General features: G+C 39.1%; 1 protein-coding gene across 1 annotated transcript; it reads right to left on the reverse strand.

Moving 5' to 3' along the window:
• Positions 1 to 6173: 6173 nt before the first annotated feature.
• On the reverse strand, positions 6174 to 115605 carry UGGT1 (UDP-glucose glycoprotein glucosyltransferase 1). The gene is made up of 41 exons (XM_068967379.1): positions 115548 to 115605; positions 111035 to 111170; positions 106428 to 106510; positions 103603 to 103733; positions 99613 to 99725; positions 97567 to 97741; positions 96168 to 96264; positions 95235 to 95313; positions 93030 to 93130; positions 92247 to 92346; positions 90919 to 90979; positions 86650 to 86741; positions 85312 to 85462; positions 81458 to 81577; positions 80294 to 80379; positions 76005 to 76140; positions 73944 to 74075; positions 62432 to 62596; positions 49791 to 49911; positions 45989 to 46087; positions 44817 to 44840; positions 44237 to 44331; positions 42028 to 42234; positions 41119 to 41250; positions 40203 to 40333; positions 36979 to 37074; positions 34169 to 34271; positions 33849 to 33928; positions 33197 to 33386; positions 24801 to 24959; positions 24187 to 24272; positions 22351 to 22435; positions 20950 to 21038; positions 20388 to 20492; positions 19053 to 19137; positions 17853 to 18035; positions 16279 to 16439; positions 14991 to 15105; positions 8900 to 9016; positions 8305 to 8473; positions 6174 to 6703 (listed from the first exon to the last, which is right to left on the reverse strand). Exons 1-41 carry the CDS (start codon positions 115603 to 115605, stop codon positions 6678 to 6680), a joined length of 4674 nt encoding a protein of 1557 aa, XP_068823480.1. The 3' UTR covers positions 6174 to 6677.
• Positions 115606 to 144179: the final 28574 nt, after the last annotated feature.

Below are 144179 nucleotides of genomic sequence, written 5' to 3' on the forward strand. Positions count from 1 at the left end.
TCACTCAGACTCGCGTCCATCGAGTCAGTGATGCCATCCAGCCATCTCATCCTCTGTTGTCCCCTTCTTCTCCTGCCCCCAATCCCTCCCAGCATCAAAGTCTTTTCCAGTGAGTCAACTCTTCGCATGAGGTGGCCAAAGGAAAGCCCCAAATATTTACTGACCTCTCTAACACAGTTGCTCTCATTCAGTAGTTCAGTTGTGTTTGACTCTTTGCAACCCCATCGACTGCAGCACGCCAGGCTTACCAGTCCTTCGCTATTTCCCAAAGTTTGCTTAAACTCATGTCCATTGAGTCAGTGATGTCGTCCAACCATCTCATCATCTGTCGTCCCCTTCTCCTCCTGCCTTCAATCTTCCCCAGCATACAGGTCTTTTCCCATGAGTCAGCTCTTTGTATCAGGTGGCCAAAGTATTGGAGTTTCAGCTCTAGCGTCAGTCCTTTCAATGAATATTCAGGACTGATTTCCTTTAGGATTGTCTGGTTTGATGTCCTTGCTGTCCAAGGAACTCTCAAGAGTCTTCTCCAACACCACAGTTCAAAGGCATCAATTCTTCGGCTCTCAGCCTTTATTATTTTCCAGCTCTCACATCCATACATGACTACTGGAAAAACCATAGCTTTGACCATATGGACCTTTCTAGGCAAAGTAATGTCTCTGCTTTTTAATATGCTATCCAGGTTTGTCATAACTTTTCTTCCAAGGAGCAAAAGTTTTTTAATTTCATGGCTGCAGTCACAGGCCACAATGATTCTGGAGCCCAAGAAAATAAAGTCTGTCACTGTTTCCATTGTTTCCCTATCTATTTGCCATGAAGTGATGGAACTGGATGCCATGATCTTCATTTTTTGAATGTTGCATTTTAAGCCAGGCTTTTCACACTCCTCTTTCACTTTCATCAAGAGGCTCTTTAATTTCTCTTCACTTTCTGCCATAAGGGTGGTGTCATCTATGCATATCTGAGGTTATTAATATTTCTCCTGGCAATCTTGATTCCAGCTTCTGCTTCATCCAGCCTGGCATTTCGCATGATGTACTCTGCATAGAAGTTACATAAGCAAGGTGACTCCCTTCCCAATTTGGAACAAGTCCATTGTTCCAAACCTGGTTTTGACTGTTGCTTTGACCTGCATACAGGTTTCTCAGGAGGCAGGTAAGGTGGTCTGGTATTCCCATCTCTTTATTTTCCATAGTTTGTTGTAATCCACACAAAGCCTTTAGTGCAGTAAATGAAGCAGATGTCTTTCTGGAATTCTCGTTTTTTCTATGATACAACAGATGTTTGCAATCTGATCTCTGGTTACTGCCTTTTCTAAATCCAGCTTATCCATCTGGAAGGTCTCGGTTCACATACTGTTGAAGCCTAGCTTGAAGAATTTTGAGCATTACCTTGCTATATGTGAAATGAGTGCAATTGTGGGGTAGTTTGAACATTCTTTGGCATTGCCCTTCTTTGGGATTGGAATGAAAACTGACCTTTTCCAGTCCTGTGGCCACTGCTGAGTTTTCCAAATTTGCTGGCATATTGAATGCAGCACTTTAACAGCCTCATGTATTAGGATTTGTGATTCCATGGACTGCAGCACACCAGGCTTCCCTGTCCTTTACTATTTCCCAGAGTTTGCTGAAATTCACATCCATTGAGTTGGTGATGCCATGCAACTATCACCTTTCCCAACGTCAGGCTCTTTCACCTGGTGGGACACAGATGCAAGTGTTTTCCCCCCAGTACCAGACACCTGTAAGGCAAATCCAAATCTGTGGCTTCCTCCTTTCTGGGATTTTCCCCCTTTGAAAATCTACCAAGGTATATGTTTGTGTACTTGTACCTTCACATGCTATATACATCAGTAGTAATTTTTTTACAAGAAAAATGTGATTTCATGCCGGCACCCAGAGGATTTCTGATGGCCCCAGACCAACTCCAATCGCCTCTCCAGCACCTCTCTCCTGACCATGACACCAGCCACGGAGATTCATACGTGACTCCCTAAATGAGACACCAGCTCTCACTCCTCCCTGTATCCCCATCTCCCTCATTCTACATGGATAACGCTACTGATCCTCAAGCTTCAGTTTAAGCACCATCTCCTTGTAGAGGCTTTTCCTGGACACCGAACCCCTCCTCCACCTCAGGTGTTCTTTGCTGTGTTCTCACAGTCACAAGGGCCCCCTCCCCAGCCTCCACCTCTGCAACAGCTCTCATTACACCAGCCTGCAGTGCCCAGTGAGCACCTGAAAGGCGGGAACTGTATCTTCAACCTTAAATCCAGCGCCAGAGTAGTTCAGAGAATTTGCAAAATCAACAAAGGCCCTGACATCCTTCCTGGTATGGTTAGTGCTTCTGGGCAACTTGCCTGTCAGATCCTGCCTGAGGCAGTTCCCCGGAGTTGCGGACCTAGAAAAGACCTAAATGCTCTCCTGAGAACCAGAAGAATCAGCTGCACCTGGACCCAGCTCCTCACTAGACAGGACGTTCAGGTAAAGTTCTTCCTCCTGTCCAGGCCTGCTGCTCGTGTCAGATGAAGGCAGAGAACTTCAAGCTCTAACCGTCTACTCTTCTTAGACTGAAGAACTGAATGACAGACCAGGGGGTTTTAAAGAAGAGAAGGAAAAGTTTATTGTGTTGACCTTATTTTCATTACAGTACCAGAAATTCATTCTCAGTTCATTTCAGGCGCAAAGGGCTCTGCAGACATTGAGCGCCCCAGTGCTTGCTCCAAAGCAAGGGGCAGCACTCAAACCGATGGTGCATTTCACAGAACATGATTACAATAAAATAGAAGAGTTACAAACAGTTTTTTTTAAGTACATAGTTTTTTTAAAAATTCTAATATTTTACTTTGTTTTTCCATGTTTACCTTATTATTACCAAAAACAAGTGACTGGAAAACATGGTACTTGATATTTTTGTCTCAAATTGTTGACCTTAGGTTACTGTATTCCGCTATTTTCATTTTAAAGAGGAATGATACCCATTTCTCTGAGGAAATCTAAAAGGTGACAAGTAAGGCGATGCATAAATTACAGGTGGGATGAAGGCCCTGGTTCATACCCTAACTCATGTCCTACTTAAATCTGCCACATTTGGCCTCTGTGCTGTGAGGTAATTGGAAAGGGCTCAGGAGATGGCCTCACTTCTGGACTACCTCTGAAGCTGATTTCCTGATTGGTTTTTAAAAAACTGTCAGCACTCATGAACCCTGACAGGGAGAGATCCTCCAGTCAGTGCACTGACTCATCGTCACCCAGAAGAGTAGAGTCATTTCTGCATTAGACTGAGAGATCAGAGACCAAATAATGAAAAAGGAACTGGCATCCTCCAGATGCTCTGAAATGGCAATGGCAACCTGAGTTAATGATGTCTGCATTTGGTGAACTCTGTCAGGTTATATCAAGACTGAGAAAACAGGAATTAAAATTAAAAAGTTTATCCCACCAGACTAGACACTTAACAGCAATATTCAAGTTGATTAACCCACAAAAATGTCCCCATAAAATAAAATATCTTAAAAACTATTAAAATTACACAATGGAATATATATTTAAATAACTTTGCACACAATGCACCCTCCATTTGTTGTTACCAACAGAAATTTTCCATTACATAGCTTTACCAAAACTTTAATATTTCCATGAAATTTGATATTACAGTACTAACATCATTTTATTCAGAAAAACACACTAGATGTCCCCTTGGAACTCTTGCATTGAATCATTTCTTTTACCCATTCATGACAATTGTAGGGGGCAAAAAACTGCTTTCAAGTACCTAAATTTACTCACAAAGCAGGTGTAGGGGAAGGGGAACCATACTTGTTTTGAGGGTGCTGTCTGGCCAGCTCCAGGTCGCAGGGTCAGTATGGTGTGACTCCCAGCCAAAGGGAGTGGATTTTCCTTCCTCCCAGTCTCTTCTGGAAACTGCACTGCTGTCCCTAGCCATCAGGGACTCTGCAACCAGATAATCGTTGCTTACTCCATCAGAATCTTAAGAAGGTTCGCAATAGGAAGTCGTGAGGACAGCAGAGGAAATAAAGCTCCATTCTTGGAACTGCCTCTTCATGTGTATAAAACCTTTGCTCTCTCCAGAGAGCTGAGTTCACAAAATACATGGGTTTACCAGATGCATGTGCAATCTGAAATGCCATTGTGAGAGATTTAACACTTTATCAATTGTATGGAAAACTAACACCATCATCCTCAATGTGCTCCGTACAGAGGACAATTTTAAAACAAAACACAGGCATGTCCCCACAGCCCCAACAGCAGATTGTTACACGCATTTTGACCTCAATCAAATATCACTGTTTTAAAAAAAAAAAATCACTGTTCACAGAACATAAACAGTCACACTGTTGCATATCATTCTGACATGTCATGTTATTTCATATCACTCTGGCACTGATTAAGACAAGTTTTCTATTATGGCATGATGAAAGAAAAAAATTCATTACATATACAAGATGGTTCGAAACAACACACTGTGAACAGTTTCCAGAAGCTTCAACTTTTCAGTGAAATCAATTCATGTTTCTTAGAAAAAAAAAATACCAATCTTTTCAGTCACAACTTGCTTTCATATAGTAGAAGCAGCAGACAAAGCTGACCAAGACCAAATTTTAGTGGCAGCATCATTTCCTAGGGAGCTCAAGATTTGTTTTGGAAGATCTTATGCCACTTGAACCAAGAATTCCTGGCATGAGGAGGAGGGTCTGAGGCCATCTCAGAAGCAGGCTGGGTCTTGCATATTTAGAGACTTAAATATAGGGTGGTAGAGGCAATGAGAATACACACTGCACAGAGAACAGATTTCACATTGCACCTTCCTCACACAGAATATGCATGAGACCAGGCAGAAGAGGTGGAAAGGTGCCCTGTTCCATGACCCAAGGGAACCAGCATTTAGAAAGCATATCCCAGTGACTTTATAGTTATTTCCTGCTCAATATCCCAGAAAATAAACTGGAAAAAAGCACAAATGTGGCCATGGTTTATAGACACAAGTGGTGGCCGCAACAGCTTCTCTGAAGGCTTAATTAAACCTCAGATAAAGCTGAGCAAATGTCTTTCATCCTCATTGATTCTGTCCCTTTAGCTGCTCCAACCAGTAGAGGAGCAGTGTTGGGGGGTGTGGGGTGGGGGGACAGGTCACACTACTGCCTCTGCCAACAGCAACAACTCTAAGGGACCTTTTTAGTCTTGGATCAATTTATCTACAAGTCCCTCCTCCCCAGTTTTTACAAAAGCAAACTCAAAAGCTCCTTCCGACTTACAGATTCCTGAACTAATGCTTGCATGTGAATACGGAAAAAAATTAATTACTTGATATTTGTCCTAAGATACTGGAAGGAGTCCATGGAGTGCTCTGCTGCTGTAGCCTGCAGCCTGGGCAGACAGGGAGCAGGACCTGCAGTCTCACACAACCGGAAGTCTCCTCTGGGCGCCTCCTAGCACTGCCCACCCAGCAGGAAAGGCTGCTGCGCAAAGGCTGTTCTGTGTTGCTGAAGACACAAAAAGCCATGACTCATGAGTCCAACTTGCTTCAAGAAGCAACTCTGTAGACTCAGAACGAGGGGAACACTGGCAACTTCTGCTGGCTTTAACTAAAAGAACTACAGAACAGTGCATAGAAAAACGTGAAATACACAATCAAAATCTCTCCTGGTCTCAGATCTGGGGGTCTTTTGTAGAGAAACGACAAAGCCAACTTCCCCTGGGTCTGCGAGACAAAAATTCGGCAGAGAAAGAGCAGGTAAATGATGTGATGACCTTCCTGAGGGAGTTCTGAACCCCTCAAGGTGGATCACAAGAGGGGCTTACTATGGCTGTATCCAGTAAGGAAATAATAGACTTCTTTTAAGAAAGTGGGAAGAGAAAGCAAAGACTTTTGCAAATACAAAAATTGCTTACAAAACAATTACTTAAAAAGTTCACTGGGGCTGGGTGCAGAATAAGAATAATGTCTTCATTTCATATTAGTCACAATGGTTCTGATGGTTTATAAAAGAGAAAGGCCAATTTCTGGTTTTCCTCATGACCCCTCCCCCAACATTCCAGAGCCCTCCTACTGCTATTTTTCCTACCCTCACCCCAACCCACCCCGCCTCCCCCCGCCGTGCTCTCCCCAAATTAATTTGCCCCACGCTTAGCCTGAAGACACATGATTGTTCGTTGGGTTTCAATTTAACAATGAACCTGATGCTGGGGAAGGGCACAGGGGCCCACTGGCGCAAACCCGGAGATGCTCACATAGGCGCCGCCCCATCCACTATCTGCCTGGAAGGGTGGCCCCGGCTGCAGAGAGGAGCTCCGCCGCCCCTCCCCGTGGACTGAGGTAAGGAGGACCCGGCGGCTCCCGCTAGTGGCCTCTTAAGACACTGCAGCACATGTGGGCTTGTTTCTCTTCCAGTTGCTTTTACCATCTTCTCTTCTGGTCAAAGGCCTGCTCTTCATAGAGTCCCCCAAAAATCAGTTCCTTGTCTTCCTCTGAGGTTCGAATCTAGTAGAAAGCCTTAACTTCAGAGATCCAGAGCCGCCGGCGTGAGGGAGTCAGGATGAACAGGGCGGCACGCCCAGTCGGTTCATCAGCAGTTGTACAGACAAATTGAAAAAAAACTAGCATTTAATATAAAAAGTGTTTTTCAAATGGTGTAATTTCCTATCCTCCTCTGGAGATCATAATTCCTCATGTGTCTGAGGTCCTATGGAAAAGGAGAGCAAGTGGAGAGAAAATGGATCACTATCATGTTATAAAGTACAGACTAGGCATTTTCTGCTACTGAAACCTATTATTTGTGCCCCACCTCCACTGTATCTCTCTTCTTAAATTTTTAGGAGTTTTGGTTTAGTGTGTTTGTGTCATATTTTGAAAGCAAAAACAAAAAATACATTTTCATTTTCAAGAACACTGAAATTAACTGTATACCCCTACTCCCTCTAAATTGTTTTTACAAGTACAATATTTACTTCTAGTAAAAATGCACATATGTTTAGTCAGGATCCTTCTTTTTTCACTTAATAGTGTATACATTTTCCTCTGTAGCAGTGTAATTTACCATTTTCTAGTCTTGGGTGTTTAAACTGTTTTCCAATGCCTTGAAAAAAAAATGATAGTAAAATAAATTTCTCCATGTATATAACTTCTTTATTGTATTGAATTATTTCTTCCAAGGTAAATTCTCGAGAGGAATTATTGAGGATATAAAATTTTAATGAATCTTGACTGATTTACTGCCTTTTAACAAGGATTTTTCTAATGCACACAGCTTCAACAAGATTCACCCAGAAGAGTTTCACCACAATCTTCCCCAACAAATGCCATAATCACCAAAAGTTAAAGTGTTAGTTGCTCAGTCATGTCCAGCTCTTTATGACCCTATGGTCTGCACCTTGCCAGGTTCCTCGGTCCCTGGAATTCTCCAGACAAGAATGGTGGAGTGGGTAGCCATTCCCTTCTCCAGATTATCTTCCTGACCCAGGGATCGAACCTGGGTCTCCTACACTGCAGGTAGGTTTTTTACCATTTGAGCCACCAGAGAAACCTGGCATTACCAACATGTCCACTCTTTTCTATGTAGTAATAGTAATGCTAGAGTCCTTTAATTTGATTACTGTTTCTTCAAATTCATTTATTATTTGTGTTTTTATCTTATTTAAACAGTATGTCTACATTCTTTACCCATTTATTCATGAAAATCCTTAGGTTTTACTGATGAATTTAATTATTTTTATGGTGAATGTCCAACACTTCATCTGTGATTTTAATATCATGGCATAGTCTTCAGGATGTTTAGGTGAATCACTCAAGATCCATTTCTATAACTGCTTTTTTAGAATTAGTTTTGAGCTGAATAAATTAAAATCCAGAGTGAATCTTATTAAAGGTTTATATAAAGTCACTTTTTGTATTCTAACAATTTTTTAGACTGGCTACCACTCAAAATGTACACATAGTAGAGAAACCAGTGTTTGTCATGTATCACAAAACTCATAAACCTAAACAATAATAATCACAAAGCACTCTTTCCTCAAAAAAAAAAAAAAGAAAACAAAAGAAGGAAGGGAGGGAGGGAGGAAGAGAGGAACAAGGATGGGAGAAAGAGAAAGAAAAAAAGGCAGCAATTACATTAATAAATACTGTCTAGAAGCCCAACTGAATAAGCAAAGTGAAAAATATAGACTACCAGATGTCACGATGGAAGACTGAATAACTGATTCTTCTTGTTCTTACAAGATTCTGTTTCTGCAACAGAAACCAGACAGGCCAAGAAGTACCTACCTAAAGCCAAAGATCTGTACATACCTTCTCGGCTTGCCTCCTTTGCTGTCTTATCTCTATACAGTGCTCCCATCTCCTTCTCCTCCTGAAAGCGGTGCTGGAGCTGTTTGATCTCCTGATCATAGTCCTGCCACTCTGGGACAATTCGAACAGCGGCCTCCAGCTTGGGCTCTTTGGTCATTGGATTATTACACTGTGAAAATCAAAATAACGTACTTCAGCCGAGTTAAAGGAAGGGTATGCTACATAGCATTCAGAGGTGTTTCTATTCTTGGGTTATAGGTCCTAACTGGACAAAAAGAACAATGATATGAGAAGCAATGTGGTAGGGGCTGTACAAAGCTTCTGCAAAGAAGTCGTGGAGCGCTACTGGAAGGCAGAAAGATAAAGTCCGTTTGGGAAAACAACAAGGCACAGAGTGATCTGAAAGACAAATGGTAACTTCATGGATTCTAAATAGTGAAAACAGCCCCATTAGACAACAGAGGATTTACCTTCCTGCTGAGGTTACTGTAAGAAGTCCTACAACCCCTGAACTACACAATTACAGAGAAAGACCAAATTATCTAGCTATACATCAGACTGGACTGAATGCAGAAAAGAGCCACACACAACTTACCAAATCAATTGTTTTTGCCCTTTTCTTAGAGGCATCATCACACCACGTTTCACACCAAAGCCATTCTTGAGGGAGTGATTTAATTGGCACCTGATGGATCATGTTATTGGGCAAATCCTATTCAGTAGAGAAGATAAAACACAACAATCTGAAGTTGTAGGGGAATAAACAACAAGGTCCTACTATAGAGCACAGGGAACTATATTCAATATCCTATTATAAAACATAATGGAAAAACATGAATAAGAACATATATTTGAATCACTTTGCTATATAGCAGAAATTAACATAACATTGTAAATCAACTATGCTTCAATAAAATACAAAAGAGAATATTTATAAATAAAGTGCTATAGGAAATTTAAATAAATGAACAGCAAATTAGCTGCCATTACATATCACATGCCAATCACAAAATTTTAAAACAGAGTTCTTAGCAAAAACTGTAAAGTACCTACAGTATTTATTTATGGTGTTTTTAAAAACCAAAGTTTAGATGATCCATAAAACACCTATCCATAAGAAGCACCTGAAAAACTTTAGGCTAAAACTCACAAACAGTCTGCTTTCTCCTTGGAAGGAAGGCTATGAAAAACCTAGACAGTGAATTAAAAAGCAGAGACATTGCTTTGCTGACAAGCAACCATATATATAGTTAAAGCTATGGTTTTTCCAGTAGTCATGTATGGATGTGAGAGTTGGACCATAAGGCTGAGCGTTGAGGAATTGATCCTTTCAAATTGTGGTACTGTAAAAGACTCCTGAGAGTCCCCTGGACAGCAAGGAGAGCAAACCAGTCAATCTTAAAGGAAGTCAACCCGGATTATTCATTGGAAGGACTGATGCTGAAGCTGAAGCTCCAATACTTTGGCTACCTGATGCAAAGAACCAACTCATTAGAAAAGACCCTGATTCCTGGAAAGATTTAAAGGCAAAAGGAGAAGTGGCTGGTAGCAGATGAGATGATTAGATAGCACCAATGGACATGAATTTGAGCAAACTCCAGGAGATAGTGAAGGACAGGGGAACCTGGCATGCTGCAGTTGACAGGGTCACAGAGAGTTGGACATGACCTAGCAACTAAATAACAACAGACTTCCCTTCCTGAGGGCATTTCTAAGAAAAACAGCACTGCCTTCTAAAAGCCAATTAAGCAATGAATGTGGCTCTTGTATGTCAAAGTTTTGCTTAAAGGAAGCTCTAAATCCACCTTGTCAACTGAGGCTTGATCCCAAGTAGATGAAGCCCACGTGTTTTCTAGCCAACTGTACTCTATGCTTTGAAGTTTTTTTCTTAGGAAAACTTTTGAGTTTGACACATTAATAATAAAATGTTCTATTGTCCAAAGACACAACCAGTATGATCCAATAATTTCACTTCTGGGTATATACACATAAGAATTGAAAGCAGGGACTCAAACAGATACTTGCACACCAATGTTCATAGAGGCATTATTCACAACAGTCAAAAGATGGAAATAAGCCAAATGTCCACCAGCAGATGAATAGCCAAACAAAATGTAGTATATATACAATGAAATATTACTTGATCTTAACAATGGATAAATGGAGTTAATGAGTTCTCAGACAATGCTACTCAAAATGTAGTATGTGGACTTGGAGCACAGAGTTTGCTCAGAATGCAGATTCTTAGGTCCAACCAAATACCTACTGAATCAGCCAGTGGAGGAAAGGGGCCCAAAGATTAATGCTTTTGTAAGTTCTTCAGATGATTTTTTTTAAATTAAGCTAAAATTTGAGAAGAACTGTTCTAATGTCTTTGCCCTGTCCAGTAGCTGGGTAAAACACTATTTAATATTAGCCTTTGCAAAGTCAGAAATGTATGCTGTTACCTCTAGGCTAATCATTAAAAAATTATTTAAAACTGTATAGTTTAATAGAGGGAAATAGAATTATTAAAAACTCTCAATCATTTGGAAAGAAACTGACTAAGGAAAAAAAAGAAACAGAGGACATGTGGCATTAGCAAGGGGACTGTGGAAAAGCCAAACTTATTGGTGATTACCTTTACTATCAGCAGACTAATGTTCAAATTAAATGATGGTCACACCAAACGAAAAAACAAACCAATATAAGCTCTTTATAGGAAACAGAATTAAAACATAGGATTAAGAACTATTGAAAACAGAAGGATAAAAAAATATACTACGAAACACTAACTAAAAGGAAAACCAGTGTAGCTATACTAATATTAGATGAAGCACACTTCAAGCTCCTGCCCAAAAAGCATCAATAGAAATAATAAAAAGTTAATTTGTCAGAAATATACATGACTTCTAAGTTTTTAGGCAATGAACAAAACAGTCTCTAAGTACATCAAGTAAAATTTGACAAATCTAAAGACAAGATTTCACATTATGGAAAGAGATTTTAACATAATTGTCTCAGTAACTAATGGAAGAACAGACAAAACACACATAATGTAACAGGAAAGAACAAAATCTGACCCCGTGTTGGATCTGTTTCTTTAACGTATGCTTCCTGTTGCTTTTGTTATCACTAGAGGATGCTTTCTAAATCACTAAAAGGATGCTTTCTAAAGTAATAAGCATACATAATGGCCTGCCTTGGGGAACCCAGTCCCTCTGCCTGAAAGTTAAACTCAAGGGGTTTTGTTCAGCTTAGAGAAACATGTTGATCTTGTCCACCTGTGAATGGCTGCAGGAAAGAAGAAATCAACACATCCCCTCCCAGAGGCTGGGCAAACCAGGAGATATTTTGCAAGACTTCCAGCCTCTTCACTTTACTTTCTCACCTCCTGCCTCTCTCTGTTTTATAAAAGAAACTAGCATCCAGACCCCAATAAGATAGTTCTCTAGGACTCCCGTCCACCATCTTCTTGGACACCCAGCTTTCCAAATAAAGTTGCTATTCCTTGATTCAACACCTCGTCTCTAGATTTATTGCCTCGTCATACAGCAAGCAGACTGCACTTGGACTCAGTAACAGTAACAACATTATCACTAAACCTCACCTAATGGACATACAAAGAAATGCATCATATCTAACATCTACAGGGTATAAAACTGTTAGGACCAAACTGGAGCCAGGACAGGCTCTAAGGGGCAGGCTAGGCCTGAGGTTTAGTCTCTAGCAAGGCTGAGGCACTGGAAACTCCCACAGGCAGTGTAGCTCGACCCATCAGAAAACTCCCCCATAGCCCCTCGCCCACGCCAGACCCGAGCCAATCTAGATAGGGATGCAAGGTTTAAAAGTCCCACGCGCGCGTACGGTTTAAACAATCAGCTATGCTGTTACAGGAACAAAGAACCATCTGTATAAAAGTAGATGTGATTCAGAGCTCGGGGCTCTTGTCAGATTCCACTCTGCTGGATGAGACCTGGGCCCTAACTCGAGCTAGCAATAAACCCCTTTATGCTTTTGCATTGCTGTGGACGTCTTATTCTCTCAGTTTTGGGGACTCGGACTCTGGGCATAACATTTGGGGGCTCGTCCGGGATCCCTTTAACTGGGAAGAATAACACTCTCCCAGCAGACGGGGTTTCCTCACTAGGAGGAGAGATCTCTGAACACCGGTGTTTTCTGGTTAAGTCCAGCGTAAGGCCGAGGCCCAGCATCGTGCTGGGGAGGCGGCTGGCTCTGTTTTCTGGTTGAGACCAGCAGAAGGCCAAGGCCTGGCATTGTGCTGGGGAGGCGGCTGGCTCTGTGGACGTCCTGCCAGTAAGATACTCTCAAGGGGAGAAAAAGGTTAAAAAAAGGGGGCCCAGGAAGACCTAGTACTGTGTTTTTGGCCGATGTACATTTGTTGTCTGTTGCGTCTGTGTGAGTGCCGGCACTGTCTCTGCTCTTTGTGTGCTCATTTGGTCTTCTGTGTTTTTCTCTGTAATCATGGGACAAACAACTTCTACTCCTTTGTCTCTTATGACTGACCACTTCTCTGATTTTAAGTCTAGAGCACAGAATCTATCGGTGCTGGTGAAGAAGAACAAATTAATAACTTTTTGCAGTGCAGAATGGCCGACCTTCCATGTAGGCTGGCCCTCAGAAGGCACCTTTGACTTGGGAACTGTACACCAAGTCTGAGATATCGTCTTCCGACTGCGGATTGGACACCCTGACCAAGCCGTCTTCCTTGGGTAAAACCTTTTTTGCCTCAACAGGGATTTTCTACCCCTCAGGTGTTGGCGACACATGTAAGAAAGAACCCAAAGAATCTCAAGGAGCCTGAACCAACAGTGCCGCTATATACCCCATCTTGCAGGGGAAATTGTCAGGGGAAGCACACTGATTGAGACCGCCCCACCCTGGCCAGGCACCATAGTAACCATTTGCATGAGCTGTTTTATGACAGGAGATCCTGATAAGAAATACGGAACTAATAAGCCTCCACCAACCGGAAGAGTTCAGGAAAGGTTTAAAGGAGATACCGCCTGTACATTGTGAGCCACGCAGCAGAGCAGTTCTCCTGGGTTTCCTTACCCTGCTGCTCTCCACCCAGGTGCCCTTTCCCAATAAAATTTCTTGCTTTGTCAGCACATATGTCTCCTCGGACTTCGGGCACAACAAAAACCAGATGAAATATCTACCAAAACTGACCATATCTGGATCAAAAAGCAAAGCTCAACAAATTTTAAATGCCTAAAATCATACAGAATACTTTCTCAGACTAGAGCAACTGGGCTAGAACAAACAAACAAACAAAAACCCAGAAAATCTCCATGTACACAGTGAAAGAAACAAGAGAGGAATTAAAACATCTATTAATGAAGGCAGTAATATAGGAACTGAGAAACACAAAAGATATATAGAAAACAAGTAAGAAATTGGCAGATGTAAATCCCACCTCACGATTAAATTCTCCAATTGAAAGCCACATGGGATGCCAGCTCACATCTAATCAATTCGATTAATAATAAGCATTACTCAAAACACAGAGCATCAGGAATCCTTGCACTGCTGATGGGAGTATAAATCAGAACTACTTTGGAAACTGTTTGGAATTATCTAATAAAGATAAAGATCCACCAATCTGATGGTTCAGCAATTCAACTTGTAGTTGTATACACAACTGAAATACATGTACATGTATTTGCATGTACATCAAATGTCTTGCATCAACCAAGACACTTATAACTGATGCCATGGAAGACAACAATGGAAAACAATCCAAATTTATAATAAACAAAACACAGTACCATTTCATACAGCAACATGGATGAATTTCATTAACATAATGCTAAGCAAAAGAAGTTAGACTCAAAAGAGTACACCTTGTATATTCCCACTGAGACAGGCAGGGGCAAAAACAGGCAAAACTATAGTGTTTAAGGATACATGTGTAAGTAGTTACTCAACACAGAGAAGCCATGGAATGACTACCACAAAAGTTAGGGTGCTGTTGCGGAAGAGAGTGGCTTTTGGGTTGCTAAGAAAGTTGAATTTCCTAAACTGGGTGGCAGTACATGGGTGTGTGCTGTGTGGTACTTCATTGATGCATATGAATATGTATTTATATATTTTGTTTTGTACACTCTTATTTATGGGTGCTAAATATCACAATAAAGGTTTAAAAATGTTTAAAGCAGACCTAAGCAAAACAAAGTATGTGAAACTATGTACCTAAAGCATAAACTACAATCTCACCTCTAAAAAATGTTTAGCATTAATAAATAGTGATTCGGCTAAACTTCTTTAAAAAACACCATGGTTTTTGTATAGAGAAAAGAGAAATAACAATACTACATCCTGCGCTGTGATAGTTGGTTCCTAAAGAAGAGAAACAAACTGACCCTAGCAGGCAGAGAAACAAAGTTATCAGCTTAGCTGGGCACAAAGTAAGAAGATATGACAGCGCCCTCCTTCCATCTCCCTCCCCAAACCGACATCAGGCCTATCATATTTTTTACCATTATGTCCTCTCTTAAGGGCAAATAAAAATCACACACACACACACACACACACACACACACAACAAAACACAAATTCCTTTCCATGAAGAAACAAAACACTATCTCAACAGAGAGAAATGAGAAGCAAATACTACTTCATTTTCTGACACAACATTGTGCACCCATCACCAAAACTGTTAACCAAAAAAAGTGGCCACTTACTTGATCGAGATTTGAAAGGCTGTTAGGATCCTGGCTCAGACCTTGGTACTGTCCCCTGAGTCTGTCGCCAGCTGCTATTTTCCTAAACTTCTTCAGATCCACGACATACAGCGCACTGGATAGAGAAAATCCACTTGTTATAACCATGGATCATGGCAGAAAAAGCAACCCCACTGACTAATAGAACAGATCACTAGGCTAACATTCTGGTTTCTCGTAGAAAAGGTAAGCTGAGGCTTCACAGTAGAGCTCACAGTCACTACACACCACTTCAAAGACGGCTAAGGAAGTGATTACAAAACCCATATTCTGGTACCACAAGCTCATTTTGTCACTGTTTCAAAGGAAATAATCTCTGACAAAAGAAGGTTTCTAGCAAATGTCAGCAGGTTTGACAATAAAAACTATAGTAATTGATAATCATTAGTCAAAGATATCCTGATGGTATCTTAAATGTTACAGAGGAAAACACCAACCAAGTGTTATAGTTCCTTCAGACCAGGGGCATACAGTACAATACTTAAATCACCAACATCCCAATATTTATCTCTATACATGTTGCTTCCCACAGGTTTCCCTACTCTCCAAATCACACTTTTCCCAGAGAAGATAATATACAGAAATAACTGATGTACAACAAATACACACACTGTTTAACCGAGGAGCTTTAGGAATCTATTCTATAGGTATATTTGAAATATACGAAATTGTGTGTTTAACTGGTGGCTCAGTGGTAATGAGCCCGCCTGCCAATGCAGGAGATGAGCGTTCGATCCCTGGACTAGGAAGATCCACTAGAGAAGGAGATGGCAACCCGCTCCAGTATTCTCGCCTGGGAACTCCCATGGGTAGAGGAGCAGGCTACAGTCCATGGGGTCTTAAGAGTCAGACACAACTCAGTGACTAAACAACAACAAATAACGTATGTCGTACCAAGACCACAATGATACATATACTGGAATAATATGCTGATACAAAAAGGAAAAAGGTCTCTCTCTACATGTTGATGTAAGGTCTACTAGAAACATCAAGTTAAAAAAAGCAAAGCACAAAACTGTAAAAAAGGTTAGGATATATTTTGTGTAAAAAAAGAAGTCATAGTCCTTTACCTAAAAATTAAAAGACTCTAGAAGGAGACATGGTAAGTAGACAGAATGGGGCAGCTTTTCACTATATATTTTTTATAGTTCTTATTTTTGAACCACATTAACATATTACCTACTCACAATTTTAAATATGCGAAATTAATTTTAAGGAAATGAAAATCAAACCATAACATTCTCAGTACCTGATATGGTACTTTCGCCCAGCTAAGTGACTGGCCCAGTACCCTGACTTCCAGAACCTGTAGCCATCCATCTCTCTGCGGCTGTCACAGAAAGGAGTGTAACCATAAGGAGCACCATCCAAATTGAAATCTCTTAACTCTTTCAAATCTGTTCGTACAATCTGAAGAAGAAAGGATCACAGTCACTTGTTTAACATCCATGCAGACAGCAGTTTCCTAAAAATACTGAGGGCAGCTCAGGGACTTATCAATGGCACAGGCAGCAAACCCAGTCCAAGCCTGGCTTCTTCTTGATTAGGCTGACTGTCCTCACTAGCGTGTAAGATGATTAGCCTAGTGCTTGGGACACAGTACTCTAAGTATTCAAAAAAAGCAGGAGTAAAACAAATTCACACCGTGTTGCCTCTCTGTGACTTAGTTTCTGGGTCTAAAATGGACATCTCACAGGCTTGTTGGGAGGATCACATGAACTCATGTATGACAGATGGAGAATGATGCCTGGCACACAGTAAGTGCTCAGCAAGGATGAAATGTGATCGTAGAACTAGGAAAGCAGGCTTCATGTTGAGCCACTTATGATATAAATGAGCCAGGTGGGGCAGAATTCCCAACAGTTGGATGATTTTTGTCCAAATGACTTCTGCACACTTTACATCACTTCCACTCAGATGAGGAACTCAAGTTTTAGATAGTTCAGGATAAGGGTAAAGGCTGTAGGACAGAAGTATATTTACACTTTTTGAGTGTGTATGCTCTAAAATTTGTGTGTTCCTTTTAATTAAGTCAGCTGTCTTCCTGATAGCAGGAAGACCATCTGAAGAGTTCCATATGGTCAAGGCCAGGCACCAACCCCCTCTCTTACCCACATCAATAACTCCTAGCTGTGGGGCAAATGACTGGAGATGACAGCAAGCAGTTTTATGTTAAACTGGCAAATTTTTCAATTTTAGTTTGTATATTAAATGAGTTAAATTTAAGATACAAAACTACATAAATGATGTGATCACAACTACATAAGAGAGGCACAGGAGAAAAGATGAAAGGAGATACACTGAACGCAAATTTTAAAAGTGATCACATCTGGTGATACCTTTCCATATATTCTTTTTTTTTTCTTTTTAATTGAAGGATAATTGCTTCACAGTACTGCATTGGTTTCTACCAAACATCAACATAAATCAGCCATAGGTTTACCCATGTCCCCTCCCACCTGAACATCCCTCCCACCTCCCTCCCCATCCCAACCCTCTAGGTTATTATCGAGCCCCAGTATGACTTCCTGAGTCATACAGCCAATTCCCATGGGCTATCTATTTTGCATATGGTCACATATGTTTCCATGTTACTCTCCCCAGTATCTTCCGCCCTCTTCTTCCCCCCCGCCCAGCCACGTCCATAAGTCTGTTCTCAAAGTCTGTGCTGCCACTGCTGTTCTGCAATAGATTCATATATTCTAAATAATGTAAAATAAGTGTGTATTTTTCGACAACTGGAAAGATAAAATCATTTAAAAAGGAAAAGGAAGTCTAATGCCTTTAATTTGCACTGCTGAAACCCAGCCTTTGAGAGCTCACCTGATCCGCATCCACAAACAGGAACTTGTCAACAACCAGTGGGAACAGCACATCCAGGAAGAGGATCTTGTAACCCCAGATGATGCGCTGCTTCTCAGTCTGCTGGTGAAGCCACCGGGGCCACTTGTACTGAACAAGCTCATACTGAAAATTGTATTTGTCTGCCATATAAGGTATAAACTCCTATTTGCAAACACAGGACCAACAAGCATTTACTTTGATTAAGAAAAACAAAGTCAGTCAACAAACCACAATTATGGCACAAGTAAAACACATTTACTATACCAGCAGTCTAATGAAGAAATGTGACCCTGACTAACTTGTGACTACATAAAGAATACATATAAACTTTTTGTCAAATCGCCATTTTTTTATGATTTCTAATCACACATGAGAGGACCAGAAATCTTTAAGTGAAGGCTTTTATATAACTAATTTATGTGTGCGTGTATTTAAGGGAAATGGACTTTGTCTAAACTTGATTTCAGTAAAACATTTTTTTGAGCTTGATTTTAAGCCTTTCTCACCACCAGGTCTAAATTAGGGAATGACAGGGCAAACCCAAATACTCTGAACAAGTTTGCTGCCATCAAGTCTTTCAGATTCTAAATATAAGTACCCTAGGGGACCAGAAGTGAATTATTTATCTAGGAGAGATATTACTGAATATATTAAAAGTTGCTTAATAAATTCTATAGAACAAGAAAGAAAAAGATGCAAATAAATCAATTTGGATGACAAATACTGATAAAAACAAAGCAGAAAACTTTCTAAACTTTCCATGTGTGTTTTTGATTTGCAGAGATGATACATTACTTCCACAGATCACTGGGTACAGTTGTTCAAAACAGAACAAACCCATCCTTCTCACTGGAACCAGTAATGTGCTTTCTCATTAAATGAGGACATTCATGCTTGAAAAATGTTACTTCATCAAAACAGAAGAAACAGACTCTCCTCTTATGTTATCCAAGCTTCAACCAAGTCGTAATTCTGTGTTCGGTTTTATAACAACTATTCCCCCCAAAACAGACAGGAAAAAGAATAATCAACATATAATTATGCAGGTGAATTACAGTAACCTAATAAAAGGAAAAAATTTTTAAATACACAGATAAAGTAGAAGTAGTAAATAGTATATTGCACTGTATATATTTCCTTAATAAGAATGTTTTCCTTTTCAAAGCCTAAGGAACAAACCTTAAACGTGGGGGACAAATAATTCTTTAAGAACCAGAATTTCACAGGAGTCTTGGTATTCTTCAGTACTGATAGCATCATTATGCTGTCAAACAAAAGCAAACAATAATAACAATCATTCAAATCTTTTTAATCTCAACAAAATCAAGTAAAGTCAATCACTAGACTCAGTGTTCTTTATGGCAGAGCTAACTAATGGCTCAGTTAGGCAAAGAGAGACCCTGAATAGTGGAAAATGGAAACTTGCACTCATTCATTTTATAGAGTCATCACTGGATGAGAAAGAAGAAGTACTTATTACCTATAAAAATATACCAGACTGATAAAGGCATGTGTTCTAATTACGTTACACCTTAAAATAAACTCCTTTATGAACTGACACATTAATTATGGTACAAATGAATCACGGAGATTGTGTTTAATGCCTACATCACTCTAAAAAGAAAGTCGGTGAAGCCTCAGCAGCTCTGTGTAATAGCACTGCCTCTCCCAGCCTACATTGGGGAGCCCAGCCAGGGCAGAGAGTAGGCAGAGGGAAGGGGATGGCAAATGATCAGAGCTTCAGGATTCCCTACTTGGAAAACAAACAACTTTTGAGTCAAGGAACTTAATTAAATTCAGTGGTTGTTAACATCTGACATTACAATTCGAGGTCAGCTATTATTTCTTGGGAATATGACAGCTAAACATGAGTAACATGACATCTTGATTATTTGCTACACTGGATTTGTAGTGGAAAATTAAAAGTAAAAAAGGACCTTGGCATTAGGAAAGCCACTGTCGGGCAAAGGTGCGCATTCACAGCCAAGCCCTCCTGACCACTGACTGCAAGGCGTCCCTGAGGGCTTTCCCCCTGGTGACTGCTGCATTCACCAGCCAAGCCTGTGCCTCCCTCGACTCTGGCTATGTGACCTCAGCCGCGACCCTCCAAGTCTCAGCCTGTCTATAAAACACAACTAAGATCCCTCCTGGCTCTAAAATCCTACAAGTCATCAGAAGACAGGCCCATGGCCCTATTCCACCTCTATTCTCTATCCTCAGGCAATCCTTGGTGGACAATGAAAAGCCATTCTTCATCATGTGCACACAGTAGTTTTAAAGGTTTATAACCTTATAAGAGCTATACAGATTCATTTACTATATATTATATAGTCCATTTCATGAGGTTGGCCAAATCGAAACAAAGATTAAGTATATATAATCATCTATACACAATCCTCAGAGTGCCTCAAATACAAAGAAGTATAATGGGCAGAATCCCATAAAACGTGTACTCCCTAAAGAACAACATGATAAATTCATGCATATATACTGAAATAACCAAACACGACTAACCGAAGAAATCTTTCATAGAGATGACCAGATGCAACGGAGAAAATATTAATGATGTCATCTTTGTCTTGTTTCACTTCCTCGGTCTTCTGTCCTCCTGTAAAACCCCTATAATAAAGAAGGTAAAAACAAGAATACTTGAAATGCTGGTACAGACATGCTGCCCTTTAAGGGGAGGGGAAGGAGATGGTGCTTCCCACCAGGACAAAGAGAGGGAGGCTGCCCAGAGGGCCTTGTGGAGCTTCAGGAGAAGACTGGACTAGTCCACTAGAATGCAAAACAAACAATGGAAAGTCAACTGAGCAATTACCACTCAACTCTCCAAAGAGCAGGAAAAGTCCAACAGGAGTTCAGAAGTCAGGCACAGAAGGAACTCCACTATGCGGGGACACTAAGCTCTTTCAGTAGCTCAGTGGGGAACACTCATCTACTCTGCACACAAGTGGATGCAAAGAGCAGAATCTGAAAAGCCCAGACAGGATTACTATATTCAAAAGAAGGGAGGGATGGCATTTATATCTCAGTTTTCCCTCAAAAACATCACTTCTTTCTGATGCCAGTTTACCATTTGAAGGAGTCCCAAAATCCAGAGGCATTCTCATTAGTCCCATCGCTCAGCAAGTCCTCATTCACCATGTCTGCCTTCTTCTGAACCTGCAATCAGTCACATGTGATGAATCTCACTCTCCCTACTGGGTTGAGGAGGCACTGAACTGATCTTCACGGGATGCTCACTGAATACTGACCACACTAGAGTGAATTCTCCTGCGAGCAGATATAACATACTCTGAGTCCAGACACATTCAACAGAACTATGCTCATCATACCACATTAAAATCTTAATGAGGAGATAGCAACCTCTTATAACTAGATAATAACTGTCTCTAGTTTGAAAAATGGGCAGAGAACCTTATAGTTTACGTGAAAACAGAAATGCATTCACCAAGCTAACTCTTTGTTCTAGGCAAAGAGTACAGTGCGCACAGGCTTCAGCTGCCAGGAAGGAGTCATCTCACGTGACAGCCTTGTTTTAGGACTGACTAGTACAAAGAGGGCTTAAAACTTCTCGAGAGCATAGGGATCATTTTTCTGCTTAACCATGTGTGGCCTGCTTTAGATTTTAGAGTATAATGACTGTCTCATAATATCTTTTATCTGAATATAATGTACTAGGAATTTCAAAGTTCTAAGAACAGAAAGCAAAAGTGAGAAGAAATTAAATAAGGCTACCACCATTTATTATTGTTGCTGAAATTCTCATTGGCATTCTTCCCAGTTTTCAAAACATAATGTGAACTGTGATTGTACAAACAAAGCAGTATCTATGAAAACATTTCATGCAAAATGAGACCTGCACTGCTCAATGAGATAACCCAAAAGGCACAACCTCTCAGCTGAAGAAAGCCACAAATTTGTATTTACAAAATATACTTTGCATTTCAAGCCGCACTGCCATAAGGCTACAGTAAAATCCCAAAGGTGAATTAGTCTTACGTGGGTTTCTTTCCTTTCTCTTCAGCTTTACTGAGATATAACTGATAAGTAAAACTGCGTAAATTTAAAGTGCAGGACATGATGGCCTGGTACAGGTCTATACTGTGAAATGATTGGACTTCCTTAGTGGCTCAGTTGGTAAAAAGCTGCCTGCAATGCTGGAGACTCGGGTTCAATCCCCGGGTCGGGAAGATCCCTTGGAGGAAATGGCAACCAATTACGGTACTCTCGCCTGGAGAATTCCATGGACAGAGGAGTGGGACAGGCTACAGTCCATGGAATCACAAAGAGTAGGACACAACTGTGCAACTAACTTTTTCACCATAATAACAGCACTTTTTCTGGAGTTAACACATCCCATCACCTCATATAGTTTGGGGCTGGTTTAAAGATACATATTTTTACTAAAGACCAAGTTACTGCTGCTTTTATCAACTATAATAGAATGGCTGCCTTAATATACCAAACTCACCTTCACTTTAATAATTTTGCTCTTGAAGTTGTTGAGGACAACAACAACTTCATCAGCATCGGGTGGAGAATCTGTACCATCATGACTTAGAAAAGAAGAAAAGAAGGCAGATATCACAAATCATAATTCTCAAGTTGAGTAAATGGACTTACATCAACCTGCTATATTTTTCCACCATCTTTCATCATAAAGGAGTTTTTTCTGAACAAATTATTTTCTCACAACCTGCAGAAAACCCCTTCAAGCAACACAGAGGCACTTGTCAAAATCTCTACCCTTACATGTTGAACATGCCAACTGGTCACAGCCCAAATTTCCTTCTGGAGCCCCTCACTGAATGATCTTCCATACACTGAGAGGCTCCCAGTGCTGGCAAGAGTATGATGGCAACCCACTCCAATATTCTTGCCTAGGAAACTCCATGGACACAGGGGCCTGGCAGGCGACAGTCCACTGGGTCACAAAGAGTCGGCCATGACTGAGTGTGCATGCACGCATTACTTTACACATGGCGAGACATAGCTCTACTTCAGAGTTTTATAAAGGCTGCGACTCTGTCCTTCCTGGAAGCACAGCCAAGTCCAGGCTATGTACTCAATCTAGCATCCATACTCTGGAGGAAGAACTAAAACAATCTCTGTTTGCAAGCAGACAGAGCAGAGAAGAAAATTTAAAGAGAGTATTTCCTTCCTAATCAACAATAATGTCTAAAATTTCCAGTCACCAATTTTTAAGATGCTAATTATATAAGCGATAATAAAATATGAATTCACTGAATTCATTGTCATCCAACAGAGAGCAGAGTTCATGGGCAAAGGTGAGATTCTGATAGGGTGCATGGAACATTCCAGAGCCCAGGAAGCACAGAACGAAGAGAGCCCTCAACTGCTAGGTGGAGAAGAAGCCCACACACCCTAGAGGGAAGAGTGGCTAGGAAAAGGGCATACAGATGGGACAGGGTTTAGAAAGACAACAGATAAGCTCTTAATGACAGTACTAAAATTCTTTAAAACCATATCTGGGGAAAACATTTACTGGAGAAAACCCTACTATGTACAATGAAGATATAATTATAATACAAAAATCTTCTATTTTCTTGGTAAGAAATATGCAGAAATTCACATTGCTTTCACGTGTGTCAGATAAGATTCTATAAAGCTAGGATGAGGACCAACATGATGTTGTTTTCAAATAACTAATGGAAATCATTCCCAAAATGAACCAGCATGAAGTCTTCTCACATAGCTTAAGACTAATTTGAATTGTGTTAAACAGAATTTAGACCACACCTTTTTAGAAGGCAGTATAAACTAACAGTCACTTATAGCAAACCTTAAAGCAAAAAAGCAGGCTATTGACAAAAAATGCTGGGAGTACTTCTATACTTTCTCAGACCTAGAAAGACAAGTGCTCGCACCAAGGTTCTAAGACCAAAGCCTACGTATGTCTGGTCAATCTGCAACCCACTCAGGGTACACAAATATACTACCCTGGGTTGAAAAGTCTGAACTCTTCTTCATTTCTTTTCTCCTTCCTAAAAATGACTCACTTTCTCATCTGCCTATGGTTTTCATCACAGCTGACAGAATGATTTGGTGCTGGGACAGTTAGCACAAAAGAATGACTGAGGCCAGACTTGATTACAGATATTGTTAGTATTTATACTGCTTACTGTTCAATTATACACCAACAATTCTTCCACATTGCATTTTCTGGAAAAGCACATACAATTACAAAGTAAATTCTAATTGCCTAACTGCCAGTGTACTATTCAATTCAAGCTGATTCATACTGCAGAATGTTCTGAAAAAATGCACCTGTATCATTTAATCCTACCTGTAGATTCTGTAAATATCTTCAGAACGTCCCTTTCTTAGTCTGAGAATCCAAGCTCCTGGGTTGGCTTTTAACTGAAAATAGCCCTAGGACCAGAAGACAAGACAAATTTTAGTTCTCATGGAAACATCAAAATGCTGTTTCTGAGGGACAGCTCTTTCTTTTTTGAAATGTCAGTCAACTTTATTTTAAATAAGATACTTAAACCAATGCAATTCTTAAAACCCACATATTAGAAACACTAGCAAAATACAGGTCTGTCAAGCCAAGAAGCCTGTCCTTTAGCTGTACTTCAGTGAAGAAGCAGTATGTAATGTATGAATACACTTCAAACTTCCAAAAAATTTTAAAAAAGAAAAAGGCTATTGGCTCATAAGCAACACATTTTCAGGAGCCAACCTGGTTAGAGCAAAATATTCTAGCATGTTTTCTTTTAAGATGCCATGTAATTCCAATCTACAAGTTTAATTAAACTGATGATTTTTAAACTGACCAAATTCAGCCCATCATGAACTTTAATCTCACTCATGTTCAGAATGCTAATTGCTCCATCATAAACTGTAGGGCCCAAATTAATGTCACTCAGTATCACCACCTGATGTACTGTTATTTACCAGATTAGCCATAACAATGGTATCCACAATGACTGGCTTGGTTGAAGTTCCTAATGTAAACTGCAGTCCCCGGGGGGGCTGGCCAGTGGTGATGTCATAGCAGTGACCTTCTAGTAACAGGTACTCCAGCTCATACTCAGCAGCCACGATGCTGTCCACCTGCAATATTAAAATTAAATCACCACCTGAAGACTTTCAGCAATAAAAAGAAACGATCTAGTGATACATGCAACAACCAGATGAATCTCAAATCACTATGCAAAGTGAACACAATCAGACATAAAGGGCTATATATCATATAATCATATTCATAAAAAATTCAAGAAAAGGTAAAACTATAGTGACAAAAAGGAGATCAGCTGCTGCCTGTGGCCTGGGCTGGGGGGAAGGAGGGCATTACCTGCAAAGGGGCATGAAAGAATTTTTTGGAGATATGGAAATGCTCTGGTATCTTGATTGTGCTGGTAGTTAACAAGCATACACAATTTTAAAAACTTAGGTGGGTTGGAAGGAGAGGCAGGAAAAAGGACACAGAAAAACAGTAAGGAGGTTATTCCAAAAGTTCAGAGGAGAGGATAAGATGTTAATCTAGGAAGGTAGTATTGGGGAAAAAAATCACATAAAATTTCTGAAAGAATGAATATATTTAAGAGCAAATAACGGAGAAGATAGGTAATTTATATGAGAAAAAGAAACAAGGCGAAACATCAGAAAAACATCTGACAAAAATGCAAATTCATCTTGGCCTTTAGAAGACAGCTGAAAATACTGATGTTCTAAATGCAAATACCACAGATATATTTAATGGTTCCATAGTGGCATAAAACTAACTGCCTAAATTATTGCTAATTCCTTGCAGAAAATATGGTATAATTACAAAATCTTAGGGCAGCTTGGCTTTAGCTATTAGGTTGGCACAAAAGTAATTGCAATTTTGCACTGTTGCTTGATATTAGAATATATTCTAAATAAATGTGGTTATATTATACATTATTTTAATGCATATTTCTCACCTTATTTTTTTGGTAATGACTTATTACTTCCTGTTTATATTTATTTTAGATTAGGGAAATGATGTTAAACGAAAAGCAAATTCAAGCAATTTTCTTATTTGAGTTCAAAATGGGTTGTAAAGCAGTGGAGACAACTCACAACATCAACAACGCATTTGGCCCAGGAACAGCTAAAGAACGTACAGTTCAGTGGTGGTTCAAGAAGTTTTACGAACGAGATAAGAGACTTGAAGACGAGCAGCCTAGTGGCCAGCCATTGGAAGTTGACAACAACCAACTGAGGGCCACCACAGAAGCTGATTCTCTTACAGACAATGAGAAGTGTCACAGAACTCAACGCCGACTATTCCACAGCCATTCGGCATTTGAAGAAAATTGGAAAGATGAAAAAGCTTAGTAAGTGGGTACCTCCTGACTGCAAATCAAAAAACATCGTCTTGAAGTGTCATCTTCTCTCACTCCACACAACAACAACAACAAACCGTTTATCAATCGGATTGTGGCAAGCAACGAAAAGTGGATTGTATATGACAGTTGGCGATGACTAGCTCAGTGACTGGACCAAGAAGAAGCGCCAGAGTACTTCCCAAAGCCAAAATTGCACCGGAAAAGGTCCTGATTACTGTCGGGTGGTCTGCTACTGGGCTGATCCACTACAGCTCCCTAAACCATGGCAAAAACAATGTATCTGAGAAGTATGTACAGCAAGTCAATGAGATACACTGAAAACTGGTGTGGATGTGACTGGTGACAGAAGCAAGGTCTGATGCTGTAAAGAGCAATATTGCAGAGGAACCTGGAATGTTAGGTCCATGAATCAAGGCAAATTGGAGGTGGTCAAACAGGAGATGGCAAGAGTGAACGTTGACATTCTAGGAATCAGTGAATTAAAATGGACTGGAATGGGTGAATTTAACTCAGATGACCATTATATCTACTACTGTGGGCAGGAATCCCTCAGAAGAAATGGAGTAGCCATCATGGTCAACAAAAGAGTTCGAAATGCATGCAATCTCAAAAATGACAGAATGATCTGTTTGTTTCCAAGCCAAACCATTCAATATCACAGTAATCCAAGTCTCTGCCCTGACCAGTAACACTGAAAAAGCTGAACAGTTCTATGAAGACCTACAAGACCTTTTAGAACTAATACCCAAAAAAGATGTCCTTTTCATTATAGGGGACTGGAATGCAAAAGTAGGAAGTCAAGAAACACCTGGAGTAAGGGGCAAATTTGGCCTTGGAGTAAAGAATGAAGCTGGAAAAAGGCTAACAGACTTTTGCCAAGAGAACGTACTGGTCATAAAAAACACCTTCTTCCAACAACACAAGAGAAGACTCTACACATGGACATCACAAGATGGTCAACACCGAAATCACATTGATTATATTCTTTGCAGCCAAAGATAGAGAAGCTCTATTCAGTCAGCAAAAACAAGACCGGGAACTGACTGTGGCTCAGATCATGAACTTCTTATTGCCAAATTCAGACTTAAACTGAAAAAAGTGGGGGAAACTACTAGACCATTCAGGTATGACCTAAATCAAATTCCTTTACACGGTGGAAGTGAGAAATAGATTTAAGGGACTAGATTTAAGAGAGTGCCTAATGAACTATGGACAAAGGTTCATGATATTGTACAGGAGACAGGAATCAAGACCATCTCGAGAAAAAGAAATGCAGAAAAGCAAAATGGCTGTCTAAGGAGGCCTTACAAATAGCTGAGAAAAGAAGAGAAGCAAAAGAGAAAAGGAAAGATATACCCATTTGAATGCAGAGTTCCAAAGAATAGCAAGGACAGATAAGAAAGCCTTCCTCAGTGATCAATGCAAAGAAATAGAGGAAAATAATAGAATAGGAAAACTGGAGATCTCTTCAAGAAAATTAGAGACACCAAGGGAATATTTCATGCAAAGATGGGCTCGATAAAGGACAGAAATGGTAGGGACCTAACAGAAGCAGAAGAGATTAAGAAGAGGTGGCAAGAATACACAGAAGAACTATACAAAAGAGATCTTCATGACCCAGATAATCATGATGGTGTGATCACTCATCCGGAGCCAGACATCCTAGAATGTGAAGTCAAGTGGGCCTTAGGAAGCATCATTACAAACAAAGTTAGTGGAGGTGATGGAATTCCAGTTGAGCTATTTCAAATCCTGAAAGATGATGCTGTGAAAGTGCTGCACTCAATATGCCAGCAAATTTGGAAAACTCAGCAGTGGCCACAGGACTGGAAAAGGTCAGTTTTCATTCCAATCCCAAAGAAAGGCAATGCCAAAGAATGCTCAAACTACCGCACAGTTGAACTCATCTCACATGCTAGTAAAAGTAACGCTCAAAATTCTCCAAGCCAGGCTTCAGCAATACGTGAACCGTGAACTTCCAGACATTTAAGCTGGTTTAGAAAAGGCAGAGGAACCGGAGATCAAATTGCCAACATCCACTGGATCATGGAAAAAGCAAGAGAGTTCCAGAAAAATATCTATTTCTGCTTATTGACTATGCCAAAGCCTTTGACTGTGTGGATCACAAGAAACTGTGGAAAATTCTGAAAAAGATGGGAATACCAGACCACCTGATCTGCCTCTTGAGAAACCCGTATTCAGGTCAAGAAACAACAGTTAGAACTGGACATGGAACAATAGACTGGTTCCAAATAGGAAAAGGAGTACATCAAGGCTGTACATTGTCACCCTGCTGATTTAACTTATATGCAGAGTACATCATGAGAAATGGTGGACTGGAAGAAGCACAAGCTGGAATCAAGATTGCCGAGAGAAATGTCAATAACCTCAGACATGCAGATGACACCACCCTTATGGCAGAAAGTGAAGAAAAACTAAAGAGCCTCTTGATGAAAGTGAAAGAGGAGAGTGAAAAAGTTGGCTCAAAGATCAACATTCAGAAAACTAAGATCATGGCATCCGGTCCCATCTCTTCATGGCAAACAGATGGGGAAACAGTGGAAACAGTGCCTGACTTTATTTTTTTAGGCTCCAAAATCACTGCAGATGGTGACTGCAGCCATGAAATTAAAAGATGCTTACTCCTTGGAAGGAAACTTATGATCAACCTAGACAGCATATTAAAAAGCAGAGACATTACTTTGCCAACAAAGTTCCATCTAGTCAAGGCTATGGTTTGTCCAATAGTCATGTATGGATGTGAGTGTTGGACCATAAAGAAAGCTGAGTGCCAAAGAATTAATGCTTTGAACTGTGGTGTTGGAGAAGACTCTTGAGAGTCCCTTGGACTGCAAGGAGATCCAACTATTCTATCTGAAAGGAGATCAGTCCTGGCTGGTCATTGGAAGGACTGATTTTGAAGGTGAAACTCCAATACTTTGGCCACCTGATGTGAAAAGCTGCCTCATTTGAAAAGACCCTGATGCTGGGAAAGATTGAGGGTGGGAGGAGAAGGTGACGACAGAGGATGATATCACTGGATGGCATCACAGACTCAATGGACACGAGTTTGGGTAAACTCCAGCAGTTGGTGATGGACAGGGAGGTGTGCTGTAGTTCATGGGGTCGCAAAGACTCAGACACGACTGAGCAACTGAACTGAACTGAACACTGAAAACTACAATGTCTGCATCCAGCACTGGTCAACAGAAAGGGCCTAATTCTTCTTCACAACAACACCCAACAATGTTTCAAAAGTTGAACGAATTGGGTTATAAGGTTTTGCCTCATCTATCAAATTCACTAGATCTCTTGCCAACTGACTACCACTTCTACAAACATATTGACAACTTTATGCATGGAAAATGCTTCCACAATGAACAGGAGGCAGAAAATGCTTTCCATGAGTTCATCAAACCTCAAATCATGAATTTTTATGCTACAAGATTAAACAAATTTATTTCTCATTGGCAAAAGCATGTTAATTGTAATGTTCTTATTCTGATTAATAAAGATATGTTTGAGCCTTGTTATAATGATTTAAAATTCGTGGCCCAAAATCATCATTATGCTTGCACCAAACTAATAATTAAAGAGTTTCTATCCCAAGCTAGTTCAGGCTTGGTTTTATAGCCTTATCTAATGCTAATAATGGAACTATTTGGAGCTTAACATGTTACTGCAATACTAAATTCCAAAAGTATAATATTAAGAGGTAAGAGGGAAACCCCCACATGCTCAGAAGTCTCAGGCTCTGTATTTTCAATGGAATGCAGAGAAACTGGAGGAAGCCTAAAAAAGAGCAGCAAAAACTCTGGGAAATATGGAAGAAATCTGCTTTGCATTTGATTGTATACTTCTGTGCAATGTTCCTTCGTGCTTTTTTGTGGCCAATCTATAATTTCTTCAACAAAAGTTAGTTCCTCAAGGGCAAAAACTGTATTCTTTATTTGTTAAAAATGTGGTGGATAGGATTGGGAAAGGGCAAGTGTGTACCTATGTGTACACACACACACATTCTCTTTCTGCTTCAATCAGCTTAGACCTAAAGGATCCTTCTTCCAGTTTTAGTGTATGTGCCGCTGAAGTGAGCACAGAGATTCTTCTTTAAGAAACTAGTTATTCAACCTCACGAAAAGAATTCTGCAAAGTCCTTTGGTAACTCTGCTCAAGTTTTCAGTCTCCTAATTCCCAAGAAGCCAGAACCAGAAAATAGGGTTAAACCGTGACAGGAGATATTCCGGGCAGACACAATGGCAAATGGTTTATAAAGGAAGGATGCTCTGAGGCACTATACGGTCCCTGGAGGTAAAGACCATGTCTTTCAGTTCCTTTGTTAATACACTCTAAGCTAGGTATAGAGTGAGGGCTGGTAAGAGACATAAGTGAAATGAAACTGAACTGTCTTTGAAAATGGGTTAGGGGAAAAGCACTAATTACCTTAGGAACTCCAAATACTGTTATACAGAAAGAAAAGAAAAAAAAGGCAATGAAACCAAAGGCTTGTTTTTCACAAATATCAACAAATGGCCAAACTTTTAGCTAGACTGACCAAGAGAAAAAGAGAAGAGCCAACTTATTGAAATCAAGTAAATTTAAATTTTAGAAAATTTAAATTTTAGAAAATTCTATGAAAAACTGTATGCCAACAAATTAGATAACCTAGATAGAATGGATACACTCCTAAGATACACAAACTTTGAAAACTGACTCAAGACAAAACAGAAAATCTAAACAGACCTACAGCAAGAGATTGAATCAGTAATTTAAAATTTTTCAAATGCATTAAGAAAATTATATAAAAGGCATCACATTGGAAAGAAAGAAGTAAAACCCTATTTGCAGATGATATGGTCTTATATAGGCTTGTATACTAAGAACTATAAAACATTGTTGAAAGAAATTAAAGACCTATATAATCAGAAAGAGATCCCATATTCATGGTTCAGAACACTTAATACTGTTAAGAAGGCAATACTCTCTAAACTGACTTAGTGATTTAATGAAATTCTTATTAAAATCACAGCAGCTTTTTCTGAAGATATTAATAAGCTGATTTCAAAATGCAAAGAACCCACAATAGCCATTAACTACATTGAAAAAAAAAAAAACTGGAAAATTCACACTTCCTAATTTGAAAACTTACTACAAAGCTTCAGTAAACAAGACAATGTGGTACTAGCCCAAGGACAGACACGTAGATCAATGGACTAGAACTGACAGCCCAAAATTAAACCTTCACATTAGGGTTAACTCATTTCTGACAAAGGCACAAAGACCACTTAATGTGGAAAGAATAGGTTTTTAAAACAAAGAGCGCTTGGATAACTGTATAGCCACATACAAAGAATAAAGCTGGAACGCTACCTGGCACCATACACAAAGAAGTTACTCCAAATGTATCAAGGAAATAAATAGTTTTCAAAAATGTAAGAGTTTTAAATTGCAAAAGTTCAAAAGAAAACACTGGTGTAAACCCTTGTGATCTGGGACTAAACAATGGTTTCTTAGATATAACTCCAGGAGCATAAGTGATAAAAGAAAAAATAGGAAAATTAGACTTTATGAAGATCAGAAACTTATATGCTTCAAAGGACACCATCAAAAAAGTGAAAAGACAACATATAAAATGGGAGAAAACATATGTGAGGCATATATGTGATAAGGGACTTGTATCCAGAATATAAAAAGAACTCTTACAATTCAACAATTAAAAGATGAGTCAATTTTTAAAGGATTTGAATAAACATTTCTCCAAAGGAGATACACAAATGGCCAATAAACACACATGAAAAAATGCTCAATGTCATTTGTTATTAGGGCAAATCACTCTGGAAAGCAGTTTGGCAATCCCTTGAAAAGTTAAACATAAAATTACCATCTGATCCAGCAATCCCACTCCTATGTATATATTCAAGAGAAAGAAAAGCATATCTATAAAAACTTATGTACAAATGCTCATAGCAGCATTATTCATAATGGTCTAAAAGCAGAAACAACCCAAATGTCTATAAGTGATACAGCCACACAGTGGATATCATAAATACTAAATAAAACATAGAATATCCGTACAATGGAATACTATCTGGCAATAAAAATGAATAAAGTACTAATAAATGCCAAAATATGAATGAACCTTGAAAATAATTTAAGTGAAAGAAGCCAGTCACAAAAAAGTGACAGAAAATAGATTAGTGGTTGTCAGAGGGCAAGGGGAATTGGGGGTGATTACTCATGAGTATGGAGTTAGTCTAGTCAAGGCTATGGTTTTTCCAATAGTCATGTATGGATGTGAGAGTTGGACTACAAAGAAAGCTGAGTGCCGAAGAATTGATGTTTTTGAACTGTGGTGTTGGAGAAGACTCTTGAGAGTCCCTTGGACTGCAAGGAGATCCAACCAGTCCATCCTAAAGGAAATCAGTCCTGAATATTCACTGGAAGGACTGATGCTGAAGCTGAAACTCCAATACTTTGGCCACCTGATGTGAAGAACTGACTCATTAAAGGCCCTGGTGCTAGGAAAGATTAAAGGCAGGGGGAAAAGGGGAGGTCAGAGGATGAGATGGTTGGATGGCATCACTGACTCAATGAACATGAGTTTGAGTAAACTCCGGGAGTTGGTGATGGACAGGGAGGCCTGGCGTGCTGCTGTCCATGGGGTTGCCGAGTTGGACACGATTGAGCAACTGAACTGAACTGAACCGAATGGAGTTAGTTTTAGGGGTGTTGAAAATTTTCTGAAGTTAGATAGTGGTGATGGCTGCAAAACTCTGTGAATATACTAAAATTACTGAGCTGTATACTTTAAAAGGGGGAATTTTATGGTATGTGACATTGATCTCAACGAGCCTGTTACTTGAACACTACTGTTTCAGAAGCACCCCTAGACTATAGGGAGATTATCAGAGACTACCATAACAACATCTTCAACAGGGTTATGTGGGATTAAATACTGGGAAGCAATGATACTCTTACCTCTTCTAAATAAATATTATCAAGGTCATATGGTGTTCTGACAGACTCTACCATCCAACTCTCAGGTGTGTTCAAGTTCAGAGTGAACAGAGGAGACTGTGGCATATCCAAAAATTTTGCTATTGGCCCCTTAGTAAAACTACCGTCTGAAGTAAAAGAAATCTCTGGTTCCAAGACATAACGGTAAAAGCTGAAATGGAAAAGAAAAGGTGTTAAACTTTTTTTAATGCAACTACAACCTTTGAGCTTATACACATCTACACAGGTAAACAAGTGACTTAAGACAAACTGGATTTGGAAGACCTTCCTTCCACAGTAAGTAAGTGTTTCCAAAACCATCTCTTGCCCTAACTGTATGTCCTATGGTTGTTGAAGATGCAAGGAGAGCGGGGGAGGTGGGGTTGTGGGGGAGGTCATTCCTTCCTGCATTTTGTGGGGAGGGGAAAAGCTTGTGCCCCTAGCTTCCGCACTCATACTAAGTTCTTCAAACTCTAGATTAGTTCTTAGAAATTTAGCAAAACTTCAGTAAGTGATTTTTTTTCTAAACATGATGTCCATACATAAATCCCTTTGATCTTTTACATTCAATTTTTAGCTTTCAGACTGAGTGCAATTTTTTCCAAGGGTTGATTTCTTAGCCAGTTGGCTTTACCTTTTTAATGGCATGTCGGAAAGTTTAGATTGGCAGTTCATGAATACTCTTAGATTCATGTTGATCAGCTGAGTTAAAACCTAAAAGAGGAAATCAAATGATAAAACAAAAATTTTTCCTACAAAGTGACTGATACTCGAGACAAAATGTTTACATTTTCTCTTCAGAAATGTGTATCTCAAGAAAAAACACAAAGATAATAAATCCTATAAATTCTGCACAGGGTAAATCCCTAGAAATCACAGCTCTAGTGCACAATCAAAATCCACTTACCTATCATTAGGACAAAACACGGGCACTGCCTCTGCAGCTGTACCTACCAGAAGCAATGGGGCAAGTCTCTGTGCTTCTCTGGTGACAGGGTCAATGACGGCCACAACATCAAAGTACGTCTCCCCTTCCTTGGGTTTCAGTTTAATTGCACTACAGAGATCAACAAGATAAAACATTAATCTGGAGGTGTGCGGGCAGGAAGACAATACATCCAATACAACTAATCAAATCTCTTAGCATTTTCCAAAAAACTTTAGATCTCAAACAATAAGGTTACATGGTGGTCAACTATGTGATTCTGTTTACCTCAAAGCTTGCAAAACCCTCTAAAAGTTTCTGATGCTTGTTTTTAACAGTTAAGGAACATTATGCCAATTTTTATTTCTTGGCAAGAAGGTTGTAAGGAAAGAAGAAATTGATGTTTTTAAATAGTAAAAGAAATGTAAGAATATTATAAGAAATTTGCAAAAGAGAGAAACAGGAAAGAATCATAAAATCTCACCATCCCAACTCAACCACTGTATGACATATTTCTATACAGTCCTCCTTATATGCCCATATAAAGATCAGATGCACCTACAAGATATCAGCAACCTTATAATGACTTCATTCCTTCCCCCAGAAATTGTAATTATTATAAAGATTTTTCCATGTTGTTATACATTAATATCCTGAAAAAGAAATAATCTTCAATGTGCCAAGTGAACCTGCTCTAGTTTACTTAAGCTATTCCTTATTGCTAGACTTTTAGATGGCTTTCAAGCTATAAAGAACTTCTCACAATCAGTCTGTATCACAGTTGGAAATTTCTTGAGAATTAATGCCACTCATAGACATGAGAGTCATAATTAAACAAATATTTTTACGGCAAATAGTCTGTTCAAATTTTATCCCCACAAGGACCGACTGTGAGAAACCACAGGTCAATTAACCAAAGTCCAATCTACTCTAAACTAATTAAATCAAAATCATAGAAGAGTAGCATGCAGGCTTCTGCAGCTAAAGCCTCTGGTGATTCTGATGTGCAAAAAGATATACACTTGACTGGTAAAGTAAGTGCTGCATACATCAACCGTAGGAGTTCTTCCTAAAGACAATTTAACCTTAAATCTAATCATGAGAAAACAACCCAGATTGTGGGACATTCCACAAGACAACTGGCCTGGACTCCTCAGAGTCAATGTTATAAAAGAGTGACAAAAACAAATAAACAAAAAACCCTCAAACTGTTCTACCTTAGAAGAGACTACAGAGACACAGTAACTGACTGCAATATGTGAGCTGGACCAAAACAACAAACAGTTGTAAAAGGTCATTACTGGGCTTCAGAGAAATCAGAAAATGGACTGATATTACATAACATTGCTTTATCAAGGTTAAATTGCTGAGGTATGCCAGTGATTTAAATTGCTGGAGATACTGCCAGTACTCAGGAGACAGATGCCAGAGAATTAATGCATGATATATAACAATGTTTACAAGCACAAGCTGGAATCAAGATTGTCGGGAGAAATATCAATAACCTCAGACATGCAGATGACACCACCCTTATCGCAGAAAATGAAGAAAAACTAAAGAGCCTCTTGATGAAAGTGAAAGAAGAGAGTGAAAAGTTAAAGCTCAACATTCAGAAAATGAAGATCATGGCATCCGGTCCCATCAAGTCATGCGAAATAGATGGGGAAACAGTGGAAATAGTGTCAGACTTTATTTTTTGGGGCTCTAAAATCACTGCAGATGGCGACTGCAGCTATGAAATTAAAAGACGCTTACTCCTTGGAAGAAAAGTTGTTAGACAGCCTATTAAAAAGCAGAGACATTACTTTGCCAACAAAGGTCTGTCTAGTCAAAGCTATGGTTTTTCCAGTAGTCATGTATGTGAGACTCTCACGAGTTGGACTATAAAGAAACCTGAGCACTTAAGAACTGATGCTTTTGAACTGTGGTGTTGGAGAAGACTCTTGAGAGTCCCTTGGACTGCAAGGAGATCCAACCAGTCCATCCTAAAGGAGATCATTCCTGAGTGATCATTGGAAGGACTAATGTTGAAGCTGAAACTCCTTACTTTGGCCACATGATGCATTGAGCTGATTCATTTGGAAAGACCCTGATGCTGGGAAAGACTGAAGGCAAGAGGAAAAGGGGACGACAGAGGATGGTTGGATGGCATCACTGACTCAATGGACATGAGTTTTGGTGAACTCCAGCAATTGGTGATGGACAGGGAGGCCTGGCATGCTGCTGTCCATGGGGTCACAAGAGTCGGACACGACTGAGTGACTGAACTGAACTGAATGGTTGCCAAAAATGTGAATGCACACTACGTTTGTATGCAAATATATACCATACATCCACACACATATGGATAAATTGTGACACAATGTCAATAATTGGTGAATCTAGGTTAAAGATATTTGGGTGTTCAATGTAATAGTCTTTCACCTATTCTCCAAGTTTGAAACTTTTCAAAATAAAAAACTGGAAAACAAGAGACAAAAAGACAGATGACAAAAGACTTCCTTATAATGCTACACTTATTTTTATTTTATTGAAAACAAGACAGGTTTCAAAAAATGGTGAAGAGACAAGTGGTCTAACAACTGTTTATTCTTTAATATCATAAAATAAAGCTGATCTGCTTTATGAAATGCTCTGTTTTCTCAAAGGGTGTATTCAGAACTAAACTGATTTAGAAATAAATGTCAACTTTTATGCAACTGAGCTCTGTTATGAGTTCTATGTATGAGTATAAACATATATGAAAGCCACATATCACACTTACAAATACACTTTAAAAGGCAGAATAAAGCAGCTGAGGAAAACAAAACTATGCATACATTCAACACTGATTCTATACCTGTGTCTGTCTTCGAAAAACTGGTATTCGATTCTTGCATCTCCTTTTGGTTGTGCTGACAGGAGAGCATCCACCTTCATTACCAAGTCACTGGCCCTGAAAGATTGGTTGGTGAAAATTTAGCATGTCTCTGACTGAAGGTTTCCCAGGTGTTACAATCAACCTACATACTGACTGCCAAAGACATGGTTTGAAGAAATAAACTTTGTACCAATAGGCATGAGAAAAAAAACTACAGATCTGTGTCACTGATTAGTTTTATAGCCCAGCAGTAAGTGTTGATTTTTCCATATGTGAAATGGAGGTAACACCTATTTGGAGTGGCTCTTGTAAAACCAACACTGGCTAAACATACAAACTAAAGCACCTAGCTCAGAGCCTGGCCCAGAGCAGGCTGCCAGTGTCATTTGTGTCTCCCTCGCCCTCTTCTAAATAACTTTATTACTTTTTATGATCATTAGAATCACAATTTACCAAAAATCATTCAGAAAAAAATATATAAGGAGAAAATGGAGATACACACAATAATAGCATATTTAAGAAATAAGTGTTGAAAACATTTCAGTTCATAATTCTTCTATATTATAAAATATATATATATATATATATATATACACACACACACACAAAAGTGGTACTAAATTATTTGGTAACCTGATTTTTCATTTAATAATACATTACAAACATTATTTTGTTGGGGTACATCAATATTTTCAATAACTGCATAGTATTATATTTATGAATACATCATTATCTATTACACTATTATAATCAACATTACAGTAAACAACTTAGAAAAGCATTTCCGTGTTCCCCACCCCTCCTAACTTGATCTCTAACCAAGGAAGATTTTGTACTAAATCATGAGACTGAAAAAGAATGCTCTAGTCTGCTGAACCAAGGACTGAATTCTAAGAAGGTTAAAATATATTTGAATATATTTGTGAATATATTTGAACTAGAATCAAGCCCATCCATTCTCTCACTGAACCAAACAACTATATCAAATTATATCCCCTGGTACTTCTCAATACTAACTCTGAAAACAAAATAAAACAGGTCATCTGTTTCCTGTGATGTGTCAACATTGTCACAAAATATGTCAAGAGACACTAACGTGGCCTGGGATGAGCTCCCTGATCAAAGAGGTCACAACTGAGGTTTAGGGAGCTGAGGATAGCCTCTTAGCTGCAGGTCTGGGTCAGGCATGAGAGCTGTGGCTGTCACAAGGGGCCACTCCAAGGTGGAGCAGTTCTGGCACTAAGGAAAACCTTAGGCAAGCAAGGTCACTCTGAAAACCCTTAAAGTTTTAGTATCAATCTTTTGGCACCCCCATAACTACCCTGAAAGTGAAAGGGAAAGAAAAAGTTGCTCAGTTGTGTCCAACTCTTTGTCAACCCATGGACTATACAGTCCATGGAATTCTCTAAACAAGAATACTGGAGTGGATACCCTTTCCCTTCTCCAGGTGATCTTCCCAACTCAGGGATCAAACCCAGGTTTCCCACATCGCAGGCGGATTCTTTACCAGCTGAGCCACAAGGAAAGTCCAAGAATATTGGAATGGATAGCCTATCCCTTCTCCAGCGGATCTTGCGACCCAGGAATGGAACCAGGGGTCTCCTGTATTGCAGGCAGATTCTTTACCAACTGAGCTGCCAAGGAAGCCCAAAGCTACCTTACTTGTCTATATCCACCCAGCACCCACCCAGTCCCTCTCTGGCTGCTTAAAGACAAGCCTTTTGTGCAGAGTCTGGCAATTATACAGTCCGCAGGGACTCCAAGGGGCTCGCCACAAGCTCCGGAGACAGAGAGGGAGTGGTCCAAGGAGCACATCAAGCCCATGCCTGTGACACAGTGGCCTCAAGTCACAGGTTAGCTCCTGGCCTGTATCCAGGAGGCATTTCATAGGCTAAAACAAGGAGCACCAAATGAGGAAGAACAAAACCTTTATCTGTGACCCCAGTTTGGCTGAGATGAAAAAAGATTCCTTCTCATATCACATAAAACTTGGCAAAGAGGCTGCTTTGGTAGCTATCAAAGTCAACACTAAGACATGCATCTTGAACTCTGCAACATCATGCTGTGATGAAATAGATGAAGAAAAGAAAAAACAGAAAAACTTTAAAATTCTATATCCTCAAACTATGCATCAAAGAACACTATTAGGAGTGTGAAAAGTCAATCCATGGAGTGGGGAACAAACATCCGCATATCACACAGCTATACAGGATTGATATCCAGAATATAAACAAATTCCTACAACTCATCAACAAAATAAATAATTAAAAATGAGCAAAGGACTTGGACAGTTTTTCCCAGATAGACAAAGGGTCTATTAAGCACATGAAAAGATGTTCAAGATCACTAATTGTTAGGGGAGTATGACAAACCACAAGGAGATACCACACCCATTTAGAATCGGTATTATAAAAAAACTAAAAATAACAAACGTTGATGAGGACGTGGAGAAACCAGAACCCTTATGCATTACTGATGGGAAAGTAAAACGGTATAGCCTCTGTGGAAAAAGGTATCACGGTTCATCAACATTAAACATAAACATACATCCTCCAATTACACATCTATTTGATATTTAATGCCAAAAACCATGTGAATATGAATATGAGCTTCAGTTACACAGCACGTACATAGACCAGTCAAATAATTACTTTTCTTCCTTTGAGAAATAACTTATTAAAATACATAAGCTAGTAATAACACTGAAAAGGATTAAAATAACAATAAAGAACCAATAATAATCAACTCATCATCATCACCTTTGGACTACATAACAAAAAACTCATTATTCAATAATTAGTAAATAAAGAAAAAGAAAGACTTAATTTGCCTTTTTTTCCTAAAAATAAAACTGAAGGGTAATTATAGAGATAATGAGGAAAACTATGTCTTTCCATAAGTATTCCAAAGAAATAAAATCACCCCTCTACTTTTGCATATATTTAAAGTTTTCCACAATCAAAAATTTTTAAAAAATCAAAATGGAGAGAATTCAGTTCTTTAAACAGCTTGCTGCAAAATTAACTCATTTCAATGGAAGCAAAAATAAGTAAACCTGAAATGAAGACAATTATTATATTTTAAAGCTAGAGATAAAACATCTTAGAATAAATGTTTAACTTTTTTTTTTTTTAAGCGTGAGGAAGGTCCAGTTAACAGAGCCCCTATGACTTGAACTGATTAACCTCTATGGCAAAACTTACACATCTTCTTCTACCCGAAGCTGCTGAATGTGAGATTTGATTTTCTGTCCTGAAGTTTTTAAGATGATATTTTCCAGGAGGTGGAAATCGTCTTGATTAAAGAATTCACTGTCCTCCAATGGCCCAATGATCTGTGAAAGAGAGCAGGGTAGTCAGTGCTGGAATCAGCGGGCTGCAGAGAAGCCCTTGGTTGTCCTCAGGCCACCTTACAAACCAAATCACTTTACAGACCCAAATCATATTTATGTCTAAGTTAAATCAATGAAAAAAGTGAAAATAAAAGCCAAATCAACTCATATGGCTATCCCCTGATCAATTCCTCCACACTCAACAGAGTGTAGACTTGAATATTTTACACTATTTTTACAGTAAGCAAACTCTGGAGTAAAACAGCAATATCATTTTCATTAATTCTCACTGAATAAAAAAAAGCCAAATAGAAATGCAGTGGTAGATACCAGAGATTCCACCCTCAGTGCTAAGAGTTTCAAGTTTAGTATGTCTGTCTAGCCTCATTTCCGCGTCTGCAGATATTTATGAAGTATTCTAAGCGTAAACCAATTAAGTTCACATAAACTGCACAAACCATAAACTTAATCCCCACATAGGACAAACACTTTATGTATCAAAGGTCTTAGGAATTTATGTTCTGAGAGCAACCACACTCTCACCAACTTACACAATCGCAGGGCAAAACTAAACAGGAGGAAGGTTTCATGAAAGGACATTTGTGTCCAAATGAGCAAACTTTCTTTGAAACAAGGGGGCAGTAATGATTATCAGCACCGCATAAGCCCTAATCACCTTTGGAAAAAGTGGCTCTGTTGAAGAGTTTACTAGCTTCAGAGAAGAAAGCTGCCAAGACTGTTCACTAATCTAATTTGAAGGCAACCTTGTCTCAGGACAAAATCCTCACCCTTCCATTGCTGATCACTGCCCTCTGTCCTTTCTTCAGCTTTAGAACATCCCTGCAGTACACGGCATGAGACAAAATGAAATCCATTTTGGAAGACTCAAAGACCTCTTTAAAAAGACTGAAATCCATGCCCTAGGAAAGTAATTGTTATTAAGGAAAAGTAATTGTTATTAAGAAAACCACAAAAATTAATAATCACATGAATAAATCATAAAATGCTCTAGAGGAAAGCTATGGCTAATTTTAATAATTAACATTATGATGTCTCCATTTTCCACATTTCCTCCCATTTTTTCCCAACCTCTCACTTAAGTAATTGCTTATTTCCTTTTTCTGGTCCTTTATGTGATAGTTCAATTGGCAAACTATAATTCACAGTAACTTTATCATGCATTTTAAATCTTGTTAATTTCAAGATAGAACATTTTTTCTAACTGAAACATCAAATACATTCATCATTTTATAAAAAATTTTAAAATTATACAACAATGAAAAGTATGTAATATATAAATTAATTAATTTGGACTTATACTGAAAATATATCAAGAACACATAAGCCTCTAACTCATTAAGTAGCTTAAATCTCTAGAAACAAATATTTGTCTTTGCTTTACAAACAAGTCAAACACTATCTACCTTTTAAAAACTTACAAAACCAATGGCTTTGTGCTTAAAAGCATACATAAACTCATGTATACACATCATGAAACCTAGTAAGTTTAAAGTGAAGTAAAGGGAAAATCGCAGAATTGTTATTTATTGGAAAGGCTCTTCCAACTTAAAAAATATTCTCTGAGCTCAGAACTACAATCACAAATCCTGACATCAACAGGAACAGGACAAACCAGCCCATAGGAATGAACTTCTAAATAGCAGAACAAGGCAGCCTCATGCAATACACAGACTTACCCCAACAGAGAACTCCCTGATGTCAGTTCCTGCAGCCAGGGCCGCTGCAGTCTCCTCCTTGGCCATTTTTGTGATGAAGTTCTTAGCAGAGTTGGAGGTCTGGGTTTGGAGAGCAGCCCAGATTGCTCTGGAGATCTGAGTTTTCTCGTAACTTATATCTTCACTAGGATTATTGATCATGCTTACTCTAACATTGTTACTGGATTTCTATTTACAAAATGCGAAATAAGAGTTATATGGTAGATGTCTTGAACTTAAAAAGCAGCATTAACATCAGTCACATTCCATAAGTAGCAAATAACACTTAAGTCTTCGGTCATTCTCCTCTGCATACCAAATAAAATTAAAATGCTGTAAGTAGGCATTCAAACCCTTATATGAATTGGCCCCCAACCTACCTTTCCAATTCATTTCTTGCCATCTCTGTAAATACGGTATAAATTACAGATTGTCAGAGTCCTGTATTTCCCCAACACACTTTGCGTTCTTCTTATGCATGTTATGCCTCACTTGGGCATGTGAATCCCAACTACACCCATCTTTACTACCACAAGTCACAACCCTCTTGAAGGGCTCCACAAACCCTTCAGTCACATGGCCTTTACAGATTTCTAGCAAAAATTCATCTCTCCTCAGGTAAAAAGTCAAAATTCATGTGGAAGAAGATATCTAGGACCCAAAAAAACCAAAAAAGGGCCATAGCAACAGAAATTCATACTCAGGTGTATCATTCATACTGTTGTGTATCTAAAAACACATACATGAGTATTCACTGCAGCATTCTTCTAGCCCCAAACTAGAAACAAACCAACTGTCCATCCAACAGACTAAACAAACAAAACTCTGGTACAGCCAATGCACAATGAAAAAGAACTAATTACCACCACTTGTAAAGCCATGAATAAATCTCAAAAATGTTGAGCAAAGAAATCAAATGCAAACAAACACATATTAATATTGTAAGAGTCTATTTAAACAAAGTAAGTAACAGGTAAACCTAGGCTGTGAGGAGGACAGGAGAGGGATAGTGGCGAGGGCACAGGCAGGGCCATACTTTCAGGTAACTATTTCTGTACCTGGGTGGTGGTCACACAGTGACAATGTACATCCTATTAATTTATGCTTGTCTTCTGAACCTATGTATCACCTCAATTATTCCCTCCCTGTTCTCCCACTTTACCACCACACAAGCTTTATCAATTTGAGTTAAGAATGCATTATACGTATAGCATCCTTCCAGGACTGCTCTCAAATACAACTCTGAACTGACCACACCATCTAGTCTGTTCCTTTGGACAATAAAGGTACTCAGTACATCAGTATTTCAGTGAGCCTCCTTGGGACACAGGGTGGTAAGGGGACACAGGTCGGGGTTCGGGGGGTGGGGGGGTGGATGCAAAACCTGGATGAAGATCCAATCTGAAACCACTCAGGAAATCTCTCTCTCTGACAATGAGGATCTCTAGAAGAGGTGATATTTTTTCAACTGTTTACCACTGCTATTTTCAGGCCACCTGTATGTGCATCCCTCTGCATGCCTACACCAACGTCTATTACATAGGCGCTGATGTGCCTGCGTAATATTTTTCCTATATCTGGACCTCTGTCAAGGTAAGGACTCTGTCTCTTCCACACAATATACAAAATGAACTTTGCAGCATCTCTTCAGCAAGGGCATGAACAGTTGTGCAATCAAAAACTTGTCTATGATGAAGAGCTCGTTATTTTTTCCTCTAAAAGAATCTATTCCCAGACTTCCCTGACGGTCCGGTGGTTAAGATTCTGCCTGCCAATGCAGGGGACATGGGTTCGATTCCTGCTCCAGGAAGATCCCACATTGCTGTGGAGCAACTAAGCCCGTTTGCCAAAACTACTGAGCTGCGGCCTAGAGCCCATGATCTGCAACAAGAGAAGCCACTACAATGAGAAGCCTGTGCACTGCAACGAAGAGGAGGCCCCATTCCATACAACTAGAGAAAGGCCCAACACAACCATAAATAAACAAAATTTTAAAGAAAAAAAGTCAGAATGTTGCAGTCTTCTCGGCTTTCTCAATAGTTGCCAGACCTCTGAGAAAACAATGCTTCTTTTCCCCAAGCACTAAAAATGCAGGATTCAGCCTCCTCACCAGAATATTATCAGCACACTGATGCTCATGAAGATACTGCAGCCTCAAACAAAGATACAGACTGAAGTAGTAGATACTTGCCTGATGTTTAATAGCATCATATAACAATTGCCTTCCAGAAGGGCTATCAAAATCCCCAACAATCCAAAAAGTTACTGGCCTAATAAAAGAATCATCTGTAGAAAAACAAACACAACATACTGAGTGGGAGGAGGGGAGAAACCACATCCTATGTTTCAGTACTGCTATTAAGTCAAATAATTTCTGCAAGCCATGCAAAAAATAAAGATACAAGGCAAAAGCAGCGAAACTTTGATACCAGAATGAAAGTATGATAACCTTCCATGTGGCTTAATTAGAAACTAGAAACATGCATTTATTAATTCTATTTTGGTTTGGGCATCTGTTAGCATGTAAAATGAAAAAGAGTCTTTGAGAGTGTGGGTAATATGATAGTCTCTAATCATATTCATTTGTAACTTTCTAAAATATAACTCTTTACAAACACACAGAACTCATCTGCATTGATAAATTACCCACAGGTTCCAGAAACATTCCAATGAAGTAGCAATAAATTCTGAATCACAACAGTGCCTGAACCACATAAGATAATTAATAAAAATAAATAAAAGGAATAGAACATTCCGAAGTTTAAAGTTACCATAGATTTCCTTGGAGGACATTCCTGGACAAAAGTAAAGGAAAAAGAGTAGAAAAAAAGAAAATATCATTTCTCTAATTAATGCCAACTTAAGAGACAAATTTTAAATAATGCCCAACATCCTCTATGCATTTTTTTCTAGTTCTTAGTCCTATTTGTGTTACAGAACTATACAGGGACTCCCCAGAATCAATTTCTTTGAGGAACCAAATGGAGCAATTGCCTGTATTTAAATATACATTTGAAAAGCCAGAATTTCTCTCTGGGAGAAAACTACAATGGTAATAAAAATAGCTACCTTAAATGACAATTGGTGCTTTGAAAGGGTAATAAATGTGACCAGGGAGGAAAAACATCTGTCTTCCATTAAAAGGGTATCATTTTACATAATTTTGATCTGCATAAAGAACTCTGTATCAAAATCAGCTTAAAAATGTTCACAAGGATTTCTTGAACCAAGTTTCCCATGTGGCTTAGCTACTAAAGAATCCACCTGCAATGTGGGTGATGATCCCTGGTTGGGAAGATCCCCTGGAAAAGGGAAAGGCCTAGAGAATTCCATAGACTGCATAGTCCATGGGGTCACAAAGAGTCAGACACAACTGAGCGACTTTCACTTATCTTATAAATCCTAAAAATTTAATCCAATGTTATCATTGAAGAGGTGAGTCAAACCAATCTACAATCCATTAAACCATTTTTACATAATTCTTTTTCCATTCTGAACCATGAAAAAAATTTTTCTTTTTGCCTTTTATGTCTATTATGGTAGCTCAACTGGTAAAGAATCTGCCTGCAATGCAGGAGACCCTGGTTCAATTCCTGGGTCGGGAAGATCCCCTGGAGAAGGGCATGGCAACCCACTCTAGTATTCTTGCCCGGAGAATCCCATGAACAGAGGAGCCTGATGGGCTACAGTCCACGTGGTCACAAAGAGTTGGACATGACTGAGCGACTAAGCACCGCACACACAGCACATAAAATTTATAAAGATAACATCTGAACTTTCAAATATATATAAAAATTAAATTTAAATAGGTAATATCTAGACTTAAATAATTATACAAAAAAATAAAAGAAATTATGGAATCTCTTTCTCAACAGACACTAAATTTTTGTAGATACTAAAAAAAACAAAAAGTTGAATCCAAGGTAAGCCTAAAATGTATTACCTTTCTTAGTCAGATAATTCATACTGTTGGCTATAGCAGCAGTCTTGCCTTGGGAATCCAAGACGGTAAATCTAGCATAATCATCCACAAAAAAGTTATCTGAAAAAAAATTAAAGTAGATTTATAATTAATATGCCTGAATTCAATCTAATCTTAACATTCAATTGATAATCTGATTTGACCATAATATGTTTTAACAAAACGCTCAAGCAAAATATATTGTTCTAAGTTCACTGAACAAGTTAACAACATGACCCCTACCTCATTAACCATATTTTAAGACACAAAGAGAAAACATACCCATCTTACACATAACTCTCATATATGTGTTAGTTTGATGATTTAAATTAATTTTATTCCTACTTTTTCACTTTATACCTAGAGGATGATCTTTTAAAGAGACTTTATCTCTCCTTTCCATAGTCCATCCCTCCAGTAAACTCTTCCCTATTCTATTTTGGGATAAGAGGGGATAAATGGGAGAGAAAATATAAGAAAACTCATATTTTAGTTATTTCATGTCTATCATAATAACATTTTTAACCTTAAAAGAAATAAGAGGCCATTTTTAGATATATATTTTTCCTATTAGTGCCTATGGGCAATTGCTCTTATTAATCATTTCCCTCAGATTACTCCTACCAAAATTCCAGCTTCATCAAGTCACTCTCTTGGTCTAAATACTTCATAATTTCTTCCGACCTACAAAGTGGTCTCCAGCCTGGTATCATAAACCCTGTATCTCCAGCAATCATTCCAGGTCTTTGCATTACTCACACCCCAATACAAACGCCCTGCTTTCTGCCCTATCCTCCAAGCACAGCTTGCTTGCCCACCCTCCCATCTATTGGTCTGTACACCCACTCACCAGTCTATCTTTTCATTCAACAAAGCACACTGAGGGCCTACAATCTGCTCAATCAATGTTCTAGAAATGGTAAGCAATTTATGACAGACATAGTCCATTCATACTGTTAGCTATATGCAGGGGAGGGGAGGAAGCACCATGGCCTTAAAACTAGGTTGCAGGACAGCAAAGGCCAAGAGCAGTGTAGATGATGGAGCTATAACCACTGGGTTAGGAGGATGCCAGTTACTCTTTCACTGACAGCTTCAAAATGCTCACCAAGTGAACTACATCCTTGCCACTGTGGACTAGCATCATGTCACAGTTGAGGCTGTTAACACTCAGTGGAGAAAGATATCCCAAAACACAGCACTGTTTTTATGTTCCTTATTCATCAGTACTCCAAAGATAACTCTTTACAGCTTAATTTAAAATGATGGAAACAACAAACAGGATGAAGATTCATAATACTGCCTGACTTGCACTACTAATTCTTCTGGTAAAAAGTATTTTCTTAACTACTTTTTTTTTCCAAATATAAGCATATTTTTTTCCTCTGCCTATATTTAACCATTTTCTTCTGCCTGAAAGAAAAGGAATTTAGTTTAAAGTAGAACATAGATAGCCACAATAAAGTACCAATCACAAATAGATGTATATATTTATTGTACTCAACGACCACGACAAATACACTGGGTTTTGACTTCACCATTACACACATCCTTTCTTCCCCAGTGAGATTTCCTGAGCAAATAATGATATCTCTATTTTATACCCTGCAGTTTGTTAAAGCAGCCTCCATAGTCTCCAGCAGAGGCAAAAGAACAAACTGCACCTGGGGTTAACTTCTTAACAAGGCATTGTTTTGCTTTGTTTTTTTCATTTTCCAAACTTACCTATTTTTAACTGAAGGAAAATTGCTTCACAATATTGAGCTGGCCTCTGCCATACATCAACACGAGTCAGCCATGGGTGTGCATGTGTCCCCTCCATCTCTAACCTCCCCCCTCTTCCCGCCCTTCCAGGTTGCTCCAGAGCCCCATCTGAGCCTGAGTCACAGGGCAAATCTCCACTGCTTGTCTACTTTACACGTGGTAGTGTGTGCCCCCATGCCTCTCTCTGTTCATCTCACCCTCCCCTTCTGCCCATCCATGTCCCCACGTCTGTTCTCTGCATCTCCACTGGTGCCCTCAAAAAGGTTCATCAGCACCATCTTTCTAGATTCCATATATGTGCATTAATATGTAACATTTGTGTTTCTCTTTCTGACTTACTTCACTCTGTATAATAGGCTCTAGGTTCATCCACCTCATCAGAACTGACTCAACTGTGTCCCTTTATATGGCTGAGTAATATTCCATTGTATATATGTACTACAGTTCCTTTATCCATTCATCTGTCGATGGACATCTAGGCTGCTTCCATGTTGTAGCTATTGTAAATAGTGCTGCAGTGAACACTGGGGTACATGTGCCTTTTTCAGTTTGGGTTTCCTCAGGGTATATACCAAGTAGTGGAATGGTTGGGTCATATGGTAGTTCTACTCCCAGTTTTTTGAGGAATCTCCATATGGTCTTCCGCAGTGGCTGTATGAATTTACATTCCCACCAACAGTGCAAAAGGGATGCCTTTTCTCCACACGCTTTCCAGCATTTATTGTTTGTGGATTTTTGATGATGACCACTCTGACTGGTATGAGGTAATGTCTCATTGTAGTTTTGATTTGCATTTCTCTAATAATGAGTGATGTTAAGCATCTTTTCATGTGCTTATTAGCCATTGGCATGTCTTCTTTGAAGAAAAATCTGTTTATGTGTTTTGCCCACTTTTTGACTGGGTTGTTTGTTTTTCCGGTATTCAGTTTCATGAGCAACAAAAGTGTATTCTTGTGGAAACAACCTAAACATTAATCAACTGAGGAACAGATAAGCAAAGTATGGCCTGTCTATACAACAGAAAAGGAATCCAGTCATAAAAAGGAAGTTCTGAGACAGGCTACAACGTGGAGGAACCTTAAAAACCTTTATGCTTAGTGAAAGAAACCAGTCACAAAAAGCTTCCAATTATATAAAATATCCAGAACAGAAAAATCCATAGAAAGAGAAACTAAATCAGGTAGTTGCTAAAGGACAGGAGAAGTGGGAAATGGAGAGGAACTACTAATGGGGTACATCATTTCTTTTGGAGGAGTCTAAAATTAGGCAGTGTGACGATCACACAACTTTGAGAATATACTAAAAACAGTACACATTATAACCGTACACTTTGAAAGGTTGACTTTTATGGCAAGAATGATATTTCTCAATGAAGCTTTATTTGTTAAATAGGCATTCGTAAGTCCACAGAGTAAAGTTCTCTGAGATATTTGTCAACATTATTGCTGAAATTGACACCAGAACTAGGAAGAAAACAGCTGCTTAAGAGCTTTAGGACTGTAAGAAAGTCAATAATCCAGGACCATTCCTACCATCTAGTGCCTATGTTGAGCTGGCATTTAAAAGACACTGAATAACTTTCAGAGTTTACAAAGATTTATCCAGGAAGAATTTCTCTCCTCTGGAGGAAACTCTTGTAAATTTAGAGGCTCATATAATGAAATCAGGGGGCTTCCCTTGTGGCTCAGACAGTAAAGCGTCTGCCTATAGTGCAGGAGACCCAGGTTTGATCCCTGGGTCGGGAAGTTCCCCTGGAGAAGGAAATGGCAACCCACTTCAGTACTCTTGCCTGGAAAATCCCATGGACAGAGGAGCCCGGTAGGCTACAGTCCATGATGTCGCAAAGAGTCAGACATGACTGAGCGACTTCACTTCACTTCATAATGAAATCAAGGTACAAAGAGTTTAAACAAAATCGTGTCACAATCTTGGATTATCTTCTGAACATTACAATCCAATAAATACAGGATTTTGAAAGACAAATCAAAAAAGCCTAAAGTGTTCCTGAAATGTTACTTACTGGTTGCTGTTAGGTCCAGGTATTCTCGCTCAGCTGTCAAAATCCTGGAGTTGATTCGTGGAACAACATTTGGCTGATTCATGATATACTCTACCACATCTTGATCATGGGACAGTTCACCCTACCGGAAAAAAAGAAACAGGATGCCAGTAAGATGCACGTTAAACAAATATGAGTAGTGTTCAGTTGCTCAGTCGTGTCAGACTCTTTGTGGCCCCATGGACTGTAGCCCACCAGGCTCCTCTGTCCAAGGAATTTTCCAGGCAAGAATACTGGAGTGGGTTGCCATTTCCTTCTCCAGAGGATCTTCCCCACCTAGTGATCAAACCTGTGTCTCCTGCATCTCCTGCACTGCAGGCGGATTCTTTACCCACTGAGCCATTGATCAATAGCGATTTATTAGGAACTAAAACATCATTAACTTTATATTATCTTCTAACATACTAGTAACAGCTAAAAATAGAAGTTACCCCATTACAGGTTCCTGTCGTTGCCAGGCAAGGCTCTTTATGTACAGTATTTCTAATCTGTTCAACAATGTGAGCAAGATGTGGTACAGAAAGGTTAAATAACTTACTCTAAGCCACAAAGCTAATGAGAAGTGCATGTGAAATACAAACCCATGTTTATTCGATCTTGCCACAGAAACAAGCAAGCTTGAGAAACTGGAGTTAACACAAGCAAAAAACCCATCTTGAGATCTTCTCACAGTAAGCTTCTCTCTAAAGAACAAAGCCAAATGACTTCACTAAAGAAGTTAATATTCTCTGAAAAAAAAAATTACCCCAAGCCTTTTTCAATCTCAGACATCCAAATAATCCTGTATTTCCAGGGTCACGATTACACTAGGGAAGAAGAAATCATTTATCATTAACTCTTCCCTTTCATGCTCCTCATATTACAGAAATACTTGTACTTCATGAAGGTGATCTAGTATATGTGGCTGTGGAAACTTATAAACTTTCACACTGAAAATATTTCACACAAAACCATACTTCAACATGATTTTCAGGGGAAACATGTGAACCAAATATACAGTCAAGTTTTTAAAAAATCCATTCAGGCATCTTCTGTGGCTACTTATCTCAAGAGCAATAACTCACATACAAAATCTCAAACTATAAGCCAATAATGAGCATACAAACCAACTACCGGAGAAGGCAATGGCACCCCACTCCAGTACTCTTGCCTGGAAAATCCCATGGACAGAGGAGCCTGGTAGGCTGCAGTCCATGGGGTCGCTAAGAGTTGGACATGGCTGAGCGACTTCACGTTCACTTTTCACTTTCATGCATTGAAGAAGGATATGGCAACCCACTCCAGTGTTCTTGCCTGGAGAATCCCAGGGATGGGGGAGCCATCTATGGGGTCGCACAGAGTCGGACACGACTGAAGCAACTTAGCAGCAGCAGCAAACCAATTACACAATTCAAAAGACTTACAAAGGTACTCAATGACTCAGTATAGATGCAAGCCCATGTATATAACTTTGGTCTCTATGATAAAAGCCTAACTGAAGGAGGGCAATTTGGCAACATCTATCAAAATTATACATACCTTTAAATGGGGCTCACCTACAAACACACACACACACACACACACACATACACATACAGTGATTGTTTGCAGAAAGAAAAATGAACAGTGAGGAAGAGGAATGTTTAAGTGACAATTTTGCTTCATTTATATCTCTATACATACTTTGAATCTCACACATCTGCATATCCCAGAATGCAAAGATTCTTCAATATATGCAAATCAAGCAATGTGATATATCATACTAACAGAGTAAAAATCGTATGATCATCTCAAAGGTGTAGAAAAAGCTTTTGACAAAGTTCAACACCTATTTATAAAAATTTAAAAAAAAAACTCTCCAGAAAATGAGCATAGAGAGAACCTATCTCAACATAATGAAGACCAGATATGACAAACCCACAGCAAACATCATTCTCAATGGTGAAAAGCTGAAAGCATTTCCCCTAAGTTCAGGAACAAGACAACAATGGCCACTCTCTACTCCTATGCAACATAGTTTTGGAAGTCCTCGTCATGGCAACCAGAGAAGAAAAAGAAATAAAAGGATGACAAATTGGAAAAGAAGTAAAACTGTCACTATTTGCAGTACTATACACAGAAAATCCTTTAAGATTCCACCAGAAAACTACTGGAACTAATCGGTGAATATGGTGAGGTTGCTGTTGTTCAGTCACTGAGTGATATCTGACTCTGGACTACAGCTCCATGGACTGCAGCACACCAGGCTTCCCTGTCCTTCACTATCTCCCAGAGTTTGCTCAAACTCATGTCCATTGAGGCAGCTTTTCGCATCAAGTGGCCAAAGTACTGGAGCTTCAGCTTTAGCATCAGTCCTTCCAATGAATATTCAGGACTGATTTTCTTGAGGATTGACTGGTTTGATCTCCTTGTGTCTAAGGACTCTCAGGAAGTCATCCCCAGCACCACAGTTCAAAAGCATCAGTTCTTCAGCACTCAGCCTTCTTTATGGTCCAATTCTCACACCCATACATGACTACTAGAAAAACCATAGCTTTGACTAGATGGATCTTGTGTCAGCAAAGTGATATCTCTGCTTTCTAACATGCTGTCTAGGTTTGTCATAGTTTTTCTTCCTAGAAGCAGTTATCTTTTAACTTCATGGCTTCAGTCACCATCTGCAGTGATTTTGCAGCCCAAGAAAATAAAGTCTGTCACTATTTCCACTGTTTCCCTCTCTATTTGCCATGAAGCAATGGGACTGAATGCCATGATCTTCATTTTTAGAATGCTGAGTTTTAAGCCAGCTTTTTCACTCTCCTCTTTCACTCTCATCAAGAGGCTCTTAAGTTCCTCTTCACTTTCTGTCATTAGTGTGGCATATCTAAGGTTGGTGATATTTTGCCTGGCAATCTTGATTCCAGCTTGTGATTCATCCAGGCTAGTATTTCACATGATGTACTCTGTATGTAAGTTAAATAAGCAGAGCAACAATACACAGACTTGATGTACTCCTTTCCCAATTTGGAATCAGTCAGTTCCATATCCAGTTCTAACTGTTGCTTCTTGACCTGCATATGGGTTTCTTAGGAGGCCAGTAAGGTGGTCTGGCATTCCCATCTCTTTAAGAATTTTCCAGTTTGTTGTGATCCACACAGTCAAAGGCTTTAGCATAGTCAATGAAACAGAAGTAAAGTTGCAAGGTACAAAGTTAATGCACAGAAATTACTTGCATTCCTAACAACAAAAGAATAGACAGAGATTAAGGAAACAATCCCATTTACCATCACAATAAGAAGAATAAAATACTAAGGAATAAATCTACCTAAGGAAGCGAAAGACCTGAACTCATAGAACTATAAAACACTGATGAAATAAATCAAAAGAGGACACAAACAGAATGGAAAATATATGATGTTCTTGGATTGGAAGACTCAATGTAGTGGAAATGAATATACTACCCAAAGCAATCTACAGATTCAATGCAATTCCTATCAAATTACCAATGGTATTCATCACAGAGTTACAACAAAGAATTCTATAAATTGTATGGAAACACAAAAGATTCTGGATAGCCAAAGTAATCTTAAGAAAGAAAAATGGAGGAGGAAGAATCAGATTCCTTGACTTCAAATGATACTACAAAGTTACTGTAATCAAAACAATATGGCACTGGCACAAAACCGGAACTATAGACCAGTGGTACAGAACAGAAAGTGCAAAGATAAACCCACAAGCCTGTTACCTAGTCTATGACAAGAGAGGCAGGAACAGACAGTGCAGGAAAGGCAGACTCTTCAATCAGTGGTGCTGGGAAATCTGGACAGCAATATGTAAAAGAATGAAACTAGAATGCTACCTAACACCATACACAAAAATAGACTCAAAATGGATTAAAGACCCAAATGTATAGACCAGACACTATAAAACTCTTAAAGGAAAACACATGAAAAAGACTCTGACATAAATGACAGCAAGATCTTTTTGACCCTAAAATAAGGAAAATAAAAACAAAAACAACTGGGGACCTAATTAAACCTAAAAGCTTTCTATCAGCAGCTACATAAGGAAGCCCCAGTAAAAAATCTGGATGCCAAAACTTGACTGAACTTCCCTGGATGGCAATACCCAACATGTTCAGTCAGTTCAGTTGCTCAGTGCCCTACTCTTTGCAACCATTTGGACTGCAGCACACCAGGCTTACCTGTCCATCAACAACTTCCAGAGTTTACCCAAACTCACATTCATTGAGTCGGTGATGCCATCCAATCATCTCATCCTCTGTCGTCCCCTTCCCCTCCTGCCTTCATTCTTTCCCAGCATCAGGGTCTTTTCCAAGGAGTCAGTTCTTTGCATCAGGTAGTCAAAGTATTGGGGCTTCAGCTTCAGTATCAGTCCTTCCAATGAATATTCAGGACTGATTTCCTTTAGGGTTGACTGGTTGGATCTCCTTGCAGTCCAAGGAACTCTCAAGAGTCTTCTCCAACACCACAGTTCAAAAGGATCAATTCTTCAGCACTCAGCTTTCTTTATAGTCCAAATCTCACATCCATACATGACTACTGGAAAAACCATAACTTTGACTAGATTGGACCTTTGTTGGCAAAGTAATGTCTCTGCTTTTTAATATGCTGTCTAGGTTGGTCATAACTTTTCTTCCAAGGAGCAAGCGTCTTTTAATTTTATGGCTGCAGTCACCATCTGCAGTGATTTTGGAGCCCAAAAGAATAGTCTGCCACTTGTTTCCTTGTTTCCGCATCTACTTGTGATAAAGTGATGGGACAGGAAGCCATGACCTTCATTTTTTGAATTTTCAGTTTTAAGCCAGCTTTTTAACTCTCCTCTTTCACTTTCATCAAGAGGCACTTTAGTTCTTCACTTTCTGCCATAACAGTGGTGTCATCTGTGTTTCTGAGATCGCTGATATTTCTCCCAGCAATCTTGATTCCAGCTTGTGCTTCATCCAGCCCAGCATTTCACATGATGTATTCTGCATATAAGTTAAAAGAGCAGGGTGACAATATACAGTCCTGATGTACTCCCTTCCCATTCTGGAACCAGTCTATTTTTCCATGTCCAGTTCTAACTGTTACTTCTTGACCTGCATACAGACTTCTCAGAAGGCAGGTCAGGTGGTCTGGTATTTCCATCTCTTTCAGAATTTTCCACAGTTTATTGTGATCCACACAGTCAAAGGCTTTGGCATAGTCAATAAAGCAGAAGTAGATGTTTTTCTGGAACTCCCTTGCTTTTTCGATGATCCAACAGATGTTGGCAATTTGATTTGTGGTTCCTCTGCCTTTTCTAAAACCAGCTTGAACATCTGGAAATTCACAGTTCACACACTGCTGAAGCCTGGCTTGGAAAATGTTAAGCATTACTTTGCTAGCATGTGAAATGAGTGCAATTGTGCTGCAGTTTGAACATTCTTTAGCATTGCCTTTCTTTGGGATTGGAATGAAAACTGACCTTTTCCAGTCCTGTGGCCACTGCTGAGTTTTCCAAATTTGCTGGCATATTGAGTGTAGCACTTTCACAACATCATCTTTTAGGATATGAAATAGCTCTACTGGAATTCCATCATCTCCACTAGCTTTGTTCGTAGTGATGCTTCCTAAGGCCCACTTGACTTCACATTCCAGGATGTCTGGCTCTAGGTGAGTGATCACACCATTGTGATTATCTGAGTTGTGAAGATCATTTTTGTACAGTTCTTCTGTGTATTCTTGCCACCTCTTCTTAATATCTTTTGCTGTTGTTAGGTCCATACCATTTCTGTCCTTTATTGTCCCCATCTTTGCATGAAAAGTTCCCTTGATATCTCTAGTTTTCTTGAAGAGATCTCTAGTCTTTCCCTTTCTATTGTTTTCCTCTATTTCTTTGCATTAATCACTGAGGAAGGTTTTGTTATCTCTCCATGCTATTCTTTGGAACTCTGTATTCAAATGGGTGTGCCTTTCCTTTTCTCCTTTGCCTTTAGCTTCTTTTCTTTTCACAGCTATTTGTAAGGCCTCCTCCGATAACCATTTTGCCTTTTGCATTTGTTTTTCTTTTTACAGCTCACTGCTAAACCACTATTGACAGGAGAAATGTTGGATCCCAGCAAAAAAAAAGACAGCCCGCGTCCAGGGGCAAATGAGAAGCCCCAGCAAGGCAGTAGGATGGGTGAAATCACGTTTAGAATCAAACCCTATACCCATCAGAGATGCTTGGAGGGCTCAAATGAAACCTTGTGTATACCAGGACCCAGAGACCCCACAGAGACTGAGCCAGACCTGTTTTTGAGTGTCTCCTGTGAAGGTGCAGGTCAGCAAGGGCCTGTCGCAGAGGCAGGGGCTCTGCGTGCGGCAGATCTGGGTCACACAGCCTGTGGCATAAGCCCTCTTGGAGGAGGTCCCTGTTAACCCCACCGTAGAGCCCACCAAGCAGATGACCCACACACTGCAGAACAATTGTATCCCACATCAAAGAGCTGGAAGGATAATATAACCTCGTGTCATAGGGAAAAGACATAGAATTTTTACACTTGGAATCTTCTGAAGTTTTGCTGTGTGCACCTCAGCCTTCGGCTGGTTCTGATACATATTCTATTACTTTAATAATACTAACTGTAAAAACCGCACTATCCTGAGTTCTGTAAGCCATTCCAGCAATTTATCATAACTGAGGGGATACCTGCATTCGTAGCTATTTGATCATATGTAAGGGTGGCCTGAGGATCTCTGAACTTGTGCCTAGTGTCTAAAATAAAGACAATCTTGTGAAGAACTATGTCCTTAATCTATTAGGACTATTTCCTAATTCTGGACTGTGTGGTGTCAGAAGTCACCACAAACCAAAAGACTAATAGAAGAAATAAAGGGTAAAAAGTTCCCAGATGTGACGGAAAATGCTAATTTACATATCTGAGAAACGCAGTGAGGGTATATCCACAAAATGGTTTTTCAATCTCAGCACTGTTGACATTTTGGACTAGATAACTCTTTGGAAAGGAGGTAATATCCTGCTGTTTTGGAAGGGAAGGGACATCCTGAGCATTGCAAGAGATTTAGCAGCATGCCTGATTCATTCCCACTAGAAGCCAGTACCACCTCTTTCCTCCCCAAACTATGACAACAAAAAATATCTCCATATATTGCCAAATGTGCTGCCAAGTGGGGCAAAATTGCTTACTGAGACCAATTAATGAAACACTACATGGCTATATTAAAAAAACTGAGAATACTCTATACACCAAATTAGAAACACTTGTAATTTGTATTTTGTTAAGTGAAAAAAACCAAAGTATAGTATAGTTATGTATTAATAATTTGTTACCACTTTGAATAAAGGTTAGGAAAGAGTAAATTTTCATTGTTAGCATATAGATACAAAAATGTTCTGGAACAACTCAGAAGAAACTTAAAACAGTAATTACCTATTATTGGAAGGTGGGTAGATGGATGGCTATATACAGAGGGAGACTTTTTTTTTTACTTTTATGATAATAACCAGGGGAATTTTTAAATAATTAAATACACAGTTCAAAACTGACAAATCATTTGAGTCTTTCCATTTGATCAGTCTTAATAATCATTATTTATAAGAATGCCAGACCTTGATTTCCCTCTCAGTTCAGTTCAGTTCAGTCGCTCAATCGCGCCTGACTCTTTGCGACCCCATGAATCGCAGCACGCCAGGCCTCCCTGTCCATCACCATCTCCCGGAGTTCACTCAGACTCACGTCCATCGAGTCCGTGATGCCATCCAGCCATCTCATCCTCTGTCGTCCCCTTCTCCTCCTGCCCCCAATCCCTCCCAGAGTCAGAGTCTTTTTCAATGAGTCAACTCTTCGCATGAGGTGGCCAAAGTACTGGAGCTTCAGCTTTAGCATCATTCCTTCCAAAGAAATCCCAGGGTTGATCTCCTTCAGAATGGACTGGTTGGATCTCCTTGCAGTCCAAAGGACTCTTAAGAGTCTTCTCCAACACCACAATTCAAAAGCATCAATTCTTTGGCGCTCAGCCTTCTTCACAGTCCAATTCTCACATCCGTACACGACCACAGGAAAAACCATAGCCTTGACTAGGCGGACCTTAGTCGGCAAAGTAATGTCTCTGCTTTTGAATATACTGTCTAGGTTGGTCATCACTTTTCTTCCAAGGAGTAAGCATCTTTTAATTTCATGGCTGCAGTCACCATCTGCAGTGATTTTGGAGCCCCGAAAAATAAAGTCTGACACTGTTTCTACTGTTTCCCCATCTATTTCCCATGAAGTGATTTCCCTCTCAAGCAACTGAGAATCCTTAAGTATACTGAGATTTTTTTCTGTCTATACATTGCTTTGGGGTCCTGAAATATCTGTACAGTAAGTCATATTTTGATGTCTTGAAAAGCAGAAAACTAAGAGAGTAGAAATACTGTAATTTGTTGTAAAAAACAAAACAAAATGTAACATATTATAAGTAGGAAGTTCCACTCTAGACATGCTGCTGTCATTTGAAAGATGACAATGCTTTCTATACAGAAAATGTTAAGAAAGCTACACACACCCACACAAAAGACTAACAGAGCTAATAAACAAGTTCAAAGTGGTTATAGCATGTAAGATCAACATACAAAAATCAATTGCATTTCTATTCACTACAAATAAACTACCCCAAAATTAAAGAAACAATTGCATTTACAACAGCATCAAAAAGAATAAAACATAAAATACTAAGGAATAAGTTTAACAAATGTCTAAGACTTCTTCACTAAAAACTATGAAACATCATTAAAAGACAGTAAATGGAAATACGTCCTACATTCATGGGTTGGAAGATTCACTATTGTTAAGATGTCAATAGTCCCCAAATTGATCTACAGATTCAACACAATTACTATTAAAATCCCAATGACCTCTCTTTGGTAGAAACTGAGGAGCTTATTTTAAGAGTCATAGGGAACTGAAAGGGACACAGAAGTGCCAAACCTTCTTCTTTTTTTTTTTTTAAGTAATACTAACAGTCCAATCCAAAGTTTTATTTATATAAAAATCATTTTCACGATGCATGAAGGGCACAGTCGGGCTAAAGAACAGCTTGTTCCCATTAGCAGCCACGCCACACTATACAACAGTCATCTTTATGGTGACCTTGACATTTTCTCTCAGTGTATGAGCTAAGTCCTTCCTATTTGGGAACTAAACAGCCCAGACTGGGACTTTTTCTATTAACATTAGAAGTCTACTCCAAAGGAGAAATGATGCCTCTCTCTCCAGAAACTTAAAACTGTCAGTACATTTCAAATATTAATACTCCAGGTACAAACTTCCAGGAGGAAGGGACCACCCGAGCCATGACCTTCCTCCCGGATACATGAGTATGTACACACACGTGCATGCATGTGTTTCGTGTATGCATTAAAGACTGGTAACATGGTGCCTAAATCAGAGATCTGGGGCTATGTTAACTTTCTTTCAACTGCTTTTTCGAGTTTCTTTGTGTTTGGAATTTTATGATTCACCTGAACATGGACAGCACAAAGCATAAGTGTAAAGCTGTTTTAGGGGCTTTTTGTCAGCTTTAAGTCTCTAATATTTTATTTCCCCTTTCTTTGATCTATCTCCTAAAAAACAAAGACCTACATGACTGACTAATTAAGGTTTTATTAATCAAATTTCACTAGGGATTTTACAAATTTTATAGACAACTGTCTTGTAAGCTGGCCTGATGCAAAACAGCAGATGGGGCATGTCTGACCACAGAGAAGAGCCCAGTGAAAAGAGTAGTTTGAAAACCAAAGGTGTTCATGTAAATCAATGTGATCTGGAAAAGTTCCTTTCTAAAAATATTCATTTTAGCAAATAGTGAGTTGAAATTTGTAATGTTTATTCAAAACTACACAATGAGTTTTAAAACCACAAGTGTAGTGAAGCGGCTCAGTCATGTCCAAGTCTTTGTGACCCCATGGACTGTAGCCTACCAGGCTCCTCTGTCCACGGGATTTTCCAGGCAAGAGTACTAGAGTGGGTTGCCATTTCTTTCTCCAGGGGATCTTCCTGACACAGGGATCAAATCCAGGTCTCCTGCATTGTACGCAGACACTTTTACCGTCTGAGCCACCAGGGAAGTGGGCACATAATTATCTTGTCTGAAGCTCACTTTGAACTCAAATCTGATTTTTTAAAATATAATTTCAATCTTAAAACTGTAAAGCAATTGTTTTTCTCTGTGCTTGAGCAGTTCTCCTGTCAGATGGTAAACAGGCTAAGGCTCTTTAAAAAATTTCTTTACTTCAAATTAGCACCATAGTACATATTCATTGATGAAAACATGATAAATACAGAAGAGTTCAAAGAAAAACAATCATCCATGATCTCGCCATGCTGTCCATGAAAAAGCTGCTCATCTGAGTTATTTATTTCCAGCCTGGGCTTCCCTGGTGGCTCAGAAGGTAAAGAATCTGCCTGCAATGTGGGAGACCTGGGTTCAATCCCTGGGTTGGGAAGATCCCCTGGAGGAGAGCAGTACAACCCACTCCAGTATTCTTGCCTCCAGAATCCCCATGGACAGAGGAGCCTGGCAGGCTACAGTCCACAGGGTCACAAAGAGCTGGACATGACTGAGTGACTAAGCACATTTCCAGCCTAACACACACACACACACACACATAAACTTATGTCACTTACTCAGACACATTCACATATACACAGTAATAAGATCAGCCTAGCCACACTACCTTATATAATCCATTTGCTGGACCATGGCAACATGTTGTAGACATGTCTTTAGATGGTCTTAGTTAACGTCTTTTTAATGGCTGCATTGTATTCCACCACATTGTTGGATATTTAAATTATTTCTCATTCTTTGCTATCATAGTGACTGCTTCAGTATACATTTATATATTTCACATTCATATGTTTATACATTTAATATTCACAAAAGAGCCAAACATTCTTAAAAACAGAAAAACACTAAGTTGGAAAACTCAAACTTGATTCTGACAATAATCAAGACTGAGGTACTTACACAGGAAAAGTAGGTTAATTGAAACAACAGATGGTCTAAAAATAGACCTATACATTAGTGGGCAATTTATTTTTGACAAGGGTGAAAGGCAATTCTTTTCAAAAATGATACTGGGGCAGCTAACTGAATAGTTAAAAAGACATCCAGCTGCATGTCTCAAATTGGACATGAAAAATGAGATAGACTCCTACCTCACTCCACATACAAAAATTAACTGAGGATGGATCAAAGAACTAAACATTAAGAGAAATAACTATAAAATACTCAGAAGAAAACACAGAAATCTTCATTACCTAGGATTAAGTAAAGGTTTCTTACATATGATACAAATAGTATAAGCAACAACAAAAAAGGTAAACTGACACTACCAAGAAAGTAAAAAGACAAACCAGAAAATGAGAGAAAATATTTGAGAATTATATACATATAATAATAAGTAATTCATATCCAGAATACATAAATAACTCTTATAACTCAACATTAATAAAACAAATAACCCAATTAAAAACAGGCAAATAATCTGAATAGACATTTCTCCAAAGAGGAAATAAGTGGTGAATAAGCACAGGAAAGAACGCTCAACATCATTCATGTTTGAATAATGCAGATCAAAACCACCATGAGATACCACTTCACACCCACCAGCCTATAACCAAAGAGACAGATAATACCAATTACAGAAAATGGAACCTGTATACATGTTTAAGTGTGCAGCTGCTTTGGAAAACAGTCTGGCAGCTCTCTTAAAAACAGAATTACTGTTAAAAATAGAACTAAATGGGCACACAATTCCACTCCTAGGTATATACCCAAGACAACTGAGAACATGTCTACAGTAAAACTTTTACTGATAGCTTACAGCAGCAGCATTATTCACAGTAGCCTCAAAGTGGCAATAACCCAAATACGCATCAACTGATGGAGGCACGAACAAAATGTGGTCTGTCCACGGGAGGAACTATCATTTGGTGATAAAAAGGAATCAAGTATTGACATATGCTCCAACAAGCATAAATCTTGAAAACATTATGCTAGGTAAAAGAAATCTATCACAGAAGACCATATACTACACGAATCCCTTTATATAAACTATCCAAACAGGCAAATCCACACAGACTGAAAACAGATTGATGGTTGCCAGGGGGTAGAGTAGGGGATAATGGGAAGCAGTTGCTACTGGGTCTCAGGTTAATTCTAGGGGTAATAATGCTCTGAAATTAGACAATGGTGACAGCTGCATAATTCTGTGTATATACTAAAACCTCCTGCATGTCCACCTTAAAAGGTTGACTTTTATGGCACGTACGTTATATGTCAACAGTAACTATACACACACACATACATATGGCATATTTGAATTTCTCTACGTCAAAATTCCTTACAAGTAGAATAAATGTTTCTAAGAATGGCTAAGTTCTTAAAAATTTTTAGTATAAAATTTAATCTTAAAGCCAATAAAATTAGTTCTTTCAAAAACAATGTACAAAAATCTCATGAATATTTCCACTCCCAGAATTTGCTAGGAGTCTAGAGATCAGTTGAGAGTGGTACAGAAAACAGTGATACTTAAAGAATTTTACTGCCTAATACAGAGACTACAAAATGTAAGCAAACCATTCTCTTTCAAAATCTACCTGAAAGACTACTTACCAAGTACACTGCTCTTTGAAAGAAAGTTGTGGTCTCTAGGATTTTGTGCATTGTAATGGTTTCCAATTCATCAGGGTCTAGCTGCTCCTTTTCCAAGGGCACTCCATTGAATAGGACAACAGGCAGTGGACCAACTCCAGTCTGCTCATAGTAACTTCTTGCTTCCTGAAACACATAGGACCACAAATAGTATATTTTTGTCATTCCTGAGAAAAATTGAACAAAGCGTATTTTTCACACATACATGTTCTAACAAGAAAAAAAAAATCAAAAGAAATATAGAATCCAATAGATAACTGTAGAAAAATTATTTTAAAAATATATAAAAAACTAACAACATTATAAATCACCTATACTCCAATAAAAATTAATTTAAATATATATATATAAAGAACATCATAGTTAATATCCTACTAGGAAATTTCAGTTTAAATTACTGAGGTTTAATCAAACCACAAAACCTTATAAATCAAGAAGTAGTTGAAGGTGGGGATGAGAGTAATTTTAAGCAGCCCAGGCTAACAGATCTGAATTATATATACTACAGCCCAAACTACACAACAGACCTTTCTGCAATGATCGAAGTATTCTGTCTTCACTGCTCAATGCAGTAGCCACTAGCCACATGCAGCTACTGAGCAAAGGAAACTAGTTAATTTCCATCTTTAAAGCCCATGTGACCAGAGACTGCCATAATGGGCAGCACTACTACAGACTGTCATAAATCATTAGTGCTCCTGGGCAGATAACCTGAGATGAAATATTCACATCCAATTCTAAATTTAAAAGGGTCCATGTCACTAAAAAAGAAATTACACCTACAGAAACCAAAACAAGGCTGGTGAAAAGACAGTGCTCAAAAAACCACTCTATAATGTACTAAGCTCAATCTTTTTTTTCTTCTCAAGGACATAAGTTCCTTGGCAGGGAAATACCAGGTGAACAAATATATCTAAGACTTTTCCAACAATCAATATAGGTACATTCCTCCAGATACCAACCACAGACTCAAGACTAAGTTTTTAGAGTAAAAACTATGTTATTACCCAAGACATAAAAAGTTTATAAGACATCCTTGTTAAACACCTTATAACTGATATTTTCTGAAAATAGCAGAAATTTAAAGTATATAACCTTTTTTAGATAGCACGAATAGAAAAATGTGGTAACTAATACTAGTCATAAGCTTAGTTTCAGATCTAGCCACAGTGGTAAATGATACTACAGACTTCTATGATGGACTATAATAGGGCACAGTGAGAAAGACTGTGATCTCACCATTTCTCTATACCATTCTAGGTTGATCTCTGCCACTTCTCTATGCCATTGTTAAAACTTTTCAAATGTACACCCCCAAAACTTACATTAATTCTGTTCTTTGACATCTCACCTATTTCAAAGAAATTCCTAGACACCCGATTTTAATATACTTTGAGCTCTGAAAATTTACTGATGGATTCCCCAAGAAAACAAAACAAAACCCACATTATAACTCTCAGTAACAATAGGAAGTAAGTAACATTGGCTTTCTCTGAAATTGGTAATTGAGTAAAAGTCAAGAGTTGGAGGGAGATGTTTTGACTTTCCATGTTCACAACCTGCAAAAAGATTATCAGACTAAACAACAGAATGCAGGCCAATAATCCAAGTCACACTTAAAACTTTTATGTGAGAATTTCTAGAAACTGATCACTAAAAATGCTAATTATACACAATTTTGAAACACTGATTACAAAGTCACAAATGAGTCATTCATAAAAGATAACTGAGATTAATAAAGACTCAGAGTCAATATGTCAGTGGTAAAATGTTGGCATGACTAATTTAGAACTTTTCTTATTTTGGCTTTAAAAGATACAAATATGCACCTTATCAGACTATATGCTCTTCAGTTCAAAAGATCTACTTTAATTGTACTCCCTAGTTTTAGAAACAATTACTTCTTTCAGATATCAAACACAGAAGATAACAATGCTTCAGATTTATAACAAAAGACTCAGATATTTGTAAGTATAATAACATTTGCCAATTGTACTCATTTCTCCTTTAAAAACCATGTACTTATTCCTTCTTTTCAAAAAAATCTATTTTCCTTGGGCTTTTTCATATGAAGGGTACATGTCCTGCAAAAATCTTAAAAAATTAAAAAATCTTATTGATCATTAGATTCTTAGGACTTCTGCGAATCTCACAATAACCTTCTCTTGAAAGTATGCGATTACTTAGCTAGGAAATTATGACCTGTTTATATGAGAAGGCCCACTAGCCAGTACAGATGAGGCAAATGGCCAAATGGGAGAAACGACTGAGGAGCTGAGTCTGTGATACTCTCACTTGATTCTTCAGCAGAATCAAGATTTCAGTGCATAAAAGACAACATGTGAAAATACCACTTTCTGTGAACCTTATTTAGGGATAGTTAGATACAGATTGGGCTTCCCTGGTGGCTCAGACAGTAAAGAATCTGCAGTAATGCATGAAACCTAGGTTCAATCCCTGGGTAAGGAAGAATCCCTGGAGAAGGGAATGGCTATCCACTCCAGTATTCTTGTCTGGAGAATCCTATGGACAGACGAGCCTGGCAGGCTATAGTCCAAAAAGAGCTGGACACAAATGAAGCAACTTAGCACACACACATGCAGATAGAGATTATATAACTTATTTAGATGAAACTGTTTTACAAATGTAAAGAGCTAAATGTTAAATTCTTAATGATATCTCTCTCTTTCATTGATCGATTTCTATATCAATAGGTGTAAAAGAATGATCACCTCAAATTTATTGCAGTGGAGACTGCTTCTTGAAACATTTTTCACACATATACACAAACCCAATATTGGTTGTGAGTTTCTTCATTTTTCAATCAGTGTATAATCTGCTAAATGAAATCAGAACTTTAGATTGAATATATTTTTCTTCATAAGTAGGTATTTCTTTAACAGCGCTTGCTAATTATGCACTGTATGAAAGAAACATGACAGCAAAATAGTATGCTATTTTCTTATCATTTTTGTATCTATGTATTTATATTAGCTATCACTGAAAGCCTGTATTTCAAGAGTGAATTATTCATTTGAATATAAATGAAAATTCAAGAAGATGTAATAACTGATTATCTGTTGCACAGGATAAATTGATCATAAGAGGTAAATTTTAGAATGTTATCATTTCTTTTAATGTAACAATTATGTTTCCAGCATTGTTTTGGCAGTCTATTAACATATGCCTTTTCAAGTTTAAAAAGGTAAGTTGGGAGGCTTTACCATACAGGACAGGTATTAAGGTACCAGTAATCCATGCCCTAGAAGCTTAATACTCCTTCTCACATTATTATGCTTTAAAACCATTAATATCATAGAATATGTCCTTCATCTCTAATACATCCAACTCTGCATATGTATCATCAAAGAATGTTATTAATAATATAAATATTAAAAAAACACCCTTTCCTCCCATTTGTCCACTGTATTCAATGTTTTCAAGCAATTGCTTTTGATATAGCAATCACCCACAATAAAAAAGGGAGTACATAGTTTTTCTTCAACAGAATGATATAAAATCAAAGTTAAACATTTTCCAAATGTGAAATATGAGAAAATTCCATTAATTTCCTCAAATATTCTCAAGTGGCCCTTCTTTCCTTTTATTTCACTTTTTCTTTTCCTACATGAGAGTACTACTCATGTTGGTTGTGAAAAAAATCACCAGCACGTGCCCATTATCAATATTATTTTATTAAAACTATAAAAGGAAAGTGACTGAACAAAAGGTTGCAATACAATAATGGAAACATGTTCACTCTAAACTGAGTAGACCTCATGACCAGCTTCAACTTCAAACCCAGCTGGATATTCCTGAAAACAAGGAGATTTAACACTGAGGCAGGAGTGATTTGGGGGCTTCCCAGGTGGCTCAGCTGTTAAGAATGCACCTGCCAATGCAGGAGATGCAGGAGATGTGGGCTCGATCCCTGGCTCAGGAAGATCCCCTGGAGGAAGAAATGAAAACCCACTCCAGTACTCTTGCCAGGATAACCCCATGGACAGAGGAGCCTGGCGGGCTACAGTCCATGGGGTGGCAAAGAGTCGGACACAAGCAAGTGACTGAGCACGCACGCAAAGGAGTGATATCAGTTTCACGGCTGAAAAAGACACCCCTCATTAGTGCCTCCCTCACAGAAAAGCAATGATTTGGCATCCATCCACAGGCAAAAGTATCTTTGTGGGAGTTCTGAAATCCAAAACCAAACACCAAGTGGCCCAGGAGAACTGTTGCCCACCCATGCAGCAGGAAACAGGCAGACGGACTTTGACAATGGCTGTGGCCTCTGCACTGGCCTTTGAGCTGGCTCCAGGGAACTCCTGGGAACAACCATCTTAAGCAATCACCCACGGATATGATGCCAAAGAAGGTCTAGGTTTCCAGCAGAGAAGTTCCATGACTTTGTCCACTGGACACATTGGCGAGACTGAGAGAAACAGTCTGACTTTATTCATATCACTCTCCTCCCAAGTCAGCACAGCTTAGAGACACAAGAGATCTTCTGAGTCTACAATCTCTTCTACAGGGGAAGTAAGAGCAAGGGACTAAGCACCCAGCTTCCCCAGCTATGTCAGATGCTGGCAAAGAGCCTCATTTCTGTTCTGCCCCATCCAGAATACAGAACTGTGAGCAGCTTCACCAAGTGGGAAGAGGCCGGGAGAGCAGCAGCCAGCGCTCTTCGGCCATTTAAGGAAGGCAGATCCCACTTACTGCATCAAGAAGCCCACCTAAGAGCCACCCAGGACATCCCATTCACAGATCCCCCCAGATCCCCCTACAGTGCTCTACACACCTTTACCCACATAAACCTGCACACAGCAGCTGGCTCCCAGTGTGCAATCCTGATAATGGCAGCAAGAGTGAACTTCGCCAGTGGCTAATGAGGACATGCAGAAAGCCAGTCCACATCCATGGGCTGGGAACAGACAAAATTTGAGCTGTAGTGCCACTTTGGGAAAAACAAAAAACAGGCCATTCAGCACCCAGCCTGGGGCACTGTAGAATCAAGAGGAGTTAAACAAGCTTCAGAAATCTGCCCAAGAGGGAACAATAGCAAGGAGTAGGTGTACCCACAGATGTTCTGAGAAAGCCTCAGAATTCCTAACAAGGCTGGAATGAAAGGTATTTTTCTCCCAAAGCAGAGAGCAAAGACTGGGAGACGTGACTGCTACCAGTCACTTCTGGTAACAACATAAAGATGTAACAAATATGCAAAAAATTCAGGAAACTATAACATTACCTAAGGATCACAGTAATCTTCTAGTAACCAATCCTGAAGACATGGAAATCTGCAATTTACACAATAAGGAATTCAAAATAGCTGTTATAGGGAAACTCAATGAGCTACAAGACACAGAAAGACAATTCAGTAAAATTGAGAAAACAATACACAAACAAAATTAGAATTTTGACAAAGAGAGAGAGCATAAAAAAGAACCAAACAGAAATTCTGGAGCTGAAGAATAGAATGAATGAAATAAAAAACAATATAACATTAACATCAGACTGAAATCAAGTCAAAGAAAAAAATCTACAAGTTAAAAGACAGAAACTTTGCAATTATCCAGTCAGAGGGCATCAAAGAAAAAAGAAAGTTAACTCTACAAATGACAAGAGTATTCAGATGAAGCATGAGAGAACCCTCAACCACAAATTTTGTAGCAATGACCTCCACACTCAAAGAGAACAGTCACTTGGATTCCCCTCTAAAGATGATGCAGTTCACACATGAAACTCCATCTTTCTGTTTTTCAATATAAAGAATATGCTAATGAAAAGCAAAACACACACACACACACACACACACACACACACACAAGAGTTTTACAAGTAACTAAGGCTATAAGAATTTGCTATTAAATATATACGGTAAAGAATCTGCCTGCAATGAAGCAGACCTGGGTTCGATCCCTGGGTTGGGAAGATCCCCTGGAGGAGGGCAGGGCAACCCACTCCAGTATTCTTGCCTGGAGAACCCCCGTGGACAGAGGAGCCTGGCGGGCTACAGTCCATGGAGTCGCAAAGAGTCAAATATGACTGAACGACTAAGCACAGCACAGCACAGCACATACAATATAGAATTAGATTGTGATGTCCAAAATAAAAAGGAGGGAATAAAAGAGTAGTTTTTATAAGTGATCAAAGTTAAAGCATCAACATAAAAGAGACTGTTAATATCTACAAAATATTTTATGTAAGACTCATAGTAACCACAAAACAAAAATCTACAGTAGGTTCACAAATGATAAAGAGAAAGTAACCAAAGCATACCATTATGGAAAACCATCAGTTCACAAAGGGAGGCAGCAAGAGAGGAAGAAAAGACAGGAAACACAAATCAGCCTCAAATAACTAATGAAATGGTTATTATATGTCCCTTACCTATCAATAATCACTCTGTTACTGTATTAAATTCTCCAATCAAAAGGTATACAATGGCTGGATAGATTAAAAAATAAGACCCAACTATATAAGCCTACAATTCACTGCTGCTTTAAGAACACAAAAAGACTCAAAAGTGAAAGAAAGGATAAAAAAGATACACTATTCAAGTGGAAACCAGAAGAGAGCAGAGGTAGCTATAGTAGTGTTCAGTTGTCTTCACTTTCTTTGAAACAATTTTAATAGACCATATTGTGACAGCTGTCCCATCAGCAAGGATTTTTTTTAAAAAACTTATTAATATTGGTGAGTTTTTGCATGGCCACTTTAATACTGAAGATGGGAGGGAAAAAGCAACCTTTCTGACATAATTATGCTTTATTCAGAAAGGTAAAAACACAACTGAAGCTCAAAAGAAGATTTACGCAGCATATGGAGAACGTGGAATGTGCTATGACTGTCAAAAGTGGTTTGCAAAATTTTGTGCTGGAGATTTCTCACCAGACAATTCTCCACAGTTGGTAGACCAGTTGAAGCTGACAGCAATCAAATCAAGACATGAATTGAGAAAGGGAAATAAAAGACATACTAAAAATACCCAAATCAAGCATTGAAAGTCATTTTGCACGAGCTTGGTTACATTAATTGCTTTGATGTTTGGGTTCCACACAAGTGAATAAGACCTTCTTGACTATATTTCTGTATGTGATTCTCTACTTGTAATGAAAACATTCTGCTTTTAAAACAAATTGTGACAGGTGATGAAAAATGGATATTGTACAATAATGTGGAATGGAACAGATCATGGAACCACCACCAACCACACCAAAGGCCAGTCTTCATCCAGAAAAGGTGATACTGTATATACGGTGGGATGAGAAGGGAGTCCTGTATTATGAGCTTGTTCCATCAAACCAAACGATTAATTCCAACAAGTACTATTTTCAATTAGACCAACTGAAAGTAGCACTCAACAAAAAGCATTCAAAATTAGTCAAGAGAAAATGCATAATCTTCCACTAGGATAATGCAAGGCCACAAGTTTCTTTAATGACCAGGCAAAAACTATTATAGTTTGACTGGGAAGTTCTGGTTCATCTGCTGTATTCTCCAGACATCGCACCTTCGGATTTCCATTTATTTCAGTCTTTACAAAATTCTCTTAATGAAAAAACTTTCCACTTCCTGAAAGGCTATAAAAGCCATGTGGAACAGTTCTTTGGTCAAAACAATAAAAAGTTTTGGGAAGATGGAATTATGAAGTTGCCTTGAAAATGGCTGAAGGTAGTGGAACAAAATGGTGAGTATGCTGTTCAATAAAGTTCTAGGTGAAAATGAAAACGTGGTTTTTATTTTTACTTAAAAACCAAAGGAACACCCTGGCCAGCCCAATAACCATTACTATTTGCAAATGACATGATTTTATGTGTAAAACAACTGTAAAGATTACACTAAAAATTTATTAGAAATAATAAACAAATTCAGTAAAACTATAAGATACAAAATCAACATAAAATATGTTGCATTTCTATATGCTAAGCACAAAGAGAAATTAACATTTATAATCACAACAAAAGCAATAGGACACCTAGGAAAATATTTAACCAGGTGGGTGAAAGACCAGTAACACACTGAAAAGTGTAAGACTGTTGAAAAAACTGAAGACACAAATAAATGGAAAAATATTTCATGCTCACAGACTGGAAAAATTCACACTGTTAAAACATTTGTATTACCCAAGGCAATTTATATTACAGATGCAATCCAGTCCCTACTGAAATCTCAAGAACATTTTTCATAGAAATAGAACAAAAATTCTGAATTTATACAGAAATATAAAAGACCCCAAATAGCCAAAACAATCCTGAGAAAAACATCAAAGCTGGAGGTATCATACTTCCTGACTTCTAATAATATTGCAAAGCCATAGTAATCCAAACAGTACGGCACTGGCAGGAAAACAGATACATAGATCAATGGAACAAGAAATAACAGCCCGAAAACAAAACCAAATATATAGGGACAATTTATGACAAAGGGGCAAAGAACGTACAATGGAGCAATGATAGTTTCTTCAACAAATGGTGTTGGGAAAAATGGATAGCCACATGCAAAAAAAAAAAGAAAGAAAGAAACTAGACCACTGTCTCACACCATATACAAAAATTAACTCAAATGAATCAAAAACTTTAATGTAAAACCTGAAACCACAAAGCTCCAAGAAAAAAGAAAGGCAATATGCTCATTAACATTGGTCTTAGCAATATTTTTCTAGATATGCCTACTGAGGCAAGGAAAACAGAAGTAAAAATAAACAAATGGAATTATATAAAATGAAAAAAGCTTCTGCACAGCAAAAAAAAAATCACTAAAATGAAAAAACAACCTACAAAATGAGAGATATTTGCAAATAATATCCAATAAGATTAATATGCAAATATATGTAAAGATCTCAAACAACTCAAAACACCACCACCAACAACAAAAACAACCTGATTAAAAAATGAGCAGACACCTGAATAGACATTTCTCCAAAGACATACAGATGGCCAACAGGCACATGAAAAGATGTTCAATATCACTAATCATCACGGAATACAAATCAAAACCACAGTGAGCTATCACCTCACACTTGCCAAAATGACTGCTGTAAAAAAGACAGACAACAAAAAACGCTAAGTATGTGAGATGGTTGGATGGCATCACTGACTCAATGGAGATGAGTTTTGGTAAACTCCGGGAGTTGGTGATAGACAGGGATGCCTGGCGTGCTACAGTCCATGGGGTGGCAAAGAGTCAGACATGACTGAGCAACTGAACTGAACTGAACTGATGTGGAGTAAAGGAATCCTTTTGCACTGTCGGAATGTAAATTGGTGCAGCCACTATGAAAAACAGTATGGAGATTCCTCAGAAAAGTTAAGAATAGAACTACCATAAGATTCAATAATTCTACTTCTGATAATTTATCCAAAGAAAATGAAAATACTAATGTAAAACAATATTTGCACTTCTATGTTCATCATGACGCTGTTTACAACAGCCAAGATACAGAAACAACCCAAATGTCCATCAATAGATGAATGGATAAAGATATGAGATATACACACACATACTACAGACTGCTACTGCTGCTGCTGCGCTGCTGCTAAGTTGCTTCAGTCGTGTCCGACTCTGTGGGACCGCACAGATGGCAGCCACCAGGCTCCCACGTCCCCAGGATTCTCCAGGCAAGAACACTGGAGCGGGTTGCCATTTCCTTCTCCAATGCGTGAAAGTGAAAAGTGAAAGTGAAGTCACTCAGTCTGCTACTCAACCATAAAAAGAAGATGAAATCTTGCCATCTGTGACAACATGGATGGACCTTGAAGTTAATAAGCTAAGTGAAATAAAGCCAGATGGAAAAGGACAAATACCACAGGATTTCACTTATATGTGAAATATAAAAATCTAATTAACAAGCAAAACAAAATAAATGAACAAACCAAACAAAAACAAACGTAACAAAGTAGTGGACACTGGAGAGGAAGAAATGAGTAAATAGGATCAACTAACTGTATAGTGATGGGTAGAAACTAAATTTTTGGTGAGCAAGTTGTAGGGGATACAGAAGTAGAAATAAAATGTTGTACACAGAAACTTATAATGTTATAAATCAATGTTCAGTTCAGTTCAGTTCAGTTCAGTCGCTCAGTCGTGTCCGACTCTTTGCGACCCCATGAATTGCAGCACGCCAGGCCTCCGTGTCTATCACCATCTCCCGGAGTTCACTCAGACTCACGTCCATCGAGTCCGTGATGCCATCCAGCCATCTCATCCTCGGTCGTCCCCTTCTCCTCCTGCCCCCAATCCCTCCCAGCATCAGAGTCTTCTCCAATGAGTCAACTCTGCAATGTTACCTTAATAAAATTATATTAAGTTAAATTAAATGAGAGGAAGGGAGGAAATGAAAATAAACTGAATGATGAGAAAAACAAAAAAGCAAAAGGCTAAAAACAACTGGTACTGAATTCGGTGTGCATAAGACTTGAGATGGAAATTATAGAATCTAGGATTCTGTACTCAGACAAAAGACCAATTATAAAAAATGCATTCATTATCAGTATGGTTTCTAATGAAATGATAGCTCAGATCTCCAAGCAGATGAATCAAAGGTCTTGTCTTTCATTCAAAGAAATGAAAAAAGTTGGTAAATAAATATACTCTTACTGTTTTAAATTGTTTCAGAAATGTATTTTGATTCCTTGCCTTAACACTTATTTTCAATAAACTAACCATCATGTTACTGTTTGCAATAAAGGTCCTTCACTGTATTTACTTGTCTCATTATTATCTTTAAACAAAGATTTTAAAATATTTCCCTACATCTTTATTATCAGACTTTGCCATTCTATTACATTTCTTACTACATTTCCACCTTTAGTCTAAACAATTAAATACATGACACATATTAGGCTATGCATCATACCCTAACAAGCATACATCATATACTTCCAGCAGCTTTTATCTGGAACATACATCACATAACTACTACCACTGCATAATAAAGATAAATTATTTTTCAATTTAATAGCTAATAGACCTGCTAAAGATACCTTTACAAAATTGAAAAATAAACTATATTTGCAAAGATAAAAAAGTGATCTGGTTTCTAAATTTTTTAAATGCTAAGTATCTAAATATTTCACCACCACCACCTATATTAATAGAAATCCTAATAGCTCAATTGGTAAACAATCCGCCTGCAATGCAGGAGATCCTGGTTCGATTCCTGGGTCAGGAAGATCCGCTGGAGAAGGGATAGGCTACCCACTCCAGTATTCTTGGGCTTCCCTGGTGGCTCAGCTGGTAAAGAATCCACCTGCAATGCAGGAGACCTGGGTTCGATCCCTGGGTTGGGAAGACACCCTGGAGAAGGGAAAGGCTACCCACTCCAGTATTCTGGCCTGGGAAATTCCATGAACTGTATACTATAGTCCATGGGGTCACAAAGAGTCAGACAGACTGAGTGGCTTTCATTTTCAATAATAAGGGGAGGTAAGGAAAGCATAGTGTTGCAGTCAGATGAGAAACACCAGAGAATGTTTACCTTTCGATTCTGATCATATGCAGAGTCAATTCCCAAAATGCTATTCACTTCCACATATGGATATTTCTTCTCCAGGACAGTGACCACATGTTCAACTTTCACTCTTTCTCCAGTCCTTACTTTGTTATACATCTAAAGAAAGAAAAACCAAGTAACCAACTACACTTTCAAATCCAAAATTTCAGAGTACTTATTACAAAAGATTTTAGAATGCAGAGGAAAAAGAAAAAAATAGCTATTTCTCTTAAAGGGCAAATGGGACATATTAGCAATTCTCCCTTTTCTGTATTACTTCCTTATACCTTCTTATGTTAGAAACTATATATTCGTAAAATAACTCAGTCAGTTCATTCTCACACATTAAAAGTCCAAAACACAAAAATCTGTTAATTTTTTTTAAATCTGAATACTTATAAGTAATCCTTGAAATAAGCATTCATGTCCATGATGTTTAAGGGGAAAGGAGTTTCAAAATATGTATGGCATAACCCCTGTTTGTAAAAGGCAGACACAAAACAAACAACAAAACTGTGTCTGTGCATACACAGTTAAGCATAGGAAGGATATACTAAGCAAGCTTTTAACAGTGGCTGCCTTTAGGGAGTAGAATTAAGGAGAGGGGAGAAGAGATTTTTAACTGACACTTCAATACTGTTTTTAAAAAATTTTAATGACAAACATAATTTTTTTCCTTTTGTGACTAAAAAGAAAACTCACTGTCCTTTCCCTCATACACATAGCTATGAGGGGAAAAAACTTTAAAAAGCAGACTTTAAACCCCTTATCCTCAGTAACTTCACATGAACCTATTTCATTCTCCACAGCCTACTGCTAATCATGGGTCCACCCTTACTTCTTACAGAGGTCACAGCATCAGCTCATCAGCTAGGACTCGTGCCTCTTTCTCCACCCTTCATCAGATCCACCTCCATATACGCATCACAGTGCAGTTTTTCAGTTGGACTGGGGTTTAACTCTAGACCTGGATACCTGTTACGCAGCCCAGTGGGCTCAGTGACCAGGTTCCCTGCTCCACTCTGCGCTCACGATATTCTGTTCAAGTCACACTAACAACCTGGAGTCACCACCTCTGACCCGCAGTCACTGTTCACTGACTCCTGTCTGTTCACCTACGCAGAGCTGAGACAACTTTACACTCCACAAGAACACCCTCACTCTGCGTGGAGTGAGGTCCTCATGCTGCTGTAGCCAGTGGTGCTACACAGAACCACTTCATCTCTGTGGAGGCATCCCCCAATAGATCATGAGGTGTTGGAGGATGGAGGAAAGCTTGCACTTCTTTGTAAAGGGTGCATCTTTAATAAAGGCTGGCCAAATAAGTAAAGGAACACTCAATTTTTTAAAAAAAAGCCTCTGACTGAATCTCTAAACAATAAACAAAACAAGCATAATAAACAGCAGGCTGCCACCACGATTACAGGTAAAACAGAAGTGGTGAAAATCAACTGCTTTAAAGTAGCTTTTAAATAATTAACACTAATTTATAAACAAAATAACTACTACTTATAAACTTTTAATACTCAAAAATAGAAGAAAAAAAAACAAGGACAGTTCTCTGTTTGAACTTGAGCAAGTGTCTCAAAATACACATATATAATTCAGAACACTTCAGAGTTTCCAGTTAAAAATAGAGAAAACAGATAATAAGAATTTTATGACTTGAATATTAAATGGATGCCTAATGAAAATATCATGATGGTCTTGAAAAAGAGTAAAGTTTTTTAAACAAGTAGAGAACATCACAGCTACCAAAAGGCGTTAACCTGTGATTTCAAATTGTCAAAAGGCCGAAGACTAGGATATATTAATGTATTTAGTATCTAAGGAATTAGTATCTAAGGAATCTTAGCTGAAATCTCAACAATCTATTATTAACATTAGTGTATCAATAAAGGCAACTCCTAACATATAAAATGCAGAAAGTTTGTGAATACTTTACCTTGTTCTCTTTCCAGAAATATAGAATCCCCTTACCACATACTGTTTCTGAGAGTAAGTTAGATTTTTAGAAATTATTCACCATTTTGAACAGAAACATACATGTGTCAGAATCTGGAAGGCGTGATAACCGTCCACTTCTTGCGCAACATAGTTATACGCTCTCAGAATAGCCACCCCAGCATCTTGCAGCCCATCAACGTCCTCAGAGTCGTTAACCACGAAGATTAAACCGAGTCTGGGGGGAGAAAGGGGTGAGCAAAAAGCAGCAAATGAAACATCTCCAAGAATGCAACCCGTCAAAAAAAAGGAAAGACATCATCTTACAAAGCACAGTTCACGTCATTCTCTAACGTGGTTGGCAAAGCTATTCATCACTTAAGAATAAAAAAAGCAAGTTCCCAAAGGTGGCTTAGACTATAACTATTGAAGCAAGTTGTTTCAAGATCATGAAATGAGACATCACTGACATATAAGATATTGCTATAGTTTTAGATGGAGATTTTGTTCTGTTTTTAAATTAAAATTAGGAGAAGTGAAAATTCTCAGAATGTGAAAACATACATTGGTGCAGTGGATTTTGAGATTTCACCCCAGCGATATGAGCATCATAGGCAAATGGAAAGCATTAAAATTTTTACTACTGTCCTTAAGTAAAAAGCTATATCCAAAGTTAATTACATTTTAAAACTTAAAGGAACAAACCACAAAGAGACACCATCACACATTTACAGACTGGCCAAAAAAATCTGCACTGGCAATAGGTAGGCCACTAGACTCCATCTCAGAGCAAAAGCAATGAAGAACAGCCAGTATTTAACTAAAATGGATCACAGACATAAATGTAAAACACAAAGTTGTAAAACTCACAGAAAATAACACAGGATAAAATGAGGTGATCCTGGGTTTGGCAATAACTTCTTAGGTCTAACCCCAAAAGCATGACCCACAACAAAAAGAACTGGGTATGCTAGACTCCATTTAAATTAAAAATTTCTGTTCTGCAAAAGAAACTGCTAAGAGACTGAAGACAAGCCACAGACTAGCTGAAAATCTGTGCAGAACAAATATCTGATAAAGGACTGATATGCAGAATATGCTAAGAGCTCTTAAAACTAATAATTTTTAAAAAGTTAAACTGGGCTAAAGATCTGAACAAGCACCTCACCAAACAAGACATACAGTCAGCAAAAAAGCATATTACAAGACATTCAAGGACTTCTGTGGTGGCCCAGCAGTTAAGAATTCACCTGTCAATGCAGGGGACGCAGGTTTGATCCCTGGTCAGGGAAGATCCCATGTGCCACAGGACAACTAAGCCCCTGCACCACAGCTACTGAGCCCATGAGCCAATGTTCCACAGTAAGACAGCCCACCGCCCTGAGAAATCCACGCACCACAACCAGAAAGCAGCCCCCACTTGCCACAACCAAAGAAAGACAGGGTGCAGCAACAAAGACCCAGCGTGGGCAAAAATAAATTAATTCAAAACAAATATTTTTTGAGAATTGTTTTTTTTTTAAAAAAGGATGCTCAAAATCACTGTCATTAGGGAATTTCACATTAAAACCATAATGAAATACCACCACACACCTAGGAGAAAGGGTACAACCCGAAACAGAAAACTGTCTGGAAAGGATGTGGAGCAATAGGAACACTCGTTTGTTGCTGGTGAGAATGTGAAATGATACAACCACTTCAAACATAATGTGGCAGTTTCTCAAAACACTAAACACACTTTTACCGTAAGATAAAGCAATCACACTCAGCATTTACTCAAATGCAATGAAAACTTATATCCACACAAAAACCTGCACACAAATCCTTGTAGCAGTTTTACTCCTAACTGCCCTAACCTGGAAACAACAAAGATGTTAACATGCAAATGGATTGAAAAACTATAAGACATCCACATAATGGAATATTACTCAGTGATAAAAAGAAGTGAGGTCTCAAGTCACAAAAAGGCATGGACAAAACTTAAAAGCAAACTGTACTGCTGAGTGAAACAAGCTAATCTGAAAATGTTATATACATTATGATTTGGGAAAAGACAAAACTACATAGACAGTAACAAGGTCATTTGTGGCCAGGGGCTGGGAGAGAGGTAGGGAGGAACCAATAGGTGACACCCAAGAGATTTTTAGGGCAGTGAAACTAATCTATGATACTGCTGCAAAATAATGGCGGAAAATGTCATTATACATTTGTCAAAATTCCCAACATGTACAACACAAACAGTGAACCTGGATGTAAACTATGGACTTTCACTAATAAGAATGCAGCAACATTAGTTCGTTAATCAACACTGCTCTAAAAAATACAAAGTCTATTCATTTTTTTAAAGTACAGCTTAAATAGAAGAAAATATAAACATATTTCAAACATCATGCTCTCAGAATGTATGTGGAAAATTTGTGTATCCAAAGATAAGGTGGTTGAGAGGGTTTGTTTTTAGATTAAAAATTGTGGGTTTTTTTTAATCTCTTTTATGACAGAAATCACATGAGTAAGCTCCAGGCAGGAATGATCTAAATATTATTTTTATGAAAATAAAAATAAGGGAGAGAACCTAATTATATCCTCACAAAGTATCAATACTTCCCTTTCCCAGGTATTCAGTTTCTAAAAAGAGCATCAGAGTTGTTCTGTTAACTAAGTTCCAAAATTCAGACTTTGGGTTCTTCTAGGCCCGGTCCCTCATCAAGGACCAGCAAGAAGGCTCTCAGATTCGTTCTCTCCTCTCCTCATTGAACTGCCAACAACCCAGCCACCACATCAATGCAACACAGGAAAACAACTGCTGGTCTGCCTTTCCCCTAATTGTTCACAATATGCCTATGAGGCCAGTGCCTTCTTCTTATCTACCCTTGCAATCCGAAGACCACATTCCTTGTTCCTGTCTCTCAATCCAATTCAGTAAATTTTTAAATAGTGCCTACTGTGTGCCATGAGCCAACTACTTTTTCTTCTTTTCAGTGAGTTCAGTCACTCAGCCGTGTCCAACTCTGCAACCTCATGACTGCAGCACACCAGGCTTCCGTGTCCATCACCAACTCCCGGAGTTTACTCAAACTCATATCCATTGAGTCAGTGATCCTATCCAAACATCTCATCCTCTGATGTCCCCTTTTCCTCCCACCTTCAATCTTTCCTAGCATCAGGGCCTTTAATGTGTCAATTCTTCACATCAGGTGGCCAAAGTATTGGAGTTTCAGCTTCAGCATCAGTCCTTCCAATGAATATTCAGGATTGATCTCCTTTAGGATGGACTGGTTGGATCACCTTGCTGTCCAAGGTACTCTCAAGAGTCTTCTCCAACACCACAGTTTAAAAGCATCAATTCTTCGGTGCTCAGCTTTCTTTACAGTCCAACTCTCACATCCATACATGACTACTCTTCTATCTCCCTTTTAATCAAACATAGCTCTGGCTGTAATCCACCACTGAGCCAGGTAGTATTCATGTTTATATTAAAAATTTCATCAAACGCAAAACCTCTGCTTTTCCATCAATGAAAACCCACCTTTTTCTTCAAAGTCTACTTAAATCCAACTTTGCCATGAAACCTTTGTCCTTCCCAAATATCCGTCTATAGTCTTTTGTTTCCCTGAAATTCCAAAGAACTTATAACTAGTAAGGATATCACTCAGCACTTAACCAAGTATCTTACAGGAAGTAGGTGCTGTACTTTTCCAAGAGGGGAGAAATGTGCCTTATATACCACTCACAGTACTTAGCTCAGTGCTAAGTATGGAACACACAATAACATTTGTTAACTAAAGAGCTCTTTTCTTCTTTATTTCCATGTTTTCTAAGAATTCAAATTTTATCAACTCATAAAATTATCAGATATTATTTAGAATGTGAGTGAAAATACTTTAACCTTTATATGTAAAACCTTAAAACATTGTTCTTAAAAGGCACAGTGGAAACTCAGCCATTTAAATACTCTGTTGGTAGATTTGGTAAAAACTATTTAGTGAAATAAATGTGTCTGTTTGCATCTATAAAAAGCTGTGTATACATTTAGCTCTGAGTCTAACAAAAGTTCTTGGCAATACTTCTCATCTCTGCCAAAAGTGGAGGTAGGCTTTGTGATGTGGACACTTATGTAGGAAAATTCCCTTCCACTGGAAAATAAACTGAGATCACACGCTATTTTTACATGGGCTATTTACTAATAACTCAATGACAATAAGATTCTATTCATTAAGAATCAAGTTTTCTACCCCAAAATACACTGGCTTCATACTGAGCTAAAGATAAAACTGTTATTAATGATCCCCACAATTAATTATCCTAAAGTTCAGTAGTACCAGATTTGCATTTAAGAATGACAAACAAAACCTCAACTAAATGTTATATTATCAAATCAACAATGATGTTACCTTAGTGGTATATGATTACTGAGGAACATCTCAGCTGTGTTCATCAACTCTGCAGTGCTCTCGTGAGCAGGATCAACTATGAAAACCTATAGGAAGAGGGAAAGGAAAACATGAAATCACATTTATTCAAATGTCACTGGGTCAGGAAAAATGCCTTAAGTCTTTTTATTGGGCTGGCCATTTTCCTCCAGCTACTTTTGAACCTTATAAAAAAGAAATTATACAAATAGCAGTTACCCTCCTTCTGTATTAAAAGAACATGGTACTCAAAGACTAAATGATTTTCTCATGATCTTATGCTAACATGAAAACTACATCCAGATACCTTATTCCTATCCTTCACTACTTAACAATACATATTTTATTAATTCTTCCACTTTAGAAAACAGAGATTAGCTTCTTGGATATTCATTTCAAAGGACAGAACCCAATTTTTAGACCACAATAATAGGTATCATGTATTAAGCTCTCATGATGTGCTTTAAAAAATAATAGCCATCACATTGAATCAAATAAAGTTCTCATTTAATAAATTATTTCAGATGCCAAGAAAAAAAAAAGACAAATTTTGACTAGGAAAGGAAAAGAGGGGGTTTCGAAAGAGTGACGGAAGTGCAGAAGATCGTTTCCCTGAAGAGTTCTCAGGAAGCCAGCCTCGGCCCTCACCTGCCCCGCCTCTTCAGGAGCTACATAAGGGAAGAGAAAGACATGGGACAGGGAAAGTGGCCAACTAAGAACCTCTATCTCTCTAAAGCAGTGGAATAAGGATAAAAAGTAGGAGCTGGCAAAGATTTATTTAAGAGAATAAACTGAACTATCAAATTTTAGGGACTAAGCTACTCAAGAAAAACGGTATATAATTTATCTTCTGAGTGAAAAAGGAAAACTATCTTAAAACTCAAGACAATCTAAACCCTCAGGTTAAAGATGAGGAGCATCCCTTACACACGGACATTTCATAGCCCTACAATGAATACATTTCCAAACCCTTTCAGTTTGAACACAGAGCTAGAAAAAGAACATGTTTAGTGGTGGTAGTGGACGGTGGGAGCAAGGCAGAGAAGCGACTAGTAAAGGAGAGAAGTGAACTCTAGATGTGAGAGAAAAGGAAGAAGGCAAGGGAGAAATAGAGACCATGGCCCAGCCACAAGGAGCTCCACTTACCATGTTGTGCAGGTTCCTCCTGATCTGTCGGATTACTCCAGGAAAGGTGGGGCGAAGCAATTCTTGTAGACTAGACGGCCATGAATTGTATCTGCTATCAACCTCCAGGTTGTTGATCCACTACAAAACGAAGAACACAACATGGTGTATATACTTTAGTTACCACCAGTGAAATTTGCAAAAATAACACTAAGACTTTATTTCAAGAATAATCACATAGGAAAAGACCATTTTCAAAAACAGATCAAGTAGAAAAATGAGTGACCAGTACTTCCCTCTGGGCCAGTGGTAATGTCCCCAATGCAGACAGCACAGGTTCGATCTCTGGTCCAGGAAGATCCCACACGCTGTGAGCCAACTAAGCCTATGTGCCACAACTGCTGAAGCCCACAAGCCCACCGCCTGTGCCCCGCAACAAGAGAAGCCACTGCAAGGAGACGCCCACACACGGCTACTAGGAAGTAGCCCCTGCTCTCGATAGAAAGACCAGATGAAGCAAGCAAGACTCAGCACAGCCAAAAATAAATCAATAAATAATTTTATTTAAAGTGACTATAACACAAGCCACAGAATATAAGGAGGTATTTGCAACTTACAAAATCAATAAAGGACTAGTGTCAAGAATACCTACAGAAATCTAACATATCAATTTAAAAAGTCAAGGAACGTATGAGAAATAAAAATGAGTCAAAAATATGAATAAGGAATTTATAGAGGAATTTTAAATGGGCAATTAACAGAAGGAAAGATATACAGCTTCACTAGTAATCCAAGAAATATAAACTAAGCACAATGTAATTTCATTCATATTTTCAATATCCAAGAATAGGCAAAAATATAGAACAATGGGCATTTTCATCCAATTCTGAAGTCTGGAACAGTCACATTGGAGAAAATGACCTACTAAAGATGAAACTTTTGTTACTATCCTACCACAAAGTACTGCAGCTCTAGGTATCTACCCCACAAGGCTACCCACTCTGGTATTTTGGCTTGGAGAGAGTCCATGGGGTCACAAGAAGTGGGACATGACTGAACAACTTTCACCTCACTTCACTTCAAAGATGAAACTTTTGCTACTATCCTACCACTAAGTACTGCAGCTCTAGGGATCTATCCCAAATATTAAATTCTCAAATGTACAAAGAGAGAGGTACAAAAGGGCCATAACAATACTGCTCAAAACAGTAAAAAATTAACTCAGCAGTGGCCACAGGACTGGAAAAGGTCAGTTTTCATTCCAATCCCAAAGAAAGGCAATGCCAAAGAATGCTGAAACTACCACACAATTGCACTCATCTCACACGCTAGTAAAGTAATGCTCAAAATTCTCCAAGCCAGGCTTCCGCAATACATGAACTGTGAACTTCCTGATGTTCAAGCTGGTTTTAGAAAAGGCAGAGGAACCAGAGATCAAATTGCCAACATCCTCTGGATCATGGGAATAGCAAGAGAGTTCCAGAAAAACCTCTATTTCTGCTTTATTGACTATGCCAAAGCCTTTGACTGTGTGGATCACAATAAACTGTGGAAAATTCTGAGAGAGATGGGAATACCATACCACCTGACCTGCCTCTTGAGAAATCTGTATGCAGGTCAGGAAGCAACAGTTGGAACCGGACATGGAACAACAGACTGGTTCCAAAGAGGAAAAGGAGTACGTCAAGGCTGTATATTGTCACCCTGCTTACTTAACTTATATGCAAAGTACATCATGAGAAACGCTAGGCTGGAAGAAGCACAAGCTGGAATCAAGATTGTCGGGAGAAATATCAATAACCTCAGATATGCAGATGACACCACCCTTATGGCAGAAAGTGAAGAGGAACTAAAAAGCCTCTTGATGAAAGTGAAAGAGGAGAGTGGAAAAGTTGGCTTAAAGCTCAACATTCAGAAAACGAAGATCATGGCATCTGGTCCCATCACTTCATGGGAAATAGATGGGGAAACAGTGTCAGACTTTATTTTTTGGGGCTCCAAAATCACTGCAGATGGTGACTGCAGCCATGAAATTAAAAGATGCTTACTCGTTGGAAGGAAAGTTATGACCAACCTAGATAGCATATTCAAAAGCAGAGATATTACTTTGCCAACAACGGTCTGTCTAGTCAAGGCTATGGTTTTTCCAGTGGTCACGTATGGATGTGAGAGTTGGACTGTGAAGAAAGCTGAGCACCGAAGAATTGGTGCTTTTGAACTATGGTGTTGGAGAAGACTCTTGAGAGTGTCTTGGACTGCAAGGAGATCCAACCAGTCCATACTGAAGGATATCAGTCCTGGGTGTTCTTTGGAAGGACTGATGCTAAAGCTGAAACTCCAATACTTGGCCACCTCATGTGAAGAGTTGACTCATTGGCAAAGACTCTGATGCTGGGAGGGTTTGGGGGCAGGAGAAGAAGGGGACGACAGAGGATGAAATGGCTGGATGGCATCACCGACTCAATGGACAAGAGTTTGGGTAAACTCTGGGAGTTGGTGATGGACAGGGAGGCCTGGTGTGCTGCAATTCATGGGGTCACAAAGAGTTGGACACAACTGAGTGACTGAACTGACTAAAATATTCATAAAAAATGAATGGATTAAATGGTACATAATATTTGTACAAAAGAGCAGGGTGGGAAAGTATGTGTATAATACTTTGTTCATGCATATAAAGAGTATTTCTGGAAGGATATACAATGAACAGATAAAGCCTATTGCTTCTAGGAAGAAAAACCGGACAGCTCAGTGAAGAGTTTTTTCAATACACACTCTTTTGTATGTCTTAAATTCCACATTGTTAATTTATAAAAGATATTTTTAAAAAATAAGAAAAATGTAAAACATGACATGATAAACTAGATCTTTATGTATCAAGCAGATAAGTCTTGAAAAACTTGTTGAGTAACTCATTTTTTAAAAATTTGATGAAGGATACTGAGATATGGCATTTTTCAAAATTTTAAAAACATATGACAGGGAAGAAAATGATCAAATAAGTGACAGGAGGGATAGATGCCCACTTCAAAAGATGAATTACCTGCAGGGAGGAGAGGGGTGGAACTAGGAAGAGGGCTTTGACTGAAACATCTTTTCTTCTAAGAAAACATGAAATGATTAAACTAACATTTAGTAAGTATGGCAATGGGTCCTATGATTGTTAATTATGTCAATATCTTTACTCAGTAATGAAAAAAATTCTACAGAAAAACGAATCACGTAACAGTGTTCATCAAGATAACAGTTTAACACCAAGTGAGAACTCAAGTAGGAAACATCTACATTCTGTATTACTCCCCTTTCCAAAAAATTTCCCTAAAATAAATGCAGGACAGACAGCAAGGGAAAGGGCCTGGAGAGCTAAAGGCGCGGGTACATCTCTATCGCTTGTGTCACTTTCACCACAACTACCCCAGGCAGCTCTAGTCCCTCTAGTCTCTCATATCTGAGGAGACAAAGGCCCAGAGACAGCACATAGCAGATATTAATCTATATAAATCATTCAGTATAAAATGTCAAAGTCTTTTCTTAAAGAGGCTTGGTAGCTAAAATAACATTTTTAAACAAAATCACACAAGACTAGCATGCAACTAAAAAAACTAAACACTTTCCCAAGAGGTGCTCAGCTGATTCCTAAAGAGATATAAAATTCGAAAAATCACTGTCTTCACCACATTAAACCAAATGACTCAACTTTCTGGAGCATTTAAGAGCCTACTTTATTATATACACATATGCCATATAAGCAGTTGTTGCAAATCTTTGATGCCAGTGAAAGAGATGAAGGAATAACCTATCTTTCATAGAAGACAAATGTGAAATCCGTAATAAAATAACTGGCCAGATCACCCCCTGGACACTCACGGAATACCTACCGAAATAGCAGGGCTCCTGATGTCTACAGCATAGTCGGCCTCAGAGGGCTGTATATTCAGCTTCAAGACATTATGCAGAGAAACGCCTTCTATTCCCAGTCTATGTAGACCCTCCATCACCCGAGCTTCATTCCTCAATATATCAAATAGACTGGGGAAAAAAAACAGTGTTTAGGGAAAAGGGCGCTAAAAAAAATTTCTCACCATGAAAAAATTCATCAGTTCAAACTCAATGCCCCATCACAGTAGATGAGAAATCAAAAGAGGAGGTTCTTCCCTTGCTTCATTTTGTCCACATATGCAGAACAGAGTGGGTAAGACTTGCTTCTTGGTTGATATTTATTTATACTTACCAATGTATACATTGTATAGAGATTAACTACACACACACACAATTTGAGGATGAAATAATCCTAAATCTGGATTTTACACCATATGTTTTAAAAACACTAAAGTAATCTCCCCGTGATATTTCTTATAACTGCACATGAATCCACAACTATCTGAAAATAATTTAGTAACACCAAAAAATACACTAAATAATATGTGTTTCAATATCAGTATCAATTCCCACAAGGCCCACATACATATGATCACAGAAAAAGGTCTGGAGGAATTCACACCCAACTTAAAAGATCTGCAGGGTAAGGAAGATTAAATAAGATAAAATGAAATGAAGACTTTACTGTTTAGTTCCTTTATCTCTGCATTATTGAAAAGTGTTTACAAAAAGCTAGTACACAGTTTGTAATAGTATGGGAAATTAAAGGTTTTTTAAATATAAAATAAAAACAAGAGCAGTCTTTTAATGTGTTCTTTACCAATTTTTTACTAGGTCTGAAAGCAGTATGTGGACATAAAAGCTTAATTAAATTAATGTGAAAAGTATCTTACTGTGGAAGCTGCTTCTTCTGAAGCATTAACCAACCACAGCTTTTGTTTTCACTATTATAAAGCCTTAGTGTCAACTATGTCACTTTTAATTTCAAAGATAAAATCAGAATTCCACTTGTCTTCCATACCCACCCACCCCAAAATTCATGGGGACAATTTAGAGAAATTTAATCCTGAACCACATTTTAACAAAAAGATAGCTATTCAAATGATAGACACTTGGACCTTAAATGTCCAAGGTATCAGATGTATGTTATGATAAAAAATGGTGAAGTATCATTCTGCCCATCCCAGCCAGAATATGGACTACCTAAATGCACTCACTGGGCTGGTAAGTCATCAGGTTTTGCAGCATGTCACATCAAGGAGGAACAACAGTCTGGACACATCACAAGGAGCCATACATTATTAAAACTTTTCAGAGTAAAAAATATTTATCCATACCTGAATATATCTTGTGTCTCTAAATCAATATGAAGTCCATTGATGAATAGTGCTGAATCTCCAGGCTGTAACCCTAAAGTTCCCTTGAAATACTGAAATATTAAAAATTGATTAAGGAGTAGGAAGAGAATGTTTAACAAAAATATCCACGTTTCTGGCTTTATGCACAAATATTGATAATGATCATTACACTGTTTCCTACAATGTTGGGGTAGGGAGGGTATTCAATAAGCCAAGTGCTGAGATTTACTCTTCTGCTACCCTTGCCTGTCTGTGATGCTAGTCAAGGTTGAGCCAGCAGTCACTAACAGCTGGCCTTCTGGATGAAGTCCAAGGATCTGATCCAAAAGGGTTTCAAAACCCTATACCTCCCTTACACCTCCAAACTAAGGCATATCAAGAAACTGAGTCGCTGAGCTAAGGGCAGCACCTATATGCACCCAAGCTCTCTAAGGCCTGGCCTTTAGGGGGCCCTCCAACTGATGCTCACAGTCATGGTGGGACACACATGACTGCACAGCCCCTGCAGCCTTCAGAACTGCCTAACCCACTGGAAACACTGCTTTGATGCCATAACATAGCTTCTATTGACTTCTATCCTTTCCACTCAATTCTTCCTCTCCAAGGAAATTGGAACTGTTAATCATATATTAGACACCACACAATAAGAGAAGGAAAGAAACAAATCAGATGCTAGGGACAGAACTTAGATCCCTAAGCTCTCCCAGGGCTGGGAGTGAGCAGCAGGGACCGCTGAGCTCCCTTCATGACCCCAGTCAGTGGACCAAGAGAAATGAACTCTAAGATCTATCTAGCACTGTGTGGGAAAAACATAAAACAAAACAATGCCAAAGCCACAGCTTTTGCTTCTTTGCCCTGAGAAGATAAATGATAAGCAAGAGAAGGGTAGATAATAGAAACCTGCATCAATAAGAATCAGAAATTTTTACATGGGAAAGAAAAACTCCACATCTGCTCACTCCAAGGCTGTGAACACAGCACCCTACTGACTGGGATCTATGAGAAATGAAACACAACTGAGGGCGGGGATCCCATGCTAAAAACAGGTGACCGAGTGGAAGTTATCAAATGCTCTGTTCTATTGGGCTTCAACAACCCTGCCAGGCAGAAGATGAGAAGATCCTTTTCTGGAGACTACACAGCTTAAGACGAAAAGTTTAAAGATCTGTCACTGGAGTGCCCTAAGAAATGGCCATATCACCTTAGCCTACAGTCACAGAGGCGCATTCTTAGGGCTTTCAATCAGTTTTTTACTGTCTTGCTCTCCAATACAACTATTTAGTGAGAGATCACCAGGTATCTCAGGAAAGCCTCCAACATTTAAGACAAGAGGCCAAGACAAAAAGAAAGGCAACTTAAAAGCAAACAGACTATGAAAAGAGAAGAAAACACACACATGAACCACTGACATCTTCAGAAAAGTAACACCATAAAAAGAAGAACCCAGTAAAAATAACCCTTGTAAATTAAAAATTTGACAACTAAAGAAAAGAATCTCAACAAATGGTCTGAAAATCCATCCCAGAAAGTTTAAAAATAAAAGACAAAAGAACTAGGAAACAAGAAATAAAAGATTTTTAATTAGGTCAAACAAGTCAAGAAGGTATAACATCTTAAGAGTAAACAGGAGTTCTAGAAAAACAGAAAAGAGAAACGAAAAAGACCAAATGCAAAGAAATAAGTCCAGAAAATTTCCCAAAACTAAAGGAAATGATTTTCCAGATGTAAAGTGTCCACCAACCACTAAAAAGTACAAAGACTTTTTTAAAAGGCATTGTTGTTGTTGTTCAGTTGCTAACCCATGTCCAACTCTTTGCACCTCCATGGACCACAGCACATTAGGCTCCTCCATCCTCTACTACTTCACAGAGTTTGCTCAGAATAATGTTCATTGAGTCAGTGATGTCATCTAACCATCTCATCTTCTGCCACCCTCTTCTCCTTTAGACATCAATCTTTCCCAGAATCAGGGTCTTTTCCAAAGTTCTTCACATTAGGGGGCCAAAGTACTGGAGCTTCAACCTTACCATCAGTCCTTCCAATGAATATTCAAGGTTAATTTCCTTTAGGATGGACTGCTTTGATCTCCTTTCTGTCCAAGGGACTCTCAAGAGGCTTCTCCAGCACCACAGTTCCAAAGCATCAATTCCTCAGCACTCAGCCTTCTTTACGGTCCAACTCTCACATCTGTACACGACTACTGGAAAAACCATAGCCTTGACTATACTGACCCTTGTTGGCAAAGTGATGTCTCTGGCTTTTTAATATGCTGTCTATGTTCGTTATAGCTTTCCTTCCAAGGAATAAGCATCTTTTAATTTCATGCCTGCAATCACCATCCACAGTGACTTTGGAGCCCAAGAAAATAAAATCTGTCACTGTTCCAGTTTTCCCCCTTCTATTTGCCATGAAGTGATGGGACTTGACGCCATGACCTTAGATTTTTGAATGCTGAGTTTCAAGCCAGCTTTTTCACTCTCCTCTTTCACCCTTTTCATGGGGCTCTTTAGTTTCTCTTCACTTTCTTCCATCAGACTGACACCATCTGCCTATCTGAGGATGTTGATATTTCAACCAGTAATCTTAACTCCCAGCTTGGGATTCATCCAGCCCAGCATTTCCCATGATGTACTCTGCATACAACTTAAATAAGCAGGGTGACAATATGTACTCCTTTCCCAATTTTGAACCAGTCAGTTGTTGCACACCTGGTTCTGTTGCTTCTTGACCTGCATACAGGTTTCTCAGGAGACAGGTAAGGTGACCTCATATTCTCATCTCTCTAAGAACTTTCCAGGTTTTTTGTGACCTACACAGTCAAAGGCTTTAATGCAGCCAAAGAAGCAGATGTTTTTCTGGAATTCCTCTGCTTTCTCCATGATCAAACAATGTTAGCAAATTGATCTCTTGTTCCTCTGCCTTTTCTAAACCCAGTGTGTACATCTGAAAGTTATCAATTCATGTACTGCTGAAGCCTAGCTTGAAGGATTTTGATCATAACCTTGCTAGCATGTGAAATGAGTGCAATTTTATGACAGTTTAAACATTTTTTGGCATTGCCTTTCTTGGCATTATCACTGTGAAATTTCAGATTACTAGGGTCAAAGAAAAGATCCTATGATTCAAAAAAAAAAAACACAACAGCATATAAAGGCTTCAGATGTCTCAAAAGCCATAATGGAAACCAAAATTCCAAAGACCAATGCCTTCAAAGTTCTAAATAACTTCCAACCTAGAATTCTATACCCAGCCAAACTACTGATAAAATCAGAAACAGAAGGGACTTTCCTGACGGTCCAGTGGTGAAGACTCTGCTCTTTCATTGCAGGAGGTGCAAGTTCAATCCCTTGTCAGGGTACTGAGATCCATGCAACACAGCATGGTCAAAAAAAAAAAAAAGGAAAACTGATTTCCTAGAATTTACCTCACACACAACCCTTCTCATGAAGAATGATTTGCTACACCAAAATAAGGGAATAACCCAAAATCAAAGAAGACATGGAAATCCAAGAGATAGGAGATTCAACAAAAGAGGTTAAAGGAAGGTCCCAGGATAACTGATATGTACTAGACATAAAGAGAGGAAGACATGGCAACCCACTCCAGTATTCTTGCTTGAAGAATCCCCATGGAGAGAGGAGCCTGGTGGGCTAGAATCAATGGAGTCGCAAAGAATCGAGCATTACTGAGCGACTAAGCACAGCACAACACTAGACACAAAGAACAACCAGTCCACAGTAAAGCAGATCAAAATTAATTTAATCAAGACAAAACTAAAGGGATAGTAGAGAGATGGGGACAGTGCCAATATGAAGTATTGGTAGACAGTGGGAGGAGAGGGAATGCAGTGAAAGAAAGTTAAACCTCACCATTGTAACAGAAGCCAATATATGAGGCTGGAAAATGAGAAAGTACCAATTTAAGCTTGCTAGAATCCAGAGATAAATATCAAAAGAAATCAGGAGTTGAAACCAGATGCTTCTGGGAAGGGGGATACATAGGGAGTGGGACATGATAGGGGGGATGTTATTTTTCTAAAGAAACTGATAACATTATTTGAGTTATATTCATATTCAACTGTGATTAAAAATGGAAAGTATAATAAAGATTCCAGAAATGAATCAAAATACCATCATCTTTAATAAAAGAAGAGTAAAACCATTAAATGTCACTGATTTAACTCACATTTGTGCACCTTTAAAGATATAATACAAAATAGAAAGGTTACTATTTTCCATTGGTTAGTACCTTCTGATTCTCTTCTACTTCAGCTCTAAGTTCTGAACTCACAGCTGTTTTTGTTATTGCTCTAAGGAAAGAAAAATATTATCAGTGATTGGTTTAGTATTTGATATACATGACTTCAATTTCCCTGTATGAAACAACACACAGTTCAATAAATTACAAAAAAAAACTAAATGGAAAAAACTCTAAACCTTGACAATTGATAAAATAAATTTCTCCTCTCAGATGTGTATATTTGTTCATTATCATAAGCTATAAAACCAAGGAAAATAATAGTAATAGCTAATTTTAATGGAAGTGCAGTTATTTCCAGGAACTTAGTTAAATATATGCAATGCTATTCCTATACATCATCTCTACAGCTCATAGAATAAAAGGATACTGTTAAATAAGTTAAGGCTACAGACTGCTCAACCCTTTTAAGCATATGTATGTCTTCAGCAGGGCTTCCCAGATGCCACTAGTAGTAAAGAACCCACCTGCTAATACAGGATACATAAGAGATCGGGTTTGATCCCTTGGAGGAGGGCATGGCAACCCACTCCAGTATTCTTGCCTGGAGAATCCCCATGGACAGAGAAGCCTGGTGGGCTACAGTCCACAAGGTCACAAAGAATCAGACACAACTGAAGTGACTTCACATGCATATATCAACAGCACACATGACTAAATAAGGATGTACTACATTATTTTTAAGTCCTGTCTAAGTGTTTTCCAAGACTAACCAAGTAAACAAATTTATTTACAAAAGCATCTCAGTTAAAACACCTCATTCAATTACTCAAGTAAAGGACTGACAATCATTTAAGTTTCTAAAAATGTGGCTTTTAAACAAGTTTGCCTCATATTTATGAGAAGTAGAGGACCTTTATAGAACTGAAAGCAATGCAGAAAAGCTGCATTCAAAACCTTAATCAGTCACTATGAACAAGTCAGCCTCTATAATTCATTTCCTTCATCAAGATTGATTAAGATGATATATATGGAACTGTTTAGGAAGAAAAGCACTAGAGTCCACACCAGACCCTAGATTAGTTACGTCTGCATACGTTAAATTTTGTTAACTCATCTAATCCTGAAAGGCAGGTACTGTTATTTCTGTTTTATTGCTGAGGAATGTGAGTATTTGCAAAGTTACTCTCTTCAACCACACAATGCAAGGGTGCCTTCTTGAAAAGATGGTACCATTAGTGGTACAGCACTGGTAGCAACAGAATTTTAGTTTTCTAGGCATTTTCATATTTTAGTGGCTTCAACATGGCGTAAGCATGGACATAATCAGACACATGTTAAAAAGAAGACTGTCTCAAAACTGTATTACTCTGTGTTACCTGGCTTTGGTGGGAAAGTTTTGACTGAGATCCTTCATAATCACGAGAGCTAACTCAATAGGTGCAGCCAAGATCCGTGCAGCAGTCTGAAAACTTAGATCTGCAATAACGTCAAACAGAAGTTGAAGTGTATTAATCTAACACAATGAGAAATGAGAAATAGGAAAAAAAACATTTATTTCCCATTATTTTCTTGGTAATTAAGAATACCTTAGAATGCCACCATTTCAGAGCGTGTCCAGGTTTTACTCAATTCATAGGCCCCTAAAGTGTTTACTGTAGCTATTCCTCAATCTGCCTGCATAAACACTAGGGTACATACCAACACATTTAGCACAGGATTAATCCATCCCAAATCCTTTTCCTTCTTCTGAATTTACAACATATCACAAAGTATAGCAAAAGATTTTAGTAAATTATCTTGGGAAAAAAACTTTGATATATAGTTCTTTGGACCAGAAGAGCAAATCCTGCCATATGAGATGCCTTTAGCATCCAACTGTTTAATAAATGTGTACATATAGAAACACAAAGATTCTGACAAGCTTGTTTCTAGTTTTACAAACTAACACATCTGGTCAAAGAGAGAAAGATCTGGTACTCTTCTATAAATATATATTATTCTGCTAAGTGTTACCTGTCTACAAAAGGACTTCCTTCCATTTCTGATAAATCACAATAAATCACATGACCCTTAAAATCTGTGAATAAATACAAACAAATACAAGTTCTAACTTTTTCAACATTGTAAAATTTAAAACGATTCTTCTACATTTTTATTACCTTGCAACTGCCAGACTTTTAAAGGTGCCATTTCATTGGTGCTCTCAACGAGATGCTTTCTGAGTTCTTTCAACTGTCCCTTCAGGTCAGGGTGCAGGTCTCTGAAAGAAACACAAAATCAATTCCTTTCATGTGTCTTCTTTCCCAAAGCATTTAAAAGTTGACCTCAAATTTATCTTCATGACTTTTCCCTCTATATAATAGAAAAAATCCTACAATACAGGAAAAATATTAAAGTATAACTACTTTTCTTTAAAAAAAATTAATAAGTTCATTTAAAAACTAACACAGATTTTAAAAATGCATCACTACATAGTGATTCTCTCTTTGAGGGGATGGAGAGGAGTGGGACTGAGAGTAGGGAACAGAGAGGACCTCAACTCTATTCACTGTGTTTTACTCAACTTGTTTCTTCTTTTCTTGCTTTAAGGAAAAGAAGGCATTGTGTTGAAGGGAAAAAAACTCAGTTCACAGTTTTTTCATACAGAAAAGCAAGTATGATAGCAACAATCAATTTGGAGTGGTATGTAGGTATATTATTCTCTTTTCCCTGAATCTTTTTAATTTCTCAAAATAAAACTGCAAATATCTTGCTGCCAGTCCCAAAATGAATTTCTTTCAATACCTGCCCATAAATCCTTTACTCACGTGAATATAATTCAAGCTATCCAAAATAACTGGATTTTGCTTAGTTTTATCTCAAAATATAGTGCATTCTATTTAAAGTTAGTAAAACAAGTTTTCAGAGGCAGAGATCCATCATTTAGATCAGAAGCACAGATGCAATAGACTAATTGTTTTTAAATATTCTAACTCAAAACTTCTTAAATGCCAAAAGTAAAACATTTACTCAGATCACTCACCGTCCAACCAATACATTCGAGTTACTACAAACGTTTCTTCATGATAAAAGTGTCTTGCTGCTGCTGCTGCTAAGTCGCTTCAGTCGTGTCCAACTCTGTGCGACCCCAGAGACGGCAGCCCACCAGGCTCCCCCGTCTCTGGGATTCTCCAGGCAAGAACACTGGAGTGGGTTGCCATTTCCTTCTCCAAAAGTGTCTTAAAATGGGTCAATTACTTTAAATAGCTAAATAACTATTCTGAATGTCCATAAAGGAAAATGTCTTCAATATTCTACACAATACCTTTGTGCTGTAAATACATGAAATCATAATGCTATCCAAAAAACAAACATAAAACGTGAATATGAAAAGGAATTATGGAAATCTAGATGCAATAAGAATGGAACCTGACTGCATACTAATGAGGCCATAATTGGTGTTCAACACAAAGAAATGTACATATGCACAGGATGAACTCAGTATGTGCAGTCACTCAACACGAAATCATCTCAGCTAAACTTTAGTTACATCATTTTACTCAACCAAATGTTAAAGCTAAAGTATATGAAACTACACCTACAAATACAATTTCTGTTTTTTAAAAAAGCACACCATAGATGTCCTAATTAAGATTTCCCTGAGCCCTGAGCAGAATTCAGGGCTCAGAACAATGAGAAGACATATCAGAAATAGCTGCAACATTTAAAATAAGAGCTAAGAAGATTTTTCAGGTAAAAAATTCCAAGATGCTTTCATAAAACAGTTAATGAAATTTTCTTCAAAAAGCCATTTTCTATCTTATTTCATATAAAGCAAATTGCAATAAAATGTATTTCAATGGAGCATATAAAATCCTCCATACCTATTATAACTCTTTTGCAATTTTTCCAGCTATGCTGAGCATAAGTAAATAGCTATAAACAAACATTATAAATCAATTATACTTCAATAATTTTTTTTAAAGAGACAAAAAACAAGCAAAAAAAAATAGCTAAAACCTCTTTAAGTTAAAATACACTTGATTTTCTCAGGAAAAGATTACATAAAATTATTAGATTTCTCCTACTATGTGAATCAAAAAGTGGAATGTAACTTTAATGGCATCAACTACAAGGTCCAAAAAGGGAAATCAACTTAAGCCATAAGCAGGCAGTCATAGTATCATGTAAGAATAATGTGCTTCAGAATTACTAAAAATCATAAACATACTAGAAACTAAATGGTCATCTTCTCATATCAGATTACATATATAAAGTACTCTTGAGAAACAGGAGATATAGTAATGAGAAAGATGATACTTACAATGCTAAGAAGCCTAAAGAGTTAAAGAGAGTAAAACCCTCTCCCAAAAGAAAACACACACCTTAACTTTCCAAAGAGAAATCCTTGAACTTCATCAATAGGATCACTTTCACCAATCACTGTGGCATTAACTTCAGTTCCTACAAAAGCACAGCAATTACCTGTCTAATCATTCAGAATATAAAAATATTAACTTCATAAAATTTGAAAAATATAAGGAAACATTTTAAAATACTTGAAACTATAATAGCATTTATAAATGTGTTTTTGATATATCCTGTGTTCCTGGATAAAGTAAGAATGTATTTTTTCTTGAACTTTGGAAATTTTTACATTTAAATACTTCAAAATTAAGAATAACAGGTATTTCAATATCAAAATTCTGAGGAATTTGTAAATAGGCAACTTAATCCTAGATATAATTATTGAGAACAAAATGATGAAATACTAGGCTACCTTCCATGTACCAAAATCAATCATTTTTACCTTTAAAATAAAGCAAAAGACATAAAAAGAGTACACATAAACCTTGTTGAAATTCAAAACCCTAGCATATTACAACAAGAAGTATCCATAATAAACTGTTCCAAGTCAGAAAATGACAACAACAACAAAATTAAACTGTTAATTACGTAATAGTTTAAGATTTCATATTGGATCACAAGTTAATTACTATTTGTGAGTTACTTATTATCAATAACAGTAGCTACTACTTACTGAACTTCATTGTACAAAAACCTTTGTAAAATTTTTTTATCTACACATCTTATTTTCTCCTCACAAATACTTTAAGAGGCATATATCATTAACCACGTTCTATAGAGTAAAAAATTAGGACCTACATAATTTGTCACCCAACTCAAATATAACAGAACCAAGATTTAAACACAGCTTCATCATTCTCCTAAATCTATTCTTTTTCATTAAAGAAAAAAATTCCCCTTTAACTTGTCGTATCTAAAGAAAACGCATTGGTCTTAATTTACAAATTCACCTTTCACCTGAGTATCATCCTTGGCCTTGTACTCGGTGCTCTTAATGGCCAACTCCACACCATAGCCAGAGAGGTAAACAGGCTCCTTCCTGGGGTTCTGCAGACAGAGCAAGCATTCCATCACCACCGAGCTCCCACGCCATCATGACCACCTAGCTCTTAATGCACCATGGCATACAGAGTGCAACCACATTAATGTCATGCAGTCATCACCTAGGATTAGGCACTCATGATACGCTTGAACTTCTATGGAAATCCTTAGATTGTGGATCCTGCCACAAGTGTGAGAACCGAAATTCCAAGGAAGAAACTAAACCGGATGAAGGCATAGTGGAAAGCGTAATGGTCACCAAACCATATGAAGAAATGGAGAAAATAAAAAAGAAGTTCTGGACCTACACAGGGTTGAAAACTGGTAAGGTTACAAACCTTGAATTGCTTTGTTGAGACCATATGCGTAAACGTGTGTGTACATGTCTTCAGGTAGGGTTTGGGCTGACCAAATGTCACAGGCTTACCATCATCCTGAATGAGGATGGCCAGCAATAGAGCATAGTGGGACAGGGTCAAAAACCGGATACTGACAAATCTGCTTCTGCTCATGTAAGTTTTAATTTTTTTATTCCGCATGGACTTAACAGTATTTATTGAGTTCAATATGACAAAGAGACTTTAAAGGCTAACGATCATTACATGTAAATATTTTAAATGCTAAATGCTACACAAAGTTTGAAAACCTTAATTTCAAACCAATTCTGCTAGATTTTATCTCTTTAGACATTCTCCTCCTTCTATCAAATGAAAAATTCCAAAAAGGAGGGGAAAAAAAGGGTTTAGAAAGGTACTGAATTCAAGAATCAGTTTCATAGTATGATGCCCATATTAAATGTGGATGAAATTAAATATAATTTACATGATCCATTTTGAAATAAAACGTAACTTTTATACTGGTGTTAATTGCTAAGTCATGTCTGACTCTTTGTGACCCCGTGGACTGTAGCCCACCAGGCTTCTCTGGCCACAGGATTTCCCAGGCAAGAATACTGGAGTGGGTTGCCATTTCCTTCTCCAGGGGACTTTCCTGATCCAGGGATCAAACCTGCATCTCCTGCTTGGCAAATAGATTTTTCACCACTGAGCCACCTGGGAAGCTATTTTTAAAGCATAATTTTATTTAAAAATTTTAAAGAATAACTTTATATAGTCATTTTTAAAGCATAATTGTTTACATTTCTTCAGTAAGGCAAGCAAAGTATAAATAACAGATTTGATGAAAGTACCACGGTTTCCAAAGAAGTAGTTCAAGTCATTTTATAAAGGGGGAAATTATTAGCTTAAGGGCTAAGGTTGTCATGGGCAAATTAACATTTAAAACAGTATAAAATAAGTCAATACTTACTGATAAATAATGTCTGAATATGTAATTTATTTTGCCTGCATTGCTTTTTGAAATAAGTTGTCGGTGGAAATTATAAAACTCCTCAGAGCCAATCTCAGAGTAGAAAATAACCACTGAGCTTTCAGGATTAGATGAGGGGTATCTGTGATCTCCTTTGAACAATAAAGGTTTTGGTCTGAAAATAAATATTAAAAGCTTAAGACTGTTAACTTTAAAAAAGTTTTTAAATGTTAAAAACAGTACAAAATGAAGCTACAGCAATGATAATTTCAGATTATAAGCATCTTAATAGAAAATTGAGTATCACAATCTTAAATAGCTTTTAGTTAGTAAGAATGCTTCAGAGATAAGTCTTATTGGTCCATAATTTAAAATAACAAATGTAAATTATATAAATTATAAAATGTAGACTTTGACTAGAAATTGTTATCAATTCCTAAAGAAGTGGGGGAGCCTGGAAACAAATACATATCCAGACCTCATGGTACTAAAACTTTAGTAAACTATTCTACTATATAAATAGAATATAATTATCTTTTTATCTGAAAACCTAAGTGTGAGTAATGCAAAACAGTGGGGATGATTTTAAGCATATAATTGCCCAATCACAGCATCTCCCTTCTCTATTGGTTTTACCATTATGATCATCCTATTACTGGATCTGACGTTTATTTAGGTTTTCGTCATAAATTTTGAAACTCCCCCCCTCAAGAACACTCCTTTGAGAATGGCATCAGGTATTAACAGATCATAACGCACAGATGTTATGACCTACCAGCCCCTCTCAAGGAAGTACACCTACATGTACTAAGTGGAAGATGCCTCTTGTAAAAATAAACCCACCTACCTGCATAAACGTATAACCACAGAAAAAAGTATAAGAGGATATATGCCAATGCATTACAAAGTTACCACACCTCAGAAGAGGAGACATTATCACTCTTTTCTTTATAAAGGTCGGCATTATTGTAACAAATGAAACAAAGAATTTTTCAAGTCGGTCAACTTGTTTTCCCCAGTGAACAGCACTTTGCCATGCAGCCAATTTCAAAAGTCCACACCTCCCCACTGAGATGGCTGAATGCTGCTCACTGCACTTCTGGTTATCACCCTGAGGAAAAAGCACTCGTATCATTTGGTGGGCACAGGACAGATGCTGAGTAGGTAATCTCACTAAAGACGAATTTCCTCACCTAAAACACCCTTGGCACTTCTGGCACAGAGCAACCTCAAAGAGAGAGGTTGCTATTATCCTATTTACAAAAGTATGAGAGGATATACAGAGGGGTTACTGCCCTAGCCAGAGAGCAAGAAGGACCTATTATTTGTCCATCACAGGAAACCTACCTTCAAGTAAAAAAGTCAGCCATTACCAATTTAATATTCAAATTAAGCTTGCAATTATCTTAAATAATCTCCTTTGTCTGAAAGTAATACTATCCTTAAAGTTCATTACCATTATTATCATTACTCCAGGCACTGGTTTTAATACACAGAATATTCTTTACTAAGCTGATGAAAAAGCCTATGTAACCTCTCTGATATAGTCATTACAATGGCACCCCATTCCAGTACTCTTGCCTGGAGAGTCCCATGGATGGAGGAGCCTGGTGGGCTGCAGTCCATGGGGTCGCTAAGAGTCGGACATGACTGAATGACTTCGACTTTTCACTTTCATGCATTGGAGAAGGAAATGGCAACCCACTCCAGTGTTCTTGCCTGGAGAATCCCAGGGACAGGGGAGCCCAGTGGGCTGTCGTCTATGGGGGTCGCACAGACTCGGACACGACTGAAATGACTCAGCAGCAGCAGCAAACAACAGTAAAGTACTCTTATTATCTCTATTTCGAAACAAGATGAGGAAAGAAAGGTTATATAATTTGCTTAAGTAGGCAAAACTATTTTAAGTGATGGAGTTGGGATTTAAATCTAGTCAGTCTGGTTCCAGAATCCATATTCTAAACCACTATATTTACGAACTACAAAACCCAGAAGAAAAATCAGAAGAAAGCACAATGAATGCATGACTCTTAAACACAAATGTACCTTTCAGAAGCTGTTAGTAGAAGAGTCTCAAGGGTATCAAAATCACAAGTCTTCTTTCCATGCACTGAAAAAAATGAATTACATCCTTCTGGTGGAGGTTCATCAGCTGCTATCTGTCATTTAAGATACAAGACATTTTTAAAAATAATTTCTAACCAAAGACAAGATAAAAAATAAATATTCTAAATAGGTAATAAAATAATAATAAGACATCAGTGAAAACAAAGGCAACATCTACTGAACATTTATTACGTGACAGGAGTAAGAGCTCTATGCTTCACTACTTTCCTTATTATACTAGTTCACCTAGCTCCTCCCAATATCACTCCACGAAGTAGGTGTTATTGTTATTCTGAACACAGAACTTTAAAAATCTATCTTAGAAGACATCAAAAGCTATCCAGGGAATAGAATATGTACCTTGCAGAAAACTAAGCTTACAAATGTCAGCTGTAGGTGTCAAAGTGTAACAACGCAGTCTTCAGTCTAATATGCAGATTAATGCAAAGCCCCTCCCTGAAACAGGAAGAATGACACTGCATCTAAAAAACCAACAGGACCGAAAAAAGAGTATATATGGAAAGGCAAAAATCACCCAAGGAGCACAGTAAGATATTTAAAAGAAAGGTTGAATGAGTTATGGGGTATGTTCAGAGGAAAATGCACTACCGCCAAGGCACAACAACACAAGTCCACCCACAACCTTAATGAGAGGCACCCCGAGATGCATGAGTGTAGAGAAATGGGAGAAAGAGAGGACATGATGACAAGCACTGCTGTTTGCACTGATGTCATTTACGTAACGTATTCTTAGTGCATGTTCTTTTCTATGGCTGGAATACAAATAACTAAGAAAAAAAGGGAAGAAATGGAAAGCTTGCTATGAAAAATGAACATTAAAACTTCTCATTACATTCTTTGTCTTTTTTTTAAGTTATTACAAAACTTCCAAACTTCTATTTGTAAAAAGAAAGAATAGTACAATAAACTCCCATGTACCCATGATGAGTATTTCAGTAATTATCAATTTATGGCCAAATCTTATTTCCTCCACTTTCCTACCACACTTTATTGGATCATTTTGATATGCACTCCAAGTAACATTTCATGCATGTTTCAGTTATCTCTCAATAAAACACAAAAATTATTCATTTAGTTTTTTTGGCCACACCACGTGGCTTGCACAATCTCAGTTTCACTTAACAGAGATTAAACCTGGGCCATGGCAGTGAAAGCCCAAAAACATAACCTCTAGACCATCAAGGAACTCCCAAAACACAGAGATTTCTTTTAAAAACATACCACCATTATCACTTTTAACAAGTAATTTCTCTGGTGGTCCAGTGGTTAGGAATCTGCCTTGCAATGCAAAGGACACCAGTTCAATCCCTGGTCCAGGACAATCCCACAGGCCACGGAGCAACTAAGCCCAGGCACCACAACTACTCATCCATTGCTCCAGAGCCCGTGAGCCACAGCTACCTTAGCCCACGCACCCTAGAGGCCGCGCTCCACGAAAGAGGCCACTGTAGTGAGAAGCCCTTGCACCGCAACTAACAGCAGCCCCTGCTCGCCACAACTAGAGAAAGCCCTCATGCAGCAAGGAAGACCCACCACAGCCAAAAAATAAATAAACAATATCTCAAGCTTTAACATAAACAACTAAAAAAAAGTCATACAGTTTCATATTGATGGCCACTGGCAGCATAGGTTTTCAGTCTTCCCTAGTGCCCTCATTAGAGCAAAAATGAAAACAGAAACCAATGGACCACATCTATGACAAAACCAGGGGGAAAGAAATCTCCCTAATATAAAATGCAAAAAGACCTGCAGTTATCAGAGGTCATGGAAGCAGAGGGAAACTGCAGAGATTCTAATGATTCTGAGAATAAGAAAACCCTGAAACGGCTAACAGGTTTTCACTGGCCAAGTATGATGGACCAACTGGTTTTGTTCGGCCTAACATTAGGTAAGCACATGGCAGTCTGAGCTCTGTGAACGTGAAACTCACAAACTAGGACTCCCTTCCAGGGAAGGGCCCCATGCAAAGAAACTTTTGAGGGTAGAATAATACTTGAGTAGGACAGAAATAAGAGACAATAAAAGAAAAAGTCCAAATAAAAGCTGAAGAAGGGAACAGAGTCAGGAAATTTCAAAAAGCAAGCTACCTTTTTTTAAAGTCACCATATTTTAGCAAAACCTAAGATCAACAGGATAGGGAACCAGGGAAGTTAAAGAAAACAAATTTCACATCAAATTGAGCAGAGAAAGTCTCAGTGTCAAATGCCATACTGTAAGAAAAGAGGAGGGGAAAGAACAGAATAACACTCCTAGCCTTACAAGAAAAATTCTGCAGTGAGAGCGATATACTGGGAATTCCATGGTAGTCCAGTGGTTAGGACTCAATACTTTCACTGCTAGGGCCCAGGTACAATCCCTGGCTGGGGAACAAAGATCCCCTGTAAGCCACCTGGTGTGGCCAAAAAAAAATGTATAGGGCAAACTGTGTAAGTTACTCAACAGAAAAGAGAGGGATGGAGGGAGAACCTATAAATTAAGAGAACACACTCCCCCCCAAAATTAATAAATTGATAAAAAAACTGAGAAAACTAAACTCTACTGTATGGAGAGGCACTCTTGAACAACGAAAGGATTTTTTTAAAAGAAAACAGCAGATGATTCCAAAAGAAGACAGTGACTCCTTTTGTAGGGCAAAAGTCAGCTGTGGTGGGGACACAGCACATAAAGGGCTTCCACGGTGCCGAGTCAGGTTCAATTTCTTGACCTGGGTGAAAATCACAAACGTGTTCCCTTCATTATAATGCATCACACTATACATTTCTTATGAGTTGCTGTCTATACCAGTTTCATTTCAGAATTAAAAAATGGTTTTAAAATTAGCATTTCTTTTATATCAAACATACAACCAGCGTACAAACAGCTTTGATTCTCTTGCTCTCTATTTTTTTTTACAAGTTTGTTCAACTCAAAATCCAATAAGATCCACACATTACATTAAGGTGACACATTTTTAAGTTTCTCTTGAAGTTCCTCCTTCCTTCTTTTCTTTCCTTTTTAATGTATTTGTTGATAAAATCAGATCATTTTGCATAGTCTTTCACATTCTAGCTTTTCCTGACTATAACCCTGTAATATTTCTTCACATTTCCTATCGGCTGTTCTCCTGTGATCTACACTGTGGTCACCCTCGATCACCCTCAGGGTGAATTGGTTTAGCAAAACTGCATCTCTCCCTTCGGCTGTGCTATATAAATGAAGTCTGTAGTTTCAGGTTTTTTGCATAGGCATTTTTTTCCTTAAATGACAATAAGTGCAAAATCAGTTCAGTTCAGTCACACAGCCATGTCCAACTCTTTGCGACCCCATGAATCGCAGCACACCAGGCCTCCCTGTCCATCAACAACTCCTGGAATCCACCCAAACTCATGTCCATCGAATCGGTGACGCCATCCAACCATCTCATCCTCTGTCATCCCCTTCTCCTCCTGCCCTCAATCTTTCCCAGCATCAGGGTCTTTTCCAGTGAGTCAACTCTTTACATCAGGTGGCCAAAGTACTGGAGTTTCAGCTTCAGCATCAGTCCTTCCAATGAATACCCAGGACAGATCTCTTCAGAATGGACTGGTTGGATCTCCGTGCTATCCAAGGGACTCTCAAGAGTCTTCTCCAACACCACAATTCAAAAGCATCAATTCCTCGGCACTCAGCTTGCTTTATAGTCCAACTCTCACATCCATACATGACCACTGGAAAAACCATAGCCTTGACTAGATGGACCTTTTTTATATGTTATTTGAAGATTTCACATCATCAGTTTTGCTCATTATTTACAAACAAACCATAAATCCTAGAAAATTTCAGGTAGAAAAGGTACAGTGCTGTAACACAATGACAGGACAACTGCAATACATCCAATCATGTGATACAACCCCTAAAAAAAGTACTGTCACGTGGAAGCACTGAACTCACCTGCTGGAAGGCTTGTATTGTAGCTGAGTAGGAGCGGAGAGACAGACAGAATTTCAACAAATTCTGCTGTAGTGGTGACAGAAACCGAAATGCAGCTTCCAATATTGCATGATAATAGGAGTAATCAGTACCTGTCAGAAGAATGCCAACCAAAATAGTTCTATATGACTACAGGTATCCAAATAAGATAGCTCATAAAGTATAAAGCTATGTGTTACAAAAGCATATGATTGCAAAATGTTACCACTATACTGTCTTGTAAAGTGAAAGTGTTAGTTGCTCAGTCCTGTCTGACTCTTTTGCAACCCCATGAGGTTCCTCTATCCATGGAATTCTCCAGGCAAGAATACTGGAGTGGGTAACCATTCCCTTCTCCAGGGAATCTTTCCGACCCAGGGATCAAACTCAGCTCTACCACACTGCAGGAGAACTCTTTAACCTCCTGAGCCACCAGGGAAGCAAAGCATACTGTCTTGAGCTGTTGTCAAATGCTTAGAATTACTGAAGAGTATACTGTGCAATTGGACTCTTCCTCTCTTCAATCCTTTTTTCACTATTCCCTCTCCCTGGACTGAGATTTTCCCACTTACCTGGATGACTAACTCCACCTTCCTCCTCAGGAAGAACTCAGTTTATGAGAGCACCTACCCCACAGAGGCATTCCCAGCCCCTACCCCCACACTTCAATCAATCATGTTCATCTCTTCTTTGCTCCCATATTTCTTTGCTTACCTCTCTCACTTAGCACACTGTTCACTCATTCACTTAATCACTAACTACCCCCGCAATAGTCTGTGAGCCCCTGCACACAGAAACTATGATGTGTCTTTGTGTCCCCTGGCACATGTTATCTATTCAAACAACCTGACAAGACTGAGCAATGCAATGAGGAAGTACAAGATATTAAAGGATGCTAATGAAACTATGGTTTGGGGAGAGGCATTAAAACAAACAATTGAAACAAATTGTCTGGGGGAAAAATACATGTAGCAGTATAAAAAAAAATCCCCAGGATATATTAAATGAAAATCATAAGGTACAAAACAATATATTTAGTACACTATTTTTTCTTACTGTTAGGAAGAATAAGAAATAAGAATACATACTTATGTATTGGATTGGCCAAAAAGGTTATTCAGGTTTTCCTATAAAATAATATGGAAAAACCTGAACGAATTTTTGGTCAACTCAATAGTTGTAAAAAAAAAAAAAAAAAGAAGAAGAAGAACAAAAAAATACTGAAGGCTAAACAAATTAATTTTAAGTGGTTATAAAAAGCCAAGAGAAACAGAAGGAACAAGATTTTTCTGTGTATAGCCTTTTATATAGCTTTGGTTTTTCTTCTAAAATTTTACTTTATAATGAAGTATAGTTGATTAACAATATTATGATAGTTTCAGGTATGTGAAGCTTTGACTTTTAAACTACTACTATATATTTTTGAAAATTTTAAGAAAAATATTTAACATTTTAAAAAGCAAAATGTAAAAGGTTCTGTGTGACATTAACACCTTGAAAGTAGAAAAAGAGATCAGAAAGAAATGTCTTAAAATGTTTTGTGAAGTCACTCAGTTGTGTCCAACTCTTTGCGACCCCATGGACTGTAGCCTACCAGGCTCCTCCGTCCATGGGATTTTCCAAGCAAGAATACTGGAGTGGGTTGCCATTTTCTTCTCCAGGAGATCTTCCCAACCCAGGGATTGAACCCAGGTCTTCTGCATTGTAGGCAGATGCTTTATCATCTGAGCCACAAGGGAATGTTGCCAGAGTGTTTAAAGTGACTATCTTTGGGTGTTAGGACTATGAATAATATTTCAAATAAAGTGTTTAATATACTTTTATGGTCACTTCCAAGAATTCATACTCTCCTAACTTCAACCAAAAACACACTAGCATTTATACTGAAGAACTTTCATTTTAAATGTCAGAGTTCAAATTTCACTATAAAACCCACTTTCATAAATTTGTTTTACAAAATTGTGAACTAAAATAATTTTTTTTGGTTACTTGAACAATTCCAGTTGACTCTAAATTATTTAACTAAAGCTTACAGATGCTTGTGCAAAACTTTTACATATTTAAACTGCAAACAAGATTTAGACTTCACTTTTTAAATATGCTCTAATTTTTTAAATCATAAAGTTAAAAATCAATTCAAACATTAACAGCAGTCACAAATTTATAATTTGTACACACTTTCACTTCAACAAGGACTTATGCCTGTCAACGCAATATTCAAGGCTTTCACTACTCCTGTATCAGCATCTTTGAGTATTAATGTCCATATTCTATATAGTTTACACTGAATTAGAAAACATTTGTGAAAGCTCATCAAAAACTAAACAAGTATACAGTTTACATTAATTTGACACCTTGACACTCTAGTTGTGAGTGGTTGGCATGCATAATGGAAAACATTTTGGATGGCACTCAATGAGAAGAAACTTAACAGATAACAGATCAGTTGAGTAATTAGTTCATAACAAAAGAAAGCGAATCAAATCTGATGGTTATTATGTAGATGCTAAATGATTCTAAATAAATTTGACTTCTGCAAAATAATCACATAGCACTTTCAATAAAAGAACACAAAAGAACAAAACACAAGGCTGGGGGAATCAAAGGCAATTCTTATTGCCAAAGTTGTAAACTTTTTCAAAAACAAGTACTAGTTTGTGTTGGCTCTGCTGGCTGCCATGACAATTCTACTCACTAAAGATAAAAATGTCTTTCATTAATTGCCATGCCACCATACTCTGAAAGAGACCAAATTTTTAATATATTCCCAGACACCAAAGTCAAAGAAGCATCTGCTTCTATTTTACCGTGATGATCTGATGATCCGATATTTTGACTGGCTTCTACAAAATCCCAAAATTTCTCTTGACTGTCTTCTGCTAAAAACTCACTGAGAGAAAAGGGGGAAATATTAGAAATAAAACAACTTAATAAAAATCTTCCAATATAAGTTACATTACTAAGGAGAGTAAAAATAAGCTTTTAAGTTTCCGAATGTCCAAGGTTGGTTTTGATAATATATATTATATATGAATATATGTAATATATTTCAATAAAATATTTCCTAATTTTAGGCAAATCTTACTAGGTTATTAGCTAATAATAATTAGCTTCATAGTTTATTCACTTAATAGCTTCATAAGTATTCCTTAAGAATCCTAGAATAATAGAAATGTTGTAACAACAGGGAAGTCCCAATATAAAGAAAGGTTATGAAATCTCATTTGTGAAAATGCTGTCAGTAGTGGAAGCAGAATTAGGAATTTATAATTCTAGTACTAGTTCTGCTCACTCATTTTCTGAAAGACTTACAAAGAACAAAACAATATGTTTCGCCTAAGGTTCTCCTGAGGAAAACATGAATCCTAGAAACATCTCTAGGAGACTGAAGGCAGCATGCTGCAATCTTTTTACATCCATAACTCCAAACTTTAAAGGCCATCAAATTTTAAAGTTAGCACTGATTTAATAAAATCAGGTCTCAGAACTTAATGCCATCTTAATTTTTTCCTTGACTTTACTGTACCGACCTAAAATAAAATAATGGCTATTCTCCACTTCCCTTCATTCAGGGCCTTTAAAATCCCAAGAAGAAAAAGCAGGTACTCATTGAATGATTCATGTAAAATGGTTATCTTCTCCTCCAAACCATACCAATGTAGTGGTGGTCTTTCCCTGTCTTAGAGCAAACTACAGATCTGGATCTCAGCTTACCTAGCCAAAGGAAGACTTTCCCATTACTTGTCAACACTGGGATGTACAACTCTCACTCTACTCCACAGCTAGACACAGAAATATGGGAAAAATAAGAAACATTTCCTGGTAATGCACAGCTTCTCTAAAAATAGGTTTCTGAAAATACCCATTATAATAATGTATTAAATTAGTGCCTCCTTGAATGTGGCATTTTTCTAGGCTTTCGAGTAACTGACACAAACATCACACACATTTTATAATAGCTTACAGTCTATTAATGTCTTACAGGTATTAAGACAGATTCAGTTCAGTTCAGTCACTCAGTTGTGTCCGACTCTTTGCAACAGATTATAATGTGTAATTAAATGCTAAATTCATGAATTAAAGCAGCATTCACAAGATAAGTGAGCAGAAGGGGGAGAAGTAATACACTCATTAGTTGTGAGACAAGCGTTCACTTAAGCTAAGACCCTCCTACAAAGGCCATATGCACATAAATATATACTTTCATATAATTACAGGAAAACATAAACATCCGTTCTTTCTCACCCCAATGCATAAATACGTCTTACAATGTCTAAGTGTCAAACAGTCTTAAGAAAATTAATTACCAGATCCACTGAACTAACCCATGGAAGATAAGAACAGTACAAGATACTATTAAAAGGAATGCTGCCATTTGTTTACAGTATGCTTCAATTTGTTTGCTTTTTGCTCTAAACTGTTTTTTAGCTTCTGATATCTATTCCACTGAGTAAAAAATCAAGTTTTACAGATGAAATTCTACGATGTCTGGGATTTGCTTTATAATGTCTTAGTGGGAGAAGGTAGGAGGGTGGTGATAGCGATGGTTATTGGACTTGAGTTGACAATCGCTACAACTAGGTGACAGGTAGAGAGAGAGCACATCATATATAACATTTTCTCCACTTATAAATATATTAACTTTCTTAAGGGCATAGAGGTAGTTAAAGAAAAATCTGGAATTTACATTCCAGTCTCAATCACTCAAATCTTTCAAGCTGCATTCTCAGGCCATTATAATGTTTATGCATTCAATAAATAATTGCTTCAATTTTAATAACAGAACTTTATTTATACAATGTTTCTGTTAGTAACTATAGCTGCTCAGAACATATTCAGGGCTCTACTTCAATTAAATATTGATGGACAATCAGAAGCTACAAACCCTTCATTAGCATAGGTCCAATCTAAAAATACACACGGGAATATTTTCAGTCCCTAAGGGCCAGAAGCAAGGAAAGCAAAATGTCTGTGTTAACTGCATGCCTCAATGTATGGAGAAATATCTGACCCTTCAGCCTCCCACCATGGACGTGCTGTGACCCACCATCAATGTCTGCCGTGGATGCGGGAGGGGAGGATGGTGGCCTCAGCCAGCTCTGGAGGTGAATATGGAGTGGTTCCAAACAAGCACAGCATATTTTTGAGTTGTCTACTCATCCCATTACCCTAGCAAACTATCTGTAAATAGCCACAAAGGAAAACTAAAATAGTGAACCCAAATGGCAAATGGCCAGGATATCATGAAAGGCGGTTATGTTTGTTATGGGTAAACTGGGGTGAAGGAAATAGTTTATAATACTCACTTCACTGAGATCAAAGAACTGAAAAAAATTGATTAATTAAGGCTGACAACTTGAGCATACTTTCTCAAAAGTCCATAAGTATATGCCATAAGACTCTTCTAAGAAAATATACAGACACCAGCAAGTTTGTTAGTATAAGTGAGAGTAATGGGATGCAACCCAGTTATGAACATTAAGCAGAATATCTTAAAACATCTATTACAGATAGCAACACAAACTTATTTGTAAAGTAGTAGTAAATCTCAATGACTTAGACTGACATCAGACAAATCATCCAAAATAAGATGAGTAGAAGGAAGAAAAAAAATTCAGTTAGTTATAAGAGTCCTAGTCCAGGCAGTCGCGGACCTCACATGCCTTCACACTTCACTGCTACAAACACCCAAGATCTAACAAGGGGCTCGGCCTATTTATCTATCTAGTTATTGTAACATCACTATGACATATAAGCAGTGGGGTCTGGTGGAGCGGGCATGGGGGTTGTTAGGGCCTGGGGTTTGTTTCTGCTGCCCTTTAACTGCTGAGGAGAGGGAGGCATGGAGAAGCGATGGCAGAAAGTCTGTTCAGCAGAAAGTTGGAAGGCTCCTCGGCAAGTCATGTTCCTTCCAGCCTCTCCTCAATACAAAGGAGGCTCTTCCTTAGGAGGTACACTATCAATACAACAAACACTTTGTTCACATCTTTCTAGGGATTAAGGAAAGATGTGAGAAGATAAAATTCTAAGTTAAAGGTCACAAAGATAGACCACAAAGTTAACTGATGAACAGTTCAAATTTCCAGCTCTATCAAATTCTGAAATTATTAAATGTTTATCTTTCACCTACCTAAAGTTTCTAAATCTTTAGAAAGATTCGCTATAGGTCCTAGCTATATGTTATTTAAGATACAATAAAAATAAGCTTCCTTCTATAAACAAAAAAACTGACTAAAAGACAGGTATCTGATTATACTTATATAACAACCATTTACTAAAAAGTATATTTGGTTTATAAAACCTTCCAAGAAATCATTGACTATATTTTACTTTACCAATTTGAAGACATTTTCTTTTTTTTTTTTTCCCCAAGTTTGGGCAATCTTCTTTACTGAGAAATTGAGATGCATGTTTTCTTTTTTCCCCTAAAAACATACATATGGTTTCTACAACCTGTCTACTAACTCCTTCTTGTGGTTCACTGAAGGGTTGTCAAGTTTCCTTCAAGTTTCATTTTCTTCCATACTCCCCAGACCAGAGAATCTCTTCTAGTTTGAGAGGTAACGGTGGGAAACTTGGTGTGACTTACTGCATATTCACTACACTCTAAATCCCTTCAAGGCCTACTCCTTTGAAACTCATTTTCTGCACCAAGACCCCGGAACACAGCAGAAGTAGAAACGGCTGCATGCAGCAGAAGGCAAACAGGCAAGAACCTGTCTTCCAGAGTTTCCTGAAGCCCCAGATGGTACTGAGGTACATGGGGTAGGAGACTAGGGTCCAGCATGTTTCAGGAAATGCTGCCCAAAGACAACTGTCAACTTTAAGACATATCATTGTTTTAGAAAATTCTAAGAGTGAAAGATGCTACCAATTTTAACTGTCAGATAACAACTTGATTAACTGCATCCTGATTTTGGAGAAGCTAACATCAGATTAGATGTGGCCACTTTTTCAGCTCCCCCCTGCACTCTTTTATCTGGGGTCTGTCTCCTTCCAAGTTCTCAGGAGGGGTATATCCTCCACCTGCACCTCAACAAGCTTTCTTCTCTTTCTCGTATTAAACACCCCTTAGCACCCTGTTCAAATAAACAGAAATCTTCCTTTAAGTACAACACTCTCTTCCCTTATTAGCATATTTACACTCTTCCTGGAAGACACCATAATAACTTAACCAATTCAGTGTATCTGTCTAAAGAAGTCCCTAAGGATCTCTGTCATCAGTGCAGTCCTAGCCTGCCAGCAGAATCTGTGTTCTCTCAGCCTGTGGCAGGTACACAGCATGGTGCACGCTGAGTGGGGCTCTTACTAAATGCATAATAAGAATCCCACTCCCTAAAAGCTCCCAAATATTCACTGGCAGAGCCCACATTTTCACTTAAACATGTGGAAAGGAAAAAACATGTCTTCTTACCTGGCTTCTAATAACAATGGAGTGGAAAACCATTTTGTTGTAAGAGAGGTCGTAATGGCTTTTGAATCTGCCTTAACTGAGGAAAACAGCCATAGTCCAATAAGCACAGACAGAAGGCCCATTTTGTAGCAAAGTCCTAGAAAGGGGGAAAAAAAAGATTTTTCTACAAGGCAATGTTTCAACCTGAATCTTAATACTTAGAGACAAAAAAATAACATGATTGTGACAGAAATAAAAATGTTTCCAAAATATAACAGCACACACTATCTATAGATAGTCAATAGATGTCAGTTGATTACTGACACACAACTAAAGGTGTGTAGTTCATTACACTCTTTGCTACAAAGGCTGCACTTCATCTCCTGGTGCCTATGCCAACCAGAGATGTTGGCCTCTCGTTGAGTAGGCTTCTCCTGCTGTGGAACAAGGGCTCGAGGGCGTGTGGGCTTCAGCAGTCGCAGCGTCGGGGCCAGTGGTTGTGGTTCCCGGGCTCTAGAGCAAACTCAGCAGCTGTGGTGCACCAGCTAAGTTGCCGCATGGCACGTGGGATCCTCCAGACCAGGGATCAAACCCATGTCTCCTACATTGGCTGGCGAATTCTTCACCACTGAGCAACCAGGGAAGCCCAAAAAGCTGCTTTTAAAAGAGTCCGAAGTTCAGGCACTGTTGGCTTCTTGGGAAACAAAAAAATTAATAGGAATATCCCACTTATAAACATGTAGTTGTTCAGGTGCTAAGTTGTGTCTGTTTCTTGCGACCCCGCGGAGTCTGCCAGGCTCTCCATCCATAGTATTTCCCAGGCAAGAATACTGAAGTGGGTTGCTATTTCCTTCTCCAGAGAATCTTCCTGACTCAGGGATCGAACCCCCTGTCTTCTGCATCGTAGGTGGATTCTTTACCCTCAGCCACCAGGGAAGCCCCATTTATAAACAGATTTAAAAAAAAAAAAAAATCAACATTAATAAAGACTAGGACTAACCAAACCAGACCTCTGACAATGAAACCTGCTAGCAGGTAAGTCCTGGCTTGGGAGGGTGCGGGGCTTGGGGAGGTGGGGGGCACGGAGAGGAAACTGGAAATGACGTAGGCTCTTTTCCCGAAGTAGCAAAAGTTACTGACATTTCCTGCAGAGGGGGCAAGCAAGGACCCAAACTGTTACATACAATTTCAGACCACTCAAGAACTCTCTCAGACACCCTCCCCGGGAGGTTCGTGGACTGCAGCCTCAGAAACCTGCTCCTCCTGATAGAACAAACATGGGTTAGTAATAGAGACCTATGACCAACTCCTGAGTTTGCTAGTTACCAACAGTTTAACCCCAATTATGTTACCTAATAACTCCTCCGCCCTTACTCTTAGTCTCCCACTCTCTAAAATAAGAATAACAGTATCTGCAGGGATGAGAAGGCAACATTAAATCACTTTGTAACAAAAGTTACTTTGTAGCGAAAGTCACTTTGTAATGTGCCAAGTACTACACAAAAACTAACTGGTCTAGCAAAACATGTCATAAGGCAAAGAATCTAGAAACTATCTTCTAAACTATAGAATAACAGCTCAGCACTATTACAAGGCCCCAAAAACATTCCTTGGAAATGTATGCTCTGTGGCTAGAGGGGGGAAGAAACACTCTGCTGCAGAGCAAAGACTAACACAGCACTGTAAATCAGCTATAGTGCCTGCCCGCTCAGTTGCTTCCAGCTCTGTGACCCTGTGGACTGTCGCCTGCCAGGCTCCCCTGTCCATGGAATTTTCCAGGCAAGAATACTGGAGCAGGTTGCCATTTTCTCCTCAAGGGGATCTTCCCAACCCAGGGACTGAACCCACGTCTCTTGCATTGGCAAGCAGATTCTTTACCACTGCGCCAACAAAAACTTTTTAAAATCCTACCCCCAAATCAGTAAGTTTCTAAACCAGAGGCAGCACATACAAACTATGTTCAAGCAGTAATAATGGTACAGCTGTGTTCACAATTTTTCCTGCAGGGACCTAGATATGTCACCCTCAACAGTGATGATTCCAGATGAGAAACTGGATGCCACTGAACAGTACTCCCAGATAGACTGCATGCATAGAGTGAGGAGGCGGCTCCTCCCCACTCCACCCGAGCAGACACTCACATTTACTGAGCAATTACTAGAGGCGGAATCACTCTGGACTGCGCCACTGCCAAGAGCTCTGCAAACAGCATGTTCTGCAGCCTGTCCACACAAGGCCTGCTCCACTCTGCTCACCTCAGTAAACAGCAGTGCCTGGCAAACGGCAGACAGTCCATAAATAAGCTGCATGATGGGTGAAACACTATTACCCCCACTTTAAAAATAAGAAAATGGAAATTCAGAGAGGCTAAGTAACTTGCCTAATAAATAGCAATTCTTGGAACCTACACCTGCCTGTTTTCAAAAGTTCTACAATACCATGCTCTCTGCCCTGGCTTTAAGAAGGGGTTCTTAATGTCCAGACCTAGACTGACCATACGGCTTTATTACGAGACCCAAGGCAAGTTCAAGGATTTCTAGGGGCAGAGGCTTTGGGTCCCAAATGGCCAAGAGAGGTATGGTTTCACCTTGAAACCAAGGAACCAAGGGTGTGATCAAGCAACCAGCCTGACAGATCCATACTGGGGCTGACTTTAGGGACAGAATGTGAGCACCTCAAGAGCAGGAAGTTATGTCACAGTCACATGCCTAGCATAATGCCTGGGACACAGGAGGCCCTCAACATAAACAAACACAGACTCTGTTCATTAACAGGTGAATGAAAAGAACTGGGAGAAAAAGGGATGTGGCGCCAAAAGCAAAGGTGCTCAGAAAGCCTAGGACTTAAGAAGGGTGAAAATGAAAACTACGCATCATGACTCACTCAGAGATCCCCTAGACCTGTTTTAGAGACATAGAGAGAGTTCTTGGGGTGCAGCAGAGCATCATTAGAGATGGAAAAGGGAGGAAAGCCATACATTAATGAACAGCTTTCCCACACCCAAACCCCACATCCTTGATACCACAGGTAACACCAGACAAAAAGACTGTTCACAGAAGTCAAAATAAGAACCTTTCTGAGTGGTTTTTTGTTTGAGGATACCTTCATTTGCCGAAATCCCATATCACTCTGACCCTAGTAGTCCTTCAAGGTTGCTTATTAAGAGGAATAGTCTGCAAACTAACAGTTGGCAGAATCTTCAGTGTGGCACTGCGTGATTATAGGCATCACACTTAAGGCATGATGCATAAATTAAAAAGTCTTTAGTAAGTTCCAGGCCCAAATGATTCATCTGTAAGATCTAGCGTGCGGCCTGATTTCTTTAGTGTAAATTAAAGACACTCTTGCTCATTTATTTAAAATATTCATCAAAGTTATATTATGGCAAGTGTTTATCACTTTTGAAAAATAGAAAAGGCATAAAGTTCTAAGTCATCACCAACTTTTTCCATTTTTAAACTGAAGAAAATAGCTAATGAACTCCAAAAAAACACTTGAAGGGTTCAGGCTAACAGATGAGTTTCAACATATATGACAATAGCAAGGAAAAATATTAGGAAGTATCCTTCTTGAGAAATAAATTTACTTCTGAAATAATTAAATTAATATACATTTATACCTAGAATTTTCTCCATAGTTCAATCTAGTTCCCTCAAGTTAAACACACACTGTGAAGGAGTTATACTACTGTAGAAAGTAATGTTTATTTCCTTTATTAAAAATGAGTTTCAGCTAAGTTTATCAAAACCAAGTCAAACGGAAAGGCTACAATCAACCCAACTTTTATGTTGCTATCATATAGCTATTTAAAACGTCTTCAAATATCACAGTAAAATTGGCTGGCCAAGTGCATGATGAATGTTTTCAAAATAGCACACAGTAAGGCATAAGACCCCAAGACTTCAAATGAACAAACTATGCTAGTTTTCAAATCTGGCAAAAAATGCTAAACAATCTAGAGATTCTGGCCAAGGAACGCTGAAGAGTTCGCGCCCGTAACTCATTGGCGATGTACGCGATCTTATTCTTCAGGCAGGTCCCACACTAAAAGTGAAACCGGATCATCCAATTTCCAGTCAACAGATCCTCGAAACAAACGAAAACGGTAAACAAAATTCACCACCCGAATTCATTGTAGGGAAAACATAAATCTATACAAAGATCCATCCTTTTCCCACCGGAGTCCTGCAAACCGCTGGCTCTCAACCTTGTTGGGGTCAAGCTTGGTCTGAATTCGTGTTAGGACACGTCCCCCACCTCCGTCTGCACTTGGGCACACGGGTTTCAAAGCTCTCCAATGAAGGCGCAAAACCTATGAAGAGAGTCCGCGGCCACCCGCGCAGAAACCGGATTTGCCCAGAAAACACTGAAGGACTTCTAGAGGGACTCGAACAGAGAGGAAGGGCTGACACACAGGAGGGGAAACTGAGTCAGAAAAGAATCGGAAGATCAAGGTGACCGAGACACACGGTGGCCTCGCTCCCCAGACCCTCTCTCCGCCGGCGAGACCTCCCCACTCCAACCCCAGGGGTACCTGTCACTGGTCTTGCAGCTGCAGCACACGCGCCGCTCTCATCCCCTTTCCAGCCCATGCCAGGGGCCGCGCTCTGTCCGCGACGGCACCTGCGACAACGCCGGGGCGGGGCAGGGCAGCGGCGCAGGCGGCAACAGCTGCGCCAGTGAGCGGCCGACACGCGCCTTTCCCGCGGCTCTGCTCACAAGCCGGCCTCGCAAAGGAGAGACCAGCTGCCGACCGCCCTTTACTTCCGCTTCCTACTGGCTAGCGCCGGAGGACTTCCGGCTACAGAGTCGTGGCCGAGGCCGCCCAGAGCGCCACGCTACTGCCATCTTACTTCCGAAGAGGTTCCGCCTATCTCCTTGCTACCAGAGGTTCAGTTAGGTTGCGGAGGCGCTGTTCTTTGAGGTTTGTGAACATGTAAGGGTACAACTGAGACACAAAAGCCTTACGACATGAAGAGACTGGATAGAACCCACTTCCTTAAACTCGTCCATTAAAAGCACTGTTGCACCATAAAGGACCAAACGACTTAATGTTTCTGAGTTTCTTAGACTTTATCTCAAACTATCTTGGATAGCTTCCGTTACAGGGAGCAGAGAAAATTGTTTGTTTTTTTTTAATTTCATGAGACTTTTTTGCTTATTTTGTATGGGCAGTGGCAGCTTAATCTGCAAGGGTTACTTTGTCCTTTGAATTACTTTTTGGCAAATATAAATTACTATGTAAAATACTTCTAGAATTATGACACTGGGCAGGTCATTTTAGCCACCCAGAAGTAAGTTAAGTCTTTGGGGGATATATTTTAACTAATAAAGTGAGCTAAAAAGCCAAACATATTTTTGTAAGTACCTAAATAAAAAGTGTAAAATATTAACTGACTGATGGTTATATGGCATAAACAGTCCTTCCCTTGAGAGTGGCAGAACAAGTAGTAAAAAAAACACTTGCCTTAATCTGATAACTATATGTCTGTACTGTACTTAAGAACTGTAGCTGACTGTTGGGTTTTCTGTTCCTTCCTAGACTAAAAGAAGTTCAAAAAAATTTAAGGAATGGAAGTGATTGTTTCAAAATGTATTTCTTCAGAGAGACTTTGTGTTAGCAGTTTTCCACTGTGTATTTTGTATGCATTTTAAAGTCACTTCAAGTGATAATTTCATTAAAAATGAATTGTTTAACCACAATACAGAGTTAGTTTTTCACTCTGTTTTAACTTGGTTGTCTGCTATTGTTGCATGAATAACTGAACTGAACACCAATACTTGCTTAGTTATAGCATACAGCTAACTGTTGTATGCTATACTAACTCTTGTATGCTGTACTAACAGCATAACACTAACTGTTAGTATTGTTTGTGGAAATAATACAAATACATTATTACTAACTAAAGTACATAGTTTACATCACAGTTCACTCTTGATGTTGTACTACCTTACGTGTTTTCACAAATGCACACATAATCATCATCACAGTTTCATGCAGAATAGTTTCATCCCTCTAATAATCCCCTGTGCTTCACCTCTCCCCTGAAATCCTGGCAACCACTGGTCTTATCAGCATCTACTATAACTGAACAGTATGAACAGTTCCTGAAAGAGGAACTCCCCAAGTCGGTAGGTGTCCTATACGCTACTGGAGATCAGTGGAGAACTAACTCCAGAAAGAATGAGGAAATGGAGCCAAAGCAAAAACAACACCCAGTTGTGGATGTGACTGCTGATGGAGGTAAATTCTGATGCTGTAAAGAGCAATATTGCATAGGAACTTGGAATGTTAGGTCCATGAAACAAGCCAAAGTGGAAGTGGTCAAACAGATGGCAAGAGTGAACATCGACATTTTAGGGATCGGCAACTAAAATGGACTGGAATGGGTGAATATAACTCAGATGACAGTTATACCTACTACTGTGGGCAAGAATCCCTTAGAAGAAATGGAGGAGCCATCATAGTCAACAAGAGTCCGAAATGCAGTACATGGATGCAATCTCAAAAATGACAGAATGACCTCTGTTTGTTTCCAAACCATTCAATATCACAGTAATCCAAGTCTATGCCCTGATCAATAATGCTGAAGAAGCTGAAGTAAAATGGTTCTATGAGCACCTACAATACCTTCTAGAACTTAAACCAAAAAAAGATGTCCTTTTCATTATAGGGGATTGGAATACAAAAGTAGGAAGTCAAGACATACCTGGAGTAACAGGCAAATTTGGCCTTGGAGTAAAGAATGAAGCAGGGCAAAGGCTAACAGAGTTTTGCCAAGAGAATGCACTGGTTATAGCGAACATCCTCTTCCAACAGCACAAGAGAATACTCTACACATGGACATCACCAGATAGTCAATACCAAAATCAGATTATTTATATTCTTTGTAACCAAAGATGGAGAAGCTCTATACAGTCAGCAAAAACAAGACCGGGAGCTGATTGTGGCTCAGATCATGAACTCCTATTGCCAAATTCAGACTTACATTGAAGAAAGTAGGGAAAATCACTAGACCATTTAGGTATGACCTAACTCAAATCCCTTAAGACTTTAAAGTGGAAGTGACAAATAGATCCAAGGGATTAGATCCAAAAGACAGAGTGCCTGAAGAACTATGGATGGAGGTTTGTGGCATTGTACAGGAGTCAGTGATCAAGACCAACCCCAAGAAAAAGAAATGCAAAAAGACAAAATAATTGTCTGAGAAGTCCTAACAAATAGCTGAGAAAAGAAGAGAAATGAAAGGCAAAGGAGAAAAGGAAAGAGATACCCATTTGAATGCAGAGTTCTAAAGAATAGCAAGACGAGAAAACAAAGCCTTCCTCAGTGACCAATGCAAAGAAATAGAGGAAAACAATAGAATGAGAAAGACTAGAGATCTCTTCAAGAAAATTAGAGAGACCAAGGGAAATTTTCATGCAAAGATGGGCACAATAAAGGACAGAAATAGTACGGACCTAACAGAAGCAGACAAGATTAAGAAGAGGTGATGGGAATACATAGAAGAACTGTACAAAAAAGATCTTCACAACCCAGATAATCACAATGGTGTGATCACTCACCTAGAGCCAGACATCTGGAATGCAGTCAAGTGGGACTTAGGAAGCATCACTACAAAAAAAGCTAGGGGAGGTTATGGAATTCCAGTTGAGCTCTTTCAAATCCTAAAAGATGATGCTGTGAAAGTGCTGCACTCAGTATGTCAGCAAATTTGGAAAAGTCAGCAGTGGCCGCAGGACTGGAAAAGGTCAAATTTCATTCCAGTCCCAAAGAAAGGCAATGAAGAATGTTCAAACTACCACACAATTGCACTCATCTCACATGCTAGTAAAGTAATACTCAAGATTCTCTAAGCCAGGCTTTAACAGTACGTGAACTGCAAACTTCCAGATGTTCAAGCTGGATTCAGAAAAGGCAAAAGAACCAGAGATCAAATTGCCAACATCCATTGGATCACGGAAAAAGCAAAAGAGTTCCAGAAAAACATCTACTTCTGCTCTATCAATTACACCAAAGCCTTTGATCCACTGTGTGGATCACAGTAAACTGTGGAAAATTCTTCAAGAGATGGGAATAGCAGACCACCTGAGCTGCCTCCTGAGAAATCTGTATGCCAGTCAAGAAGCAACAGTTATAACTGGACATGGAACAACAGACTGGTTCTAAATCGGGATGGAGTGTGTCAAGGCTGTATATTGTCACCCTACTGATTTAACTTATATGCAGTGTACATAATGAGGAATGCAGGACTGGGTGAGGCACAAGCTGGAATCAAGATTGCCAGGAGAAATAACAATAACCTCAGATATGCAGATGACACTACCCTTATGGCAGAAAGCGAAGAACTAAAGAGCCTCTTGATGAAAGTGAAAGAGGAGAGTGAAAAAATTGGCCTAAAGCTCAACATTCAGAAAACTAAGATCATGGCATCTGGTCCCATCACTTCATGGGAAATAGATGGGGAAACAGTGGAAACAATGACAGACTTTATTTTGGAGGGCTCCCAAATCACTGCAGATGGTGACTGCAGCCATGAAATTAAAAGACACTTGCTCCTTAGAAGAAAAGTTATGACCAACCTAGACAGCTTATTAAAAAGCAGAGACATTAATTTCCAAAAAAGTTCTGTCTATTAAGGCTATAGTTTTTCCAGTAGTCATGTATGGATGTGAGAGTTGGACTGTAAAGAAAGCTGAGTGCTGAAGTATTGATACTTTTGAACTGTGGTATTGGAGAAGACTCTTGAGGGTCCCTTGGACTACAAGGAGATCCAACCAATCTATCCTAAAGGAAATCAGTACTGAATATTCATTGGAAGAACTGATGCTGAAGCTGAAACTCCAATACTTTTGCCACCTGATGGGATGAACTGACTTATTTGAAAAGACTGATGCAGCAAAAGACTGAAGGCAGGAGCAGAAGGGGATGACAGAAAATGAGATGGTTGGATGGCATCACCAACTCAATGGACATGAGTTTGAGTAAACTCTGGGAGTTGGTGATGGACAGGGAGTCTTGGCCTGCTGCAGTCCCTGGGGTCACAAAGAGTCAGACACGACTGAGCGACAACTGAGCTATAACTGAATGTTTGTGTCACACCCCTAAATTCTCGTAGCTCAGTTCATAAAGAATCTGCCTGCAATGCAGGAGATTCGGGTTCGATTCCTGGGTTGGGAAGATCCCCTGGAGAAGGAAAATCCTATGGAACCTGGCAAGCTACAGTTTATGGGGTCGCAAGAGCCAGACATGACTTAGCGACCAAACCACCACCACCACCTAAATTCATATGTTGAAACCTTATGTGGTAATATTTGTAGACAGGGTCTTTGGAAGGGGCTAGATCATGAGGGTGGAACCCTCATGTTTGGGGTTAGTCCCCTTATAAAAAAGACTTCAGAGGCTCCCTTGCCTTTTGGTCATCTGAGGACACAAAGAGAAATTCTTACATGTTGCCCACATTTTTCACTTAAGCCTTTAGCGTGTTACACAAAGTTGCTCAAATTCTAGTCTGATAATTCCAAAATCTCTCCATATCAGAGCCTGATCTGATGTTTATCTTGTCAGGCTATATTTTTTGTTGACTTTAAGGATGCCTGTAATTTTTGCTTGAAACCCAGACATGACGTAGTAGGTAGGAGGAAGTGAGGTAAATAGACCTTGGTGTGAGGCTTTATATTTTTCTGTCTAGGAGTTAGGCTGTGTTTACTGTTCCTGAAGCTGTATATATCAGAGACCTAAATTTCCTCTGTTGTCCTCTTGTTTTTGTTTCCTTTCTTATATTTGGGTTTCCCTAGAAACAACTTCTTAAGTAGAGTCTGGGCATTATTAGTCCGTTCAGCTGTACCCCACATTATTACAAGAGTCCTGGTGATGTGGTGGTAAGGTTGATGGGAGGGAAAACTGAGCAATTCTATGACTAGGACTTAGATTCTGTAGGCCTGTCTCCCAGGGCTGTGGCCTCCACAAGCACTTTTCACATTGCATGAGACAGGATATCCAGAGGGGGCTGGACTTCAGGGATTTCCTTCCCTCCAAGTCAGAAGGCTGGGGTAATGGCTTTCTCCTCACTGGGTAAGGCTTTGTTCTGGAGAATTCTCTGGACTTGTTTCAAAATCATTGCATTTCCCTTCCACCAGGCCAAACATGAACAGATTTTCTGAGGTACTTACTGTTATCTGAAAAGGCTCCTGGAGACAGACCCCACAAAACTGTAGGAACCATCTCACCTTACTCTGGGCCCTGAGGGGTATCTCTCTCTCAAACTAGTGTAGACTCAGCCTCTAGAAACTTGCCTACATTACCTGTTCAGTGTTCCTATGACTTAGTAGTTCCAGCAGCTTCTCCTTCAGGTAAGATGATCTTTATTCTCTGTGTTTACCCATCTCTCCAGTTTGGGGATTGGCAGTTTGTCTTCTGACAATTCTCTGTTGACTTTTAGTTCATTCAGTTTTTTCTTGTTGTGAGGATAGGAAAGATGATTTCCAAACACTACTCACAGAGTAGAAACCAGAAGTCCAAACACACTGCTTGAGAAGAGTTGTTGGCAGACCCTGGATCTCTAGATCAATGGTGGCTGATAGAAATAAAATGTGAACCACACATGTAATTTTAAATTTTCTAAGTAGCCACATTAAAAAAGTACAAAGACACAGGGAAGTACACTCAATATTCTGAGATAAAGCATAATGGAAGAGAATACTAAAAAGAATATATACATATATATGCATAGCTGAGTGACTTTGCTGTGCAGCAGAAATTAAACACAACACTGCAAGTCAACTATACTTCAATAAAAAGTGTTTAAAAAGTACAGAGAATAGGTGAGATTAGTTTAACAACATATTCTACTTAACCAATATATTTAATACATTTTCATTTAAATGTGCAGTTATTTTAAGAGTTATTAAGACACTTTACTCTTTTTTTAAATAGTGTTTGAAATCTAGTATACATTTTGCATTTACAACATATCTCAATTCAGTCATAATAAGGGCTCAATAGCCATAGACTCTGCTAACCACCCTATCTGTCATTAAAAAAAGTATTGAGAGTAAATTGAGTGCACTCCTCACCAGGACTGTTTCTTGAACACGCAGGCACCCTCCTGTGCTTGCCCCTCTGCCTGAATTGTCTTCTTCCCCCTTCTCTACAAGGTCTGCTCATACTCTTGACTTAGGTCACTGTCAACATCAACTCTTCAGAGGGATTTTCCTCACTTCCCCACCTAAAATAGATCCCCAAACTGTTACCTTCTGTCTGATTTACCCACTTTATTTTTTCCATTCTATATTTGTTTATAGTCTACTATACCCTATTAGATGTCACCACACAAGGACAGGGATTGTTACCAAATCCATACTCAGTCTGCTCTCTGCACCACAGACCAATAATTGAGAGACGCAGCATTGAGGCAGGGAATAATGACTTTATTCAGAAAGCCGGGTGTCAAAGAAGGTGACAGACTAGAGTCTTAGAGTACCATTTTATCATGATCTGGATACCAGTTTCTTTTATAGAAGAGAGAGAGGGAAGGAGAGGAGGAAGTAAAATAAAACCACCAAAAGTCTTGCAAAATATCTCCTGGTTTGGTCAGCCTGTGGAGAGGGCTTGTTAGTTTCTTCTTTTCTGCAGCCAGCCACAGGTGGGCAGGGTCAGCGTGTTTACCCGTGAGCTGAACAAAGGTACTTCAACATTCAGGCAGAGGGACAGGGTTCCACAAGGCAGGCCACTGTGTATGCTTATAGCATATATATAGAATACACGGCATTCTTCCAGTGATTATGGTGACAAAAGCAATGGAAAGCAAAGGCTAAAGTAAAAGAAGCAGACCCAGCACAGAGTCAGATTTTGTCCTTTCCCATTACAGGACACTACTTAGTTCCATCCTATGTCCTCATCCCAGGACAGCACCACGCAACATCTGATGATGAGCTCCAGCCACATCGCCCTCCTCTGTCCATGTGAACATGCTCAACCAAGGAGGTGTTCTGCCCTTACTTCTGCTGTTACCCTGTCGGCTTGTGGGCAAAGGACCTGCCGTGAGATCAGTGAGTCTCCTTGAACTATTTAAGAGACAGAGCATAGACTCTTCCCACTTTTAAGCTCTGTTTGTAATTTTAGAAACGAAAGCCCACTGTTGACTCTGTGTGCTTTTTCTCTTAACACAGGACTCAAGAGCAGGCAGACCCAGTGGGAGAGTTATGTCCTCAGGGGTGCTGGCCCTGCAGACCCAGGCCACCTGGTCCTTGTAAGGCAACCAGGGCCTTTAAATGGGTAGTTATTTTTAATATTATTAAGAAATTTTACTATTTTTTGTACTGTTTGAACTAGTATATATTTTGCATTTACAGAGTTGTCTTACTAGAGTTCCCAACAAAGAACAATCTGTCGTGGTCCGTACACGGGTTGGAAATGAATTTCCAGACATGAGGCAGAACGAGAGGAGAATAAAGTTTATTAGAGTGGGAGATGCTGTTAGCATAGTGGGCTAACTCAAGGGAGAACCGAGCCCTTTCACAGCCTCGCATCCAGTTTTTATAGCCTCAAGACAGAAAATTCCTACTGAAATTGTGGCATTAGGTGATTGGTGAGGATGCTATAGGGTGGATAGTAGGGTGGATAGTTTGCCTAATATGGGATCAGGGAACTGGCTGGTTTAGATCCCAGAGGCACATGGCAACAGTTGCTATGCTATGGGGGTTGGTCAATTCCAGAGATTTTTATCCTGCGACATTGGTACAGGGTTCCACACCATCTGGCAAAAGAAATTGCCCAAAAGTAAGTTAATAAACACAATAAAGACAATATCTAAAAGTAGCCATATATAAGTTAACTGTAAATGCCTACCTTATAAGTATTTTTACACTGCTTTATCTTTGATTACATTTATGTCTTTCTTCTACTTGTATTTCTGTCAAATCAGTTCTTATTTTACAACTTTGATCCAGCATCTTATTTTCTCATCTTTATTGATTGGCCCCATAATGGCATCCCTAATTCATAAAAAGGAACTGAAGCTCCTGGGGGACTTTTCAGTTGTTAATTTTATCGCTTCAGAGAACTTGATGGGCAGTGTCTGGTCTGCATCACTGGTCCCCACTCTGCTTCACGAAAGGCCTTTTGGGCCCTTGTGTCTCCCCCTTTCCTAACCTCTGGTTCCTTGTCCGCATGTACGTGTCCACTTACGTCATGTTCCATGCTCCTGCGTTGAAGTGCCTATTGAGTGCAAGGAAATCTGGTCCACATTTGTCCTTGGGACTTCTGGCACTTAATGTCTCTGCCACTTATTTAGCTATTTCTGTACAGTGTCACATATCTGTTTGGGCTTCCCTGGTAGATCAGCTGGTAAAGAGTCCGCCTGCAATGCAGGAGACCCTGGTTTGATTCCTGGGTTGGGAAGATCTGGAGGGCATAGCAACCTACAGAGTCCCTTGGACTGCAAGGAGATCAAACCAGTCAATCCTAAAGGAAATCAGTCCTGAATATTCATTGGAAGGACTGATACTGAAACTGAAGCTTCAGTACTTTGGCCACCTGATGGGAGGAACTGACTCCTTAGAAAAGACCCTCATGCTGGGATTGAAGGCAGGAGGAGAAGGTGATGACAAAGGATGAGATGGTTGGATGGCCATGAGTTTTAGCAAGCTCCAGGAGTTGGTGAGGGACAGGGAAGCCTGGCGTGCTATAGTCCATGGGGTCTCAAAGAGTCAGACATGACTGAATGATTGAACTGAACTGATACAGTGTCATATAGCTCCCCTGTCTTACTAAGTTGTTGGAGGAGGATGCAAGACTGGATTAAAAAGAGGAAGGAATTAAACTTTGAACTGCCCAAGGAAAAGGGAGGTGTCTGGGGGGAGGAGGATATACTCAGAGAAAGAGAGGGGAATGACATTCAGAGAATATCTTATGGCCAGAAACCAGGTTCTAAAATTTGTGGTTGCTAAGTGGCTGGGGGAGGTGGGATGGGGGAGGGGAAAGCTTGAGAATTTGAGATTAGCAGATGCAAACTATTACATAGAATAAACAACAAGGTCTTACTGTATACTCCTGAGAACTACATTCAATATCCTGGGATAAACCATAATGGAGGGACTTCCCTGGTGACCCAGTGGTTAGGACTTCACCAATGTACGGGGCACGGGTTTGATCCTTGGTTGGGGAGCTAAGATCCCATATGCCTTGAGGCCAGAAAACCAAAACATAAAACAGAAACAATATTGTAATAAATTCAATAAAGACTTTTTAAAAAATCATGGAAAAGAATATGAATATATATATGTAGAAAACTGTATCATCTTGTTGTACAGTAGAAATTAACACTGTGCAAATTAACATTGTAACTCAAGTACATATCAATAAAATAAATGTGAAAAAAGCAGTTCCAATCTATACAAATTAGAGACAACTTTTATAAAGTTGGCAGTAGGAGTTACATAGAACTTACAACACAAATCTGCGGGAAACTGAAATCACTGTTAAGGGAGCTCTGTGTATACCTTTGGCTAAACTTAAATGTATCATACAAAACTGGCCAAGAACTTTAAGAATCTAAGGTCAACAAAGAAACTGGTCACAGAAAACAAAGTTGATTTTTTCACAAATTGCTGAGTCTACATTTTTTCAAAGCAAAAGTCTTGACATGCATGCACAATCTCCTTGTTGTTGTTTAGTCAATAAGTGGTGTTGAACTCTTTTGAAACTCCCTGAACCATGGGTCACCAGACTCTTCTGTCCATGGGATTTCCCAAGCAAGAATACAGGAATGTGTTGCCATTTCCTTCTCCAGGGGATCTTCCTGACCCAGGGATCAAACCTGTGTCTCCTGAATTGGCAGTCAGATTCTTTGTTACTGAGCCATCCTTGTACGGAAACATCTATAAACCAAGCCTGAGGGGGAAACTGAGACAGTCTGGGACCTGGGACCCTTTGCTGCAGTATTTGCACCTGGACACACATCTCCCTGAGCAATAGAACACAAAAGAACTGTGTGTGTGCATGCTGTCACTAAGTCTTTTCCACCTCCGCCTGGAGGTCACCAGGCTCCTCTGTCCATGGAATTTTCCAGGCAAGAATACTGGAGTGGATTGCCATTTCCTCTTCTTAGTGGTCTTCCCGACTCAGGGATCGACCCAGGAGAACCCTGCATCTTCTGCACTGGCAGGTGGATTCTTTACTTGCTGAGGCACCTGGGAAGAACACAAAGAACTATATGGGACAAAAAAAAAAAAAAAAAGCCTGCATGAGTGTGCAGTTGGGACAAATTCTAGACAAATGATACAAAGAGACCAAAAAAACCAACTGCCACTTCTGGAGCAAAAGCAGGGTACTGCCCATGCTCTCTGCATACAATACCATCCAGGAGTGGACAAACCACCTCCAGTCCGACCCCTAGACACACCCCACCTTCCCCTGTGTAAGGAGCCAGCTCACCCCCGCCCAGGGAGCAATCAAGCAAGAGAACCTGTTCCTTGTTCTGGCTCCCTGCTGCTATAGCTGTGGCCCCATTAAAGCCCTGCCTGAGTTTCTTGTCTGGCTTCTAGTCAATTTCTATAAATCGGGGAATGTCAAGAACCCTGATCAGCATCAAAACTGCCCTTTCTAGGTGGATGGGTCATAAGAAACTCCCCATGAAGCCACGATGTGGGTTGAGAGAGCAGTGTCAGTGCAGCAGCAGTAGCTACCATGGGGTCAAAGCCATTTGCTCACACAACTCACTTGTGTCATCAGGAAATGTTCATGCACAATCTCGTATGTACTGTTTCCATTTGATGGGGAATTATTGGTGTGCATGACAGACTCTTTAGCTTTGTAGATCCAATAACAAACACCTAGATCATAGTAGCCAACAAAGGTGGAGTAATAACTTAGTTTCCCTTTGGTTTCTGCTATGGCTGAAGAGTAAATCAGGAGGTATTTCGTAAAAAGGGAATATCTATCTTCCGAAAATGGCATTACTTTTGTCCAAAACCCCTAGAAGTTTGAACTGACATTTCTCTATTGGGGTTTTCCAGAAGCCCCATCATAACCATCAAAATATCAGAGATGCTTTGGAATTATTGAATTTGCTGGGTCATTAGGCTCAAGTGACAGAGTAGCTTGTAGCAAAGTTGAACAAACTGCAGTGCCTTCTTGCTCAGAACTTTCACTCAAAACTGAATGTTACGTATTACTCAGTAGTTGGGCCAAATATATATGTTGCCTCCAGAATCCAAAGTGACCCACCAAAACACTATGCCTCTGTATTAGTGATAGGGGCGCAAGCTACAGTAACTCATTTCATTCATGAGGGGGCATCTCAACATACCCCAGACCGAAAAACCTCTAGAAACTTTTACAAAGTGATCAACTTCTGGATTTTTATGAGGTTTCTCTCCAGTCCTCAGTCATGCAAGAGTATTAAAAAGAAATCCAGGAACTTCCCTGGTGGTCCAGTTGTTAAAATTCTGTTCTTCCTTAAAGGATGAAGGGGGCTTAAATTCTATGGATGTTGGATTCAACTGGGCTTCTCTAGTGGTTCAGATGGTTACAAGTCTGCCTGCAATGCAGGAGACCCGGGTTTGATCCCCTGGAGAAGGGAATGGCTACCCACTCCAGTGTTCTTGCCTGGAGAATTCCATGGACAGAGACGCCTGACCAACTACAGTCCACAGGAACACAAAGAGTCCGACACGACTGAATGACTAACACTTGGATTCAACCTCGGTAATGGTGCTCCAAGGTCACAAATTGGCATGCTGTATATTGAGAATTCCTTTATTGTAGTCCTTTTTTGAGTATATTTTGTGTTTGGTGGATTAAATGATTGATTTCTGTGTTGAACGTGCAGCGAGTTCTAAGAGTTCTAATTCTTGAATGATAAAACTCACTGGATCCAGTAGGTATCCAGTAGGATTCAAAAGGTAATCTTCTGTGGACCAGGAGTTGGGGAAGGAGATTGGCTACAGAGGGCTTAATGGGAGTTTTTGAAGTGATGAAAATATTTTATCTACACTGTGGGGATGACTCCAAGGCAATATACGTTTGTCAAAACTAATCCACCTGTACTTTATTATATGTAAACTATACTTTAATAAAGTTTGACATTAAAAAAAAAAAAGACTCCGTGCTTCCACTGTAGAGGGCACTAAGATCCTATATGCCACATGGCCAAAAAGTAGGCAAAAATAAGAGTAAATAAATATACTGAGTGAAGATTTTTTTAATTTTTTTTTAAAAGAAATCTAGGGCATTTGAAGTATCCTTGTTATCAGATCCAGTGTAACTTACTCAATGCCTTGTAATAGAGCAGGATGATGACTTAATGACAGATTGTTTTCGATTATGATGTAGAGCCAAAGATTCGACATCTTTGAGGAAATATGATGAAGGCACACTACTGCTCTCATGGCTAGAGAAAAACAAATTCTAGTAGGTTTTGTTTAATTGGCATTTAGAAAAAAAAAATTTGCCTCATCAATTTCCAGTTGATATGATGGCTGCAAACCAGTTACCAAATGGGACAATTTGCTCTAAAGAGACAATATTATGAAATCAGATGCAGCTGCAATTAAATTTACAATAATCCTTTGTTCTCTGAAATTAGTCTTCTGCACAAAACTAATGGGCAAGATGAATGGGGAAGGAGTACCCCTACATCTTTCTTTTTTTTTTAACTGATGATGCTGATCTCTGGAATTTCCCAGGAGGTTGTTATATTTTTGCTGTGATGTGTGGAGTAATTCCTAGGCTTCCACTTGGCACTTCTGACCTTAATAGCAAACTGTTTTATGGGTCAGAAAGCTACTGGGATTCTATTATTGTGTATAGACAGAAAAAAATAGAGTGAGTTGACAGGCCACTAGACTTGGATAAAAACTTCTGGTATACTATGACTCTGTAAGTACCCATTTTGACTAGTAAAGTGCAAAGTCTTACATGGTTTTGTTAGTTTTTTTGTTGTTTTTTTGTTGTTGTTTTGGAGGTTTTTTGGCCACATAGCCTGCAGGATCTCCCAGGGCCATGGCAGTGAAGGCCCAGAATCCTAACCACTAGGACACCAGAGAACTCCACTATAGTTTTAGAGGTCAAAGGTTCACAATGGGTCAGCAGGGCCACATTCCTTCTGGAGGCTATAAGGGAGAATCAGTTTCTTGCCTTTCTCAGCCCCTAGAAGCCTCCCACAGGAGAAGGCAATGACAACCCACTCCAGCACTCTTGCCTGGAAAATCCCATGGATGAAGGAGCCTGGAAGGCTGCAGTCCACGGGGTTGCTAGGAGTTGGACATGACTGAGTGACTTCACTTTCACTTTTCACTTTCATGCATTGTAGAAGGCAATGGCAACCCACTCCAGTGTTCTTGCCTGGAGAATCCCAGGGATGGTGGAGCCTGGTGGGCTGCCGTCTATGGGGTCGCACAGAGTCAGACACGGCTGAAGCGACTCAGCAGCAGCAGCAGCAGCAGAGCCTCCCACTCTCTCTGGATCATGGCTCTGCACACTCTGACCTCTGCTTTTGTCATCATATCTCCTCTCTCTCTGACCCTTTGTCTCCCTCTTATAAGACCCTTAGATTCCATTGGATAATTCAGGATAATCTTCTCATCTCAAGATCTTTAAGGACATCAGCAAAGTCATCTACTCACAGGTTCCATTTTGGGGCTTAGGAAGTGAACTACTTAGGGAGGACCATTATTCAGCCTACCACTCAAAGGTTCATCAGAAAACAAGCATCACTTGGGACTTCCTGGGTGGTCCAGTGGTTAAGAATCTGTCTGCCAATGTAGGGGATGAGGGTTCGATCCCTGGTCCCAGAAGATCCCACATGCTGAGAGGCAACTAAACCCATTACCACAGCTACTGAGCCCATGATCCTCACCAAGAGAAGCCACGGCAACGAGAAGCCCGCACACTGCAACAGAGAAGCCCCTGCTTCCCACGACTACAGACGGCTCTCACGCAGCAACACAGCTCCAGCTCAGCCTAAATAAATATTAAAAAAAAAAAAAAGAAGAAAATAACATCAGTTAGGTGACAGCATCCAGTAATCCTTGAAAATTCTGAGCATTTTCCTTCCTACAATACACAATCACTCTGGTAACTGGCCACGGGTGCATGTGGAAAACAAGGAAGAAAAGTAGCCACACTGCAGGGTCTTTTTATTTTCTTTAATTCATTTACTGCGCTGCACAGGATCTTAGTTGTGACAGTTGGGATCTTCTATCTCGATGCACCATGTAGGATCTATAGCTGTGGTATACTAACTCTTAGCTGAGGCATGTGGGATCTAGTCACCTGTTGAGTTCAGTTCAGTTCAGTCGCTCAGTCATGTCTGATTCTTTGTGACCCCATGAATCGCAGCACACCAGGCTTCCCAGTCCATCACCAACTCCTGGAGTTCACTCAAACTCACGGCCATCGAGTCAGTGATGTCATCCAACCATCTCATCCTCTGTCATCCCCTTCTCCTCCTGACCCCAATCCCTCCCAGCATCAGAGTCTTTTCCAATGAGACAACTCTTTGCATGGGGTGGCCAAAGTATTGGAGTTTCAGCTTTAGCATCAGTCCTTCCAAAGAACACTCAGGGCTGATCTCCTTTAGAATGGACTGGTTGGATCCCCTTGCAGTCCAAGGGACTCTCAAGAGTCTTCTCCAGCATGACAGTTCAAAAGCATCAATTCTTCGGCACTCAGCCTACTTCACAGTCCAACGCTCACATCCATACATGACTACTGGAAAAACCATAGCCTTGACTAGACAGACCTTTTTTGGCAAAGTAATGTCTCTGCTTTTGAATATGCTATATAGGTTAGTCGTAACTTTCCCTCCAAGGAGTAAGCATCTTTTAATTTCATTGCTGCAATCACCATCTGCAGTGATTTTAGAGCCCCCCAAAATAAAGTCTGACACTGTTTCCACTGTTTCCCCATCTATTTCCCATGAAGTGATGGGACCAGATGCCATGATCTTTGTTTTCTGAATGTTGAGCTTTAGGCCAACTTTTTCACTCTCCACTTTCACTTTCATCAAGAGGCTTTTTCGTTCCTCTTCACTTTCTCCCATAAAGGTGGTGTCATCTGCATATCTGAAATTGATATTTCTCCCAGCAAACTTGATTCCAGCTTGTGCTTCTTCCAGTCCAACGTTTCTCATGATGTACTCTGCATAGAAGTTAAATAAGCAGGATGACAAGATACAGCCTTGACATACTCCTTTTCCTCTTTGGAACCAGTCTGTTGTTCCATGTCCAGTTGCTTCCTGACCTGCATATAGGTTTCTCAAGAGGCAGGTCAGGTGGTTTGGTATTCCCATCTCTTTCAGAATTTTCCATAGTTTATTGTATTCCACACAGTCAAAGGCTTTGGCATAGTCAATAAAGCAGAAATAGATATTTTTCTGGAACTCTCTTGCTTTTTCCATGATCCAGCAGATGTTGACAGTTTGATCTCTGGTTCCTCTGCCTTTTCTAAAACCAGCTTGAACATCTGGAAGTTCACAGTTTATGTATTGCTGAAGCCTGGCTTGGAGAATGTTGAGCATTAATAGCGTGTGAGATGAGTTCAACTGTGTGGTAATTTGAGCATTCTTTGGCATTGCCTTTCTTTGGGATTGGAATGAAAACTGACCTTTTCCAGTCCTGTGGCCACTGCTGAGTTTTCCATATTTGCTGGCATGTTGAGTGCAGCACTTTCACAGCATCATCTTTTAGGATTTGAAATAGCTCCACTGGAATTCCATCACCTCCACTAGCTTTGTTCGTAGTGATGATTTCTAAGGCCCACTTGACTTCACATTCCAGGATGTCTGGCTCTAGATTAGTGATCACACCATCATGATTATCTGGGTCATGAGGATCTTTTTTGTACAGTTCTGTGTATTCTTGCCACCTCTTCTTAATATCTTCTGCTTCTGTTAGGTCCATACCATTTCTGTCCTTTATCGAGCCCATCTTTGCATGAAATGTTCCCTTGGTATCTCTAATTTTCTTGAAGAGATCTCTAGTCTTCCCCATTCTATTGTTTTCCTCTATTTCTTTGCGCTGATCGCTGAGGAAGTCTTTCTTATCTCTCCTTGCTATTCTCTGGAACTCTACATTCAAATGATTTCTTTCCTTTTCTCCTTTGCTTTTCACTTCGCTTCTTTTCACAGCTATTTGTAAGACCTCCTCAGACAGCCATTTTACTTTTTGGAATTTCTTTTCCATGGGGATGGTCTTGATCCCTGTCTCCTGTACAATGTCACGAACCTCTGTCTATAGTTCATCAGGCACTCTATCTATCAGATCTAGTCCCTTAAACCTATTTCTCACTTCCACTGTATAATCATAAGGGATTTGATTTAGGTCATACCTGAATGGTCTAGCGGTTACCTGACCAAGGATCAAATCCAGGCCCTGCTGCATAGGGAGTGTGAAGTCTTAGCCACTGGACTATCAGGGAAGTCTCGCAAGGTTTTTCCTCAGAGAGATTTCCTTTCCCTCAATTTAAGAGGCCCTGGGGCTGTAAACTGCCTCAGTGTGAGAATCGGGTGATGGAAAATGACCCTACAATATTTGGCACAAATCAGGTCTGTGGAGGCCACAACTAAAACATTTTTGCTTCTTAATAGCAACCACAAATTTAGTGGAGTTTTCATATATTTTATTCCTTATTATGTCATTTCTATACCACATCAGCAAGGATTTCTTGAGGGAAACCGTTCTGCTTGCTGCTCTGTCCATGCTCACTGTCCACTCTGCTGCAATTCTATTTATAATGGTCTTTGGCCTGTGCTTGACCTCTGCCCCTTGGAAACTAGCAACAGGGAGAACCACAGTTGCCAATAAAAAAGTAATTTGGGGGAATTCTTTGGTAGTCCAGTGGTCAGGACTTCAAGCTTTCACTGTTGTAAGGTGTGAAGTCAAAAAAAAAAAAAAAGTAATTTTGGCTTGTGAGCACAGATAGTTATGAGAAACAGGGCAGTCGCAAGCCACATGGCCCATCATCTTTCCGTGTGAGGCATGGGCCTCTGAGCTCTACCAACTTCTCTTTTGTTCTTTCTGTATAGCCCAGGATTCTGGGTGATACGCGACTGAGCCTCAGCCAACTTACAGAGGCTAATTCAGGCTTAGCTGAAGTTTTCCTCACTTGGTTCTTCTCACGTCAACTGTGAAGCAGTGTGGTCTAGGCAGAGCAGTGCAGGCTGCACCACTTCCCATGCCTGCCTGACTCCCGAGACTCCTCCCCAAAGTCAGTTGTCCCAGCAAACAGCATGGAATGAAGGACACAGGAGGCTGCAGGAACTGAGAATTGTCCCCTCACTGCTTTTAATCCTGCTCATATAGTAGTATTCATTGGGCTACTTTATCTCTACGAGAGGAATTTCTAATATGCCTTCTATAGCAATAGACAGGCAAGCTTGGAGGAAATTACTGATCGACTAGGACGTAAGCCAAGTGCCTAATTTGGTTCTACATAGTTAGACAATCAATGAGGGGTTGCAAAACCTTCGAAATAAGACAGTCATAACTCTGTGAATATGTCTTGATGTCTCAATGCCTTTCTGGAGAGGGGAGTGATGCCTAACATCTCCAAAAATAAGAGAAGTACCCAATTCACTCCACGTTTATCAACAGAGCAGGAGAGCAGACCAATCATGAGCTGCAGGGAAATGGAAAGTCAATTTCTTGTCATTTACTGAGGCTTCAATAAAGGCTCAGCCTTCTTTAAGGTCCAACTCTCACATTCGTACATGACTATTGGAAAAACTATAGCTTTAACTAAACAGAAATTTATCCGCAAAGTGATGTCCTTGCTTTTTAATACTCTAAGTTTGTTATAGCTTTCCTTCCAGGAAGCATCGTCTTTTAATTTCATGGGTGCAGTCACCGTCCACAGTGATTTTGGAGCCCAAGAAATAAAAAAATCTGTCATTGCTTCTGTTTTTTCCCTCTTTTTTTGCCATGAAGTGATGGAGCTGGATGCCACGATCTTCATTTTTTGAATGTTGAGTTTTAAGCCAGCTTTTTTCACTCTCCTCTTTCCCTCTCATCAAGAGGCTCTTTAGCTCCTCTTCACTTTCTGCCGTTACAGTGGTGTCATCTGCATTTCTGAGGTTGTTAATATTTCTCCCAGTGATCTTGATTCCAGGTTGTGATTCATCCAGCCTGGCATTTCACATGATGTACTCTGCATGGAAGTTAAATAAGCAGGGTGACAACATACCGCCTTGAGAGACTCCTTTCCCAATTTTGAACCAGTTCATTGTTCCTTGTTTGGTTCTAACTGTTGCTTCTAGATCTGCATACAGTTTCTCAGGAGACAGGTAAAGTGGCCTGGTATTCTCATCTCTTTAAGAATTTTCCAGTTTGTTGTGATCCACACACAGTCAAAGGCTTTCATGTAGTCAACGAAGCAAATTTTTTTTAAATTCCCCTGATTTTTCTGTGATCCAACAGATGTTGGCAATTTGATCTCCAGTTCCTCTGCCTTTTCTGAATCCAGTTTGTACATCTGGAATTTCTTGGTCCACTTACCACTGAAGCCTAAGTTGAGGAATTTTTAAAATATATTTATTTATTTAAATATATGTGACATGTCTTAATTGCAGCATGTAGCATCTTTGTTGACTTATGCTTTAGTTGTGGCATGGGCTTAGTTGTTCCATGGCACATGGGATCTTAGTTCCCTGACCAGGGATTGAGCCTGTGTCCCCTGCATTGCAAGGCAGATTCTTAACCACTGGACCACCAGGGAAGTCCCTAACTTGAAGGATTTTGAGTCATCTTGCTAACATGTGAAATGAGTGCAATTGTGTGGTAGTTTGAACATTCTTTGGCATTGCCTTTCTTTGGAATTGGAATGAAAACTGACTTTTTCCATTCCTGTGGCCACTGCTGAATTTTCCAAATCTGCTTGCATATTGAGTGCTCACTTCAACAGCATCATCTTTTAGGATTTGAAATAGCTCAGCTGGAGTTCCATCACCTCCACTAGCTTTGTTCACAGTAGCACTTCCTAAGACCCACTTCAGCTTGGTTAAATCCCACTTAACTCTGGGATGCCCACTAATATCCTCCCATCTGCATGCCCTCCGTTGTTTCACCCACTGACACCCGTGTGCCTCACAGGTATTGAACTCACATGAATGCTCCCTTTTTGGTGGCACCTGTGAGAGCTTTTTAGGATCCAAATACAGCCAGTCAGAGAAGAATTTGTGCGAAATGTAACTCAACCTTAATTAATGCATAAATAGCTTTGCTTCTGCAACCTGGCTGCCTTCCCATGACCCTGTCATCACCTGCCTCCAGCTGATGAAGCCCCTTCTCCTTTGACAGTCCCCACTGGTGGGAGCATTAATAAAGGTTTATCTTTTATGCTTGTTGTTGGCTATCATTAGCACAGCCATCCAGGAAGCTCCTAGATGGTGGATTACCTAGGGGAGCCCTTTTGGGAGGTCAACACATATGTGAAATAAGGGCAGTATGTTGAGACAGACAGTTCTTCATGTGTCCCTCACCTTTCTTGCTGGGTATGCCAGAAACACTGGAGAAGGAAATGGCAAACCACTCCAGTATCCTTGTCTGGAAAATCCCATGGACAGAGGAGCCTGGCGGGCTGAAGTCCATGAGGTCGCAAAGAGTCTGGCACAACTGAGTCACTAACACTATAACACTATGTCAAGAACATAAGTGGCTGACTACCTTGACGAATCCCAGGCCATTTCTTGGGACTGTGTTTGTGGCAAGCAGCCCTAAGAGATATGAGACTGCTTCTCTCTGGGGCAGAGAGCAGGCTTGCATACTGCTTGCTATAAAACAGTGAGTTCTCCAAGCTCCATGTATCTCAGTTGTCATGAAAACTCACTGTGTGCACAAAAGCTATCAGGCCCACACCGCGTCACCCCCGTGGGACTTGTGGAGGCGGTGGTGAGAAAGAAATCATGCGTATGTAATGCTGATGCTGCTTGCTATTCTGTCTGTAATAAACCCATGCAATGAAACTTGATCCAAGAGTCTGGTAATTTCTGCCAGCACCCATGAAATAGGGACAGGCTAACATAGTAACTTAGAGAGAGAATGAAATGAAATCTCAGAACCAAGAAAGTGGAAAAAGGCAACACAGAACCGTGGAAAAAAGCCCAGAAGAATGTAGTCAAGGGCAAAGCTATTGGTGTTTAGGCCTCTTTCTTTTTCTTTCAGAAGTATAGCCTTTTTACAGATAAATACCTGCCAGAAAAATCCTAGACTCTTTGAAAGGGGCCTAAGAATCACTGCTATACTTGCTTCATAAAAAGAATGAGTACCAACATCACACACTGAGGGCAAATCCTGAAAAATGAAAAGATAAACAGGCAACCTAGATCACAAGTGCAAAGAGGTGCATCAAGCTTCCTGGAAGAACTCTGCAGCAAATACAGAGAAATTCAGGACATTCCAATAGCCAATACTCCTGTCTTAGACTTTCCTTCTCCAGAACTTCCTCCTCCTATACCTCTCAGAAGACAGTTTAAATTTTTTTATCCTTTTATTTATTTATTTGTCTGTGTTTGGCTGTGTTGGGTCTTCGTTCCTGAGCAGGCTTTTCTCTTGCTGTGTGGTGGGGGCTTCTCCTTGTGGTGGCTTCTCTCGTTGCAGACCATGGGCCCCAGAGCATGCAAGCTTCTGTAGTTGCACGCGGGCTCAGTAGCTTCAGTTCCTGGGCTCAGTGGTTGTGGCGCGTGGGCTTAGCTGTCCTGCAGCACGTGGGATCCTCCCAGATCAGGATCGAATCCGTGTCTCCAGGACTGGTAGGCAGACTCTTTACCACTGAGCCACCAAGGAAGCCCAGAAGATGGTTTAGATTTAGCATAGAAACCTATAATAAAGAGAGCAAGACAATTAACACAGACAAAAATGGGAAAACACCAGAGGAAGTAAACCTGCCTAGTATTCTAAGTGAAGAGGCCCGTCTGGGGCATGGTAGATGTTACCTGGGTTTTGGTTGCCTTTGTGCTGTACTGAGCTGTGCTGATGGATTTGCACTAGGTAGTCTACAAGGTTCAGTTTTTCAGAATAAAAACGAAACGGCTACTGTGGATAGCTTTTTACAAGCACCTTTTTTTTTGAAGTATAATGGATTTTTTTTAATTTAACTGAAGTATAGTTGATTTACAATGTTTTAATTACTGCTGTACAGCAAAGTGACTCAGTTATACATAAATATACATTCTTTTTCATATTCTTTTCCATTATGGTTTATCACAAGATACTGAGTATAGCTCTCTGTGCTGTACAGTAAGACCTTGCCTACTATTACTACTGCTGCTGCTAAGTCGCTTCAGTCGTGTCCGACTCTGTGCGACCCCATAAATGGCAGCCCACCAGGCTCCACCATCCCTGGGATTCTCCAGGCAAGAACGCTGGAGTGGGTTGCCAATTCCTTCTCCAATGCAGGAAAGTGAAAAGTGAAAGTGAAGTCACTCAGTCGTGTCCGACTCTTAGCAACCCCATGGACTGCAGCCCTCCGCCCATGGGACTTTCTAGGCAAGAGTACTGGAGTGGGGTGCCATTGCCTTCTCCAGACCTTGCCTACCCATTTTATATATCCCAGTTTATATCTGCTGATCCCAAACTCCCAGTCCGTCTCACTCCCATGCTGCATCCCCTTGGCAACCACAGGCTACTCTCTGTCTGGGAGTGTGTTTCTATTTCATGGACAGGTTTACTTGTCTCATATTTTAGATTAAACATATAAGTAACAATATCATATACTATTTGTCTTTCTCTTTCTGACTTATTTCACTTATTATGATAATCTCTCAAGCAACTATTACTATTTTCCTAACTATAAGATAATAAAGTAAAACAGTATGTTGTATGTAATAACCTATTATGTCTAAAAGATAATGGGAAATAATACAGAAACTTAAAGGCTATCTTGAATTTGAAATATTTTTTCCATCATGAAATGGAAATGGTTCACTTTGGTGTGAATATACCTTTCATGCATCTAAGATAAGTAAGTTACACACTTTTAAAATAGCTTTGCTGTTTTTGTTCAGAAGCTAAGTCAAGTTCAACTCTGTGACCCCACAAAATGCAGCATGCCAGGCTTCCCTGTCCTTCACTATCTCCCAGAGTTTACTCAGGCTCACATCCTTTGAGTTGGTGATGCCATCCAAACATCTCATTCTCTGTCATCCCCTTCTCCTCCTGCCCTCAATCTTTCCCAGCATCAGTGTTTTTTCCAGTGAGTCAGTCCTTCGCATCAGGTAGCCAGAGTATTGGAGCTTCAGCTTCAGCATCAGTCCTTCCAATGAATATTCAGGATTGATTTCCTTTAGGATTGGCTGGGGAGAAGACAGTTGGGATTTTGATACAGATGATTTTGAACCTGTAAGTGACATGCATTTCTTTTTTTTTTTAATAATATATTTAATTTACCAAATATTTCCAAAGCATTATTATTTCAGAATGTAACAAGTATTAAAAAAAAATAGCAAACTATGTAATTTCTTATTTTGTACAAAAGTCTTCAAAATCACATTTTAATTTTCATAGAAAATTCTTGAACAATATTTAGATTTCATCGCATTCTTAGCGGAAAAGTCACATTGTTCCAAACATTCTTAATAGTTTTCCAATAACCGAATCAACCATCCCCCCACCCCCAGCCAAAAATAGGTTGTTTTTAAAATAATGTTCGTATTCACATTAACAAAACTGGCTGGTTCATCTCATTTAAAAGACTTATTTGACTTCATCCAAAAGCACATTAATTTCAAAATTATGTCTATACAAGTTAAGTAAACCCACTAATGCTTGTGCCAACTCAGTGTTACTAACATTGAATTCAAAAGCATAGTATAGAAACTGAAAAGAAACTTTGTCAATATTAACAAAGCTTCCTTCAAAGTTTTTGTAATTTCAAGGGCCAGTGTACATAATGCTGTTGATTACAGTTAAAATATTCTGCATGTTGATTCTTGTATGATCATTATTATTGATTGTAAAATCATTATTATTGATTTCAACATAAATTCTTACACCCACCTACCAAAGTCACAAATAAGATTTCCTTTCTTTGGAGCTTCAAATTTGGCTCATTTATATGCTGTGTGTTTTTGGAGAGAAATTATAAATCACATTGTTATTTTTGCCTTTGATTATTGAACATTGAATGTATTGAGCATTCTTTAAGTTGGAGTTTACAGCACAGTAAACCTTTATAAAACTCTTCTATGATCCCACCAGTGAGCAATGACAAGAACATAGATCATAAAATTCTTTTCTTCTATTTATTTCAACATTTCTATAAGATGGTGATGATTAATGTCATTTGCACATCTCTGTGGAATGATTTTTATAGCCATATCCACAGTATTTTTCATAGAATCTGCTTCAGAAAACTCTGCACAAATATTTCCAATCTGTATTATACAGTGGAACAAAGAAGAGAAGCATCAGTCTTTTGTTGCAAAATTTCAGCAAAACTTAATTTGCTATCTAACATAACAGGAACCGTGTCCACTATCAAAAGAACTAAAAATTTGTATATCTAGATGAAATTATTTGGTAGATGTAGGATGCAAAGATAATTTTTTAAGCCATGAATTGGCAACATTTCTTCATAAATTTCAAAGTCCTTTGAGAAAAAAATGTATCCAAGGCACTGAGAGGACAGTGTCTTATATCTTGCAATTCATCTAAAGCTTAAAAATAGTATATGAAATTTATAAAATTTTGAGTACATTGATCTCTGATATTGTTAGTAAGGTCTTTTATTCTACAGGCAAATATATGGTAGCTTAACCAAAGATTTTTTACTTTGTATGAAATATTGTTTAGTCTAACCCTCATAATTTTCTCACAAAATTGCCAGAACTGAAATCATGTCTTTTATCATCTCTCCAGCTAAAAAATGGAGGTTTTCTGTGTGTGTTTGTGTGTGTGTGTGTGTGTGTGTGTGTGTGTGTGTGTGACATGCATTTCTGAATGGAACTAGCTGCCATATTCTGTACTGGTCTTAGCAGAAAGAAAATCTGTTAAGATTTAACTGTTAAATTCCCTTTTATGAGTTACATTTCCCTTTTATGAGTAAATAAATCAAATGATTAGCTCTCTTTTTTATCTTTTAAATGATCAGTTTACCTGATAAATCCATGTGTTATATTCATTGACTTCAAATCTCAGTTTGCCATTTAGTCTTGAGAGGAATTTAACTGAATTCTTCTAGTATTAGACAAGCCATTGCAATTCTCCCTAAATGGACTTACAGAGATACGCAACTTCTAGGTTTAACTTCATTCACAGTGTTACCATGTTGCTGTTCAGTCACTGAGTCATGTCTGACTCTCTTTGACCCCAGGCTCCTCTGTCCTGCACTATCTCCCGGAGTTTGCTCAAATTCATATTTATTTATGCTGCCATGCTGCTGCTGTTTAGTCACTTCAGTCGTATCTGACTCTGTACAGTCCAGTGGACTGTAGCCCGCCAGGCGCCTCTGTCCATGGGATTCTCCAGGCAAGAATACTGGAGTGGGTTGCCATGCCCTCCTCCAGTGACTCTCCCCAACCCAGGAATTGAATCCAGGTCTCCTGCACTGCAGACAGATTCTTTACCACTGAGCCGCCAGGGGAGCCCTTATGTTACCATACCGTTCCTCAATTATAACTGCAAACTTGTTTTCAAATGTAGGTTTAAATATCACTCAGGTCTGGTGAAACCAACAGGTCAGGAAACAGTTGCTACTGAAGAGATCGTCTCCCACAGTTCCCAGGTGAGAGGACATGCTGCAGCAAGCAGGGCCACGTGGTAAGTCCCAGGGTCAGCCAGGAGACAGAGAGAGAGCAAGGGGAAATGGGAGCAGAGCTCTTTACTGCCATTCCCAGAGGAAAGAGTTGGTAAAGCAGGCTCAGCAGGCTAAGCACATTTAGGATCGCACGTGTGCATAATTTCAGCAGGCTCTGTGGGATAGAGGCTGTTTCAGTTTAGTTCAGTTCAGTCACTCAGTCGTGTCTGACTCCTTGTGACCCCATGAACTGCAGCATGCCAGGCCTCCCTGTCCATCACCAACTCCCAAAGTCCACCCAAACTCATGTCCATTGAGTCAGTGATGCCATCCAACCATCTCATCCTCTGTCATCCCCTTCTCCTCCTAACCTCAATCTTTCCCAGCATCAGGGTCGTTTCAAGTGAGTCAGCTCTTCCCATCAGGTGGGCAAAGTATTGGAGTTTCAAATTCAACATCAGTCCTTCCAGTGAATAGCCAGGACTGATTTCCTTTAGGATGGAGTGCTTGGATCTCTTTGCAGTCCAAGGGAATCTCTAGAGTCTTCTCCAACACCATAGTTCAAAAGCATCAATTCTTCAGTGCTCAGCTTTCTTTATAGTCCAACTCTCACATCCATACATGACCACAGGAAAAACCATAGCCTTAACTAGACAGACCTTTGTTGGCAAAGTAATGTGTCTGCTTTTTAATATGCTCTCTGGGTTGGTCATAACTTTTCTTCCAAGGAGTAAGCATCTTTTAATTTCATGGCTGCAGTCACCATCTGCAGTGATTTTGGAGCCCCCACAAAATAAAGTCTGACACTGTTTCCACTGTTTACCCATCTATTTGTCACGAAGCAATGGGACCAGATGCCATGATCTTCGTTTTCTGAATGTTGAGCTTTAGGCCAACTTTTTCACTCTCCTCTTTCACTTTTAGCTTTTTAGTTCCTCTTCACTTTCTGCCATAAGGGTGGTGTCATCTGCATATCTGAGGTTATTGATATTCTCCCAAAGATCTTGCTTCTAGCTTGTGCTTCAACCAGCCCAGCATTTCTCATGATGTACTCTGCATAGAAGTTAAATAAGCAGGGTGACAATATACACCCTGCACGCACCCTTGACGTACTCCTTTTTCTATTTGGAACCAGTCTGTTGTCCCATGTTCAGTTCTAACTGTTGCGTCCTGACCTGGATACAGATTTCTCGAGAGGCAGGTCAGGTGGTCTGGTATTCCCATCTCTTTCTGAATTTTCCAGAGTTTATTGTGATTCACACGGTCAAAGGCTTTGGCATAGTCAATAAATCAGAAGTAGATGTTTTTCTGGAACTCTCTTGCTTTTTTGATAATTCAGTGGACTTTTGCAATTTGATCTCTAGTTCCTCTGCCTTTTCTAAAACCAGCTTGAACATCTGGAAGTTCATGGTTCATGTACTGCTGAAGCCTGGCTTGGAGAATGTTGAGCATTACTTTACTAGAATGTGAAATGAGTGCAATAGTGCAGTAGTTTGAGCATTCTTTGGCATTGCCTTTCTTTGGGATTAGAATGAAAACTGACCTTTTCCAGTCCTGTGGCCACTGCTGAGTTTTCCAAATTTGCTGACATACTGAGTGCAGCACTTTCACAGCATCATCTTTTAGGATTTGAAAGAGCTCAACTGGAATTACATCACCTCCACTAGCTTTGCCGTAGTGATGCTTTCTAAGGCCCACTTGACTTTGCGCTCCAGGATGTCTGGCTCTAGGTCAGTGATCACACCATCGTGATTATCTTGGTCGTGAAGATCTCTTTTGTACAGTTCTTCTGTGTATTCTTGCCACCTCTTCTTAATATCTTCTGCTTCTGTTAGGTCCATACCATTTCTGTCCTTTATCGAGCCCATCTTTGCATGAAATGTTCCCTTGGTATCTCTAATTTTCTTGAAGAGATCTCTAGTCTTCCCCATTCTGTTGTTTTCCTCTATTTCTTTGCACTGGTCACTGAGGAAGACTTTCTTATCTCTCCTTGCTATTCTTTGGAACTCTGCATTCAAATGAGTATATCTTTCCTTTTCTCCTTTGCCTTTAGCTTCTCTTCTTTTCTCAGCTATTTGTAAGGCCTCCTCAGACAGTCATTTTGCTTTTTTGCTTTTCTTTCCCATGGGGATGGTCTTGATCCCTGTCTCCTGTACAATGTCACGAAAATCCGTCCATAGTTCATCAGGCACTCTGTCTATCAGATCTAGTCCCTTAAATCTATTTCTCACTTCTGCTGAATAATTGTTAGGGATTTGATTTAAGTCATACCTGAATGGTCTAGTGGTTTTCCCTATTTTCTTCAATTAAAGTCTGAATTTGGCAATAAGGAGTTCATGATCTGAGCCACAAGTCAGCTCCCGGTCTTGTTTTTGTTGACTATATAGAGTTTCTCCATCTTTGGCTGCTAAGACTATAATCAATCTGATTTCAGTGTTGACCATCTGGTGATGTCCATGTGTAGAGTCTTCTCTTGTGTCACTGGGTGAGGGTGTTTGCTGTGACCAGTGAGTTCTCTTGGCAAAATTCTATTAGCCTTTGCCTTGTGCTGTTTACTACTTCTAAGTGAAATCACTCAGCCATGTCTGACTCTTTGTGACCCCATAGACTGTAGCCTACGAGGCTTCTCTGTCCATGGGATTTTTCCAGGCAAGAGTACTGGAGTGGGTTGACGTTTCCTTCTCCAGAGGATCTTCCAGACCCAGGGATTGAACCCAGGTCTCCCGCATTGTAGGCAGACGATTTACCGTCTGAGCCACCAGGGAGTCGTAATATTAGAAGAGGTACTTTTAATATGGTGCACACTGTGCTAGGAAGAGACAGTGTCAATACTGTATTGTTAAGAATATGTTTGGTACTAGATAGAACTGTCTTTCATATCAGACAGAATTGATGGGACTTGGTAGGAGTCTCCAGGGAAACCCTTTTGTAAGAACAGAGGCTCCCTGAGCAACCTCTACTCTTGTGACCACAAAACTCTCTCCTAATACAGTGGAAAGATCCAGCCCCTGGATATGAAACTTGTTGTTGAAGCTTGACTACTATGGAAGAGCTTGAATTTAGGCACATTTTAGGCATAAAATTTTGCTTTTACATTGACTTATATATTTTCAAACATAGATGGAAATAGGCCCAAAAGAGAGTGCAATGAAGGAAAACCATTGACATTTATGTTTATGCTTGTAAACATATAAACTATCCTAGGAATAACACATATTAAGCTAGTAAGATTCCTTCATGGAGGGAACCTGAGAGGGAGACAGAGAGGAGAAGGGGGAGACTTTGCACTGTCCACTTTTTTATAATGTGTGAATGTATTTTCTATTCAAAGGAATAAAATTTAAAACATAAAATATAAGGGCCTGTGGGTTATTTGTACCTGGGAAGTCCAGAACAAATAAGCCTGGAAGGTGAACCATAAAAGGCAGGCCCTTG

Source organism: Capricornis sumatraensis, chromosome 3 (assembly GCF_032405125.1).
Source record: "Capricornis sumatraensis isolate serow.1 chromosome 3, serow.2, whole genome shotgun sequence".
Taxonomy (NCBI): domain Eukaryota; kingdom Metazoa; phylum Chordata; class Mammalia; order Artiodactyla; family Bovidae; genus Capricornis; species Capricornis sumatraensis.

Bases quoted from the DNA above. Each gene is read 5' to 3' on its own strand.
- UGGT1 (XM_068967379.1), bottom strand. From the start codon at position 115,605: ATGGGCTGGAAAGGGGATGAGAGCGGCGCGTGTGCTGCAGCTGCAAGA. The intron at 92,347-93,029 runs GTAATAAAAATG...ACGTTATTGCAG, and splicing joins AAAAGTCTGGCAGTTGCAAG to ATCTAAGTTTTCAGACTGCT. The intron at 33,929-34,168 runs GTAGGTACAGCT...TTCCTCTTTTAG, and splicing joins GACTTGCCCCATTGCTTCTG to GTTTTAACTCAGCTGATCAA.